The sequence below is a fragment of the Homalodisca vitripennis genome, chromosome 4 (genome assembly GCF_021130785.1).
Source record: "Homalodisca vitripennis isolate AUS2020 chromosome 4, UT_GWSS_2.1, whole genome shotgun sequence".
Lineage (NCBI taxonomy): Eukaryota > Metazoa > Arthropoda > Insecta > Hemiptera > Cicadellidae > Homalodisca > Homalodisca vitripennis.
In genome coordinates, this window is record NC_060210.1 from 33681367 (window position 1) to 33825545 (window position 144179).

General features: G+C 33.3%; 1 protein-coding gene across 1 annotated transcript; it reads left to right on the forward strand.

Annotated features, from left to right (window-relative positions):
• Window positions 1–360: 360 nt before the first annotated feature.
• Window positions 361–78477, forward strand: LOC124359146 (protein FAM166B-like). Its single transcript, XM_046811637.1, has 7 exons — window positions 361–501; window positions 61156–61231; window positions 66538–66718; window positions 68541–68765; window positions 70691–70824; window positions 72558–72625; window positions 78005–78477. Exons 1-6 carry the CDS (start codon window positions 431–433, stop codon window positions 72606–72608), a joined length of 738 nt encoding a protein of 245 aa, XP_046667593.1. The 5' UTR covers window positions 361–430; the 3' UTR covers window positions 72609–72625; window positions 78005–78477.
• Window positions 78478–144179: the final 65702 nt, after the last annotated feature.

Below are 144179 nucleotides of genomic sequence, written 5' to 3' on the forward strand. Positions count from 1 at the left end.
TCTAGTAATCAGTAGAAGCAAAATGTCAAATAATGATTCATGTCTGGGTGTGGTCGGTATAATCCCAAAGTACCTATAATCGTAAATAGCAATATGTAAACAATAAATTATACTGAAAATAACAACTATTTATAGTAAGTTTGAGGTAAGTGATAAAGTCAAGAACAATGTCATATTCATTGCAATCATGTGTGATTAATTACATTCAGTATATTATTTAGTGTGCATATGTAGTACTGTCAAATAAAATCAGTTATTTGTGTACAGCACAATAACAAAATGTAGATACTGGCTAGTTAAAACCAAAGCCCACCGTTAGGAAGGAAGCTGGCGGGAGGCGCAGAGAATCGAATTGCCGCGGCCCTCAGTTTTAATTCGACTTGGTCCGACAACACGAACTGACTTCGCGCTCGCTCTTATGTCATGAACTATGTTTGTGGATCTTACGAGGCCGGAAAGAGATGACTTTCTATCACAAACAACTGGATGTTTAATTCCAGGGTAAGTTAGTACATAGCATATATATTTTTATTGATTACATTAAATTAAATAGGCTACATTCTTAATCAACCATTGATAAGAACTCAAAATAGTAAAAGAACTGTCTCAAATAGTTTAATTAAGTTTAAGTTTTATATTTAAATTGCATACATATTTATTTTTTATATTTAAGATTGCTTTCGAAAAATATTTTTGTTTTAAAATACAAACATTTCCAATAGTACCCGGATTTCAAACAGAATTTTATTTTTATGGATACCAAATATTTTCTGTCCGAAATGGTTTTACTGTGGGAATTATTATCGTACTGATTTATAGTCATACTGTATTTAAAATTTAAGAAATTTTATTTCGTATCTACCTTTTTTATCCTCTCAGACTAACGTCACAATGCAACCTAGCAAAATGTTAAACGTAACTAAAAACCTTATTAACAATGTATAACAAACATGGTTAGTTTAATATTCTTTACACTTGTTTAGATTTTGACCTTTGTTTCCACACAAAACCGAGTTATGTTTCAAAACGTTTTTGACGCTGAATTTAAAAACACAAAAAAATTTTCATAGCCATTCAAACGAAATATAAAAATAGTAAGACCTTTTCTTCATTGTTCAGCTGTTTCCTTTATTTGTCCACAACGGAATCCATCTATTCGTATTAAAAGTACTAACAGAATTTCTTGAGTTTTGTACGGCGATAAAGGTTTCTAAAGCTATAATGTATATACATATTTCATACCAATCGAAAGCTCTTGCATTCTGGATGTGCCTTTTACAGATTTGAAGTACGTACAATTACAGGGCTCTGCCCCAAGGGCTTCCAAAGTTGTAATGTTAATCTTAGGATAGTATCTTTGTTTAGTTTAAACCAGCGGATTATTAAATTACAGGAGTTGCTCAAACAGTTATTACCCACTAAAAACTTAATATCAGCAAAAGAATAGTTTGAGAATTATATAAAACGAAACGTGTACACTAAAAAGACTAATACAAAACTGTGTTTAATTTGTTAGAAATGTTCGTGGTTATCTTTTTAGTGTGTAAAAGTAATCATTAGATTTATTTTATTTAAAATGTGTAATTAAATACTGTTATAAAGATGTTCAATTTAAAGAAAAATATGAATATGTGCACTAAAAGGTACTAGCTTTTTTAAATTGTGGAATGTCGTGTAACTTTATTCCTTCAATGGAGGACTAAAAACGAGAGGACTGAGCACTGACTTGATTCAACGAACCGTTACTCCGTGACTATCATTTGAGCGATTATGTTAGCACAAGCCGGTAACTGTAAATTTAATGGAATCTAGATGCAATACACCAGACATAAGTGTAACTTTTTATGGCAGAGAAAATTATCGAGGGAATAGTAAATTAGTTTTGCACTGATAAGGGGTAAATTAATTATTGGGTAAATAAACATTGATACAATTAGTAGACTGGACTAAGTAAATTGAATGATATAGCGAACATGTATTGGAAAGTAAGCACATTCGGTGTATTGTATCCGGTTTATGAATATTCATACTTTTTGAGAACGAATACCGGGAGTGAAAACACATCGAGCCCACTGGCCCACAAAACAGGCACATATATCCTTTTATACAATAAATTATCTTGACTATTGTATACACAGACGTGATTGTGGTGACGGTAAACTGTAGCAGTACCAAACATGTCATAGACACAGTTCAATATTACATACAGCCTCATTATATTACATTATAAGTGCTTCAATTAAGAAAGTACTAAAACTTTAGGATTCCTTTATTCTAATTAAAATAATTTAAGTGTTACTTAAAAAAAAGTATTATTAAAAATATTTAGTAATAATTATTTAGGAGTTTTCGGTTTGCCTTTTAAAAAGGACATGCCTATAACTTTGGTGTTGTCACTGTTAGTAAACAGGCAGTTGCGTAGGAAACAGCTGATAATTGCAAGGGTAGTGTTGAAAAGTACTTACTTCCCTTTTCCTAGCCTTGTTTGTTGTGTAAGAACAATATTCACCCATTGACTAAAAATATTCCAAAACTCTCGTAATTTAATCGTTTCTTAAGCATTATTTCCCTTTAACGTTTCTGTCAGTTAGAATACTACTTCTGTTAGGCTAAGAAATCTATTCACTCCCAATTTTTATATTTTATAATCAGATAGGAAATAAATAAAAGAAGACGATCTAAATCTACAAAAATCTATTAAAATTAAATTACATCTACACGAGTATAAAAACCTTTACATGTCTTAATATGAATAAGTATCATAACACTGGACCCAATACAGAATAATATTTTGAGTGCATCCGCAAATTACTGGACCAAATTTAATTTGATAATTTGTTAAATCAAAATATACAAGAAATAATTTATAGACCAGGGGCAGGGGTTCACAGAAGTAATGACCCGTCCCTAAATATATTACTAATATATATCTTTTAATTCTTGTTCTGTAAAAAAGTAAATCTTAAATTTTAAAATATATTTTATGATGTAGTTTGTTTTTAATTTCCGGAAGAGGGTCCCGGGATTCCCCTATTCTATAAGACCCCTCACACACCCAACATAGATTCCCCTGAACTTTATGCTAAATTCTACCACGACAGGAATTGAAATATAGTAAATCTTTCTTTATTGTTTCATTTATTTGTCTGTATGTCACTGAAAATACTTTAATACATAATTGTATAGTTAAAACCAACAAGCAGATTTCTCGGGGAGTAATAACAATACTGTTTCAAAATGACGCCGTTTCTTAAATTTGATGTTAGATGTATGAAACCAACATAACAGAAATAACAAACAATAGAACATCACGAAATAAGACAATCAGTTTGATATATCGTGGGGTACTATTGGATGAAACATACTTTCAAACAAATATCATTAAAAAACCATACTTTTATTATTTCCTTATTTTTCCATATTTTCCGTTGGTGGTATCTACGTTTTGTATTAGGCCCATACCTGTGGCTGAACATGTAAACAATCGCCAAATACCAATAAACAATCGTAAACAGATGGAAATATTATACCTCTTTAAGTATTAGTAACATTTATCTAAAAATATCCGATATGTCAAAGGAACTCATTCTAAATCAATTAAATTCCGTAATAAGTTGTCGTTCATGACAAAAAGGAGTTATTATAAACACAAACTTCGTCTAACAATTTCACACAGTTTTAATGAATTTATTACGTGGAATGAAGCACAAGGAATCTGTATAGGAGATTAAATTTTACTCGCATAACTATACGCCACAGTGCAAACATCAATCAGTGTAAATCGCCAACGGCGATCAAAAAACCAATTTTTCAACTTTATACACCACGTGACAAAGGATAACCACCCAAGTTTTCTTCATAAATATATATTTGAAAAATAAAATTTCGTATCCATTTTCTCCTATTCATGCACAATAGTTTATGTTCATTAACTGGAAAGGTTTCACGATGAACCTCAGGGATGTTTATGACCTCAACGTATAAACCGTGTTACAGAGAGCACTTCGTACCGTACTGGAGAGAAATTGAATAAAGTTTCATCATAAACCTTCATCACAATACCATTCAATTATTTGTTGACGATTGGGACTGTTCCTTGACTTCCGCTACACTGCAGTGTTGGCAACTTTTCCTGCCAAAATTCTCACGAAACTGAATGCCTTGTAATCTTACTCCTTGGATACCCTTATACTGTAATATTGCAACCTTGAAACAGAGCAAGCCTCAAAGACTATATCGATACTTGGCTATCTTCACGTTGCCGATGTGCAGACCAATCGAACACTAGTTACTTTCACATACTTAGTCTATCAGGCTTAATGTGTGGCGTCCCTTGTCAATATCAAACATCTTCTTCCACATGAGACCACAAAGTAGAACCAATCTGTGTCACTAACAGAAAAGTTAAGCGCAATATGACACCTATGGATTATCCTTAATCTTAATCTAATTCTTTGTTTAGTTTGGGGCAACATTATCGGCAGCTCCAACCGATACGTGGCAACTAGTTGACATTAGATACCTAAGCATAGGCTACTCCGATTGTCCACATTCTTGTCTTGAGACGACTGATTTGAACGTGAACGAAATGAACAAATCTGGCCGTAAGTCTTGGCGTATGCTATTCTTTTTAATAAATAATTAATGTCAGTATCATCTGTAGAACGCTGTACTGTGTTTTATTCGTGAATTGAAAGAAAATGGAACATGAAATAATTAAAAACCGCAATTAAATAGTTTAGGGGTTTCCATATGTAAATGCATGGATGAGTGGTATTTTACCTTTTAAGAAATGGTGGTACACTTATAAAAATTAAAATAGATTTTTTAATTTTAATTTAATCTCAGAACGAGGTATTATGAAAATTGTATGGCGTTATGATTCATTCACTGAAAAAGAACGTTCTTAAAAACTAGGATCGTTAGCCAAAATCTTTTTCCACTCCCCTTCGAATAGAAAGGGAGGTTCAGTACATTGTATCCCGTTCAAGAAGCTTAACGAAGTGCTGTAACTTACACTAGGAGATATCATCTGTCCTTTGCCCAGGGTTTCAAAAGCATGTGCCCTCTCAAACATCGGTTCATCACAGTAAAACATTATGTGCTCAGCCGTCTCCTCATGCTATCCGCGTATCCTACAGGGTCTCGGTAAAAAATACCCGCTCTGTGAAAATGCTTTATCAGATGACAATGCCCTGAAACAACCCTGTTATCCAACAAACACCTCTCTCCAGCTATAACGCCTCATGGACAACCTCTCTAAAAGGAGAGAGTGAAACAAACTTACTCATCCTAAGCTCCGAAGTAGTGGTCCATTTATCCACGATGTTTGTCCCTTTCCCAGGAGTTGATTTCCTGACATACATATATCCTGTATGTGTATACCCACGGAACGGCTGACGCTCCATGCACTTCGGTGATGATGCCTTATTGCCAATAAATCAATGGTCTCTGGACTGTAAATATCGGCTTTTTGTCCTTGAAGTACATACGAACCTGTAAGCCTAGCAGCCTCATTTAGGTAGCTGAAAATCCTAACTTGCTCAAGAGTTAAAAAAAGACTTGGACCCAATCTTCTTGTATATGTAGCATCACTAACCACAATAGGTTGAAGCAAACAAACTCGATCTACTGTATACCTATTTAATATTAATGCCTGCTTCATACTTCCGTATACACGTCTTCACAGTTTTCACGTGTGGTCGAGAGTCTTCAGGTATCTGGCACTTGGCTTACAGAAAACTGTCACTTATTCTTTTCATCAAGAAACAAGAACATATTCTCCATAGTTTGACCATGTTTCGAGTTTGTTGGACTCATGCGTTCAGGCCACTTTTGCACACGTGCAGCCATATTGTAAAATTGGTAATACGAGTACATTTCTCAGGTGTTCAGCGTTTAATACAACTAAATATGAGTAACAACTCTTTAGCAACGCAAAAAGTTTTCATATTTCTTGCCCCAATCGTCTCATCGCTCTCTTGCCTTTAACACAATCGTATCTGTTGGTCCTGATAGTGCCATCTTTACCATACAATTACTTCTATCACGATTGAACTTAAACAGTTTTTCTCTAAAATCTTTAATAACTTATTTATTGTATAGTATACAGGCATTGTTGAATTTAAATGGTAGCTCATCTAACCGGATTACGTAGGAGGCAGCAGAAGCAACTTTCTTATCACAACGTAAAATGCCAAAATTAATTTGTCATTTTGTAACGTTTGTAACAAGATGTGTATGCTTAACGTAGCAGCTATTGTGTAAAGGGTTGAATCAATATGAGTGTTTAGGTCTACTTCACCTTTTTCTTAGTGCAGAGTGTGGAATCATTTTAGTATTTTCAACCAACCTGTGGTTTTCCTCAACAATTATGGATATACGCAGACTGTAAAATATTGAAGTATTATATGTAATTCTGCTTGAAAGTTAATGTTACTACTAATATTAATTGATCCATACCTTCATGCCACTTTAAAAATAAACAATTATATTTAATTTCATTATGCTTAAATTCAACTTTTTATTGAGCTAATTAATGTTTTTATATTCGCTCTGATAATCCAATTTATTAACATTCAAGATCGTAGACTAATTAGAAAATTCAACTCTATCAACGAGTTTACTATTCAATACGTACATTGTCAGCTAAAGATTGCATATTTTCTCTAAATTATTATATTGTTTTGTTAAATAATATATGGGAAGAAAATTATTTGGTTTCCTAACAAGATTTTAAAGATTTAAAAAACAGCTACTTTAAACTACTTGCTACAAAAAGGTGTTTTCAAATATTACAGAATTAAGTTTTACCCAGATAGCGTAACCAATGCAGATTTAATGCCATTTGAATTACTATTAGTTGCGCTTTATCTTGCGACAAATGAAAGAAACTTTAGTTTTAAATACATATTGAACCAGTATTAAGTACTATAAATTGAGTAAACGCATACACCAATAAAACAACCACCATTATAAATTTAATCCATGAATCATGAGGACGATGAGGTCCACTTGATGATTTAAGTGGATTAGAACTCTAAGCAATCCTCAATGGTTGCGTTATTTACTCCTCATAGAACATAACCAACTTTACCCAACAAAAACACAACCCTTATATGGGTTCAAGGTCTACTAAGTCGCAAGGTACAATATGTATAATCGAACTGCTAAACGTATGGTCCAATTTTGGATTTTTGGTGTGTATGTGCATTATAAAACGTCCCTTCAGTGAAATTTACAAGAAGTTGTGTAAAACATTTCCCAAGTGTATTCTTATACCACTCAGACGAAACGTCTGCGCTACTCAAGCGCTGTAGCTGAAGCAACACTGGTGTACTCGTATGTATACATGTCGCAGATATACTGGCGGATATGTACAATGATGACATGTTGTCAACCAATTGTAGCAAATCAAAGAGTTGTACGCCTAAGTTCAGTCACGAACTCTGCCCACAGGCAATTGACTATCTGGTTGTGGCAACTCCGTGTAATGGTCCACAATCACGTCACCAGCTGGTTAGTGCTAGGTTAGGATCAGCTGATCGGGCCCGCCAAACTTAGCAGCTGATCTTATCTATGTTGTTCGCAGAACTTTCATTTAAACTTTTGCTGATACGGTTCTTTGAAATAGGCCCAGTTTAAGCTCTCTTTTTCTAATGCGTATAAGGGTGACTGAAAATGTCTATTTTCGTAGTGTGTTTTCCACCTGTTTCTTTCAAATATATTACTGGTAAATTCCAATGGTGGGCGGACGCATGAAGTGTTGAAACGTCTATCAATATTAAGATAGTTTAAGAATTGGACGAAACCATTTTCTAAAGACTTGAATTAAACAGTGATTTTATTGAATTAATTTTCGTATTTAAATCGTGTGGTATCGTTGTTTTCCAACCTTAAACAAAAGAAACTCAATAATTATTGACATAAAACTAATTGTTCTGTTCTTTATTTTTCGATTAAAACTAAAAATTTATGTCAAGGAATAAGAATGAATAAAATTCCTAAAATTGCAACGTAACATGAATAAAAAATACAACACTGTTTTCAAAAAATAATGTGGATAAAACAACCGATATTTTTTTGTCCCATTAATGTATGCACACTGGAAGTCTAGGGCCATGTTTTTACTGATAAGGTTAATCACATTTATAAGTTTTACTATATGTAGCTGATTTATTTTGATGAAAAATTCATTCCTTAATAATTTGGTGCTACAATCAAGACAGACTCACAATTCATTTCTACCACATTAACGATCTAGTTAGTGTTTTATGTAAATATCATGGTAGCCTAAACGACCATGTTACATTCTCAAACAACTAAACAATATCTAATGCTAGGGTGATATAAAACCAAGGAGGATATTTAACCTGATTTTTAGAGAACAAATCGTTACTTGTGTTCTTCCAGTAAAACTCCCACTCCTTTTGCCAGTTGGATCATGTAATTTGATGGACATTGCCGCGGTAATCAATATAACTCAGGAGTAGAGATGTCCAATCAGATAGAGTTGTAGCAAGAGTATTGGCTAGTTCCTACCTGCCATACCACAGGCGAGTATCCAAATAGAATGTCTTAAATCCAATTTTCTTAACCTAATTATACTTTTATATATTTTGAAGACGGTCAAGGAAGTATTATAATGAATTTAGTTTTACTTTAGTGATAGAAGCGCTGTTTTAAAGTCTGATATTATTAGAGTATTTTAAGTATTTTCGTTTTCGGAGTAATAAAAGATACACTATTATAAAAGAATTTAACCTTACATTATCGAAATAAAACATCTGATCTCCATTAGAAAAGATAAATTAATAACTGATTCTACTTTGAGTGTTGTACTTGTATTATTATGATAATGTAATGCAATGAAATAGTAAGCGACCTTGGTGTATAGGACCCAACACTCAAGGTCCTATACACCAAGGTCCTACAACTGTCAGTACTAGTCGTTGGGACTCTATATAGTACGGCACAGTGCGAGCGAGGTTATGTTTTACGTTGTATAAAATTTGAAAATCCGAGCTGTAGGGTTCAAAGTGAAGGAAGGGGGTAATCGACAACAAATTATGAAAATTACTTTTAGAAGCTATACCTATTAAGTAAGATTTGTTTCTACAATGCTATTAATGTCGACAGGGAATAAAATATTGGAATTAAAAAAAAGTTACAGAAGACTATACAACTTATCTAAGAATTACGTGTGTTGCTTATTCCGGTAGTTTGGAGCATTGGAAATCGAGACAGCTGTTTCGGAATCCTCAAGTTTGGACTTCAGTAATGTTTTTTCACTCACAAATCATCATTTATTTCTTGTATTAGACCAGTCATGCAATACTAAGTAAAGAATTGCTATTGTTTTGGAATAGATTTAGACCGCCATATACTCAATCCATTATTATAGACCCAAACCTTTTAATTCTTTGCCAATACAGTTAAAAGTAATCGAAACAACAGTTTTTCAAAGTGGATAAGTACTTGATCGGAAGGGCTTTCTACAATCTTTATGCGAGGTCTTTGAGAAGATTTGTGAGGTCAGCAGTGAGCAATTTTTGTAATTTTATAAGTTTGAAACCTAGTTGTTTTTATGAATTTAGATGTTATTTGAAGTATTTATTTTGCAATTTTAAACTTAGTTTATGATTTTAAATTATAATCACTAGTTGATGTGCACAACAATCGTATGCTCTACTGTGCTAATAAATTACTGGTGATGTACTTATGACTAGTAAATTTACTATTTTTGAGATTCAAGTACTAACAGGAGTAGCGTAAAGTTTCATAAACTGAGATTGTATTGGTCTAATTTATTAGATAGAAGTAAATTAAAATCACTTACTAGCCTATATAGAAAAATAATACCTTTAGAATCGAGGCGATTGAGTAGAAGAGTTTATAAATCGTATAATAGACTTCAAATAAAACAGCACACCTGAATAAAAATTTCAAAAAGTTTTTCACAAGTTACTAGAAATATTAGTTTTAGTACCAGTTAAATATTTATTTGACAATATGTGTATGTGTATAAAAATGAACATTTATAACAGGTTTAATTTTTAAGAAATAAGCACATCATATAGAATGTTACACACATGGGCATTCTTATCGCAGAGTCCTGTCACATAATTCCTTTATTATTACTTTGTGTTCTAGCAATTGCTTAACCTATATTGGTATGTCTAATAGTATACATCGTTTAATATAGAAAGTTAAATTTTCGTATAAATGATAAAAGATTTGTAATTAACTAAAACAATGACTAACTTCACAAGAAAATAAAACATGATTGAGTTATTTTTAAAGGAGATTAAGAAATACAATGTTTTTGTGTGTGTAGAAACACACGTCCGATGTCACCAACTGAAGTTTTTGTTATAGCATCACAACACCATTCCATGTAATAGTTTCCACAGCCTTCTGTGTTTCCTGTTCCACCAGATTGTAATGACAATGGTTTGTTAAGCTAATGTCCACATGGCAGGCGAGGTCATCTAAAACCCTCTGTGGTTGTCTGTCATTTCCTTTCACATCATTTCAATTCTTATGTATTGTTAGCGAATTCAATTCTTCGGGATTTCCGTAATATTAGCATCAAAGGAATAGTTATAACCTCGGTGTCGTATGCAGTTTCACGATGTTTCTACATTACTCGATGTAGTTGTTTAACTAAACAACTCCCAATTGGGAGTTGTCCAATTTATACATCTGTGGTGGTGAATCGTTGCGACGTTGATTTTCACTCTGCTAAACTTCAAACAATTATACGATCCTGTTTTTTTTTTATATTTTATTTTATTTTTTTATGAAGAATTGTAGGAGATGCCTAATTTTAAAAATTAAACTGATACGTAAACAAACGGTTTTGAATAACGTTTATTCTCTTTCATTATTACGATGAACTTTAAGAATTAAGCATTTGCAGAATAATACTAACACATAAAACTTTAACTAAAAAAGTAAAAAGCGTTTGGATGCGCATCAAATGGGCTTTTTAATGAGGTATTTCTATTTCGAAAGTAAGGACGAAAAGTGTTTGAGGGTAAACATCATTCCTATGAGATTAAAAATCTAGATGGCCGCCTGTGCACCTGCTCTTGAGACGTATCGAATACATGAACCACTATCGCAATCTATTCATATTAACCCGTATATAACGTAACACACTGTTGTACTAGCAGAAGGTCAATATTGACTGACCTCCCCGGTCAAGCGGTTTACTAATCTATGTGGCACACAGCTATCGGTAAATATAAGATATTGGTGAAATATATGATTTCGGTACGATTAGTAATTTACTATTTTAAGTTTGCAAATATAAATTGTTTTATTTTCAGAAGTCAAACATAAAAATTAACGAAGTAGACGTTCTCGCGGCTTCGTAATAGCGTGGAAGGCTTCGTGTTCACAGATAACTTTATAATTTCAACTCATAAATTAATAGTCTCGGCGAACTCGGTCAGAGCGATGACCGTCAGTTTTTACAGCCCTGTTGGCATGATGCCGTTTCTCCGGTGACCTAATGTCCTCGGCGGATCTGATGGCACGCTTCCTGTGTATGTCGCTACGGGAGACACCGCCTTAAGTTACCTAGTCAAGTTTGTTGTTCATGTCAATGGTCGGAGAGATTTTTCCGCGATTTCACCCATATAGTCTACCGTGGTGTTTATACACATATTCACCTGTAGCAACTCGATATTATAGCATGCTTATAAAACTTTTGTACGGCCAATACCTTGAACCCTCGTGGGATACCGTATCAAAACCGCGCAAATACAAACATTGTATGTCTCTGAGCATGAATTGAGAATTCTAAAATGTTTTGATTGCTGATGCCTAATTACTGAGTATTGCTGATAACTCCTTAAACTACTTGCTACAAAAAGTTGTTTTCAAATATTACAGAATTAAGTTTTACCCAGATAGCGTAACCAATGCAGATTTAATGCCATTTGAATTACTATGAGTTGCGCTCTATCTTGCGACAAATGAAAGAAACTTTAGTTTTAAATACATATTGGACCAGTATTAAGTACTGTAAATTGAGCAAACGCATACACCAATAAAACAACCACCATTATAAATTTAATCCATGAGTTCATGAGGACGATGAGGTCCATTTGATGATTTAAGTGGATTAGAACTCTAAGCAATCCTCAATGGTTGCGTTATTTACTCCTCATAGAACATAACCAACTGAACCCAACAAAAACACAACAATCATATGGGTGCAAGGTCTATTACGTCGCAAGGTTTGGATCTACAATATGTATAATCGAACTGCTAAACGTATGGTACAATTTTGGATTTTTGGTGTGTATGTGCATTATAAAACGTCCCTTCAGTGAAATTTACAAGAAGTTGTGTAAAACATTTCCCAAGTGTATTCTTATACCACTCAGACGAAACGTCTGCGCTACTCAAGCGCTGTAGCTGAAGCAACACTGGTGTACTCGTATGTATACATGTCGCAGATATACTGGCGGATATGTACAATGATGACATGTTGTCAACCAATTGTAGCAAATCAAAGAGTTGTACGCCTAAGTTCAGTCACGAACTCTGCCCACAGGCAATTGACTATCTGGTTGTGGCAACTCCGTGTAATGGTCCACAATCACGTCACCAGCTGGTTAGTGCTAGGTTAGGATCAGCTGATCGGGCCCGCCAAACTTAGCAGCTGATCTTATCTATGTTGTTCGCAGAACTTTCATTTAAACTTTTGCCGATAAGGTTCTTTGAAACAGGCCCAGTTTAAGCTCTCTTTTCCTAATGCGTATAAGGGTGACTGAAAATGTCTATAATCATAGTAGTGTCTTCCAACCTGTTTCTTTCAAATATATTACTGGTAAATTCCAATGGTGGGCGGGCGCATGAAGTGTTGAAACGTCTATCAGTATTAAGATATTTTAAGAATTGGGCGAAACCGTTTTCTAAAGACTTGAATTAAACAGTGATTTTATTGAATTAGTTTTCGTATTTAAATCATGTGGTATCGTTGTTTTCCAACTTTAAACAAAAGAAACTCAATAATTATTTACATAAAACTAATTGTTCTGTTCTTTATTTTTCGATTAAAACTAAAAATTTATGTCAAGGAATAAGAATAAATAAAATTCCTAAAATTGCAACGAAACATGAATAAAAAATACAACACTGTTTTCAAAAATAATGTGGATAAAACAACCGATATTTTTTTGTCCCATTAATGTATGCACACTGGAAGTCTAGGGCCATGTTTTTACTTATAAGGTTAATCACATTTATAAGTTTTACTATATGTAGCTGATTTATTTTGATGAAAAATTCATTCCTTAATAATTTGGTGCTGCAATCAAAACAGACCCACAACATCTCTACCACATTAACGATCTAGTTAGTGTTTTATGTAAATATCATGGTAGCCTAAACGACCATGTTACATTCTCAAACAACTAAACAATATCTAATGCTAGGGTGATATAAAACCAAGGAGGATATTTAACCTGATTTTTAGACAACAAATCGTTACTTGTGTTCTTCCAGTAAAACTCCCACTCCTTTTGCCAGTTGGATCATGTAATTTGATGGACATTGCCGCGGTAATCAATATAACTCAGGAGTAGAGATGTCCAATCAGATAGAGTTGTAGCAAGAGTATTGGCTAGTTCATACCTGCCATACCACAGGCGAGTATCCAAATAGAATGTCTTAAATCCAATTTTCTTAACCTAATTATACTTTTGTATATTTTGAAGACGGTCAAGGAAGTTTTATAATGAATTTAGTTTTACTTTAGTGATAGAAGCGCTGTTTTAAAGTCTGATATTATTAGAGTATTTTAAGTATTTTCGTTTTCGGAGTAATAAAAGATACACTATTATAAAAGAATTTAACCTTACATTATCGAAATAAAACATCTGATCTCCATTAGAAAAGATAAATTAATAACTGATTCTACTTTGAGTGTTGTACTCGTATTATTATGATAATGTAATGCAATGAAATAGTAAGCGACCTTGGTGTATAGGACCCAACACTCAAGGTCATACAACTGTCAGTACTAGTCGTTGGGACTCTATATAGTACGGCACAGTGCGAGCGAGGTTATGTTTTACGTTGTATAAAATTTGTAAATCCGAGCTGTAGGGTTCAAAGTGAAGGAAGGGGGTAATCGACAACAAATTATGAAAATTACTTTTAAAAGCTATACCTATTAAGTAAGATTTGTTTCTACAATGCTATTAATGTCGACAGGGAATAAAATATTGGAATTAAAAAAAAGTTACGGAAGACTATACAACTTATCTAAGAATTACGTGTGTTGCTTATTCCGGTAGTTTGGAGCATTGGAAATCGAGACAGCTGTTTCGGAATCCTCAAGTTTGGACTTCAGTAATGTTTTTCACTCACAAATCATCATTTATTTCTTGTATTAGACCAGTCATGCAATACTAAGTAAAGAATTGCTATTGTTTCGAATAGATTTAGACCGCCATATACTCAATCCATTATTATAGACCCAAACCTTTTAATTCTTTGCCAATACAGTTAAAAGTAATCGAAACAACAGTTTTTCAAAGTGGATAAGTACTTGATCGGAAGGGCTTTCTACAATCTTTATGCGAGGTCTTTGAGAAGATTTGTGAGGTCAGCAGTGAGCAATTTTTGTAATTTTATAAGTTTGAAACCTAGTTGTTTTTATGAATTTAGATGTTATTTGAAGTATTTATTTTGCAATTTTAAACTTAGTTTATGATTTTAAATTATAATCACTTGTTGATGTGCACAACAATCTTATGCTCTACTGTGCTAATAAATTACTGGTGATGTACTTATGACTAGTAAATTTACTATTTTTTAGATTCAAGTACTAACAGGAGTAGCGTAAAGTTTCATAAACTGAGATTGTATTGGTCTAATTTATTAGATAGAAGTAAATTAAAATCACTTACTAGCCTATATAGAAAAATAATACCTTTAGAATCGAGGCGATTGAGTGAAGAGTGAGTATGTTTGAAATATACTGGAAGCATTTGGGTTTGTTTGGAAGTATATAGCTAATAAGATTGTATGTATGTTGGCTTGTAAGTAAATATTAGAAAATAAGTAATATAGTGTGAGCGACTTTTTAGTTTTTGTGTAAATATGTGTGTGCGAATGTGTGTGTGTGTGTGTGTGTGTGTGTGTGTTGCCGCGAGCGTTTGCGCGCGCGTGTGTTTGTGAACTTGAGTGTGTGTGTCTTCTGGGGGAGGTCATGCGAGACTAATACGTTGATGCCATAAATATAGATAACAACCCTCGATGATAAGGAATGGTGAATTTTTGTACGCAGTTTTTCCGATGTCCGTCTGCAAACTAAGAGTTGCACCAAGGCCTGTCCGTGGTCTTGATCTCCGACAGTTGGTCGTTTGTCCTTCTAATAATTCTTTCTATTCACTTACTTCATCTAGATACATTCTCACTTTAGTTTTATTTTTCATTCTATGAAACATTATTTTTACTCTATTTTTATTTAATTTTTTTACTTAATAAGATATAACAACATTTTTAAGGTTTGAAATACCAATCGAGTACTTTGTGGTGACTCGTTCTCACGCACAGGCTTTAGTAGCCTGTGTGAGAATATTTCTCAAATAATTAAATTAGAAAAATATAAATTTATTTTACACAATATACGTTAAAACCCAAATATTTATGGTAATTGTATATTTTTAGACAGTGAATATATTAATATAATTATATCATTTGTAATTTTTTTTGGAGAATAAACGATTTTTGATTTGATTTTGATTTGAGTTTATAAATCGTATAATAGACTTCAAATAAAACAGCACACCTGAATAAAAATTTCAAAAAGTTTTTCACAAGTTACTAGAAATATTAGTTTTAGTACCAGTTAAATATTTATTTGACAATATGTGTATGTGTATAAAAATGAACATTTATAACAGGTTTAATTTTTAAGAAATAAGCACATCATACAGAATGTTACACACATGGGCATTCTTATCGCAGAGTCCTGTCACATAATTCCTTTATTATTACTTTGTGTTCTAGCAATTGCTTAACCTATATTGGTATGTCTAATAGTATACATCGTTTAACATAGAAAGTTAAATTTTCGTATAAATGATAAAAGATTTGTAATTAACTAAAACAATGACTAACTTCACAAGAAAATAAAACATGATTGAGTTATTTTTAAAGGAGATTATGAAATACAATGTTTTTGTGTGTGTAGAAACACACGTCCGATGTCACCAACTGAAGTTTTTGTTATAGCATCACAACACCATTCCATGTAATAGTTTCCACAGCCTTCTGTGTTTCCTGTTCCACCAGATTGTAATGACAATGGTTTGTTAAGCTAATGTCCACATGGCAGGCGAGGTCATCTAAAACCCTCTGTGGTTGTCTATCATTTCCTTTCACATCATTTCAATTTTTATGTATTGTTAGCGAATTCAATTCTTCGGGATTTCCGTAATATTAGCATCAAAGGAATAGTTATAACCTCGGTGTCGTATGCAGTTTCACGATGTTTCTACATTACTCGATGTAGTTGTTTAACTAAACAACTCCCAATTGGGAGTTGTCCAATTTATACATCTGTGGTGGTGAATCGTTGCGACGTTGATTTTCACTCTGCTAAACTTCAAACAATTATACGATCCTGTTTTTTTTTTTATATTTTATTTTATTTTTTTATGAAGAATTGTAGGAGATGCCTAATTTTAAAAAATTAAACTGATACGTAAACAAACGGTTTTGAATAACGTGTATTCTCTTTCATTATTACGATGAACTTTAAGAATTAAGCATTTGCAGAATAATACTAACACATAAAACTTTAACTAAAAAAGTAAAAAGCGTTTGGATGCGCATCAAATGGGCTTTTTAATGAGGTATTTCTATTTCGAAAGTAAGGACGAAAAGTGTTTGAGGGTAAACATCATTCCTATGAGATTAAAAATCTAGATGACCGCCTGTGCACCTGCTCTTGAGATGTATCGAATACATGAACCACTATCGCAATCTATTCATATTAACCCGTATATAACGTAACACACTGTTGTACTAGCAGAAGGTCAATATTGACTGACCTCCCCGGTCAAGCGGTTTACTAATCTATGTGGCACACAGCTATCGGTAAATATAAGATATTGGTGAAATATATGATTTCGGTACGATTAGTAATTTACTATTTTAAGTTTGCAAATATAAATTGTTTTATTTTCCGATGTCAAACATAAAAATTAACGAAGTAGACGTTCTCGCGGCTTCGTAATAGCGTGGAAGGCTTCGTGTTCACAGATGACTTTATAATTTCAACTCATAAAATAATCTCGGCGAACTCGGTCAGAGCGATGACCGTCAGTTTTTACAGCCCTGTTGGCATGATGCCGTTTCTCCGGTGACCTAATGTCCTCGGCGGATCTGATGGCACGCTTCCTGTGTATGTCGCTACGGGAGACACCGCCTTAAGTTACCTAGTCAAGTTTGTTGTTCCTGTCAATGGTCGGAGAGATTTTTCCGCGATTTCACCCATATAGTCTACCGTGGTGTTTATACACATATTCACCTGTAGCAACTCGATATTATAGCATGCTTATAAAACTTTTGTACGGCCAATACCTTGAACCCTCGTGGGATACCGTATCAAAACCGCGCAAATACAAACATTGTATGTCCCTGAGCATGAATTGAGAATTCTAAAATGTTTTGATTGCTGATGCCTAATTACTGAGTATTGCTGATAACTCCTTAAACTACTTGCTACAAAAAGGTGTTTTCAAATATTACAGAATAAGGTTTTACCCAGATAGCGTAACCAATGCAGATTTAATGCCATTTGAATTACTATGAGTTGCGCTCTATCTTGCGACAAATGAAAGAAACTTTAGTTTTAAATACATATTGGACCAGTATTAAGTACTGTAAATTGAGCAAACGCATACACCAATAAAACAACCACCATTATAAATTTAATCCATGAGTTCATGAGGACGATGAGGTCCATTTGATGATTTAAGTGGATTAGAACTCTAAGCAATCCTCAATGGTTGCGTTATTTACTCCTCATAGAACATAATCAACTGAACCCAACAAAAACACAACAATCATATGGGTGCACGGTCTATTACGTCGCAAGGTTTGGATCTACAATATGTATAATCGAACTGCTAAACGTATGGTACAATTTTGGATTTTTGGTGTGTATGTGCATTATAAAACGTCCCTTCAGTGAAATTTACAAGAAGTTGTGTAAAACATTTCCCAAGTGTATTCTTATACCACTCAGACGAAACGTCTGCGCTACTCAAGCGCTGTAGCTGAAGCAACACTGGTGTACTCGTATGTATACATGTCGCAGATACACTGGCGGATATGTACAATGATGACATGTTGTCAACCAATTGTAGCAAATCAAAGAGTTGTACGCCTAAGTTCAGTCACGAACTCTGCCCACAGGCAATTGACTATCTGGTTGTGGCAACTCCGTGTAATGGTCCACAATCACGTCACCAGCTGGTTAGTGCTAGGTTAGGATCAGCTGATCAGGCCCGCCAAACTTAGCAGCTGATCTTATCTATGTTGTTCGCAGAACTTTCATTTAAACTTTTGCTGATAAGGTTCTTTGAAACAGGCCAAGTTTAAGCTCTCTTTTCCTAATGCGTATAAGGGTGACTGAAATGTCTATAATCATAGTAGTGTCTTCCAACCTGTTTCTTTCAAATATATTACTGGTAAATTCCAATGGTGGGCGGGCGCATGAAGTGTTGAAACGTCTATCAGTATTAAGATATTTTAAGAATTGGGCGAAACCATTTTCTAAAGACTTGAATTAAACAGTGATTTTATTGAATTAGTTTTCGTATTTAAATCATGTGGTATCGTTGTTTTCCAACTTTAAACAAAAGAAACTCAATAATAATTGACATAAAACTAATTGTTCTGTTCTTTATTTTTCGATTAAAACTAAAAATTTATGTCAAGGAATAAGAATGAATAAAATTCCTAAAATTGCAACGTAACATGAATAAAAATACAACACTGTTTTCAAAAAATAATGTGGATAATACAACCGATATTTTTTTGTTCCATTCATGTACGCACACTGGAAGTCTAGGGCCATTGTTTTACTGATAAGGTTAATCACATTTACAAGTTTTACTATATGTAGCTGATTTATTTTGATGAAAAATTCATTCCTTAATAATTTGGTGCTGCAATCAAAACAGACCCACATCTGTACCACATTAACGAGCTGGTTAGTGTTTTATGTAAATATCATAGTAGCCTAAACGACCATGTTACATTCTCAAACAACTAAACAATATCTAATGCTAGGGTGATATAAAACCAAGGAGGATATTTAACCTGATTTTTAGACAACAAATCGTTACTTGTGTTCTTCCAGTAAAACTCCCACTCCTTTTGCCAGTTGGATCATGTAATTTGATGGACATTGCCGCGGTAATCAATATAACTCAGGAGTAGAGATGTCCAATCAGATAGAGTTGTAGCAAGAGTATTGGCTAGTTCATACCTGCCATACCACAGGAGAGTATCCAAATAGAATGTCTTAAATCCAATTTTCTTAACCTAATTATACTTTTGTATATTTTGAAGACGGTCAAGGAAGTTTTATAATGAATTTAGTTTTACTTTAGTGATAGAAGCGCTGTTTTAAAGTCTGATATTATTAGAGTATTTTAAGTATTTTCGTTTTCGGAGTAATAAAAGATACACTATTATAAAAGAATTTAACCTTACATTATCGAAATAAAACATCTGATCTCCATTAGAAAAGATAAATTAATAACTGATTCTACTTTGAGTGTTGTACTCGTATTATTATGATAATGTAATGCAATGAAATAGTAAGCGACCTTGGTGTATAGGACCCAACACTCAAGGTCATACAACTGTCAGTACTAGTCGTTGGGACTCTATATAGTACGGCACAGTGCGAGCGAGGTTATGTTTTACGTTGTATAAAATTTGAAAATCCGAGCTGTAGGGTTCAAAGTGATGGAAGGGGGTAATCGACAACAAATTATGAAAATTACTTTTAAAAGCTATACCTATTAAGTAAGATTTGTTTCTACAATGCTATTAATGTCGACAGGGAATAAAATATTGGAATAAAAAAAAAAGTTACGGAAGACTATACAACTTATCTAAGAATTACGTGTGCTGCTTATTCCGGTAGTTTGGAGCATTGGAAATCGAGACAGCTGTTTCGGAATCCTCAAGTTTGGACTTCAGTAATGTTTTTTCACTCACAAATCATCATTTATTTCTTGTATTAGACCAGTCATGCAATACTAAGTAAAGAATTGCTATTGTTTCGAATAGATTTAGACCGCCATATACTCAATCCATTATTATAGACCCAAACCTTTTAATTCTTTGCCAATACAGTTAAAAGTAATCGAAACAACAGTTTTTCAAAGTGGATAAGTACTTGATCGGAAGGGCTTTCTACAATCTTTATGCGAGGTCTTTGAGAAGATTTGTGAGGTCAGCAGTGAGCAATTTTTGTAATTTTATAAGTTTGAAACCTAGTTGTTTTTATGAATTTAGATGTTATTTGAAGTATTTATTTTGCAATTTTAAACTTAGTTTATGATTTTAAATTATAATCACTTGTTGATGTCCACAACAATCTTATGCTCTACTGTGCTAATAAATTACTGGTGATGTACTTATGACTAGTAAATTTACTATTTTTGAGATTCAAGTACTAACAGGAGTAGCGTAAAGTTTCATAAACTGAGATTGTATTGGTCTAACTCGCCTTCGGCTCGCTGGGGGCTACGCCCCCAGGCCCCCAAAGTAAACGCTTGCAAATTCGGGGATAAGCGGAATTCGGTGACTGGTTAAGTCCGGACATTAAGTAAATGACAAGGGATTTAAAAATTGACCTTTTTCATAGATTTTTTTTTTCCGGATTCGTAAAAACTTTTGACTTTGAGGGCATTTTGCGGTTAAACCGTTAGAGATACGACAAAAAGTGACTGGACCTTTCTTGTTGGAAATTTAATTTTGTCTTTCGATTGTGCCCTCAGATCTGATCTACGACCTATGGTTTAGCCAGAAATGAGCTCGGGAGAAAAGTCTGCACGGGTCAGCTATCTTGAATTGTTTAGTATAAAAACATAATAAAAACCGACCTCAAGGCAGTATTTTAAGTCGAACAGGGGGTTTAATATCACCAGGAGACTATCTAGTCAAGGCGAGAAATTCCCTGGGTGGGTGATTAATGTTAAGGAGGTTAAGACAAGAGGGGGTTTAATTTCGTCAGGATATTGTCTGGTCATATGAACAAATTCCCAGGGGGGGTTAACGTTACCGGGGGATAAGTCTCCAGGGGGTTATCTGGTCATACCAGGATCTTCCCAGGGGGGGGGGGTTAAGAGATTTGGTGACTGGTAAAATTCGGACATGAGGTCATGGCAGGAAATTCCCTGGGGGGGTTTAATGTTACCAGGGGGGTTAACACATCAGGGGGTTGAATGTACAGGAGGTTATCAGGTCATACCAGGAAATCCCGGGGGGGGGGGTTAATATTACCGGGGGTTAATGACACACTTGGGCCTTTTTTAGAGGGTATTGTGTCTGTGAACATAATAAATATTCCTCTGTCCCTATCTACTATTGACGCTTAGCTAACGCTCAGCCAACTCCCGAAGTCACTGAACCTTTTCTGTAGATCACGTGATTTCCTAAATCCCGTTTAAAATTTGTTTTGAGTTACGACCAACCGTTTAGCCGCTATCAAGCCCGGAATGTAAATTTTTAGGCGAAAATGTCCAATATTTTCACTTAATCGCGTTTTGCGGTCAAACTAAGGGAAATATAGTAAAAAGTCACTGGACCTTTTTTGTAGGTCATCTTATTTCCTAAATAAAACGTTAGTCTTATTTTGACCTCCGACCAATGGTTTCGCCGCTATCGACCCCAAAAACAAAAGTTTCGCGTAAAAGTTACAACAAAATTGTACATAATCACGTTTTTCGGCCAAACCAATCGAGATAGGGCAAAAGATTACTGGACCTTTTCTGTAGATCGCGCAATTTGCTAATTTGATGGGTCAATCAGATTTGAGCTACGACCAACGGTTCGGCCGCTATCGGGCTTGAAACATTATTTTTATCGAAAAAATCTCTGGAATTTCAAATGTTCGAGCGTTTTGTCGCTTAACCATGGAAGATAGAGCAAAAAGTCATTAGACCTTTTTTGTAGTTCACTTCATTCCTGACCATGAATTTTCCGTCAGATCCGAGCTAGCTCCAACGGTTTCGCCCGCTATCGGGCTTACAAAAAATGCCTGCAGGGGTGAAGAATGCGCGATTTTTTGGGAATTTTTTTGAGGGGTTGAAAATGAAAAATTCTCACTTTTCGGGATTTTCCTGGTGGTTACACGTGGAAAGCTATCTGTGTACCAAATTTCAAGTCTCTAACTCATCTGGAAGTAGGTTAGAATTAGTATACGTGAGTCAGTCAGTCAGTCAGTTACACATGCGGTTGTATATATATTAGATTTATTAGATAGAAGTAAATTAAAATCACTTACTAGCCTATATAGAAAAATAATACCTTTAGAATCGAGGCGATTGAGTAGAAGAGTTTATAAATCGTATAATAGACTTCAAATAAAACAGCACACCTGAATAAAAATTTCAAAAAGTTTTTCACAAGTTACTAGAAATATTAGTTTTAGTACCAGTTAAATATTTATTTGACAATATGTGTATGTGTATAAAAATGAACATTTATAACAGGTTTAATTTTTAAGAAATAAGCACATCATATAGAATGTTACACACATGGGCATTCTTATCGCAGAGTCCTGTCACATAATTCCTTTATTATTACTTTGTGTTCTAGCAATTGCTTAACCTATATTGGTATGTCTAATAGTATACATCGTTTAATATAGAAAGTTAAATTTTCGTATAAATGATAAAAGATTTGTAATTAACTAAAACAATGACTAACTTCACAAGAAAATAAAACATGATTGAGTTATTTTTAAAGGAGATTATGAAATACAATGTTTGTGTGTGTGTAGAAACACACGTCCGATGTCACCAACTGAAGTTTTTGTTATAGCATCACAACACCATTCCATGTAATAGTCTCCACAGCCTTCTGTGTTTCCTGTTCCACCAGATTGTAATGACAATGGTTTGTTAAGCTAATGTCCACATGGCAGGCGAGGTCATCTAAAACCCTCTGTGGTTGTCTGTTATTTCCTTTCACATCATTTCAATTCTTATGTATTGTTAGCGAATTCAATTCTTCGGGATTTCCGTAATATTAGCATCAAAGGAATAGTTATAACCTAGGTGTCGTATGCAGGTTTCACGATGTTCCTACATAACTCGATGTAGTTGTTTAACTAAACAACTCCCAACTGGGAGTTGTCCAATTTATACATCTGTGTGGTGGTGAATCGTTGCGACGTTGATTTTCACTCTGCTGAAATTTAAACAATTATACGCTCCTGTATTTTTTTTTAACGAAGAATTGTAGGAGATGCCTAATTTAATGAGGTATTTCTATTTCGAAAGTAAGGACGAAAAGTTTTTTAGGGCAAACATTATTCCTATGGGATTAAAAATTGAGATGGCCGCCTGTGCACCTGCTCTTGAGACGTATCGAATACATGGACCACTATCGCAATCTATTCATATTAACCCGTATATAACGTAACACACTGTTGTACTAGCAGAAGGTCAATATTGACTGACCTCCCCGGTCAAGCGGTTTACTAATCTATGTGGCACACAGCTATCGGTAAATATAAGATATTGGTGAAATATATGATTTCGGTACGATTAGTAATTTACTATTTTAAGTTTGCAAATATAAATTGTTTTATTTTCCGAAGTCAAACATACAAATTAACGAAGTAGACGTTCTCGCGGCTTCGTAATAGCGTGGAAGGCTTCGTGTTCACAGATGACTTTATAATTTCAACTCATAAAATAGTCTCGGCGAACTCGGTCAGAGCGATGGCCGTCAGTTTTTACAGCCCTGTTGGCATGATGCCGTTTCTCCGGTGACCTAATGTCCTCGGCGGATCTGATGGCACGCTTCCTGTGTATGTCGCTACGGGAGACACCGCCTTAAGTTACCTAGTCAAGTTTGTTGTTCATGTCAATGGTCGGAGAGATTTTTCCGCGATTTCACCCATATAGTCTACCGTGGTGTTTATACACATATTCACCTGTAGCAACTCGATATTATAGCATGCTTATAAAACTTTTGTACGGCCAATACCTTGAACCCTCGTGGGATACCGTATCAAAACCGCGTAAATACAAACATTGTATGTCCCTGAGCATGAATTGAGAATTCTAAAATGTTTTGATTGCTGATGCCTAATTACTGAGATAACTCCTTTCCAAAATATGCACAGCCAACATCTTGAAATCTTTAGAGATATAAAACAGGTGCAATAGTACATTTATTCTAATATATAATTTATATAATTTTGAAAATATGTTAGGAAATAGTGGAGAGCAAGTTTTACTCGAATACGACCTCCACCTTTAAAATCGTAAGTGTTCAAGAATTGAGTAATGAACCTATCCAAGCATCTATATCTGTATCCGTACCAAGATTAGTCTGAATATACTGGAAACATAAGCATTCGTGTTCACAAGCTTGTATTATACGTACTACTTTACTACATAAGCCGTATGCGTATGTAAATATTCGGATTACGGTAATTATATATCCTAGGAGCTATGATCGAAAAAATGCAAAAAGTCTTTTGGAAAGTACGTCATGAAGGCGATTGGAATACTGTATTAGATAGTTCTAATCAAATCTACCAAATAATATGAGGATAATTAGTGAATTCATGCTTTTTAAAGTGATATTTTTAAAAAGAGAATGTAATGTATAAACGCACTGATAGAAAAAGAATGTTTGTTCCAAAATAATCATAAAAATGGTACGGGGAAACGGAGGGTAGTACAACTTTTATTATTTTTACTCTTAGTTAAAATTCAAACTTAGCATTAGTTATATACATTACTGGAAAATATAAGTTCCGTGCAAATAAATTAAAATGATTTAAAACCATAAAAATCTATTATTATTAACCTGTTTAACATTCCTTAATTATAATTACCTGAACAACCTTTTCCTAGCAACAAATAAGCTTTAAAGTTTGATAGACCGTGCTTCTTTCAAAAAAAGAGCCTATCAAATGTACGGTACTTAAAATCTATTAACCTTGTTTCGAATTCCGAAAAATAAATACCAAACCCATTCAAAGCATCCTTAAAGCAAATAAAAATTGGGATTTTGGCAGCTCTGATTTCTTATATGCTCCACTATGCGACTGGTGTTTTCTATGCAGCTTATTACTACTAACCTGATATCCAATAGTCTTATTAATGTTTTTTTGCTGTATTCCTCTAGCTCTTACGAAATTGTTATGGAAACTTTTAAAGAATACTTTGATTTTTGTCTTAACGTAGCAAATATATATATGATATATATATATATATATTATATATATATATATATATATATATATATATATATATATAATTCCACTTAATTCTGAAGAACTTTTCTAGTTTTCAAGTTTATTAATAAAACCTGTTGAATTGAATATTGAAATTAAATTCGCAGTAACAAAGATAGCCCACGTGAAACTAAGTTAAGAATGTGTTATACACTGTTCTTCTTCGAATACAAGTATAATACAGTAGCCTACAAGTTAAGCTGTACTCTACGATTTTACAGTCTACTTGTGGTTATAGCACTGTGCCATCGGTCGTTAGTTACGCGACGTACATATATATATAGCAATCAGAACAAGTAACTGTAATACTTTTTGTTTCTCTCTACCCCCTAATTTGACTGCGGGGAACAATAAAATTCTCCCAAAATTTCCCAATTTGAGGGGAGCCGGTGGTGATTTTTTAGACGTATGTGTAAACCTGAGTTGTGGATATGTTATTTTAAAGCCTAAAGGTTACACTGAATATTTTAATGGCTATCTCTCTGGTGAATCTGTAGAACTCTTTATATAAGAATGGCATTTTGTGACCTAATTCATCCGCAGTTAAAGTGCTGAATAACGCTCTAATAAAAAGAACTGTCGAAATAATTTCAAAGTTAAACCAAACACACATTCAAGGAGCTGTAGGCCTACTGGTAATTTTGGCTTGCATGATATGATGTGGCTCAGATACACCACTTCTCGGAACAAGAGACAGGGACAATTTGCGAGTTCAACACAATACTGTATCCTGCGAACACATTTCGCATGTTGGTGTCAAGAGGATCAATAAGTTTGGTCAGATGTTGTCAAACGGACAATACAGTTTAAAGCTCATCTTAAGAACTTCTTGTTGTATCATTTACCCCACTCAGTTGAGGAGTCACCAAGGAGTCATTACGGAAGGTCACTGGGACACCTAATTGGAAATTTAATCCAGATCTGCCTTAGTGTGTGAATTTTAATGTGTTAGCTAGCTAGGACAAATATAAAGTACGTTTCTAGAAGAGTTATATTTTCACTATTGCGTTACAATAGTATATTGTGTATATGCAATAAATATATTTTTATTACTACTTCTTCCTATTCTTTTTCACGCACACGGTAGTAAGCTTGCTAGTAAGCAAGTCTTTGAAAGCCATTCGCGATAGAGGTTATCTGTCTACGCCAATGCGCAGCTAGTTTTGAAAAAATTAGACTAATAGCATTAACCAGGAATCACTCCTCAGCTTTTACATCAAACACAAGAACTTCTTCCGGGATGTCAACTCATATTTGTCAGATAACATAGTGATAAGCCTATTGAAAATTGTACGAGTGCACGTGTTTAATGTGGAGCTCTTATTTGAGATGGTGTATGAGAACTATAACTTTTGGTGGATAGTTCAGATCCAATTTGCTGGGATAGCTTATGAATGTGCTAAATAGTTTGGAAGCTCTAGTTACAGAAAGGACACGCAGGGACAGAGGGACAGCAGTGGTGGGGATGGATGAAAGTAGCCGGCTGGAACGGTGCCGGTCCGTGGCGAATGTCCCCGGTCCATGGTCGCACTTTCCCTTCACTGTCACAGCTACAGTGGCTGTAGGTCTCTTCACTGTTTGCTGTCACAGCTACAGCGGCTGTAAGACTCTTCATTGTTTACTGTCACAACTACATCGACTGTAGGTCTCTTCACTGTTTACTGGCCAGTTACAGCTGCTGTAGGTCTCTTCACTGTTTACTGTCACAGCTACAACTGCTTTAGATCTCTTCACTGTCTCTTCACTGTTTACTGTCACAGCTACAAGTGCTTTAAGTGTATTCACTGTGTACTGTCACAGCTACAGCGGCTGTAGGTCTCTTCACTGTTTACTGTCACAGCTACAAATGCTTTAGGTCTCTTCACTGTGTACTGTCACAGCTACAACTGCTTTAGGTCTCTTCACTGTTTACTGTCACAGCTACAAGTGCTTTAAGTGTATTCACTGTGTACTGTCACAGCTACAGCGGCTGTAGGTCTCTTCACTGTTTACTGTCACAGCTACAAATGCTTTAGGTCTCTTCACTGTGTACTGTCACAGCTACAAATGCTTTAGGTCTCTTCACTGTGTACTGTCACAGCTACAACTGCTTTAGGTCTCTTCACTGTGTACTGTCACAGCTACAGCGACTGTAGGTCTCTTCACTGTTTACTGTCCAGTTACAACTGCTTTAGGTCTCTTCACTGTGTACTGTCACAGCTACAGCGGCAGTAGGTCTCTTTACTGTTTATCATACTCATTTACACACGCAGTGTGGGAGGAAGTGTTACAAGATTGCCCTTAGTTTATTCTAATTTAAACATACAATTAGTACGTAGAAATACTAAAACAAACGTACTTTCCTTGTGCAAAAGGAAGACCTTTTAGCAAATTTAAATATCCGTAATTCGGTTAAAAATACATATAGCAGTGATTTTTGCTTATCTAAAATTAATGTTTTAAGTTTTTCTGTTAAATGCACCAGTGTCAGACCACTTTTATTACATAACAGTTATGTATCATAAACCTTTAATATACGAGCATACAGTGTTGGTATTATGTGGTATGAAATTATTAAGTTATAAATATATGTACGAGTATATATTTTTTACATATATAGCTGTAGATCTTTTAACCCTATCTCCTAAAATGCAATACTTTTCTCACTGGTCTCTATTTGTTGTGAGACGTTTCAGTTGAAGTTTTTAAGCAAGTCCTGTTCTTTATGCGCAATGGAATCTAATGAGATAGAATTTTGCGTTCATTTGTCAACGGGATTGCCAGTAATTAGCTGTTTATTTTACCAATTCAAGTTGCAAGTTAACATTGGCTATCAATATAATTAGCCAACGAAGCAACGGAGTGATGTTACCATGTATTCCGCCATTTTTATCTATCCTTTCTACACTGGAAATGTTCTACTGCATGCATTACACTACATGCTCATATTTTTATTATTTGAAAGCGACTAAAGGGTATTGGAAACCATCTCTTACGGTATCTCAATCGAATTAATATAGTTTTGAAATGAAGCTAAAATCGAGAATTAGTTAAAACAAATTATAGTTATTTATTATTATTTTAGATTTGATATACAGTAATTGTTTTAGAAATGTACAAATTAGTTTATTATTATTATAATACCGCTGTGCACAGCAGCAAGAAACCGACTCGTCACCACGCACAAGCCTCTGTGGCCTATGTGGGACTGATTTTGTGTATATAAAGTGTATTATGTGTGTTTGTAAGTTCTGAAATAATTCTTTTAATTTGATTTAGTAAACACTGACTTAGAAAAGACTACAAATTTTTAATTATCACATTATGAGTAGAGCAACGTTTAAAAACAACTGAAGTTAGTCAATTCGTTGGCTGCAAGAAACCACAGTAGCTACAACATTACTATAGTTTAGTTCTGTATACCGTCCACGAAGTTACAACATGGCCATATTACCCGTAAATAGAGTTGATATGTAAAAAAGGAAGAACATTGTCGCGATTGTTCCAAATAATGCTTTTCGTGCTTTATTCACTATTATATGTATTCGTGCTTTAAAAAACCCAATTATTCCGCATAGTTGTGATCATGTTACAGTATAGTAAAATCGAGTTGATAGCTGAACCGGAAAGTCTAAGGCCATGTCCAGGTAATCGCAAGGAATTTAAGATATTTGGAGAATAATCTCACAGATAGAAGAGTGGAAACAATTTTCAGGTTTTTTTGTTAAATTAGTGCAGCCAATTTGATGGTAATACTTTTACTTAATAGTTAAAAGTAAGTAACACATGTAATACATTTACCATAATTAAACAAGGTAGTACTAAGGTGTGATACGCCACACCATTTATCGCGTAACAGACAGACTTCACTGAAGTTGCATGCAACATCTCAAGTCTATAGCTTATGACATTTTTGAAATATCATGCATATAAAAAATAAATGTTTACAACCCCAGCAGACAAAAATAGAATCTGTGCCTGTGACTGAGTGATGGCTTCAATGACGCTCAGCCAAATCTCATTGATGAACATGCACCATGATAGAACTCATTCCTTTCTATGTAGCATGCAAAATTTAAAGTATACATATGCAATATATTTTTATTAAGTTAAGTTTTATTACAGTGTCTAAATGATTAATAGTTTAAACAGTGTACACGCGAAGTCATCGGGTGGGTTTGGGGTCGTTAGGCTACACGAGTTATATATTAAACTGTATTTTTTTTAAACGTATATAATACAAACCAAGATAAAATATAAATATGCGCCAAACGAGAAAACAAGTTCACACATTATTCTCAAAGTTGAGTTAAAAACATATAAACATATGTTTGTTATGTTTTTTAAGTGTAGCATTTTTGTATGTGTGTGTGTGTAAAAGTTTGTATATGTAAGTATGTACAGTATATGTTTAGTTATCATTTATTCGTGAAATAATTATGAAAACAATTTATTAAACATTATTAAGATTGCCATGGCAGTTTTTTCAGGAGAAAAGTTCTTGGTCACGGAGCTCTACCCTTTGGGTTCAAAATTCAACCTTGTTCTTGGTTAAAATGAGTTCCTTGAAAGTTTACAAACTTATTTATTCTGCAATTTTCTTGCTGCCATCATACTACACATGCTACACATAAAAACAATTTTAAATGTTTGCTAACGCTCTGCCAAATTATAGAACTATATTAGGCATATTATCGGTATTGTCTATAGAGAAATTAAGCTGTATGATAAATTATAAGTCTATATACCAGTTCGTTGTTGACATGTACATATAACATATAGACAGACAGATAGAAATGAAATTTTCCAGACCCTCGAGTGATAGGTTTCGCTAACGTTAAAAATTAATAACCAATAAAAAATCTCGGATGCGCCAAATTACGTCATCCCTCCTCCCCAGACTGTGATTTATAAACTGGCCCCAGACCTTTGCTGACGCTCAGCCAATAAAGCCATGCAGTCATCTTTTATCCTCCAAGTCGAATACTGTAGACTAAGAATTTTCTTACGCCAGATTTGTTTCGAGAAAAATCCTGTGTGTAGTACTAAAGTTTGTAGGAACTCTCTGCTCTAGTAGATTGCACGCGTGACACGGTTTATGGTGCGATGTTAGCCGAGTTATCAAACTTGAATGGCCTTGCCTGACTACTCATGTATGTGTCCTCTATCTACATATCTCCAACACTATCGTGTAGTTAGCACGCTACTACTCCGTACTGTTCCTAGCTACGGTGTTATGGTAATATATAGTCAGGCGACTGGTACTTCCACAAGTACAAACATGTTCGAAGACGGTACAGTGTTATAGTTCACTGTACATATTTATGGGCCGTGTAGTACGAGTAATACAAGTTGTAGTTCCCTGAACATAACACACTATCCGCAGGTTATTTTGTATGTCCAATGAATGCGCCTTGACTTTATAACCAAAGATATTGTTCCAAAGATAATAAAAACCCTAATGTTACGATAGTGAGTAGGGTCCGTCAACAGAATTTGTTATTGATGTATGTACCACACCAATTCTGGCCGTCGAATAGCGTTGTAAACTTTGTTATTGCGATGATTTTTTTCTATAGTTTATGTGTACACGGTACACGTTTATCTAAAAAAAAAAACACAGAAACATACATACATTTTAAAACAAAATAGTAAATTAACACTTCTATTACATTATGAATTTTAAAGTGGTCTTTCTCTGATTCGGCGTATGGATTCTGCGAGTATATGGCAAATTGAAGTTCATTTTGTGAAATCGGACTAAAAGGAGCGCAGCCTCAGAACCAAAACACGTGTTCTACACAAAATACTCTATGCACTTTGTGGATTTGCAGCTTTTCAGAAAAATTGGTGCAACCATTTCATCGAAATGTTTAATGAGGATAGTTTGTTACTGACTACTGGGCTAAGGAAGCGAAAGGCCTGGGACCAAACCACAAATCTTAAATGACCTACGGACCCATAAATTAAAAACAAAATAGGCCTGAACATTCTTTGGATTGTATGATTGAACATAGTTATTTAGTGCCCCTTGTTTCAAGGTATCGTTACACCACAGATGACCACAGATCGTTTTCAAACAATTATTATATATTTCTTACAGTAGAAATGATTTGGACACAAATATGCAAATGTTGTATGGAATAGTATTTGATTAAGGTTATTGCTATAGTACTCTTATATCTAAGGAAGATCAAAATATAAACTGCTTTCTACGAAACTGCCAAGGACGTACATAAATGTATGGTATAGCACTTTCAAGGAACTCATTTAACCAAGAAAAAGGTTGAATTTTTGAACCCAAAGGGTAGACCTCCGTAACCGAGAACTTTTATGCATGAAAAAAAAAAAACTACCCTGGAAATCTTAATAATGTTTAGTTTTCATTAATATTTCATGAACTGTTAACTAATTTTTTTTAACGCGCATCGGGAGTCAAAGACAAGGAGTTATAGAATAAAAATAGTTTATTTAAATTATTTTGGAAGCTGGTATATTCGTACATCTGATTGTCTTAGTCTTAATATAAAGCTTCAAACTTGTGATTGACACAAAACTCTCAGAGGCAGTAAGGTTTCATCCAAATGGTAGCCAAACGACGACATGGTATGACGACATTGGATGTTGCCGTTACCAAGAGTTCTTATAGACCTAGCCCGTGCAGGGACTGGAAGCATCCAGAGGCCAGGAACTCCCAAAGACCGGGAATTCCAAGTAACAAGAATCCCATAGGCCTGGAAATTACACATGCCAAAATCCTCCAAAAACTAGTTTCCAGATATAGTGAGCACTCGTAAACCAAGTTGTTCGAGAAACCAGGAGCAATTTCTTCAAATATTCTCAGAGTAATATACATATAAATATTCTATATATATATATATCTATATATATATATATAATATATACTATATATATATATACTATATATACTATATATATATATATATATAAAACTATATACATATACTGTATAATATATATATATATATATATATATATATATATATATGTATAACTATAAAACTGCCATTTACAAACCAATGGCTATGGCTATATATATTGTATAGGTATAAAAGTACATATGTATATAAGTATGCAACATTTATATGTAACAGATATGCATTATACATTGAACTATTCTAAAAGTATATTGTTTGATAGAAAACTGCAATATTCCGTTGTATTAACAGGTATTTAAATTTTACAGTCAAAAATTCCACACTTAAAAAATAAAATATTAAAAACATATGTTTATATATTTTTAACTCAACTTAGAAAATGATGTGAAAATTGTTTCCTCCTTTGCGCATATTTTATGTTTTTATCGTGATTTGTATTATATAAGCTTTCTGAAAATTACCTGTTTACCTGTGTATCCATTTAGATACATAATCATGAGTGTGAAAAGTCGTAATGATGTCACACATTCACTGTATACTGCAAAAAATAAGTTAAAAATGTAAGCAATTCCTAAAAATACTGTAACAAGTTATTTCCAAACGTGGCATTTTCAATATAAATAATTTTTATTGTTGCATATTTTATGGTTGTGCGATATATTGTATATATACCATAATCGCTTATTTTGATTCTTACATATGAGAATTATTATATTTTCTATTGAACAGTTAACTTAATTTTATTTACATTAAACACATTTTATATTCTGGTTGTCTTATTTTAAACAGTTCATTAAAATTAACTAATCCGTATAAATAAGCACGTAATTATACGATAATGGTGGTAATGGCTAGATTGTTAATAGTTTTTCCAATTATTCATTGTATTGGTTTTACATTTATAACCAAATAATTAACACAGTTGAAAAGCTATTGCCTGAAGGCACGAAATACTTTTATATTGCTTGAACCTGACTTTCCAAAAATGTTTGGGAGAGCTCTTTTAGGCTCTTTCCTAGCGGATATTCTATTCCCTCCATACCATATGTCTAGCAATGTAGTCGGGGCCGACAACATTCCAATCAAGTTCATTAAGAGCACTCTGCTAGTCACCCTCCCAGTTATTACTGCAATATTTAATAAATCTTTAATGTCCTCAACTTTTCCAAATATATGGAAGCGTGCTCAAATCCGTCCCTTAAATAAGTGTTCTTCCCCTAAAGCTCCATCTGATTTAAGACCTATTAGTATACTGCCGGCACTATCCAAGTGTTTAGAAAGAATAGTCCACCAACAATTCTCCCGTTTTATTGACAGTGGCAATATTTTGTCGATATTTCAATCTGGGTTTAGCCCTCACCACTGTACTGCCACAGCCCTTTTAAAAATCACAGAAGATATAAGACTTGCTATGACAAGCGACAAGATACAATTTTGACTCTATTCGATTTTTCCAAGGCCTTCGACTGCGTGTTTCACCCTCTTTTACTGATCAAATTGAAGATGTATGGTTTCTCTGATGGTTGTGTCAGGTGGGTGGGGTCATATCTCTCCGAGCGACAGCAGCGTGTCAAGACTGACAATGGGTGCTCCGAGTGGAAACCTGTCACCCGAGGGGTGCCTCAGGGTTCTGTACTTGGACCACTTCGTTTTACACTCTACATTAATGACATAACTACTAGCATCCGACACTCAAAGCTCCATCTGTACGCTGACGATTTACAAATTTACCGCCACTTTTCACCTAATGAGATGGACACTTGTGTACAAGTAATGAACTCTGATATTGATTCAATAGCTTACTGGACTTGCAGACATGGACTGAAAATGAAACCAAGACTAACTGTATTTTAATAGGCTATCAAAGGCTTATTACTAAAATCGGCATTAATACTGCTCCAAGACTGATACTGAACAACAAAGAAATAGTTAACAATGAAAATGTAAAAAACCTGGGAATAACTATCAACCGAAACCTGGGATGGGCTGATCAGGTGTCACTAATGTGTAATAGGGTTTTTGCCTGTATACATGGCCTCAAGCGATTTGCACAATACTTGCCGTTGGATGTTAGAATGATGTTGGTGAAAACTCTAGTTTTACCTCACTGTGACATGACTGTTGACCTTTCTAATAAAATTCAGCGTGCACAGAATTATTGTATTCAGTTCATTTTCAATTTACGACGTGATGATCACGTATCTCCTTATTTTGAGCAATTATCCCTATTAAAATCCAAAGAACATAGAGATCTTCATGTACTTAGTCTGTTGCACGCACTAATCCACAATGGTTGTCCAAGTTATTTGGCCCAAAGTTTCGTTTTTATGTCTGATATTAGTGCACGTAGAACTCGTAGGGGTGCATCTTTATTATCAATTCCAATTCATAGGACAGCCTTATATAATAAATCTTTCACTGTTTCCGCATGTCGATTGTGGAACGCTCTCCCAAACAACATCAGAAGTATTGACAAGCGCGATCGCTTTGGGGCGGAGGTTAGGGCCTTTCTGCTGCGGACTTGGCGGGAGTGACGGTTGGTGGTTCTTGTGGTCACACTTGGGGTAACTGTATGTAAGTTGCGTGGATGGGGAATGAATGCTGATTAGGATAGGATAGTTTTATTAGCTGCCTGTTGCATTAAAGAGATTTATGTTAGAGTTTAATTGAAATGGTTAATTTTAATTATAATTGATATATATATATATATATATATATATATATATATATATATATATACATTATTATGTTAAATCCAATATGTAATTAATTATAAAAGTGATTTAGTTTACGTGTCAGTTACAATGTTGTAATAGGTATGATTATATTTTACTTTGTTTGTTTTGTTTGGAGGTTAAGTGGTAGAGAGGACTTTTAAGTCCTAACTTCGCCTCTGTAAATAAAGACATTTTTCATTTCATTTCATTTCCTTCTCGATAAACTCCAACATATGTTGTGAGCCTGCCTCACTGTTGGTGGCATGTTGATGCAAGCTGAAATAAATTCCTTTACAGTTGACCTAACCTGTGTGATCCTCTGAGACTAGGAGAGTAAAAGCTGCGTGCTCCCACACAAGAGGTACTGACATTATAAATAAAATAGATATCTCGTGGCTTGCGTGACTGTTCTCCGTAGTTTCTAGTAAATAAGTATAGTACTGGATGACACACAAGATTGCGAGCTCCCAGTTTGAAGTGTTATACAAAGTTTGTTAATTAAACATTAAACAAAATTCTATATATGTATATACGAGTAATTTTTTAACTATTGCCTCGACTACCAATTCTCCGCGGTGAATATGAGTATTTAAATTTGTTTTTTTGATTGGTGGTAATAATACTAATTGTACTTATTAACTAGTGTTAGTTACAATGTCTCTCTCTCTCTCTCTCTCTCTCTCTCTCTCTCTCTCTCTCTCTCTCTCTCTCTCTCTCTCTCTCAAACCATGTGCTCATGGAGTGTGAACTGTTTGAGGAGGAAAGAAGAGACCTCAGGCAGGTGATGACATCGAAGCATCTAGAATGGAGAAGAGGCAACTTTGACTTCGATGAAGAGACTATTAAAGAGCTCAGAACCACGACAAGAAGGATTGGGATAAAAAGAGAGGGAAACAGAGTTTGAAAGCTTGGAAGAGATAAATTAATATCCCGATGATTCTCATCGCACAGGGGCGGTGAGATGAGGGGAGACGTGCTGTTAGGCTAGACACAAGCAAGAGTGTCGAGAAGAGGATTAAGTGGCCGAAGCCCGAAGAGAAGAAAGAAGAGGAGAAGGCAAGAGGCCTGGCAAATAAGTCACAGACTTGTGTCAGGGGTGGAGGTGGGACGGTCCCAGCACGTCTCTCTCTCTCTCTCTCTCTCTCTCTCTCCCTCCCTCCTTCCCTCCCTCCCTCTCTCTCTCTCTATCTATATATCTATATATATATATATATATATATATATATATATATATATATATATATTAAGAAAAAATCCATGTGACCAAATAATATGTAAAAACCAAAATACAGTGGTTTTTTATAAACGTTCAGATTAAAAAAAAAATTAAATCTGATAATAATACAATACTTATTTCATGGCTAACTGATTAAAGGACAAAACATACTAATCAAGACACATTAAGATTATATACAGACTTTATATGACAATTTTGTACCAATTGAATAAAAAGATATTTCACGGTTGTAAACTTGTTTAATTAAATCATATCATATAAGCAAAGTTATTCGAATATAGTGGGAAAGAGCAAATATTTATTTATTAAAATATTGATTTTATGCAAGATATTAAACTTTACAGAACGTGACATAAGATCGTCAATTTTTATGCTGGAACGAATAAAACTGCATAGGCTTAACACAATTTAAAATACTACGTCATATTATTTAAAACAATACACCAAATATTAGGAATGCTCTATAGCCAGTTTCTTACAGATTTAAAACAATTGATCATAACATTTTTGTCTTTGGTTCAAAATAAATTAAATTGAATTTTCTAGAGCTCAAAATTAAAGATACGGTTATTACGTACTATTGAGCTTGTATTAAATTTTATTTTCATTCAATAAATATAAGCTAAATTATCAATTTTTAGTAATAAGATATTAATAAAATGCAAATAGGCATCAACTAAGTAATTTTAAATGGTAGATAATGAAGATTCAAAACGGATTTTTGTGAATGTTGAGTTTTGCTCAATTTCCCATTCCGCTTAATGGAGCATCAGAGATTTGACACTCACTGGAATCTGGAGTCCACTTCCTTCTGGAGTCTGAAGGAATCCAGCAAGACTGAAACAATAGAATAACGTGACAATTCGACTACAATACTATGGAATGTCAATATTAATTTGAGTTACATTAAAGCGTAATTCAAGGACAATTTTATTATAAATATCTATAACAATTTTAAAATTTCGAGTACCCACAGTATGTAGTCTTGGTTTTCAAACTGGTTAATCATCACATGTGGAGAATTCGCTGAGGATTCATATAAATCCGTGGAAAACTAGACGTGGTAAACAATTTTATGGAGTTTCTTCGATGGTCTCATTATCGTGGCTGCAAATCCAAACGACAGTATTTAACGTGTTATTTGAGTATCCTTAATCTATTGGGAGCTTACAACAAAATTATTGAAGACGCATAAAGCAAAGTGCGAGTTCTTTAAATACATATTAGCAGAGAAAAGTGATGCAGTATTCAAATCATCTGCAGAAGATTAGTGTTCCTGAGTGCTAAAACTAAAAGTAGGTCGAAATATTAATAGATTTGTGAGAAAATATGACTTAAGAAACTGAGTTGGAAGTTTGCAATTTTTTTGCAAGACGATTTTGAAACGAATGCTTCTTGTATGGAACCGTTTCCTATTCACTTGACTGCGAAACACTTCTTTAGAGTTGTCACATCAAACTGTTTACGTATAAACAAATTTTATATTAATAACTGTAGTAGTGTGCTTACGTTACGTTCTCTCGAAATAAGCAAAACAAAAAACTTTAGTTTGAGCTTGTACTGGAATAGAAGGTTACAGTATTGTTGCTTCTTGTGTTGACCATCGATTATCTGACAGTGTCTATCCCGGAAATGTACACACCATTAGATTGTTTGCAAGCGGTGCTGGTGATCAGAACAATGTCCTTACTATAGCTTTACTAAACTAATTACTGATTGAGCACCTAAGTAAATCAAGATATCGTACTCTACTATCCGGTGCCAGACCACAATTACCTATCGCAAAACAAAACAAATTCGAGACTGAGAGAAAGTTTAGAAACTTTGAGACCATGATTCACTCTGACGAGAACTTTGACATTTTCAGCGAATATGGATCTGTAGATCCATAGCTATCCAAGAGGTAGGAAAGGATTAGTAAGGCTGTCAAATTGTTGGTTGTCTTTAAAATCGAAATACATAACAGACCAAATTGTGTTCAGCTTTATCCTACAAATGTTACAAATATAAATATTCTTAATAATTACGAAGGCAGTGGGACTTAATCGAGTATCTTAAGTTTTTTGAAGATTTTTCAATATTTCCAATAAAACAAAAGGTAGAAGGAAACTATATATTTTAGGTATCAACCTTAACACATTATTAAACATGATTATATTAATTAAATACAAATTATTTCATTAGAAGACGTGTTATTGTTGAATAAGGCTTATTGTTTCAACATAACTGTCTAAACTCAAAATCTACTGCAACAAAACTGTCTAAAAATCATTCTTTATTACCAACACTCTCTAACTCCAATTTATCATTGTTCTGTTCTATTATAATAAAAACTAATACATTTAATTTTAATGTTTAGAAGTTGTTAGTATGTTGTTTTATGATTAATAACTATAAAATTATTACTTAATGTCTTAAAATACGTACTTTAAGAAACGTATTTTTTCTTCCTAACGTTTAGGAATTCGTTAACACCAATCGACTCTCTCACCTACATAATTTACAGTTTGTGTTCAATTAAAGTGAAAGGGTATATTATAAACATTTTCTATAACATAATAGTTGGTATGTATACTATACGTTTACATCTACGTTTTAATATTGTAATTATTATAGAAAACATACGTGTAGTTATTGCATAAGCAATTAAATAGAATTTATGTCAGTTATGTATAGTTATTACGCATCATATTTTGTTTTTGTACAGACACTGGTAAGCCTTAAGCTTCAAAGGGTTTAAATAATTTTTCGTTTAAAACACCTGTATAGTTATAAACGAAAAATTGAATGCAGTATTTTTTTTTTAACAAGGCAGGGTTGAAAGGTTAGATAAGTCTTAGGTTCAGAATTAAAGTACCAACTTATTTCAAGGCCCAAAAGCTACACGATAATTAGCCTGTATATGAGAGTTGGTGAGATAAAAAAACAAATAAATAAAACCCAAGTGCACGTCGTTACGCTGGTAAAGGAAGGCGATAAACGTGAGAATCAACTCAACTGGATATAATCAGTTAACTCCGAGTACAACAATAAACCCGTCAGAGGACAGAAAGACGGTTATTATCTGCGATATGGCACAATTACAGTAATTACCGCTAACAATCCAAGTCGGCCAGCCTCTAGCTGTGACCTAGGCCTACTGTGTACCTTCCTGTTCCTCTAACAGTTCCAATCACATCAGGCAGTTCGATAACTGACTGCTAATATGATCTAGTCTAATATGATTATATCCTAAGTACATAAGTTTTTCTTATTTAATACTTTTGGGCCCCAAAACCATGTATGATCTTTAAACTAAAAGTCCAATAGTCTGGAATGGATTAAGAGTACGTACAAGTGACCATCAATTATCTCAGGAGTGTTTCTTATGCCGTTAAAAAAAAACATCTTTATGACGTCCCTGTTATTCAAAAGAAACTGCTGCGGGTTGTTGCTAATTACTAGTATATTTAGCACACTTTCTTCCAAATTAATGGCAAATCAATCATTATACGTTTTTTTAAATACGATATAAATCCATTTTAGTAAGATTCTATACCATGTTTTTTTTTCTTTACTAAAATGAGCTATATTACAACACAATATCATGTTTGTGTTGAGTTTATGCGTTTAGGAAATATAGAAAATTTATTAAAATAAGATGTATTTATTGCTTTTAATGTGCTATTACGATAGTGACGTCAGATTTTTCATTAAAAAGAGTAATATAAGTTGTGTTTGGCGGGAGCTAAATTTTTTTAAATTGCATTTTTATCTCCTTTTCATAATTAATTTAAAGGGCCTAATGAGTAAAAATATAAAGCATATTTCACACAAAAATGCACTTAGTGACAATTACTGTGTTCAAAATATTTTAGAAATGAACTGTAGGTTTATAAATGTTATCAATAAAACATTTTAAATTAAGCTGTAGTACATTTTCGGTCTATATTAATATAAGTATACCAATAATACGTTAATAGAAGTAATTTGTATATCAAAACTGATTGTTCTAACTTGAATTTAGAACATTAAAGTAGAATAAAATCAAGGAATTTCATAAAATAAACAACAAAAACAAAACAAAATGCAAAATTGTAATAAATATACGATGCAATTACAATGCAATATAAGATTTATGTTTATTGTCTAATATACTATACAGCTGCATGTGAAACTGACTGACTGACTGATATATGTATACAAATTCTAAAGTACCTACTTCTAGAAGTGCTGGAAACTTGAAATTTTGCACGCAGATACCTTTTGCCGTATAACCAACAGGAAAAGTCTGAAAATTGGGCGTTCTACAGAAAAGGTCCAGTGACTTTTTGCCCTATCTCCATTGGTTTGGCCGAAAACCGTGATTATGTGAATTTTTTTTGTAATTTTCACGTGAAAACTTTGTTTTTGGGGTCGATAGCGGCGAAAAAATGGGTCGGAGGTCAAAATAAAACAAAGGTTAGATTTATGAAATAATATGATCTACAAAAAAGGTTTAGTGACTTTTTACTATATCTCCATTAGTTGAACCGCAAAACGCGATTAAGTGAAAATATTCCGGGCTTGATAGCGGCTAAACGGTTGGTCGTAGCTCAAAACACGTCATTTAATAAGTTTTCAGTAAACGACGCGACGTGTTCTACAAAAAAAGTCCAGTAACTTTTTGCCCTATCCTAAATGGTCTGGCCGAAAAACCTGTTTAAAGGAAATATTTTATAATTTTTAGGTGAAAATTTTGTTTCTGAAGGCGGTAGCAGCCGAACCGTTGGTCATAACTTAAATCCTAAATGTTCAATAACTAGACAATCTAGAGATCTAAAAAAAGGTTAGGTAGCTTTTTGTCGTATATCCTTATGTAAGCCCTAAAATCTTTCTTAATGGCAAAATCTTGTTCGTATTTAGCAATTTCAGGAGTTGTAAATATGATGCGACTGTAATTTGTGCAATCCGTTCTTGTTCTGGATTTAACTTGTGTTACTAATTTAACGAGTGACTACAACCCCACATCGTGAATTGGCTGAGAGTTAGAGAAGGTAACATTAAACCCCCCTGGAATTTCCTGGTATGACCAGAACCTCCTGAGTAAATTAAACCCCCTGATGTGTTAACCCCCCGGTAACATTAACCCCCCCCCCAGGGAATTTCCTGGCTTGACTAGATAATCTCCTGATGATATTAAACCAACTGCTCAACTTAAAATACTGCCTTGAGGTCGGTTTTTACTATGTTTATACTAAACAATTCAAGATAGCTGACCAGTGCAGACTTTTCTTCCTAGCTCAGTCCTGGCTAAACCAAAGCTCGCAGCTAAAATCTGACGACGGAATTGAAACACAAAATTAAATTTCTGACGAGAAAGTTCCAGTCACTTTTTGTCGTATCTCTAACGGTTAAGCCACAAAATGCCTTTGAAGTCAAAAGTTTGAAGTAATCTGGAAAATTCGATAAAATTGGTCAACTTTTCACTCCCAAACCAGTAATCTTAAGCTCGGACATAACACTTCCCCGGTAACATTAACCCCCCCTGGGAATTTCCTGGCATGGCTATATTAACTCCTGAGCAAATTAAACCTCGTAAACAACTTAAAAATACTGACTTAAGATCGTTATTTATTATATTTATATTAAACAAATCACCATAGCTGACCAGTGCAGACTATCCTTCCATGCTCTGTACTGGCTAAACCAGACGTCGTAGCTCAGATCTGAGGCTAGAATCGAAATAAAATCAAATTTCCGACAAGAAAGGTTAGTGACTTTTTTTGGCCAACACTCAAAAGGGGGCCTGGGGGCGTAGCCCCCAGCGAGCCGAAGGCGAGTTTTATTTTATACAGCTAAACTTAATATAAAGTAAATAGTAATAATTTATTTATGCATTGCAGATTTATAAATAGGGTCTAAACAATTGAAAACTGAATCCCAGGGAATGTAAATACAATGCCTTGTTGAATGTAGGTGGTTGGTCTGTGTAATTTACAAACATGAGCTTTCTTCTTTTCTGCTTTAAACAGACCAACAAACAGAAGATGTTAATTTCCCGTCACTACCTGTGTTGGTACTCCGTTGTTAGTGTGGGATCTGTGCACGCAGCGATTCGACGCAAACGGTGGGAATGTGCAGCTGTGAAATGGCTGATAATCACTAATTATTAGGTTAGTTTTTCTCTACTCTGTATGCCGATTTCACGTTGATTCTGTTACAATTGGCAAATTACAATTCTTGAGAGTTTAGAGTTTCTGTCTTTATGCATTTTTTTGTAGTTGCTGATATTTTGATCATATACTTTAGTGCCATCTTCAATCATAGTAGGTTAGTTTAGGCTGTATATACAGAGATAATTTCTCTTTTATTTTGAACCTTAAATTAAATTGGCATTTACCTTTATCTATCTGGCAACTTTTACGGTTGATTTTGAGCCTACCCAAAGCATATTGTCACAATTAAAGCATCTCATATGTTTTAAATAACAGTCAAAGTGTCGATGAAAATGCTAACGCCAAATACAAATGAAATATGTTATGTTATCCATAGATGTGGCTGAGCGTTAGCGAAGCCTTTCAGTCGTGGGTATTAAAATAGTTAATTTCTGTCTGTCAGTATTTTGTTGTCTGTTGTCTGTCCACTTTAATTTTATTGTCCAGTAGTGCAGTAAGTTTTAAGTCATCTGAAAAGACATCGAAATAATGTGAGTTCCGTGCATTAAACTGCAAGCTGCACAAATAAATCTAAGTAAGAAAATAACTACTGCATCGTCTATCAAGAAACTTTATAGTAGTAGTAAGAAAGGAGTTTAGTAGTACTGTACTAGTACGTACGCAAGTGTACTTGTATTTAATCCTATTTAAATCATTAACTAATTCACATGCATATTACAGTGTCTCTGCTAACAATTAAACATCAATAATTTTATATATATTAGGGGTCCAATCTTTTTCTGTTTTGACTAAAAATCCAAGTTGACGAGAGATATATTTGTTGTAGTAGTAGAATAATAAATAACTGTATAATAAATAATAATGTTTTAAGACATTTTTAATGTATTTATGCTCGTCTTTTATATTTATAACATATATGTGGTCATATTCCATAGAAGTTCTTGGTGTGCGAGAAACGGTTTAACTATTTTCACGCAGCTGGACAGGTTACGATGCACGTTTTACAGTAAAATGTAAAGTCTAATTGTTGATGTTTTCGCTGATTCTTCGTGTCGTCAAGGCTCCATAAATTATGGGAGGCAAATTCTTATAGCCAATCATCATCAAGAATGGTAGAACTCATTGGGCAACAATGATTATGGTAACGTCGAGTTTAGCTGAAAGTTTAAGTCAACTTGCCTGTCCCAGTTACTGTGATGTACTGTTGCACTACCGCGATTTCGTCACGGAATTAATATATTCCGGTACTTCAATTTAATTTCAAGAACATAAACTCGGTTTAATGAAATTGAGCCGGGGTAACCGAGATCTCTTCTGTAATTAAACTGCAATAAAACGGTATTGAGCATCAGGGCCTTTGTGATAAATATGGCGATTTAAACTAATTGGGTTAGAGAAAATGGCAATTACATTAGTTTAAATACCCTTTACACAAATTGCAGTTAAAATAATTTGGATGCATATAAAAGCGTATATTTATATAATTATAAATACGCAAATTTTAAAATTTCAATTAGAAAACTTCTTATCGTCTTTCACCAGATTATTGTAGTATTTTGATTTTCTGAGAATGAATACAATATTGAATGACTGAGCGTTAGGTAAGTATTCTAAATAGATTAAACTGTTACGCCAAACTACTTTATTCTCAACGTATATTAATGCAGAACAGTACATATTCTGTTTTCTTTTCCAGCATAGCTAATTCTCTTGTCACGTGATACGTTCTGTCAATTGTATCTATGTTCGGTTGAACCTCGCGGAACGCCCTGGAGTATGGAACGTCTAAATGATGAAATGTTTTGTCATAAGTAAATGAAGTACACGATATTGTATGTTCACACAAAGTATTGAGCACTTTCAGATGTCCAAACAACGAGTTTTCGAATTATCGTGCAACACTTTTTTATGTGTGTTACTTTACTGAAGGTTTGTTTATTTTCACAGATATTGGATAAAACATAATAATTGTGTGCATTCTGTAGCGTATGGTTAAAAAAATGTTAAGTCAAATTTTATTAAATATTTACTCATTGTCCAGTGTGTGAAACTGTATTTTTATACAAGGTTCTTCATTCGGTTGTTTGGTAATGATTAGTCTTGAGTATCCGAATGACGATAATGCGATATATCCGGACATTGTTACCTAGGCAGTAGTGACCACAGTTATTCAGTTCTAAGCCACAGTCAAGCGAGTCCCGAACCTCCACCTCCTTGACCCAGCCTGGGCGCGAGGTAAACTTCTCCCCTACATGGTGCTCGGCCGTCTCCTGCTGCTCAGGCCGCTAGTCGCCGTGCCGGTCCAGGCCGCGCCGCGCAGCTCCACGTAATAACTTCCTTCTCGTAATCGCTGTGTGTTGTGATTGTGCACAGGGACTCTGGGCCAAGGTCAAGCACTCAGCTGAGAATCAATGGCCCAGGAAATGTAACTGGAAACTGTTCGTTGTCGCTAAATTAGGTATACTGTATTACGTATTACATACACGTATTGCATTAACTCTTAAATGATTTAATGCGAAATGATTACAATCCAATATATGAGTTTATAGTCCGTTCAAAATAAACTCCGATTTTATGCATTTCAAGCTCAAACAGACAAATGAGCTGTATAACTGTCCTGAAAGGACTTAAAAACGAATGTCTCACTTTAAACGCTTATTGCGAATAAATTATTCTATGTTTACATAGCCGTTTGTTTCTCACGAGTTTATATATATATATATATATATATATATATATATATATATATATATATATATATATATATTATCACAAAAGATACACTACACTTGTTAATATCTAATTCTAAGGCTAAGAGAAGAATAAATGTTGAACTGTTATTTTTATTATTTATAATTACACAAAATTTGCATTGCGTAGACAAATAAATTATTATAAGACTTTCTGTTCATTAATTTGTATATTTCCAATCAATTAGGCTATTGTAATTTATACAAATGTATTGATTACTAACATAATTTTATAAGAACTCTATCTCCTGGCATCGTTTATATATGTATATAGCCTAATTGATTGGAAATATACACATTAATGAACAGAAAGTCTTATAATAATTTATTTGTCTACGCAATGCAAATTTTGTGTAATTATAAATAATAAAAATAACAGTTCAACATTTATTATTCTCTTAGCCTTAGAATTAGATATTAACAAGTGTAATGTATCTTTTGTGATAAAATTATCACAATGTTAAATATGGTTTTTGATATTTACAAACAGAAATTATATAACATGAAAATGCATTATACGTATTAATTTATTATGCCAGAGAGGAATAAATTAGTAATTTAGTAAACTTACGAATTAATTTAAATGTTTTAAACTAAATCTGTATTACTTTGTTTTAAATACTGATGGAGCAGATTCTTCTCGTATATTTTCAGGAAAATTATTCAGCAATCTTACTACATATTAAAACCTGTTTAGTCTCTGTTGTTATAACCAATTGGCCTACCTATTTCCAAAACTTATAGTCTAGTATGAACATGAACATCCCTTCGTTGGATTAGATGAGTTTACAAAATACAGAATGACAGTTAGTTGTCACCCGGAATGGGTTCCAATCCCACTGTTGGTGTTGTTCGTCCACCATTTATACAAATTATACGTGTGTTTTGCCTTCCGACACAAATGTTTGTTCGCTTATTTAAACACATATGCGAAGGAATCCGTGTACGATCTTTGATCAGTATTACACATCTATATTTCTGAAAATTTGGATAAAGATATACGAAAATTGTTTTACACAGCGATTTGAACAGTCAACCATTCACAAGGTCTGTGTTTTAAAAATATTTATATTTTTAGAGAAATCAATTTGATTTCAATCTGATTTATTTTGTCATCTCAAATTTCGTAACATGTCATATTACCGGTAAAAAGCGTTATGAAAATGTACACGAGATTTTAGTGGCTGTAGCGATTTATTTATTTATTTCATTTCAACGGTCAAAAAACAATTTACATTTATTAACTTATGATAGATGATTAAATCATATTTAAAGAAAAGGGCCAAACCAAACATGCAACTGGACTCTAAATCAGATCTAGGCATAATTAACGTATAATTAATGTAATAAGAAAGGTACAAATTATATTACAAATTAGTGATAGTATTTAAAATAAATTAGTGATAGTATTAACTTAAATACACTACTGCAAAAGATGTGATACCATATGGAGAAACAAACAGATAAATAATAACAGTGCAAATAAACTATAAAATTATTAACAACAATGAAAGATAAACTTTAAATGAATAACAAAAGTAAAAAAATATTAACATTAATGACTGATAGTGGTAAATAAAAAACTGAAAAAAAATTTAACTTAAATGCATATTGCGATTCTCCACAATATATTTTATATCGAGATAGCCAACAGGAAGTGTTAGTTCTTCAGCTAAGCCATACGTGAATTAGTATTGCCCGACATCTGATAGCCAGCAGCACCACGGCTCACAGAACAGCAAATAGTAAAAGGCTTCTACAAACTCTGGTTTATATTTAGGCATGAACAGATGATACTGTTCGGAACAGAAGACAGAATATGATATTCCTGACACATAACAATACCGTATGTCTCATATTTGATTTGGTTCGTCATTGCACATGCCTTGACTGTAATCGGAAATTTACTCGAATGCATGGAAAGAAATGATACTTTATACAGGGGGAGTACGTGGCAATTTTTTCTGAAGCTGTCACCAAAGGCTATTACGCCTATCGATTTGCGCCTGCATCGCTACGGCGACAACCTGCGAGCTATGGGATGTGCGTGTTGCGTGTTCTACAGCTAGCAGGCGCGACAACCTACTGTCAGACGTATTCTGTGTGAATTAAATATTACTCAGCATTTTGCGACAGGACGATATGGGCATTACCATAAAATGCTAAATCAAATATTGTTTCAAGATTATTTAGGATGAAAATAAAATATTTTCTCAACTAACAAATACTACTAGTCTGTGAATGGTATTACTAAAGGCGCTAGCAATCATGATATAATGCGTTACAATGAAACAAGAAATCAGTAACACTACGTTTCGAGATCTGCAATCTGATCTCTTCTTCAGGTAAAGAACTAACCTAATACATAATTACAAACTAGGTTAAAATAAACAAATCTTACAAAAGCGTTGTGGCACGCCTAGGTCAGGAATCACAACCACCATGTTGTTTGTCAACTTCACTAACTCTAAAAACATGCACTTAATAAAAAACTATACACAACACTAATCATTAAAACTGAATGCTCTGCCATTCTAAAATAAATTTTTGGGATATACTTTTTCAAATTACGCAAAAGGTATATTACTCTAGAAAGCCTACTACACACACCCTGAATGTGAGGACCCCATGAGAGTTTTGAATCAATGTTGATTCCTAATAGCTTGACATTATCGCTAAAGCCTATATCTTGTGAACCAAGTTCTAGAGAGCTAAGAGTGAAAAGAACAGATTGAGTGTTATTACCATTTAACAAAAGACCATTGCTATCAAACCAGTTTTCACATTCTTTGAGACTGTTGTCAATTTGGTTAAAAAGAGTACTTACATTAGGAATTACTACAAAACAATGTTGTATCGTCAGCATACATAATTGATTTACATATAGAAATGTTTTTGGGAGGTCGTTTATCATGACTAGAAAGAGAAAAGGGCCAAGGACCGAGACCTGTGGCACTCCACTCTCTACCCCTGCCACCTCAGAAAGTTTGTTTCCAAAGCTAACTTGCTAAGTGCGATTTTTAAGGTAGCTACGAAAAGAGTTAAGTTCGGCACCATCAACGCCATAATGTTCTAGCTTCATGAGAAGAATATCATGGGGAACACAATCGAAGGCCTTTGTCAGATCACACATGGTGGCGACCGTACCCGCACGATTTTCAAATCCACCAAGGACGATCTCCACCAAAACCCCGACCGCATCCACTTTCGACAGGCCACCCCTGAAGCCAAATTGAGATTCTGAAAACAATCGGTTAGACTCAAGTGATTAACTTGGTGTATCACCACTTTCTCAATAATTTTGGAGAAAATAGGCACCACAGAGATCGGTCGATAACTGGAGGGACTAGACGGGTCGCCCTTCTTAAAAATAGGGACAACTCTGGATAACTTGAGTACATCGGGGAATAATCCCTTATCTAGACATTCGTTTATACAGACTGTCAAAGGCTGTACTATTAATAACAGTAATTTTTTTACAAGATCAGTGCTGATGTCGAAGATATCTCTACACTTGCTAGGCTTAAGACTTTTTACTATTTTTATCACATCATCAATTGTAGTGTACCGCACTTGTGACGTTTACCCCAACTATATGAGCTAACTATATTCTGACGAGAACTTAGCGTTCGACTTTAATTATATTAAGATAATACGTAGTTTTATTTAGTCAGTTTTATAGGTCGAATATAACATTGAACAATATAGGTTAAGTCCGGGAGGGATGATTAAAAAACTAGCCGCTAGATCGTCACTAGCAGCGTTCAGGTGTCATGGCGTACTGTGTTAGTTTTTCAGAGAACTCCCGCATTTTCAGAGAAATTGATCTGCTTATTTCAAAGTTATTTGAAGAAATAGATTTCAGGTGAGTGTTTTTTTAGATTGTACACTTTTTTCAATTATTGTGCAGTAAACTACTATTCTTATTATGATTGATTTAAAGCAAATTGATTGCATAACACTTCATTTTAGAGCACTACAGCGCCCTGTCATTGACAGAGGCAACATGACCGCCTTGTCCATCTCTCCCATGCGATCGGGAGACATCCCTCCCATGCGATCGGGAGAAATCTCTCCCATGCGATCGGGAGACATGTCTCCCATGCGATCGGGAGACATCCCTCCCATGCGATCGGGAGACATCTCTTCCATGCGATCGGGAGAGATGAACCATGTCGTGTTGGGATAGATAAACCGTTGTTTTACTATATTATTTTTTATATTTGGTTAGGTTTCCTTAAATGTTATGAAACAACTAACGTATTATTTATAGGGAATTAAAAAGAAATGACAATTGTATGTAAATAACCATCTTTGTGACTCAGTTAAATTGATTGGGAACAATTTGGCGTATTATATGGTTAATTAAATTTGCCTGTGTATATCTAAACAAGGCTATAACTTGTATATTAATGACCTATAGCAGGATTTTCAATTTTGTATTTTCTGTAGAGTTTTAAGTAAACCCATGGGGTTTCATAAGATAACATGGGTTATATCTTTGTTAGAAAGAAATGCCGAATAAGTACGTACGTAAGCAGGGTTCTCTACGTGCCTCCTGGATGGAAGAAGACGTGGTAGAAGCTGTGGAAGCAGTAAAAGAGTATCGCATGGGTGTAAATGAAGCTGCCAGATATTTTAATTTTCTAAAACTCTCAAAAGAAGATTACGTACAAATCGTTGGACAAAAGGGCCTTGTGGTCAACCTTCAGTCTTGGGAGCTATTTAATGAAAGAAGGATGGTACATCACATTCAAATCTCCAAACTTGTGGCTTTCCTCCCACACGAGATTGTGTACGTTTAATGGCCTTCAAACTGACTGTACAGATGAATATTAAGCACAACTTTGATCCAATTAGCCAAAAGTTGGATATCACTGGCTAAAGTCATTTATGGAGTGAAACCTTCAAACACCTGTTAGAAAATCGGAAGGAGTGTCAAAAAAAAATAGGGCTCTTGCGATGAACAGAGAAGTTATCACTCCAGAGCCTGCGATGTAACAGATGAGTACGTATATGTAAGTAGGTATAGTCTAACACTAGACTGTACAGTATAAAGTAAAAGTAGCGGGTGGCGCGGCAAGGCACCCGCGCTGTTATCGACTCAAGGGCCTGCGATATAACCGATGAGTACGTACATGTAAGTAGGTATAGTCTAACATGAGAGGGTACAATATAAAGTAAAAGTAGCGAGTGGCGCGGCAAGGCACCCGCGCTGTTATCGACTCCAGGGCTTGCGATATAACCGATGAGTACGTACATGTAAGTAGGTATAGTCTAACATGAGAGGGTACAATATAAAGTAAAAGTAGCGAGTGGCGCGGCAAGGCACCCGCGCTGTTATCGACTCAAGGGCCTGCGATATAACCGATGAGTACGTACATGTAAGTAGGTATAGTCTAACATGAGAGGGTACAATATAAAGTAAAAGTAGCGGGTGGCGCGGCAAGGCACCCACGCTGTTATCGACTCAAGGGCCTGCGATATAACCGATGAGTACGTACATGTAAGTAGGTATAGTCTAACATGAGAGGGTACAATATAAAGTAAAAGTAGCGAGTGGCGCGGCAAGGCACCCGCGCTGTTATCGACTCCAGGGCTTGCGATATAACAGATGAGTACGTATATGTAAGTAGGTATAGTCTAACACTAGACTGTACAATATAAAGTAAAAGTAGCGAGTGGCGCGGCAAGGCACCCGCGCTGTTATCGACTCCAGGGCCTGCGATATAACCGATGAGTACGTACATGTAAGTAGGTATAGTCTAACATGAGAGGGTACAATATAAAGTAAAAGTAGCGGGTGGCGCGGCAAGGCACCCGTGCTGTTATCGATTCCAGGGCCTGCGATATAACAGATGAGTACGTACATGTAAGTAGGTATAGTCTAACATGAGAGGGTACAATATAAAGTAAAAGTAGCGGGTGGCGCGGCAAGGCACCCGAGCTGTTATCGACTCCAGGGCCTGCGATACAATCGATGCCGCCTACCTACCTGTCCTGTCATCTTATCTTTAGACTGATTGTTGTCTTCCGGCTGTGTATAATCTGGGTTTTGACGTTGCAAACTTCCAAACAATTTGCAATTACCGAGCTGACAGACCGTTCACTTTCTATGCGGGGGCAGTGCAACCTCGTCCTTACTTCATTTTACCGTAGAGTGTCAAATCCAGTACGGCAAATAAAGTAGTAGTAAAGAGAAGCAACTTATGGTTTTAATTATCAAAAATATTAACTCTGAAAAAACAATAATACATTTTGGGTTTTTGCGTAGCCCTGCCAGTCACTACTATGTGTTGTTCTGTACAATCTCTTGTATCAATATCAATACAATCGTTGGGGCAGAAATGAACAATTGAAAATAATTTGGATGATCCAAACCAATAGACGTAAAAGATCCAATAATGCCACTATTCTCTCGCCTAATTTTACTTTAATTGCATTTCATTTCATTTCTAAACAAGAACCAACAACAACAGAAAATACAGCTGTTGTACATTTAGTAATAAAGGTTTTCTTGCCTTGGTGGTTTGAACAATCTATTTCTTCGGCATCGTTTTAATCGCGTGGTAGTTTACAGTTACATTTATTGATAGTTATACACGTTTCTGAATCCATTAATTGTAAAAGTGATTTATATTTTTAATAGTTTCATGAAATTATGCGTTGGTTTTATGGAGGTGGGAAGACAATCTTTGTATCACGTCATATGCGCAATCCGTGCTGCGCTTTGAAGACTGGCAGGGCAACCCTGTTATTCGCGTTTTTTTTTTCTTAATTATCGGTTCTACAAGAAGATGGCTCGAAGAGTGATTAAAAGCATAATTCGGCGATTCCACGATAATTTATTTAGCAACTACGTCACGTTCTGGCATTTGGTAAACATATTTGTTTTTAGTGGAATCCATGAAGATTTTCAATTTTGAGACCTTATTTCTTATAAAAAATTCAGAACTTCGAGATTGGACATGAAATGTTCTATACCGATGGAGCGAGGTGTGGAAAGAATCATTAAGTAAAGTGTAGTGGGCAAGAAAATGTTCTTACAGCACTGGTCCAATGTTACAAGGTCGGATTTCGTTGAGGCTGTATGCACATTTCAAGTTATATATGCTTGTCACATATAAAATGGTTAAACTGATATACAAAGTTATTTATTCAGCGATTTTCTCGTCGCCATTATGGTTACCCATAAGACAAATGTACACATGTTTTAGCTCATTCATTCATGTACCGTAATCGAACTCGATGACACCTATATAATGAAAGCTGCAAGCAAAATTTCAAGTATATAGTTCAGTTCGTTCTCGATGTATCATGCGAACAGTTTTATAGATTAGACATAAGTTATTTAAGCCCAGGATTTGATAACGCTCAGTAAACTAAGATCAATATTACGAGTAAGTCATCTTGGCAACGCCACACTGTCTTTCCCGCCTCTGATCAACCGCTGCATCATTTTATGAAACCAGTACAAATATAAATAATTTTACAATCACTGGATTCGTTAACGATTATAACAACGATGAAATATAGCCTTTCTATTACCTACTGACTATATCGATGCCAAGAAAAGAATGTAAAGACCACAAATAAAAAAAGATTTCATTAGAAAATATATGACTGCATTTTTATGGAAGAAATAATTTTCTAAAGAATGTGTAAACACCAAGGAAAAGACTCTTTTTAACCTTTTATTACAATTTCTAATGCAATCCGTTCATGGTATTAAATTTATATTATAAAGCTGTATAAATAAGTTTAAAGCTGATGGACGGCAAAAAGAAGTAAAATAATCTGTAGGCTACTTGTTCCTTTCCAACAGCGATAAAAACTTAAAACAATAGTGTTTTATATCAGTTTAAACCAATTCTTACTTAAAATACAAATTCGATACATATAAACTAGTATAAAATCAGACGAGGAAAACAGTGAGTGACACGGTTGGATTGTTATAGGTTTAGTTAAATATATCTTTCACAGTAGCTGTAATCCCCGGTTTTCACACCCAATTTCCTCTCCATGGCATCATCCGGTTTAAAAGGTATACTAACAATTTCTGTGATATGTGATGGTAATTGTCAGATAGATATTCCATTCTTCCGATCCATTTTCTAGTAATTGGATACTTAATTTTTAAAAAGTAATGATTTAAGCAGCTATGTGTTCTAGTTATGGAATATGAAGTCGAAAAGCAAATCAGTTTCTATGAACACTAAAGGGATAATGTAAATCTATGGTATTTGGTTGAATATACCCTATTTACTATCTTATTATTTAAAGACAATCGGATGAGCTCTAAATTCGGAGTGCATAGTTCTTTCCTAATGATCATCCATGATGTCATAGAACCCCGTAATTAATTTTTGAACGTAAATAGGCATTTTAACTTAGATATTATATCAGTATTAAATGCTCATGCAAATTTTAGATAGAATCGCAAAATAGTATTAGTGATATTAGAACAAAAATTAAATGTTATTTAAGATTAGGACCATTTCCTGCGGGAACATCCCTGACTATGTTGCGTGCCATTCCGCTCTTGCACCGCTTTTTATCTCGGACTTCTAAATTGGAAAGTATGCATAAGGTCTCTATAACCAGATAAAATAGAGAATATGTCCTCACTTTCCAATCTCTCATTCGCAGTTCTCTCCCACTCCATTGGTATTCAGCTTGGGAATATATCAGTTTATAAGTCTGATTAGAATTGAATATCTGATCATTTCAACACACAATCATGTTTTATGTATTATTTTGTATAACCTTTGCAATTATAACGGGCTCACTGCACTTGATTGTTTTCTCCAGTTGTAGTCACTGAGAGAACGGATCGTCAAACAATAATGGTAAAACATTGTATACTTAGCATTTTCTATCATTTATAATTGAAAATATTTCAAATTAAAACTACCAAGTTTCTTTTATGTGTAATCTATGTTCTAAACAATATTACATAAAGGGCCAAGGGGGGTTAAGGGAGAGGGTTAGGAGGGTTTACATAAGGGAGGGGTTAGGGGGGTTAGGAGTTAAGGGAGGTGGGGTTTATTGAGGGGGGCATAAGGGGGGATTATTAAGGGGGTGGGTTTAAGGGGTTATGAAGTGTCATTACTATAAATGCAAACATATGTTTCGGTATCTCTTATTATTTTTAGATCTGCATGAATTCCAGTGCTTAAACTAAATTCATACAAGATTTCAGCTTATGCAGCTCGGTTCTGTATATTTTACGTGATGGAAGTCATACATACTCGTACATACATACATCTAAAAATACTTCAAATTTACAATTTTAGTTACATAAATATACTAGTTTATATCAAGGAGTCGACATGTAACCTGGACAACTCTAAATAATGTACGGCATGATCGTGCAATTAGTAAAGATAGGAAAAGTGACGGAGGATTTTATACGCACTTTCCGTTATTCATTCCATTCAGAGACGTCACGACGTTCTCCTAAAGAAATATATCGGCAAGAATCCTGGGAAATATAATAAACCTTTGGAACTTTTGCAAAGGACACAACAATCAAAGTTTAACCGTTCGTTAAAAACATTTACATAGTTGAGAAAGCTCTTTTACATAAAGGACTGAAAATTTATAAATATTTTCAGTGAGGAAACCTTACTAGAATACATAATTTGGAACGGTCTTAGGCTTTTGAATTCCAGTTTAGTACCATTTCTTACACATTTTTACGCAAACAAGACTTTTTTATCCATCCTATAATTTCCAATTTATTCAAAGTTCATGGGTTGGTAGTGTAGGTATTGTGTTGTACACAATTAGTTAATTCCTTATAGGTATGTTGTTATCTAATTTGCAACTAGTAATTCCAATATTATAACATAGTTAATACAAAACCACCAACGAGGTCGAGAGCATGTTTGGCGGTATTCCTTGGTGAACTTATTCGAGAAGATCCTTTGTGATATTTCTTCATATGTTAAATAATTCACCACCATTTAAATATTATAAGTTGTTTGCGTGCCAAATCTAACCGGATGAATTGTTATTGTGACTAAGTAGTTATAGGCTAAATAAGTAACGGGTTATGGTACGGGTAAATTATATTTTCAAATCACAATATATTTGAAAGATAGTTATGTTTCATGTGTAAACGCGTAAAGTTAACTTCAGTTTAAAATTATAAAGTAATATATTAGTTTTTTTTAATTATTGAGCACATTTGACTTAATGTTATTTTATATTTAATTCACTGATAGACGGAAGCGGTATGGAAATAATGCAAAACATTCAGGCCTGACCATTCAGAGCCATTCCTTAAATTTAATTTTAAAATTAATCTTTCAATAAAACGTGTTATACTACCATAAAAAATACACAGTAATAAGGATAATTCACTGTAATTTCACTTACTACTATAAAATTAAAATAAACTCATAACGGTTGATTATCCAACAATATATGTCTTATTTTATCTATATCGTTTCTGTTCTGTTAGGTTCAGAACCTATTTGTCACAGAAACAAAGAATACCAGCCAAACAATTACACCAAATTATGTTTGTTTACTTGTAGATTTTTAAGATTCGTCCATCTTTGTCATTAAATTCTATTTTATACCTTTAAAACGAATCACATGAATGGTGTTGGATATCTTGGAATAATGTTTATCTAAATGCTAAGATGCCTCATTAAAATTACATTTTATAGTGTAAAAATGAGCTTTTTCAATCTATATTTGTTATATACAGTATAAATACGAGATCCAAGCTGTGGAGCCTATTGTCTAATGTTGCTGCTGTGAAATATTGTAGATGGCCGCAGGAAAGCGAAACCAGCAGCAGAATTGGCGTTGCTTCCTTAGAAACTTTTTTATTAGAAGAGACAGTTGACTGGACCCAGAGCAACAAAGCACTCTGAAGATTGTGTTTCTGAGAAGTTGTGACTCTATATCGTCTACGCAGCATAAAATACAAACACTATCCAGAAAAACTTGCTTATTGCTCACTTATAACAAAAATTGAGAAACACACTACAATAATAATTGTGAGATAATTAAAAACTATTATTTGACACTTACAATTACGCTTTCATAAAGCTGGAAGATAAAACACTCTCAATTTGGAACGAGGGTACACATGAGCTAAGGATCTTTGGTTACCTATGGTAAAAATTAACGCTCTATTTGTAGTTTATCGTAGAAATATAATGATAAAATAATCAAAACCAATTGAAAAGAATGAATTTTGGTTATGAGAACCGTGAGATAATATTTTAGAGGCTCGATTAAGAAGGACCACTTCACACTAGGCAGTGAAGACGCCGAACACACTGATTTTAACAAGAGTTCACTAGGTTACACATAATGAGTTTATGAACAGTGTATATTCAAATAAAGTGCAGAAAATAAACAGTTACCTTTGTTTTCATGAGAGGTACCTAACCGTAGACTGCTGTTGTTGAGGGCCAGGTTGTGATCAGTAAGTGTGGAAATAGGCTGCTGTCTTGTAGGCAGGCGTGAAGACGGAAGATGTCCTTCACGGATTCACTCACGCACAATACGACCGCAAACAAATAGTTCATAACACTGTGGCCAGTCCTGTAGAGCACGGTAGACGCGGGTGTCCGGGAGCAGAGACGTTCTGGTAGAGATTGCCAATCCAGAGCACTGACTTTAATGTTAATGTAAATGTACAACAAATAGAGATAAACTAATATTTTAAGTGAGAGAGTAACACATGGGGGAGAGAGTAAGTATGGTCAGCAGTGGCTAGAGTGTACATAAGTGCCCCAGGCGGGACCGAGAGTATAATGAGCAAGCGTGCCTACGCTTGCAAGGTGGGCAATTGATAAGTCAACCGTTGTGATTGGTTGGTGAGTGTACAGTAAACAGCTGATTCGTGAAACAATGGTTCATTGGTCTGTCACTGTACGTGAATATTTTAATCCAGTAAGGAATGGTATTGTAGGCACTAGGCCCGCAGAAAGAGATCTAGAATTAATGTAGTATATACAGTTTAGTAAAATAAAGGCAAATATAGAGTATAAATTGCCCCAAAAAATATATACATAATTATTGTTCAATAAAAGTAGCCTTTTCATATTAGGCAATAAAAAAACAAGTTATTTAATGCAATAATACTTAACACCAATTTTGTAAATAATGTATTCTAGATATGTTCTAGACGTAATAATATTGCTCAATTAGATCACACGGCTACAAAATCTAGCTGGAAGGTGGGTTTAGGAACATTATTCCAGAAACTAGTAAATTTTTTTAATATGTAATTAAATGCAGGCATATCTTTCAAACACCATTTTTTAGAACCAAATAACCAATTAAACATTAACCCGTAACAGCCCAGTGTACACATGGACACGGGAATAAGTTGAGTACTTAAACCGTACAACCTAGTTTAACCATCTGGACACGGGGACAAGTTGAGTACTTAAACCGTACAACCTAGTTTAACCATCTGGACACGGGGACAAGTTGAGTACTTAAACCGTACAACCTAGTTTAACCATCTGGACACGGGGACAAGTTGAGTACTTAAACCGTACAACCTAGTTTAACCATCTGGACACGGGGACAAGTTGAGTACTTAAACCGTACAACCTAGTTTAACCATCTGGACACGGGAACAAGTTGAGTACTTAAACCGTACAACCTAGTTTAACCATCTGGACACGGGGACAAGTTGAGTACTTAAACCGTACAACCTAGTTTAACCATCTGGACACGGGGACAAGTTGAGTACTTAAACCGTACAACCTAGTTTAACCATCTGGACACGGGGACAAGTTGAGTACTTAAACCGTACAACCTAGTTTAACCATCTGGACACGGGGACAAGTTGAGTACTTAAACCGTACAACCTAGTTTAACCATCTGGACACGGGGACAATATGAGTGTTCATTTATCACTTTATTATCTTAGCTGACACAGGTTAACCTAGCTAATGTATCAATTGTTTAACTCGTAACATCCTAGTTTAGCCATATGGACACAGGGACAAGTTGAGTCCTCGCACTGTGTCAATTTCTCACTTTATTATCTTAGCTGACACAGGTTAACCTAGCTAGTGTATCAATTGTTTAACTCGTAAGAACCTAGTTTAACCATCTGGACACGGGAACAAGTTGAGTCCTCGCACTGAGTGTCAATTTCTCACTTTATTATCTTAGCTGACACAGGTTAACCTAGCCAGTGTATCAATTGTTTAACTCGTAACATCCTAGTTTAGCCATATGGACACGGGGACAAGTTGAGTCCTCGCACTGTGTCAATTTCTCACTTTATTATCTTAGCTGACACAGGTTAACCTAGCTAGTGTATCAATTGTTTAACTCGTAAGAACCTAGTTTAATTATCTGGACACGGGGACAAGTTGAGTACTTAAACCGTACAACCTAGTTTAACCATCTGGACACGGGAACAAGTTGAGTACTTAAACCGTACAACCTAGTTTAACCATCTGGACACGGGGACAATATGGGTACTCGCACGGAGTGTTCATTTATCACTTTATTATCTTAGATGACACAGGTTAACCTAGCTAGTGTATCAATTGTTTAACTCGTAATAACCTAGTGTAGCCATATGGACACAGGGACAAGTTGAGTCCTCGCACTGAGTGTCAGTTTCCCACTTTATTATCTTAGCTGACACAGATTAAACTAGCTAGTGTATCAATGGTTTAACTCGTTATAACCTAGTGTAGCCATATGGACACAGGGGCAAGTTGAGTCCTCGCACTGAGTGTCAATTTCCCACTTTTTTATCTTGTTTGGTACGGGTTAAAAAATTTAACAAATTAGAACTTTTGTCACAATGAAATTAATTAGGCGTGCGAAATAAAAACATGTGGCAATGATTAGGGCAATGATTACTGCATATAGTGTGAATTCTATAAAGATGAACAAGACAGCAATTAGTGGGCTATGGATGTCAGGTACCTCGAGCTGAGTACACGTAATGCTTTTTATATGGAATGGCCGCTTTAGGATACGAATACTTGGTCCATTTTGTCCATTGCTGGTTATACACATTAATAAAGTTATTTTTATCATTTCGGGCTCCTTGTGTTTTTTTAATTAGACAAGGAAACCTCCTCCTCCTCCCCAACCTAATTATCTATTTAAAAAATGGGATTGGAGATCGAGATGTATGTAGTCTTATTTATTCATATAATTATAAGTCACATAATAAGAGATGAATGTTATCACTACTCCAAAGAGCTCTTACTTTTTATGATTTATTTGTATCTGGCCGTTTCTGTCACTTATGTGTTTAAATAATTAAACTAACAAATTTGATCGGAAAACCAAATACCTTTCAAACAACTTTTAATGTCATAAAATTGTATAAACGATAAAAGACTATTTAATTTCAGTAAAGACGGGTCCACTAACAGCACTTCCTTTGCAGATAATATTAGAGGTGTTTTATATTCTGTAATATAATATGTTAGTTCAGTTAATACATGTGGGGTAGAAACGGCTAAATACGAAATATATCAATACAGATTGTACGGGATATGCGTTGTAGTTACTTTGATTATGTATCAATCTTTGAGAATGGTATCTTTGTATCATGTTTGATTGTGGTTAAACGCTGTCTAACGGCAAACGAAGGAAACAGTGATTATAATTACGTAGCAGAAACCATTAAATAGTTGTTAACTTAAATCGAGTATCTTCTGAAATAACAAAAAATTTAATTTTGAATTAAGTTAATATAGTAAATTATAGAAAAAGGTTTAATATATTAGCGTTATCTATGTTATAAAGAACAAAACTAGCTTTACCAGACAAATTGTCTGCCACTCAATCCTCATATGATGCAAGGTTTTTTTCACTAAACAGTCAAACTGCACGTTATAGTAAGTGAAAAATAGGGTTCAGTTCCGTTGGGTAAGGACTTGTTTAATCATTATTAAAATTAAATTAGGCTGTTTTCGGTTATAAAAATATAATAATTTAAAAAGTCGTTTAACAGGAATTAGTGCTTTTGTAAATCAATACTGTTCTTGCCAACTCAAATGCTTTGCGGAGCACGTTTCCTTTGACATTACAATGACAAAATGTAAACATTTATAAACAGTAATTGAGTTGTGTATGATGTTATGGCCTTCTAATGTAAGATGGCCATTTATGGATGGAGCATATGATGAATTAATAACTCTAAAACCGAGTAGTTAATAAATATAAAACATACATAAAACGGAGATTGGTAACATTCAGTGGTGATTTAGGGTTTAACTCTTTTTCAAACACAAAGAGCACTTTTCGTGCAGAAGTTAAGAGAAACAAGAATAAAAGTATCGACTAAGGCATTTCTGCTGGTATAAACCGTCGCGTGCTGCAGTATATGGTGTCTTTCTCTTTTCCCTCGCCTATCAAGGAGATTCCGCAACTTGTAGTGTAAAGCTAAACAAGATTAGTATCTAATTATAATCTATTCTCAATAATTCTTTATTTATTGAGGGGCTCATAATTTTTCATGGAATCTATTAATGAATCAGATTATTAGAAACGTGATGAGTGCGTGTTTGAATTACCTAAGTAAATAAAAGTTAAAACGATGTTAAATAAGTCAGTACGCAAATTATCCAGTTAGAAGTTTGTTGCTTGCTACATATAAATAAAACTATTTATGAGAATCATATAGTTACCTTATGAAACAAATTTAGTCCACCAGTTATAAATTCCATAGATAATAATACGCTGTTTATAATGTTAGTTTCCTTATTACAATGAGGAAAAAGCCCGACAAGACTGTGGGAGTGTCACGTATATGTGTTCTGATCAAAACATACAGCCTTGTAGATTACTGTCTGCCAAGGTCATGTGAACTTTACCTAATGTAGAGCTCTGATAACTTATAGACGCCACCAGTTGTAAACCAATGTTGTGTGTGTGTGTTACAGATACACTGGCCATTGCCCGACCCTCAAGTTTAGGATAGGGAAGCGATATGGTGCCAACACCCAGGAGATCATGAAAGTAAGTCACCGTTGAATACTTATCTCATTTTGTATATTAACATAGTATGTATAGATTATCGAAAACTGTGAAGACCGATGTATTTCTCTGACCGATGAAAAAAATGTCAATAGCAACTCAGATGACTATATATAGACGTCATATTTAAGTTTAGGTAGCAAAAAGCGAAGAACCTCGATAAATTGTGGCATAATTAACATAGTTAAAAACTGACCCGTTGCCAATAACATATTGTATATTTTAAGTACATTTTGTAGTGAAAAGAAAATCTGTAGAAGAGAACAATATTACTGACCATTACACTAGGATTAGATGTCTAAAATTCATGGACGCAGACTATAAAATTTAAGAAAACTGCTGTAATTCGATAACGTAATTTACTTGTAATTCTCGTTTTGTTGTGAAAATATAATTTTTGAATCATCTTAATATTGAAAACAAAATAAGATTTGTGACATTTCAAAATTAATATTTGGTAATATATTTATAATTTTAAAAGTTATACAAAGTATCTCTAAAAAGTATACAGGATGTTATAGACCACCTGTCCACTACTTATGCCAAAAGAATGGAATGAGTCATGACCGAAAACGATTAAAATTAAGCTAAAGACACATTCCCAAATAAAGGTTTTTATTATCATTCAGCGTACTACGATATATCACTCTTGATAGAATTATGTTTCGCACAGTTGTACTAAATTATGAGACTTCATAAGCACTATATATCTTAAATTACGAGTGGCTCCTAATTGAGAGGTTTTACATTAAAGATGGTACAATTAGTTTTTGGTTCGGATAAGTGTATTTTTCTTTGTAAAGCCATAGTCCTTTAAACTAAATTTCCTGAAGACAAACATGTACAAAATATTTATTGATTACTCAACGAGGTATAACAGGCATTTAAACTAGGAAATATTTAGGCAGGTTTGTAACCAGGCCTGAATTAAAACGTCTACAAATAAAATGTGAATTTCTTACAGCCAGGTCAGGATTTGCTCATGGCCATTAAGGGCTATAGCCCAGGGTCACAGATTTCTGCAGGCCCCAAATCGTGGTGGAGAAACTTCAGAAAGATATATAAACTAAAAAACAATGTTTAAAAAGTATATTAAAACGATATTGTTAATCATAACGGAATATAGAACAAAAAATGTGGGATCTACTAATATTCATATAGAATTTTAAATTCTTGATAATTAATGAATGTTTTCGTCAGCAGTTTCGTAGCTTCAATAAAATGTGACAGCAGATGTAGAAATGGTGCACTGTGACAGAATGCTGGTTATGTAATTAACAATTACGAGTTTTTCACAAATAAACCAATACAAATGTTTGGTTAATTTAAAAAAAAACTTTAATAATAGTAAAATTGTATTTGTGTGAGTTCTTTCGTTTTAAATAAAACATCGTTAGATCCATATAACTGAAATAAAAATGGTTACAGTTACGTAACTAGCGTCTTATAAATAACATTTAATTATCATTGGAGTGATTGTTTTTAAATTAATAAAATCGAATAAGAAAGAAGCTTATAAAATGTACAGTACTGTTTCTAGATATGATCTGGGTTGAATTGGGTATTTTTTAATATCAATTTACATGAACTACTACGTTATAATAATTGCGGTTAGTTTCACATTATATGTATTCTACTGCTATTCAGGGTTTTAAGGCCTAACATGATTAGGATATAACAATTTGTTTAAAAAAAAAAGAGTTCACCGTCGAATTAAGTTATTTTATAATACAACTAGCTTTTCCCCGCGGCTTCGCACGCTTTTTGTAAGCTTTGATCGTGTATGAGCACTTCAGGTTCAAGTGAATTATATTGTCAACGCCGATGTAGAGTTTACCTTGTTGACACTATCAAGAAAATCTGCCAAAAGCGTATGTTTATAGCCATTGTACACGTACATGTACTTAATAATAAAGTGGTCTAACATTCTAGCTATAAGGCCAAACAGAAATTCGTTTGAAAAACAAATATCCATAAAAACTTAGCGCCTTCACATAGTGTGTGGTTATTATACAAAACTATCTCGTAATTGTAGTTTACAATGTGCAGGCGCTTTGATAAGTTATATATTTTTCAGCGCCTCCTGGTGGTGAGTTACATCAATGGGCATAGCATATAAACCTTCTACGTGAAAAATATATATACATACAATTTTCATAATGATCGGTCAAATAGTTTCTGAGTCTATAAAGGACAAACACACACACACATTCATTTATATATATATGTATATATATATATATATATATATATATATATATATATATATATATATATATATAAGATAATATCCAAACATTTGTAAAACAAAGATCTTTAAAACCCATATGAACGGCAGCAGCAACTGAGTAATGCACGGTTTACGCACAACGGAGTAATGGCATCTTATGTAACTGTAGTGACATTATTGGTGGCTTTGACTTTTAAAAGAGAATATGCAGCGCGCCTATATCGGGATTGAGTCGCATAGAGTTTGACAGATGAAACATGGTTGGTACTTTTGTGTAATAAATTTACTATTGCCTTTTCATTACTTTTTTTAATAAATAGCACAACAATTGAAAGTTTCAGATTGCAACAGATTTTAACGTTTGATGATAAATCTTCGAATTTTTCTATATAACAATTAGAAGGCTGAGGAAGACGATACGGCGGGCATCAGTTTGGGGAGGAACGGCGAATCGCGATAGCCCATAGGCAGAAAAGTTTCTAATCAACCTCTGTTTGCATTATACAAGTATCCTTGACTAACAGATTCAGTGAATGGCATTTACTTTAAATTAATGACAGTTAACTTAAGGGATTTGTTTTTAGTAAATTATCTTTTAAGACAATGTTTATATAAAACTTTTATTAATTATGTAATAATTAAAAAAAACGTCATTCATTCCAGTTATATTCTAGGTACATATTGTAAAATATTGCGTGTCTTCAACAGTTTTTGGGCCTCATTAAAAGATATCCCGAAACATGGAAAAACTATGTTACAATGTATGGAGTAAGTTACACGGGTAATGATAACAACACGTTTTAATATTTCATGTAGTCATAAGACAAATTAATTGAGAAAACCTCTTTTGTTAGTTAACATTAAAATCGATTAAAAACTATACTAAGAATTGTTTTTGTTATGGATACATAACATCTAAAATTCTAGTGTTCGTTTTTTTGAAATTAGAGGTTCAAAAGTTTGCCTGATATTTCATGAATTAAATGAGACACTTTAAACAATAACAATTTTTACTATTTCCAAGTTTAAACGTAAATTAATGCTATTATTAATTAGGTTATTTGAGTAATTTATTGTTGGAGAAATACATACAAAATAGTCGGAACATAGCTAAAAAGGCATAGTACGATTTATAAAAATACTAACATTTACTATTTATTTCGTTCTTAACCTTCAGTCTATGATAAATAAACAATGTTGCATGTTTAGTCATCTGAGAACGTTTCCTCAGTTTTCAAGGAAGTAAATCAGCTGTTTTGTTCAACAATGGGAATGTTTACGGTTCAGTACGTTGATATCAGTAACTCAGTTTAACGCAGAACCTTTTACGAAATGTTACTGAAACATGTTTCACGTGAAATGTTATAGTTTACTGAAACATCTTTGAATACCATTATTTGAAACAGCTTAATTCAGCAAAGAAACATTCGACATATTGATGATATTATTAAACAAGTGCCTTTTTAATTAATTATTCTACGGCTTTTGATCGGATCGATCAGTTTGGGCTGTAGCAATCACCACTCAGGGAGTGGCCTTCTCATCACTCAATCTCACTAAATTCAGAGCATCGACATTCAAAATAATAACCATATACAAAAAATATCTAAACAATAAAAAATCATAACAATACTTCTTCAAAAATGTTATTGGCTAATGGGAGGAGATAATTCATTTGCCAAAGTGTTGTCAAGAAAATAATATACAAATTAGTTTTCGATGTGCAATTGTGTTTTACAAACCAGGAGAAGTCGAGATCGAAAATACGTCTAAGGGTCGTACATTTTTTCCGTTTGGTGAACAACGGGTTTTATCATGCGTGAAACAAAATTAAACTTACACATTTTATGACATATATTTGTATAACATAATAACTCAATATAGTAATACTGTCAAATTTACACATAAAACAGCTGTATTTTCACACTAAAACAATACAAATCTTTGAAGCTAACGCTCTGAAAAGACTTGGAATTGTGTGCTAACTGATTGTTCAGATCTCTGTTACAAAGAAAGAAAACAAATCACTTGGACCAAATTAAATAAAAAAAAAAACAGCTGTTATTTGTGCAGTATCATAATAGATTATAATATAAATATTTTGCCACCAACATCAGTTCTGTTGTCTACTTTGTCACTGACATTAATTTAAATACGATTTAAGTAGCTACCATTATTTTAATGGTCTTCCTGAATATAATATTGTTATTATAGGTGTGTTTTTACTCAGTAAGAAAACTCTATCTAGGTTCAGAGTAAAACCTTCTGTTACGCCACTGGTATGGCGATCCTATAAAAATGATGCATATACTAGACTTATAGCAGTATTTCTACATTAAAGCCGTACATGAATATGCAAAAGCTAATAATAATAAGCTAATAAGTAAGCAAGTAAGTAGTAGTAAGTGGTAAGTTAATATTCTTTAAGCTGATCAAATATCTCTGGATAAAACTCAGTTTTTAATAAATAGTTTTTATTTCAACCAACCAGTAATTGAGTTTATTATTGGCAATTTTAAGAATTAAAAGCTTTACAAGATATAGTGTCTGTTACGTGTTAAAATAATTCAAACACAAAGTCGGAGTCTAGCTTTGTTTGCTAAGCTCACTCTTGGTATGATGGTATGTTAATCAAATCAAGAGACCAATTATTATGAAAATGCCTACTACGTCATCAGAAGTTATGCACGGAATTACATATTATATTGCCATGCTTTAGTGGCGATAGCCGAACTTTACGTCGTTGGATAGTCGTTGGACTTTGGGTATGAGATAGAAATAACGCAGGTTCAAAACCTGTCTGTAACCGTTGCACTTTTTATCACGTCAATACAGTCGACCTTCTACTGAATCGACTTTCCCCATTGTTCTGTTTGATAAGGTCCTTGCAGAGGCCAGTGGCACATGAGGACGGGTAGAATAAGGCTTAAAAGAGGATCGGGTTCCCTTTTCTTTTCTTTTTATAAGAGAAACCTAATAGTAAGAATACAGTGTGTTAAAGTAGTCTTGGTTTGTGGAATGTTAGTACTTGTAGATTATTCGCAATATGCCTGTACAGGACCTGAGTGACCGAGGGGTGCTGAAGCGCCATGTCGCCGACCAGTACCGCCAGGCCGACCCTCTGCAGGCCATGCTCACCAACGGCCAATTCTCCGTCATAGAACACGCCAAGGGTCAGACCAGAGACCTCAAGATAGACTCCTCGAACCGGTGCCGTCGCTACATCCTGGGATACACGGGTAATTGATCAACTCACCAACAATATAGCAATCAAATTAATTACCTGAAATAAAAATAATAATCTGTTGAAATAACATTCTAATTATTTTTATTAAATTGGATTAGGATTTTCTAGTCTTTGATTTAGTTTTATCCAATCTAGTAACAGTTAATTCTGTTATGTGGCATCCGGGGACTCCCACACCCATGGCTTACTTCTTAGTTGGAGGATCGAGGTCAGTGCGTGGAGATCTCAAACACTGTCTCAAACAAAATTAAGATACCTCATAGTGTCCCCCAGGGCTCTATTCTTGGGCCTCTTTTATTCCTGATTTTTGTCTGTAGATTGAATTCGATTAACAAGAAAAACTGATTCAATATACTGACGACACGGCAATCTGTTTTACTTTTTTAAAAACAAATCATAAATAATTTGGAAATCACTGCATTTATGGAACTGTATTCGTGCGTCCAGTATTTCACTGAACTGAACTTGATAAAAAATATTCGAAATCAAGTGTCTTAAGCTTATACCTTCTAAAAAATGAACATACAGAGGAATTAGCTGTCTCTCTGAATGGTATTCTTCTGGTGAGCTCAAAAAGATTCTAGGGATGTTTCTTGATGGAGAACTGACCTGCGTTTCCTCAGGCGTATAATTATGTACTGCGCCACGTAGCAAAACTCTGGACCCTAATAATTATAAAAAAAATATTACCAACTTTGGCCTCATCCATTTTCATTTAGCGTATGGAGTGAAATTATGGAGAATTTGTGCCAAAATCAAGATAAATCGTTTCTTCAGACTATTGGTAAGCTTAATTACAGAGAGTCATGCAGGCAAACTGTTGGGGGTTAGGTTTTATGACTACTTCTATTTTTATGAAGTGATCATATCTGTAGATTAGGGTGCTCCCTAATACGTGATGGGGACGTTCGCCATTATGACACCAGGGGCAGGGACAACTTTAGAATTCTACAGTTTCAGATTGATGCTGTCTTAACGTTTCATGCAACAAGTTGGTGTCAGATAAATCAAAAAGCTACATCAGAAGGTAAAAAAAAGAGTTTTACTCTGTTGATGAGTTTATGATGAGCCGCTGGGATATATATGATGTCTGGAAAGGCTGGGTCTTGTGTTCCAGCGAATGTGTGACATTTTAAATTTGACTGTGAATGAATGTTAGAGTGAAAATGAACATTTTATAATTAACACAGTGTATGAGTATTTTTCATTTTTTATACAAAATAGCTTAAAGATTTCATAAAATATTATAATAAAATATGATCCAAAGGTGGTTTTATCTGATGGTGATGGACGTTTCTGGTTTGCATTGGAGTATTTGCTTGATGATGGCAGGAGATGCTTTCAAACAGATACGATTTGTAAATGAGATGATCTAAGTGTTATTGTTTCTCAGGTCGATGTATTGCCTGCCTGATTTTCACAACATATTCAAGCCGGCTGAACTGACGGCCATATCGACTGTAGCTCTATGAGAACACTGTTAAACCTTATGTGCTTTTACGACGTTATTTTGTAGAATTACGAGAGCGGATGTCTCGTTATAAATATAAAATTAACATGCATATCTATTACTTCTTAAGAAAACACCCCAAAGTTGTTCGTACTTAATCGTTTAAATATTCAAAACGTACACCGTTTCCATGCGTTTTAATTATATCTTTAGAACGTAATATCTCTCTTAACAGTACGATAAACAATAATGGGATACAAGTCATGAGGTTTAACATTGTTCTTATGAGAGAAAACACAAGGTAGGTTTTATAGAGTCGCCTCTTAACTAATTTGAATAATAAATTTACTGATAAATTTTGAAGGCTATATTCCTGGGATGCACTTCCGCTACGGGACGTCATTCCGGCGAGCAGCGGACGCGAGCGTTGACGACTTCTCGCGGCGCATGTCTCAGGAAGCCAGCCGTCGGGCCCTAGAGACGCCCCTGAGGGCACGGAGTCGCAGCGCCCCCCGCCTGGTTAGCATAAGGGCTCGTGACCAAGTGAAGACCTCACTGGATCAGTACTGCCAACACAACAAGTTCCAAGGTAGACATTAGTGAGTAGTTTCACATAGTACAGTATTGTGATTATGATACAGCCTTTCTCACACAATTTCTAAAAACCACATGATAATAAATACGATATAAGCATAAATTATTGCACTTTCAGTATTATATGTGCTTGCCTTACAATTTATTGCTATAAATAACATAGTATCAAATATGGTTTAAAACCCACTTTATCTGTATTCTACCAGTGTATAACATTAACAAACAAATTTTATATTCTCCAACGGAGTTCTTTATTTTCTATTACATATAATTGTTTTTTAGTGTAAAGCCTTTACATGCTTATTCTAAGAAAATGTAAAAGCAACCATTTTGAGATGGAAAATAGTATAAAACTGTTGCTTTTGCCAGTCTCAACTGTATGCAACAGTTTGACTGAAGTTATATTTTCTTCTATGTAACGTTCTATTGTCCTAATAATGACTTACTAGTCTATCTATTTAAATTCCAACACTGAAATGCATGTGATCAAGTGGGAAAACCTGTAAATCAATTTAAAGGTAGTTAATATCCATACCAAGTTACGAATCTGGACGCTTACTATACGTTCATTATAATCACAAAGTTTGACCATTCTTGTGGCTTAGTTATCTTACTTCAAATTAAAACATTAGTAAACGACCTTTAAGTAAAATTAAACCAATACAACGAATTTGACATAACATAACGAAAGCTCTTTGACCTTTTGACCCCACAAATCAATAGGTTTCTTCCTTGAACAAAAAGGAACCTATGCATCAAAAGGATTTCACACATTTGTCATCGTTATGGGTACAAAAAGTATTACACAACGTTTCGAGGATTGGAATCTATCCTCTTCGTCAGGTGGGAGAGGTATTAGTACACATAAAATTAAAGACCAGAAAGAAGAAAAGAAGGGAAAAAAATGGGTTCAAACATACCTTAAAGCTCCTTGGAGTCTAGTCCAGGCGTTGTTACTGCAGGGAATGCAAGTCCCGAACACAAATCACGTGCAATGGCGTAGTGTAACGCAATGGTACAACTGTTAACGCAAGATAACCGGATGAAGCAACGTCGAGCGTGGCTGCTGCTTTGCGAGCGTGGTGAGATGGGTGACCACCGCTGAGTGATCCTGTCCTTCCAAGAAGTCCGCCTACCCGGCCATTGGTGGTGGTTTGGAAGTCACCATTAAGCCGTCGGTCCCCAGGTTAAGTGTTAGAGAGGATTTCTTAGCCCTAACTTCGCCTAGTAAAATAAGACATCTTTTCTTTACTTTTACTTTAAGTCACGAGTACGAGAAACACAATCACACATCACACTGGTAGGATAGAAATGGGATACTAACACGAAAACCGATGTCGGCTCTTTCTTTAGCACCGCGTCGTGTCATCTGAAACAATAGGACAGGAAGGCGATGTTGTGGAGGAGAAAGGGGTAAAGGCAAGCAGCTTCCAGCCGTATGTTTTGGTCCTAGACCTTAGTGTCACGGTGTGTATACGAATTTTGTTGGTTGAGGTTTCTTTAATTGGTATAAAGATACCTCCTATACCTGACGAAGAGGATAGATTCCAATCCTCGAAACGCTGTGTTATACTTTTTGTAACCAGAACGATGGCAAATGTCCGAAATCCTATTATCCAGTCAAACCTCCCATCGTCAAAAACAAAGGACTATTCTCCAAGTTCCAAGTGTCCTTTTTTATCTAGAGTTATTGCACAGAAAGATAGAAAACGACACGCTTTCTAAACATGTTTTAAGATGGTCTTTTCGGGTCCTTAATAACAGTTATATACTCCCAAAAAGAACTCAAAATTCCTTAAAATACATTCTTAAACTACAACAACGCTACGACTATAAGTCTAACGCGATTTACAAGCTCAATCTCACCACGAATTGATGAAATGAAATGGAAGAGTAATGACTGACGAATATTTGTTACAGAAGCGCACATAACTCCCGAATTCCCACCCATAGCCGGGTACACGGGTCACATACCGAGGGTGAAGGGGTCCGAGGCCTCTCTGAGCCAGCGCTACCACACCGCGGCTAAACGCGGCCTCACTCTACTTCGGCAGGTAATTACAAATACATTATGTTATTATGTAAATATTGAGATCATCGTATGAAGCACTTCACTTTACACTGCTGATAGCCTAAAAATTTCAGGGATACGACAGTTAATTTTTCAGTTTATACTTAAGTCTAGTAAACATTGTCTGTAAATATAAAATGTAGCATATATGTAATATCTTTGAACGAATTAGTTGCACAGGAGATACATCACTAAGCGCGAGGTATGCTGAGTTCGGGTGATTACTTCAGTTAGTTCTAAAAACAGACGTTAGGGCAGCGTCACGTACCTTTGATTGCTACACTGTATGATTTACTACCTTAGCCTTTCACTCCACAGATGGCAGTCCACGCGCTCATTTTTGCCATGTCTCAGTTTATAGCATTGGATGAGTATCTCTTGTGAAACTAATACAATCAAAGGTACTATATAGTAAGGGATTTCTCACACGCCTATTTCATTTATTAATCACCAATATTGTGCAACTTTGCGATGTGTGTCATCGGAGAAACATGAAAATCTAAACATTTTATTTTAGGAGATAAAAAGATTGTTTGAATGTACCCAACAATATCGTTTGTCGCTAACAAATATTGTAGCCAAATAACAATACAGCGTGTTAATAGTAATAAATACAGTTTTAAAACATTCGGGCAATAAATTTCTTTGTTGTATAATAAAGATTCTTGATGTATAGGCGATACTGTTAATACGTTTTTTTTTAAATTATTTAATCCTGTAGAGCTGTTTCTTTTTTAAATTACTAATCAATAGCCACTACTCAATACCTGAAAATATTTAGTTAGCTTATAACTTGTTAGCACACAGTATAGTTTTATTATTGGCGTTACTTCATTTTTTCAACTTAACTGGTACGTTGAACAATATAAAAGTAGTGCGTATTAATATTAATTCTAAATTATATGGTGTTTACTAATATTACACTCCTTTTTCTATTTCAGTCTATTCCTAGTACTAGTTTCAACACTGCATGTGCATGATTATGTGCTTCCACCAATATAATGATAATTTTAATTATTACATGTGTTTGGTGGAGATATAGTATTTTTTACCACAAAACAGTGTTATTTTGTAACTTTATTACACACACAATGTGTTTAAAGAAATAATAGATTAAATTGGTTTTTGCAGTGGTGTAACTAAGGAGGTGAGGTGAGGGGATATAACCTCCTTCCCAAAAATTCATATTAGTAAAAATATTCGTAAAAGAACATACTAACCTGTGTAGTAGTTTAAATTTGAATTAGATCTTCTAATTGATTCAATTTCAGATTTATTCTGTTACCTCCAGGTATGGTTTGCACCACTGGGTTGTAATCCTTTACTCTTATTTATAGCGTTTATGTATTTTTAAAAAGTCTGTTTTTTCAGAAAACTGCAATTTGTTAAGATATCACTACCATTCTAGAAGCACTGAATTCTTTAAATAGGACATTTCTTTATAAGAAAATACATTTTTCCTAGAAAAGCTTGTTAAGCACTGTTTTTTCATTGGCAGAACCAACCAAGATATTAGGATATAAATATAAAAATGACCAAAAACAAAAAATTTATGTGTTCACAAAATGAATGTCAAGAAATGTGTGAGTGATTTCTTTACATCTCAAATAAACAGCTTGATTATTCAATGTTGAGAAGCTTGATTGGATCTGCTAGTGAGCCTTGTATATAGCCTGTGTGTTTGGCGATCTTACGTAGTCTTGAGTTGCTTGCTAGGAAGCAGAGGAGCAGGCGATGTCCCAGCACAACTTTTCTCGATCTCGCTAGCTCCTGAGTCGGTCTCTGTAAGTATCTTACTCGCTTCAGCAACGTTTATTTCTCTAATTTCTCATAGTTACGTTTTGCGCTTCTCTATACACTTTTGTAAATACACGTATAGACACATTTGCAAATGTATTTTAATTTGCACCGTTATTTTGATTAATGCTTATTGTCGATATCGTTATATCTCGATGTGTAGTGTGTAAGAAGACTTTGTGCTTAGCAATCTTCTTCAACATTTGTACTTATACAATAGTTATCAACAAGAGCGCTCAAAAACCAGTTATGAGCGTCTTTTATATGTTCAGATTAATAGAAAACTATTTATCACTGTTATGTCTTATTTATAGCAAAAACGTTGTCTTTTAAACCATCGCTATTTTTGGCAAGTATTAATTAAGTAAATTAAGAATGTCTTATTTTACCAGGCGAAGTTAGAGCTAAGAAGCCTTCTCTAACACTTAACCTGGGAAGTTTTCAAGTCAATTCTATTATGGCAAATTCCTATACCAGTTTTGTTAGGCTGTAGTATATGCAAGTAGAAAATACTAGGTACAGTAAATACAGTATTAAAGAAATACAGTATTTAGGAATAGTTGTATTTTTAGTGAATTAGCATAGATTATTAACTGCAATTATAATATATAGCACAATTTACTAACTTTGTAAGGGCCTATGTAGTACTTGTAATGTGCTGTCAAATCTGCATACAACACTGTAAAAGTAGAAAAGTTGTTGTAGTTCTTGTAACCACTCCTAGACAGCGCATCCGAAGATGAAAACAACGATCAATGAACAGAGAAAGCAGCACATGCTTGGTGTTGAACACTCGGTAGTTACAGCAAACGCCACTAGAGTGCAGAGCTGTACTTTATATTGTAGATGTTATTGTACTTGAAAATAAGAAGATAAGCCAGATTAATTCTTACCTCCAAATGGTAAGACATGGGTGTATATAAAGGGAGGAGGACTCAGGGGATCAAACCTCCTCCACTAAGCTTTTCAAAAGCAAACATTAAAATTTCACTCAGTAGTTCTTTTTAAGCTAAAACGCATTTATGAAGTCTTAAAACTTGGCAATTTCCAGGGTGAAGTTTTCCAACCCCTGTTTTTGGAGGATTTGATATTTTCTAAACCACCTAGTGTATCAGTCCCACCGAAATAATTTTCTACATACGCTACTGTGATAATAAATGGGTAGATGGCACTAAAATATACATAAATACATGTTACAAATAAAGAGTTCGTTGTGTTACTTTCAGTTGAACTTTTTTGTAATTTAAAATTCGTTATCAATAGCATTTTCATTACTAAAATTACAAACATTTTTTTAAAATGAAGATGCATCAAAAACAACATGCAACGTTCGGAAATCTGATATGCTGTTTAAATAATCATTTACTCTCCAGTGTAAGAATGGGAATACGTAAAATAAAATGCATACGAGTATTGTCATTCTAACAATAAATCAAATGTTACACATCACTAAAAACCAAAGGAAAATAAAATTTACGCTATATTTGCAATTTTTCCATATCTACAAAGACGATTGTGTTTTTATCGTCCATCAGTGTATATTAATTTGGGTTTGCTTTTATATGTATTGAGTATTTTGAAATCTGAAGAAGAGGAAAGGTTTCAATTCTTGAAACTCAGTATTCTATTCTTGTATCATTTTACTATGGAAAATGCTATCCTTTTAAATCAGCCATCATCAATAATAAATTTCAAACAAAGATTGTCATATTCTCATCATGTTTAGTGAATTCCTCTTTTACTTGGTCATCATCTCTGACTTATTCATCTATATGAATTGTTAATGTATTTTGCTTACATACGAAACCAAATTGTCAAATTATAAAATTATAATTATAAACTTCACAAAAGAATAAGAATGATATTTGTTTCATCACAATCTCACATGAAATTGAGCATAAAAACGATAATATCTATCGTTTTTAATATTTAGTCTATTTTAAAAACGATAGATATCAGTTCTTTCATGAAGTTAAGTCTATTTTGTGTGACGACGTTTCTTTTGTTTGTTTTTTCCTACCTGTAACTCGTAGTATCGACATGCATATACACTGTCAATCTTACAAAATGGTTGAAGGTATAATATTTAAAAGGCAAAAGCTAATATACTTTATGATTGACGTAACACTTAATCTTTTATGTATGAATTTCTTCAAGAACCAGAGGTATTGAAAAACCGAAAAAATAATTTTAAAAAATTCAGCAGACAGCCAACATTTGAATAGAGTCGTAGCAAGTTTATTTGATGCAATATGTTTGTATTGGAAAAACCTAAGATCTATGGGATTTAAGCTCATGATTTACTTAAAAATCCATTTAAAATCATTTTAAAACTATTCTCTAGAATTAATTTGGTTAGAAAACTTTTTAAATTTTTACGGATTCTCCGTTCCCCCTCAATCGATTTTAAACACATAATATGTATAAAACACTCGCGTTATTTAAGTGTATAATATCCTCAACATTTTGAAATAAGAACTTGTGGTTATATTAATTTTATATAATAACAAGTTACTTAGTACACCATTTGTGAATACTTGAATTTTCGGTGTATGCCATGATATGTTATGTTTTAATTCTAAAACGTGTTAACACATGCAGGTGCCAAATTCGCATTAAGGATGTGCCTTGAAAGAAACGTTTTTGTTTTGTAAGAATAATCATATCCAAAAGTTCTTAAAGGAAATGTTGTATAAACCTATACATATAACCATGCTTATAGAATAAAAAGACTCAATATGTAATTTTTATATCCGTGTTTCAGCGAAGTGTTAGTCCAAAGTAAAGAAGTGAGTATTTAGTGTAATGTCTGTGAAGGGAAATAAAGAACAATAGGGACTGGTGACCGATACAATGCTGACGTATCCCCCATGATGCACTGCAGATCTGCGGCCGCAGCAGCTCACTCATTGAATTGCTGATGTACACTTGATTGGCGCTTGTCAGTTTGGGACTGACCTGATACTGGATTTATTTGACTAATTAACACAATTGTTTTTCGCGTGTCATTTATTTTTGTTGAACTCTACGGTAAAAATAAATATTGGGTTGCCTCGTGGCATTAAACGAAAATGAATGAAGGTTTTCTCTCATATCAGAATCGCTTTTTCAATTGTTAACTTAATAAATTTCAAGAAGGAGGTATAATTTAATTTTTCAAAATTATGTATTTTGACCACTAGACATACTACATGGTATCAGTAGAGGGCTGTATATTCTCATATTTGTAAAAGCTGATGTATGCTGTACCTACATAGTTATTCAAGTCCTACAATAATAGTGAATTTTATTAGTTTATATCTTAAAATTAAAATTATTCTCGTTGAGAGAGGCAAATTTTAACCATAAAATCTAGTGTGTATACATTACATAGCTTTAAACTCTAATACATTAAAACTTTTAGGACCTCTAGGTCCACGTTTTTGCTATTATTAAAAAAACTTTCTGAATAGGTTACTATACTGGTAAAAAAGTAGTATTACAACAAAAATAATGTTTTATAAATGTAATATGGACATACAGTAGCTAACAATATATCACTAATGACTCAGGCTATAGCATAGACAGTTTTTTCAAGCACTATTTTTATGATACATGCACATAATACAAAATACTAATTCAATTCATAAAATTGCCATTGAACTCACCAAGTACTATTCTTTTGTATACAGTAGAATTTTCTGCAGTAAATAAGTGAAATAGGGCCCCAAATTATTTAAATATTATTCCTAAATTTTAATACTTATAGTCAGAAAGATAATGTTTTTGAAACTTGTCCTCTCTCTGCACATTGACGTTTAACGTAAAATTTGATGCTTCATTTAGCAAAGTTGTATTCACAAGTATTCAAATTTAGCTTCTATTTGATTTTCTTATAGATATACTCGTGGAGCTGAATAAATAGCTCATTGATGCTCATTGTTCTTAGCTAGAGTTGTTTTCCTTCCCAAGGTTTCTTATATTATCTTTTAGTAATAGTATGCAACTTTTTCAAAGAATTTTGTTTTTTGTAGTTTTATTGCGTGGTTGGTTCTTTTACCGTATTCTGCTTTGGCTGGTTTTTATTATTCTGATGTGTTACGTATCCGCACTCGTGCAGATATTAATCGTTGTATTTTCATAATGCAGACAAACATGCATACATTGGATTTCGCTATCCGTAGACTCAAGGCAAACCCTGTGAAATCGTATCGTACACTGGTATCAACAGGTCTTAACAATTTGAGCCTCAGACACTCTTTGAGTTGCCATACAGTATTATATGCATCTTGAGTAGACTATACCTTCAAATACTGATAGCATTTTCACTTTATGTTGTGTAGTGAATTGTCTTTCTTTTTATATTACTCTTAAGATTTGTTGTAATTAATTTGATAATCGATTATACCAGTCAGGACTCCTTGAATGTCAGGAATCCTTTCCTTTGAACGCAGGGGCTTTCCAATTTTCCTCCTCCTATCCAACAGTTTTCTTCCATTCAAAGTATAATTTCACTAGTTACCATCGATTACTCTTGATTGACACATCACATATCCATACATATAACTGTTTAGAGCTTCAAGAAATGTTTTAGTATCATATCCTCTTGCTTGCAACTCCAAGGAATGATGCTCTTGAATGTTCAGATATGCGATTCCTTCAAAATATTTATTAATTTCTACGAAATCCAATTTTATCTCGTAAATTCTTTCGTGCAGTCCAGGTGAAACATTTGCAGCTAGCCGTAAACTTTGGTATTGGTCATAATCCCCTTCAGTAACAGCTGTGCATGATCTGCATATGCAACTATAGCCAGTCCGTCTCTGTCCAGTCTCTATATTTATTCCTTGGCTAAATAAGGAATAAATGTTCTTTATTTAGCCAAGGAAGGGTGCCAATGAAGCTGGTATAATCACTTTTAATAATTGATTAGATGATTATATGATTATCGATTGATTTACTCTAAGTACTAGTTGCTAATAGTTATTGAGAAAAAGTGTACAGCAATATGAACTGACGTAAACCATCCTTAGAGATAGACATACAAACATCGTCGGATCATCGTTTGAAGTAGGCAAACTTAATCCGAACAGTTTTTACGTTCAAACTATGAGAAAATAAGTTTTGAAAATTATTATTATACTGATATTCATTCTCTAAAATAGAAGTAAATACACCGTACTAGAAATCGATCAAAGAACTTCTAAATTAAAAAAAAGTGTAAACAGTACTTCCATTACTATTCATTTTTAATAATACAGTTTTAATAATAACTAATGCAGAATTATCCTGTTAAGTGAATATATTTATTAGCATTAGGGAGTAAGTTAAATACATTTGAAAATTAAGAGAGATTTAAATATTTAATGAGAATAATTTATTCACAGGAACAGGAGAAGCGGAGAGGATTGTCCCACGTGAATACTTCAGTACAGTGTGCGCTGCCACCTCGCCCCTTCGATTGCCGATCACCTGGCTGTCCCTACACAGCCCACTGAGTCATCTTACACTTCATATTAAAGTTACTTTTTGTTAAGTTACTTTACTACGTCCAGTTAAAGTTGATTTAGTTGTTCGTTACTTTAACACAAATACTCACTTTAGTAGACACGTAAGGGCAAGAGTACGAGTATAAGTATAATGTAACGAGCGTGTTGTGCAACATTGATTCATGCTCGTGAAGTTAGTGAAAACGTGGTGATAAAATAAATATTTCAAATTTGTTGGCTTTCCTTTCAAAATAATTTAAACAGGGATACTAGCTATTTAGACAGCGACAGATACATCAATCTTTACATCTTACTACTTTCAATCAGAATCCTTAATATCTTCACGTATTTCACGATCTGTTCAGGTCTGATATATATATATATATATATATATATATATATATATATATATATATATATATATATATAAACACTTGTTTATAAACTAACAATTTGATTGTTAATGTATGCTAGTTAATACTGAAAATGAAACGTACAAAATATAGCGTTGGATCAAATATGTTATTTAAGTAATATTTAATATGTTTTAAACACTGTAATACAATGAAAGGTTTACTAGTAATTAACAGATAATTAAACTAATCAATATAATGTAGATAGTTTAAGAAATGTTAACGTTCTCTAAGAAAGATAGTTATTACTTCAATTAGAATAGTATTGAGGCACACATAGTTTGTAAATACAATATTGGAATTAAGCAAGTTATACATATATAAAGTATATATTATTTTAAATTGTATAGATCTTGTAGAAGTAATTTATATGAATAGGATTTTTACTTTCGTTGTTATTTCTAAATCAGAGTTTACAATTAACGCTTTCATGTTTTACAACGAGAAAGTTAAGTGAGTATCCTACAAGTAGATGGGGCTTGGCTCTACTTGACTCGAGTCTCCGGAATATGCTGTTTGATGTTGGGCATGACGATTGTTGGCCATTGGTTGGTCGAATGGCTCTTCATGCTAGTCTCTTGGGTCTAGTCAATGACCTTTTTCAGTGGCTGAAACAGTTACTGCACAATAATCGAGCCTATCAACTTGCTTCAATTACACTGTCCTTAGGATTGGTGGTCTAAAGTGATCTTCCTAACCTTGCAAGCCACCCACTCGCCAAAACTCCACTGATGGTGGATCCTATATTACCTGACCTTTAATCCACTACACCTACGGTAAATAATTGGATAACTATCCCGAGGACCTACTATAAACAGTCCAATAAGTATATTCTAAAGGCCGCAACTGAAGTGCTGAATTCCTTAAAATGTTTTGGTTTAAGGATTTTAAAGATAGTAAACCAGAAAACTATCCACACAGTTTTTATGGTAAGTTTATTGAAAAGTATTATATGCTTCATTTATAGAAACAGAACCAATTCTCTGACAAAACCAAATTGAACAAATTTTTTGTGATAACCAACTATATCAGAACCGTTTTTCACTAAATATTTGTAGTTATTTATTTAAGGGATGAGACATTTCTTCGAAAGTTAATATTGAAATCTAATACTGATGTTACTTTTCTATATCTCAACTACTGTTTACTTTACCAGCAATTATACGTAGCACTTCGTAAAACTTATAATAAACTGTCCAAGTTAGGTTAGCCTACATTTTACATTTTCAGACTCCATCAGTATATAATGAGTGTGTGCGTGTGTGTCATGTCATCGAGGAGAGCGTAGACATTGAGTGCATACATATTTTAACTCTTCACTGCTGTTGATACACCAATACTTTTCCAATTGTAAAATACTGGAATAAGAAAATATTATTTAAGTCAGACGTAAATCAGAGTAGCAGTAAAAGTTTCAATATCTATTTTCAATTGAAATGTTACAGTTTTGTAATAATAACAGTAGATTGCTGTTTAATAATTTTATAATACAACCTTTCGTATTTTAATACTTAAAACCTTAAATATAATATGTTACGAAAAACTTCGTAGAATTAAATTTCTGATTGGAAGACAATGTATTTATTTATATGGCTTTATATAGTCGGGGAGTAAGAAATTGTTATTAAAGGTAAATTAGTATCGTATTCTTCTGTTTATTACAATTAGATTTGAAAATGTAAGAGCAATTACTTCAAACGGACATTTATTAGATATATTTTACTATACTAGTACATATTTTTAAGCCTTATAATGAATGAGATTTAAACAACATAAGTAAACAGAGGATTATTTTTAATGATTAAAAACAAACGTGTGACAAAAGTCCCATTGATTAGAAAAACGATGTTCTAATTTTATATCGACCTCAAGTCGATAAGCAACCCTCCATCCACGTGAACCTCATTAACATTTACGTCAGTTAACAAGAACAATAAGCTCCTCATTATAGAGTTGAGAACACAGAATGACACTAACCCAACTTGCCCAAACAGCCGGATCATGTAAATGTCACTAGGGCTTTCCGTGACCTAGAATGGTTGATTTGTTTTATGTATGGCTTGATTATAGTACGTTTCAGTTTTTTACGTTTCGGTTTATAGTAAAAAAGAAAATTTATAACCCATGACGCAATAGGGTTAATCTACCAAATATATTGAATCTATCCAAAACATGTTGTTGATGTCTGGACAAAAATTACATTGTGTGGCTTGAATGTATGAGTCACATTGTTAAATCTTAACAAAGAATCAATTAATAGTATAAATGAAAGTCGCTTTTCTGTTGGTCTGTTTGTGCATCAATATTTTCTAAACTACTCAACGGGTTTTGATATGGCATTCACTGATGGCAGGTGAACTAGGGCAGGTTCCTGGGTATAATTCATCAAAAGTTTGTATAATGCGAAAATTGATATTTTTGAGGATTCGGGAAATAATTATAATATTTACGAAATGTAATTTTAACTCAACTGACACAAACAGCAGTTAGCACTTTCAGCTGAAGTTCACCAAAGAGGCAGAAACATTTATTTATATTTATATTTTATAGAGTATATTAAATATACAGTGCTTGATCATTAGTGTAATGCATATTGCAAAGACGAAGTTACTATATAATTTTTACTGCATATTGAACCAGTGATGAATTAAAACCATGTAATACATTGAAAATACTATTTAAATTATGTTATATAACCCACATCAATGAACAAAGGAGAGAATGTTTGCACATACGGTACTTGAAACTGGTTGGCTCCCTTGACTTTGTGTATGAAATTTTTGGAACACAAAGGGATATCACACTCTTACCCTTGTACCGGAAGGAGAACACAAGCGACGGAAGTATATACTTTTTGACCGAAGTAGTCTTTTTAAGCATATGCATACATTATATTGTCTTTACGAGGATATATGTCTACTAATGTTTGAAAAATATCATAGGGCTCCATCATATTACCTCATAATTGTTTTAGTAGGTCACGTCCAACGGAGTGCTCGTATCTTCGTAATCTTGGTTGTTTTCGGAAACCCTTATATGAAAATTTATCCTTTGTCCAAAAAGTTCATTAGTGTCTTTGTTAGGCAATTATAACCATCGATAGCAGTTATGAGAAATTCCTTCACATAATTTGTTACGGTTTCATTCTTGCCAGGAAATGTTTCCAAAATTCAATTTAGAGGCAAAGAACGTAAAAAAAATAAAATTGCAATTTTAACTTAAAAATGCCTAACACCACAAAGAACTATAATTTATTCAATTTCAAAATTTGCAATAAATACGTATTGATAACTTAGAACAATGCCCTAATGCAGCAATTGTTCGGTATTTATTGTGTTCATTTAATAGATATTAAATATTATATTTTAAAGATCCTTTACTCCCTCCCCGTTTCAAATAAATTCTATAATTGTTAGAGATATTTACGGTTATATTGTTTAGATATAAGAACATTATGTTAAGATGTTAATGATAGCTTGGAATGTACTACGTAAGGGTGTAAATGAAAACCATCCTTGAGAACGTGACGTTATGTTTGATAATTAAATGTTTTCACCGGGTACACATTTTAATCTGTTATTGTTAACTGAAATAACAACTATTACGTGAAAAACAAAGAATCGAGTTAAATCAATTCCACACTCCATTCTGAATGAAGGTTTCAAAGTTATGCAAATACATTTTAGATAGTAATACCATGTAATGTAAAGATAATAAATTAATATAATAATAATTAAGCCTCTAGCATAAAGTGTGTTGAAAGAATTATACATTTTTTTACTGAATTAATGCGTTTTTCAATGTTACTATCACTACGTGAGCATAGCTTTTATTAATTGTTACCTATTTAGTGAAAATTCCGAGTAAAACATATACCTAATTCAAAATCATGCAAACAAATTGTATAAAATTAACATTTTTTTAAGATACTCAGAAACAGCTAAAATTTAATTCCAAAAACCCATTTGCTACCTATTTGGTTTTTTGTTATTTTAGATTCCTGAGTTCCTGATTGTACTTAGAAATAGTCTGCGAACAAGATCCTCCAATCAGAGAAATACTATAAAAGTGTAACTGACAACCAGAGTTTTGATCACAATAGCCTCTTCTGGTTGAATGAAGCAATTCACGTAGAAATATCAATGAAATACCACTTGACCAGTGCGGCGCGTGGGCGCTGGCGAGCGAGAGCTAGCAGGTGGTGATGAGGGGGTTGTTTTGTACACAGCTATCCAATATCCTGGCTGTGTCATCTGCTGATACTGCTCGTCTTTGTACAAGCAAACAACTGGATTATTATTTTTAATATTTGCGCTAAACAACTTTAGAAAATTTTCAGTTCGAGTAAGCTACTGAAAAACGTGTATTTTTTAACTGTTCTTAAAAGTGATGAGGATTCAGGTTTTTGAATAAGTACTTGTTTCAAATTCCATCGAAAAGTGTTCATGCTAAATGTGATCATTTCGACAATTTCTTTCACAAACAGTGTAAAATATATGTAAGTTACTCTAGTGTACGTATTGTAATTTTCAAATGAAATATTTCTTGATTTTTTATTTTAAAGAAGTTCTCTTCCCCTTTGCTCATAATTGCCACTATTAACAGTCATTTAGTTTAAAAGAACTAAACATTCGTTTTAGTTACAGTATACGTTTGACGTTTTTTTAAATAATGTTTGAATACTATTCTATGTATTGGATATATTATGGTGCATTGTTGTGGAAAGTAAAACTTAAAAAATATTATTACTATGGTTTAATAAAACTAAAAATAACTGTTATTGTATTTAAGATATTTGTAAAAGTAAGAGTTATGAAAGTCAACTTTTAGTATCATTGTCTGAAAAATGTAATATATTATTAATATAATGTAATTGTGCATATTAAATCTTGTCATCAACTTAATTTTAGCAGAAATAAACTTTTCTGTTTTAAATGTTTGTCAGGAGTAGATTTTACTGACATTTATTAGATGGTATCAGGATTTTTCTACGTGATACATTGACATCAAATCAAAATGTATTTCCTGGTTGCTGTAAAATATTGGTAAAATATAAAAGGTGGTGATTGAATGGTATAAAATGTCCAACATTGTCATCTTCTCCATGCTCACGTGCCACAAAACTATCTTAATAATCTATTTTAACTGAATCACATTCGTTTATAGATATTAAGTAATAATTATCTGCACTAACAAACATAAAATATAACTATGTACAAATACTGTAGTTTAGTTGTGTAAAAGAACTCGTTATAACTGTGATTTTGTAAATATTTTAATATCCACGTGTTACTTATAGTTAGTTATTAGCCATAATTAACTAAGCTATTTCATAGTAATTACATTTAGCAAACACTTAAATAATGTGGAAAAATAGAGATAGAGAGTTTAGGAGCTAAGCATTGAATGATACACAAATCTGCTGATACATTTTTAAATCATGTTATTCAATATTTAGGGATCAAATTCGTTTCTCTTTTCTAAATAACTTTAAAACAATTATTTGCTTTATAGATAGCCCAATTTAATTTTTTAACATTGTAACTGTGCTATACAGATTTAATCGTAATTTATTACCAGTAGTTTAACAAATATTAATTATATTTATAAGTATTTTATTGTTTATTATTAGTTAAATCGGTAATATTATTACAAGTACAATGTGGACATTAAACAATATATTTATATTTTAATTTATAGTATAATAATGTAAATTATAAATTTTTCAAGTAATAATTTAATTTAACTCAAATATATTGTTAGTGCAAATAAGTTCCTGAGGAATATTAAAAAAGATATGTCGTTCAATCTTAAAATTTAAATTTTAGTTATATACCTTAAAGTAATTCATTAACGCTATTTTAACTCTATAATTGATCTGCAAACAGTATTTTGTAAAGACTATCAAGATATTAGTAAAGAATTTATAAAATGTTGAAAAACACGCAAAATCCGCGAATTTGTGACCATTGCAAATGTAATTAACTGCATTAGTTATAAGTTTGTCAGCAAGTTAACTAATTAAATAAATTACAAACATAGATAATAGTTACCAGTAGTAATAATAGCTATATGTGTTTTCTTATAATTGCAAACATCCTCTTGCCAAGATTTTGCCAAAATCTTGGTTAAGAATAACAGTATTTTGTAAATAATTATATTTTACTATTAAGTAATTTAATGGTAAATATACAGCAGTATTATTTTTGTAATGGAGTTTTTTTTTCATCAAACACTTTCACTACAACTATGCAAAACCTAATGATATAATAAATTTGTACTTATTATGAAATATAAACATTATTAAGAAAAATATATTTTATTGATATTATTATAAGGATAAATAAGTAATAACAGGTATCCTTACTTGAAGGTTATCCAAACTTGAAGGTTTGGATATGATTGATAAAATTATTTAATTTTAAAGCTATTAAAAGCTACTAATGATGATTATGTGTAAGGTTTTACCAGACAGATCTAAATAATCCAGATTGTGCATTGAGTTTTCTCACGTGAACTTATACTTCGACCGTTAAAGTATTCCATGTTGTATTTCTTTAAAATCTGGAACTCGAGTATTTATTAATTAACGACACAAGCATTTTAGAGGCTAGTTTTTGACAGTGGTAAAATATCGAAAATGCAAAACTCCCTCTTGATTGGGATTCAGTTGGTGCTCTAAAAATACACCTACGCGTTTTCACGGTATTTTCAGACATTATGCTATCTAAAAATACAGTTTCAAGATAAGAAACATTAACAAGAAAATGAATTTTTACAAAGATCCCAATTCAGAGATTTGGGAAAGAGCTTGAGCTTAATGGCCAGATTTAACTAATTGCACTTGTCTTATTTTACATATGTGATAAATACGTATCCAAACGCTCTTTTTCTTATAAAGTTGCCACTATTTGAATATTTAAACGACGAAGTACAAAATGCTTTGAAGTTTTTCTGAATAAGTTATACAAATGTAAAAACTAAAGTGTTAAAATTTGTTCTAAACATATTAAACCGAGACAGATTGTCATAATCCTACAGTTAAACAATGAGGACGTATAATTGTTTGATATCTAATATTGTTCTTATTTTGTTACAATAAACAGATACCAAATAATCGATTGTAGCTGGATCTAAAAATAATAGTATGATTAAACGGTTAGGCAACTGTTTTAGTTAGGATATTGTTTTGAACATTAAAGTTTCTGAAAATTTAATTCAATCTTGTCAAAAAAGGTTAGATTCTAGTAATGAATTTTATGACGGCAGTTTATGTATGATATCCTGATTTTGTTCAGCTTATCCCACACACCTCTACGTTCGCCCACCTGAGAAGTGACCGTGGCTCTGGATTTGGTAATACTGTACCTTTTTCCATGAATATAAATGTTTTAACGAAGTTATGTGTAAATACAGTGACATGTTGAAAGGTGACATGAAATCATCATGGGCTCATCTTAAACATTTGGCATACCTTTACTACACCCGTTGTAGTTTCATAGGTTTATATTCATTATTTTTATAAAAGACATGGGTTCAACACAATTATTATAAATGAAATTTAAGAGAAGTGTTGAAGTGGTCTGGAACATTCATCACAGGCTTACTGATTTTATACTGATTTTGCCTACTAATTAGTATAAAAATATCCCATATAAATACGGAAAACACTAAAAAGCGTATTTAATAGAAACACCCCACATAATTATTCGATAAAAAATAAGGGCCTCCATAGTTCTTATGGGTAAAACTCACGGCCATTTTATTACAACCGCCTCTCAGGTTTTGTGGTCGGTTAATTTTTGGAATGAATGAAGTAAGGCTTCTATAAGTCTTAGGGAACACCTTCCCTTAGAAAAATGATCATACCTATAAATTCAAATATAGCATAAAATTATTAGGACAATTCGTGAACATAATGGCTTAAATAATACAAACGTGTTCTGAGTGCATGTACAGGTATTAACAAAATACACTGCGACTAGTTTTATTTTTAATTTTACTAATGCGTGTGAAAAATTGTACAGCACTATATTGGTCACACGATTATTACAATTATTATTTTCCTAACTAAATAAAACAGTTACAACGAATAAGCTTAAAATTGATCTTTTATTGACACCACATTGTGAAGTAAATGTAGATTCAAATAAGTAGCAATATTTAAACTTCAATAACTGCAAGGAAATTATTATTTTCCCAGTCTAAAGTATTCCGCGTAATAAGTATTTAAAACATTTTTTTATTAAAAATACCGCAAAACAAAAACTTGTATTTAAATATTACAGTAAAACGTCAATTTTATATTGCAAAAACAATGAGTTAAAAACAAAAACCATATGAACCAGCTAGGTCAACGGTGATGAATAATATATGAATAAGATTGCTACAAAAACCATTATAAAATCCAATTTTCAGAGATTATGTTCGAAGAGTAGTGCTTAGTGAATGTTGTTACACCAAAATATTACAACGACAAGGAATATGAACCAGCTAAGTCAACGTTGGTGAATAATATATGAATAATTTTGCTACAAAAACCATTATAAAATCCAATTTTCAGAAGAGATTATGTTCGAAGAGTAATGTTGTTACATCAAAATATTACAACGAAAAGGCAATACGTTATAGAAAGAGTTTGTGAAAATGTGATTGTAGTACGATTAAATAATCAATCAGTGTAGTTGTTATTTTCATAAAAAGGATTGACTATTTTCATCCCATTAGTCGCAAGTAAACACATCCTGATAGTACTTGGGAATTGCTTGAAGTCAATTTCGTGGTGGGAGGTCGTAAAAGCGATGTGGTATCGAACACGATGCAATAGTGTCTAGGCTTTCAAGACTTCCTACGTACTTCACACAAAGGTCAACATCCTCAGTATGGCATCTCCCAAACTGAAAGCTATATGGAGAGCAATGTGTTGGAGTGATACAGTATTTCAGTATACGATTGAGATCCTTTTCACTCCCATTTATTAAATCACGTGGTATTAAACGTGCAGGTTGTAAAAGCGAACAAGCTCTAGTCTATATTTAGCCTGTCCGGGCTATTTATAGTGTCTTTGTGTCAAATCAGGTTTGAAGAAAGGAATTAAATGTCACACACAGAGGGCTTTTTGAGAAAGTTACCCTTTTTAGTCACCTTTGACGCTTGGAAACACTGTTTTCTGCTAGAAATTAACAAACTAAAAAAATAGCTCTTTTAATAAAGATTTAATTAAAAGTATGTAGAAGTTTAAATTGCAGTTTTATCAAGGACATAGATTGAAGGACAACGATTGAAAGATAACTAATTTACATGAATGGGTTTAGATCTAGTTCCAACTAACTATTACTAATTTCAATTTAAGGGATTTATTTAATCTATCAACAGATTGTAAAATATTTTTAAAAAATGTGATAATAAAATTTATTGTTTGAAGTGAGAACATTTTTTCTCAATGATATAAAAAGGATAACATTAGAGTCTACTATGGGATCGTTCAAGTTTCACCCAAATTGCTCATCAACTCTTTAACAATCGATAAATCATAAACACGAACATTAAAAATTGACGTAATATTATGGATACCTTCATGTTTTTTCCAAGTGACCCATTATTAAAATTTAAGTGAAATCTGTCCTTTCAGTGATAACTCAAAGTGATATTATAATATATCCTAAACTTTGTAAATATTATTCGTTCAAAATACAATTAAAAACTGGTCCAGGTTTAAAAGGGTGTAAGTACAAAATTTGATTCAGATCCTCTGGTGGCGGCATAAATTTCACTGTTTAGAATACTGATTCCACCAAAATCGGCCCTGATCCAAATTTAATTCATATTATTTATTTATACCGTTAAAGGCATACGACGTAAAACACACTATCCGGGATTACGATCTTAACTTCTGTGTCCAACAGAACTAACGAAAATAAGAGATTTACAGAAGCTTAATAGAAACAGCACAAATAGTTTTGTAAGAGATGGAAAGTTAGCAGTCTCAGGTTACGACGGAAGTTTGTGGCGTAGCGTGAAAGGTCAAAGGGCACATTTGTCTCGTCTCACTCAAGTGTTTGTGATAACAGTTTTATGGTGTGTGAAGATTAAGGATGATTCCTTATTTGTTTTACAGTTCAATATAATTAAATAATATCTACATGTCAATCTGTGTGCATATGCATAACTATAATAATTTATCTCATTTAGTTTGAGCTTGTGGAATGGCAGCCTAAGAGACAAAAAATAACATATTTGAATTCGTACAAATACAAATACAGCTGTGGGTTCGAAATGCACTTCTTATCTAAATAAATGATTAATTTTTTCATTAATGAGCTTCAAATTATTATTTATGAGTATCTACCTGCCAAAAATACAACAACCAGAGAATGGCCAGTGATTGTGTCAGCGCTGTTCTAACGGTCTCTAAAACTGTTGTATTTAATTCACCAAATACTAACTCGTAGGTTATAATATGTATTGCGTAACATAATTCTAGTGTGTGAAAAGAACGGGTGCTTGTATACTGTGCTGTCTTCACATCTTCGGCGTAGGATATTGTAATACCATTCCATAGTTATCCTCATTCTAATAGTTTTCTCGAATTTCTCGAAATAAAAGGTGAACCATATTTAAAAAAGTTAACTGACTATTTTTAGTGAAAAATGTATTTATTTTTTGTGTGGTCAGGATGTAACAAGTAATTGGATCCGGTTCTGAGACACGAAAAGTGTACGAAGTGCGAGCAATAAAATAAAATCCGGATTGGACGACTAATATTGTGTGATTACAGTTACAAGGAAACAGGCAATTGAGTAATAGAAATAGGTCACACAAAGGGGTAAATGGGGGTTTTAACAATTGAACAGAAGTTGCACTTGTTTTAGCGATGTCCTCACAGCCACACAGAACGGATCATTGGCCCAATCAATAGGTTGATACAGTCCACAGTTGGCACGGTTCACAGTTCTACCATCAAACGTAGTTCAAAGAGATTGCCATCAAACTCAGCTTTAAAATGCAGCTTGGAGGGGAGGGAGAAGACACGTGATAAAGGCTCACCAGACGAGTCACTACAAATAGAGACGGAAAGAACTCCGACATACAACGGAGTTACAACTAATATAACGGATAAAGCGGGGTAAGGCAATAAATGAATTGTGAGAGACGATGAGTATAGATAAACTCCGATAAAAGCGGCCTAAACGACAGTGTGGATCAAGACATCATTTCATAGCGTGAGGCCCGACAAGAAGCTAACATGAGGTTTGTTGTCGTCAGCTGCAAAACCAAATTCTATGCTACGAATCGCGTGAATTCTTAGAAAAAAAAAATAGGCCGCTAGCTCATATGATATTTGGTTTACAGCTGTCTCTACCTGGCCAGAATTACACACACACAAACACACACACACACACACACACACACACACACACACACACACACACACACACATTGAGCGGCGTAATTTGTTTTGGATAATGTATAAAACATTTACAAGATATCAACTATTTTGGAATTTTTTATTACAATCTACATTCTAACGGAAAATGTTCAACGAAATCCATCAACACATATACAAGCACGATCACTTTACAGGTACGCTTTGACAAGCCGGGAGTAACAAACTTATGATGGATCTCAACTGAAAATATGTTTGTTGGTCCCGGCTTACATTTAAAGTCGTAGTACTCACTTATACGCTGACCGATGTGTTTGAAAAAGTACTATTGAAATTATAATGAAAATTTCGAAATAGTTTGGTATCTTGTAAGTGTTTTATAACTAACTATACTCGTGGTTTTGTTAATTGACTTACGTATAAGATTTTCAACAGGCGCAATTTTGTTAACATTAAAGCAAATAGCACAATTATGTTTTTGAGGTTTCCTTTTATTTGTCATAAACTATGTGCAAAGTTTGATAACTGTAGTTTAAATAATACTAGAAATACGTTTTTTAAACAAAAATACAAAATAGCGATAGCGGCTAAACGACAAATTTCCCAACCTATATTTATAGAACATTTATATTATTATAGTACTACAAAATACCATACTCCAATGATAATTTAAACTTCAGGTAAGTAAAGCGACAGCGAAGAGTTGTCCTGGTGGGAACTTAAAGAGTTTCTTATGGTGATGATAAAATAACCAAAGTAGTTCCGGGTTGGACAACCCGCTGGGAAAAAGAACGTTTTCAGTGGTTGGAATCCCGAGAAAGACTCCACTCCCATCAGTGAATAATTCATCTACTCCCTCTCTCCCCTCACCCAACCAGTGGAATAATACGTTTAGAAATATTTTATTACTCTAAACTTAGTATCTGAGATTTCATAAAGAACGGTTCCCTTCAGTGATACGTTTGCAAAAAAAAAGTATTAATGATCACACGAACTATTAATATATATATATATATATATTACATTATATATGTATATATATATTTATATATAATGTGTTATATATTGTATTATATATACATAGTAGCAGTAGTTCGTTCTTTATAAAAACTAATTGTAAGTTATTGATAAAATAATATGGTAAGTTACTTTACGTAATTCCATGGCTCTCTAGAGACACTAGAGTACAGGTAAATATTATTTAGTAGCTGGAAATCTTAAAGTCGAATTGGTAAACATTGCATTGGTTAGGACCTATTGGTAAGAATTTTCTCGTAAACACATTCACATATTTTTGATTACATACATATCTTAGACTTCGACTGTTAATTTAGTAATGGGAAATATTACTTCAAGAACGTCATCGCATAACGAAATAGGATAGGTGCTTAAAATATATTCCAGAAATGTAACGATTTAACACTTTGCGCGTGAGTCTTCTATTTTTGTATTGTAAGCTAGCTGCTACAGCTGATGGCAATAAACTGGAATAGCTGTCCTGAAGTTGTGTAATATGCTGTAGAGTTAAAGATGTTCCACAATGCCCACGCGGCGGGTTACGTGCGTTTGAGACGTGTAGTTAAGTTCTAAAGAGCCTTCAAGTAAATGTTCGATTTTGAAGTGCTTGAAACTGCTTCCTTCAACTACACCAGAACAAATGCAGCTGGAAATACAGTTTGGAAAACCAGCTTTAAAAAATATCGTAGTCTGTGAGATATTTTAATGATGCCCTATTCTAAAATCTATTCTGCAAATACAGATGCTTCGTAATCAACAATCAACTTCATATATTCGTAACAATTTTTCGTACTGACATATTAATCGATTAGGCAAACATACGAGTATACATTTTTTTCTGAAAAAAAAAAACACAGGTAGCAAATACATGATTAAAGTTTAATAGGTATATAACCGTATGGCTAATAGATATACCTCACAATGTAAACTAATAATGATGTTGTATCAAATATCAATAATTATAAATTAACTAAACAGACGTTACTCATAAATTGTACATGACAGGAAGTATAACGCGTTTCATTAATAGAATTAACTTCTCATCTTAGAAAAGACTGCAAATTATATTTGGGCAGAACACAGATATATACTGCTTACACTGTTCCTGAAACAAAGTTTGTTTCAGAAACTTTTTTACAGTAAACAAATGAAATAATTATGTAATTGTATTTAAATTTATTTAGTAATAACAATTTAAGTGTTGCTGAAGGAGTTTAATCCTTTTTTAACAGTGTTTTGTTATTTTTACAAAATGCTGATTCTAAAAACTTGTTTTATGGTCAGCATTTATAGTAAATATAACTTTTGTTCATGGTTGAGCAAATCTATCCACTAATTCCTCGGCTCAAAGCTCAGTTCATTCTAGCAGACCACAATACCAATAAACCTTCCATTTCCCCCTCTTTTATGGTCGTTTTCCAGCTTTCTACGAATATGCAGCAATTTGCGACGCAATCTCCATGGAGACAATTTTAATGGTGAGCACGCAGATGAATGATTTAAAACCCCGACGGTTAAAATTAATTTTAATTTATTTATTTACACGTTTTGATAAGTATAATAATTTTATTTTATTGATTTTTTTAATATTCTAAAAATGCATCACTAAGTAAGTAGTAGAACTGTATTGTCTCTTCTTTTTCTGCCGTACTGGAATGAACTTATATTAAAAATGTGTGATTTAATGTAATGGATGGCGTACCGTTGGTAAATATATAAATAAATATATACAAAATATTGTTTAGGGGGTTTTAAGTTATTTGGTTGTGTAGAAATGAAACTATACTATATTCTTGCAGAAAATCTTCGTATATTTAGAATCAAACTGTAGCATTTTTCGTCACTTTAAAAATAGATTGCGTTTCAAAAAAAAATTGTACATTACAATAATAGGTATTATAAAAATAATAACGTAATAAAAATAGGTATTATGCCTCAGCAAATTTAGGTGAGAAATTTAAAACTTTCTTATTTTTTAGTTCTGTGTATTGAAAAAAATCTTCAATGCACACGTGAACCAAAATAATAGTAATGTAATTAAAGAGCTTTTAGGAGGCCATGAAATGTTAACATATTTAAAAAATACACTATCAGCTTAAATACTTAATAATCAACGCAGCCAATAACTTACATTAGTTTATGAATGGCAACTGTTATTGGTCCTATCATCCTGATAGCATTTCGAGCTAGTAACACTTTTTCATTTTTCCTGTCGGTGTACAGTCACTAATGTTCGTATCTAAACCTTAAAATTGTAGCTTTAAGCAGAAATTAAACATACATTTTTTGAATGAAAATACGCGTAACCTCTTCCCATGTTATATATCCCATTTTTATCACCATCACAGTTAAACGCTTGGGGAGAATTCGAATAGAAAATGTACCAAGGAGGATAAAATATAAAAATATATGAGTGGCTACACCGCTGAAATTCGTAACCGATTATTACCTTAAGCCTGGCGCGACTATAAATTAAGATTTTATTATTTATATAAATTGTTTTGATAAATAATAATAAACACTGCTATAGAAATTTTAATGACATTTTAAACTGATGAAGATCTAGGTAAGTTTTGCGTTTGCTTTTATGTGTCCAATTTTTTAAAGTTTAAATATCTTGTGCTCAAAAGAATTAATTATTGAGATACAAGATGTTTAGCCCGTTTTTGCACTTAGGTTGTTATAAAACTGACATTATTAGTCATTGATTGGAATGTTTAATTTAGTACACTAATAATTTCTAATAGTAGCATTTCAGGTGAAATTAATCTACGTGATAAAATACACACTATATAAATCATTCACTTTTGGGAGTTGTGACGAGCGTATGAATGACATTAAACTTGGTTTAACCATGCAATAATATTAATCGTGGTATAATAATAAATATTATAGCATAACAAACTCCACAGTAAGGCTTGCGCATAATCTGACATTTATTATTCGATGGGCTAAAACTATAAATAATTATTGTAGCAATTATCAGAAATACTTTTCATCAGGTGTCATCAACGATAGTTTATTCTATTGAATGTGTAAATTGTTAAATTCTCAGCTGGTTATCATTACAGTTCGTTTACACTCGTTTTTGTTTGGTTTGGTTACATCAAGAATTACTATGAACGACGATGGATGAAATTAATTTCAGGAACATTTCAAGAGATAAATTTGCGTTTATGGCAATCCTTTATGTGCCGGGATTATAGAAGAAAAGTAGAAAAGTAGGTGGAAAGTACAACACTAATGTTCTAAAACCAAATTTAAAACACACCATTCTCTTAGACAATTTTATTTTCAAAACAAAACAAAAAATGTCACACAGGGTTCCAAGACCTGTGTTTACAGTTGCAAAAGGGAATACATGGTTGAGACAAAAATACCATTAAACGCAATGATGGATAAAAGAACAAAAAAACACAACAATAGGGCTAACAGAAAAGTAAAAAAACTGCACATCATTTTTGGTCCGAACACCATCGTAAGAATTGGGATGAAGCCAACATAACACATTTGGAATTTCATTTCATTAAAAGGAAATTAATCGAGGCTTCATACATTAAATTTTTAGACCAACCGATCAGTCAACCATCAGTCGAAATTAGTCCGCTTTATTTATTTATCAACGGAAAAACCATTTCACAATTAGAGTTGATATGTCATAATCATTTATAGCAACACGAAAATACATGCAATTCAATTTGTTACAGTATTTGTCCAGTGTTAGCTTTGGTTGCCAATTTTGAAAAAATGAACTAACAAGGAAACATAAAGTATAAAAAAATTAGAGATTTGTAATAATCCAATGCGGAGTTACAATAGGGTTTTAAGAAGTTCATCTTAAATGAACCAATAATAAAAAAAATCCTCGTACCCTATTTTTGCCACCACCTTGTTTCCGCCGTGACTATTGCCATTTATTACTGGCCTTTGGTTAGTCTTAGGTGGTTGGTCGGTGATTGCAGACCTATTGTGACCTATATTCTGTAGTTCAGTTTAAAAATTTAGATTTTTGCTTTTACTAAGTCCATGTTTTAGAGATGTTGGAGTTGACACACAGCATTCCTGACATGCGCGTGTCTAAACGCTTTATAGTCGAATAGATATAACTTCCGTATCGGCGTGGTGGGGCGTTCTGACGTTGGAGTGAGAGGGAGAACTGCCTGGTTGGCTACCTGACCAATAGGAGCGAGGAGCGTCTGACGCGGTTGCCATAGCAACAGGCACTGTTGCCACATCGGCAAAGGCATATTGGCAAAAGCGGTAGGCTTATTTTACTGCACGCTGGTACATCTGGAGGGTTTGTTCCTAATTATTGCTTGTTATTTGCTTCAAAGCAAACCACAGACTACCATGAAGAAATGAACCATGACACTTTTTCAAAATGGTTCAAAGAATCACTTCTACCTAACCTAAGCTCCATCGGTTATTGTTATGGACAACGCCCCATACCACTCCAAGATTTTAGATAAGGCCCCAACGCAACGTAACAAAAAAGCGGAAATTCAGGCGTGGCTTCGCGAGCATAACATACAATTTGCAGAAGATTTTACAAAAGCCGAGTTGTTAGAAATATGTGAAATGAATAAACCACCGGTCCCCAAGTATATTATAGATAAGATGGCTAAAGCCCAAGGACATAAAATTGTCAGACTGCCACCTTACCATTGCCATTTCAATGCAATAGAAATGGTTTGGGCACAAGTTAAGGGACACGTTGCTCGGAACAATAAAACATTTAACATGACTGAAGTTAGGAGGTTAACCGAAGAAGGACTTCAACAAGTTACAACCGTGGAATGGACGGATATCGTAAAGCACACAAAAAATCTATTTTAGAAGCGTCAAACAAGAAGGTCTCATTGAAACAGCAGTAGAGGAAATGATAATTCACGTCAATGGAGATGACAGTGACAGTGAAACTAGTGACCTTGAAGATTTTGCTGACGAATATAGAGTGCAAACTGACCAAGGAACACAGGAAATATACGTCAACAGAATGTATGCTGACGGTGCTTGAAGTATTTTGACAGCCCCCGCAATAAATATATTCGTGCTGTGAATGCAATATTAGGTTTTCAGAGTACCCAAATTATTTGTCCTTCACGATATCCGAATTATTTAGTAGTTGTAGATTATTATATAGTGTAATGGTAACATATTAATATCGCACATATTTGTGTTAAATTAGAGAAATTTCGTATCTGATTACTAGTGTAAACAATCAAAAGACAACACACACTGTCGCGTTGTTTGTTGGTAAGTACGCTGGCGCGCACCGTCTGATGTTCTCTTCTCAGTGTTCGGTAAGAAAATAACCGCTCACGGCAGTGCCCACACCAACGCGGCAACACCGCGGCATCAGTCTCCCCACCACGGTAGGTAGAATAGACATTTCTATTCTACCTACCGTGCTCCCCACTGCTCGCTGCCCCTCCACACGCTTCCAATACGGAAGTTACATCTATTCAACTATAGTATGATTGGTTTATTTTTACATAGATTGTAGTTATGTGTTAGGTTAGTTATTCACCTGAGGAAAAGGTTAGATTGCAGATCTCAAAACGTAGTATTACTAATTTTTGTATCACTGAACCATGGCAAATATCCGGAAAACTCAAATTTCTTCACGATCCTTCCATCGTTAATAACAATGTAAGTATTAATTTCAGAATGGAATAAGTTTTTCTAAGGAATATAAATAGTTTTCAGTAAATCTGTAAGTATAGTTAATTATGTACAGTTGAATGATCAAATCACATCATATTAACAAGATATGTTATTATTATGAATCCTTTAGTGAATAAAAATCAAGGAATTACTAAAAAAATGTAACAAGTTTTATAAACTGGTTCTTTCAGAAGTTAAAACAACCTACAAAATAAGGGATCTTCTAACACTTCTGTGAGATGGGAAACAATTACAAGAAATTCATAAGAGATATTTGGGTAAGAAAATTCCAATTCAGACACCCTTTAAAAGTTGACAGATTTATTCAATTTTCAAATAAAAATTTGGAAATGTACATATAATTATCATGGAGAATTAAAATAAAATGTTCATATTAAACTAACATATTCGTATTTAACAATAGCAGACTTTCCAACTAAACACAATTTTTCATTTTTGGTTTGAACACATTCTATCCAAAACGTTTTTTTAATTTTTAAACTATTCTAAATTTACATATATTACAAGCATATCACTAAACTTAAAGTTTATGTAATCATCTGAAAAAACGAAAAATACTAATTCTATGGGTAAAAATTTTTTCAAGCAAATATGTTTGAAATACGAAGCTATGTAAATAAAACGTTATGGGAAATACACAAATTTTAAACGAATGCAAGAAACCGGCGTTCCGTGCTCTTTAAATACACCCTGCTCTTCCACTATCAACCAATTCCTATAATACGTATAATAACGCTGTTCAGTAAACGCATCAAGTTTGGTAGGCTATCATAACTTAGTCAGACAGTAAAGGTTTAACCTTTTAATCGGTTTAGTCCGTGCATTTACAATTATAATAGATTCTACCTATCCATAAATTTTCAAATTTTATTTTAACTAATAATTTTGTACACAACATAGGTTATTAACATTAATAATTTAGCACACTGTATAAGTTTCGTATTACATTTTAAATGCACTAGAAAAACGCATACATTCAAACATATATATATATATATATATATATATATATATATATTTTCAATGTGAAATGGCCACTATTATAATATGGATTGAAATCCATGTCCAGAGGCTCGAGTGAAACACAAGGTCGATCGTAGGTCACGTCCACAGCTGACAGAGGCGTGGAGCACACGATAGCGCCGGCCGTGAGTGACACCGCCGCCGTCAGACAGACAGGCGGACAGCGTGATAAGTTGTCGAGATCAGGTGTACTGGCAGTGACAGATGATTTTCACTCCACCTTCTTATTTTCAGATTAAGTAGAAGCGCTTCCATTATTAAACGATAAGAATAAACTGTTTTAAGAAAGTCTAACTATTAAAAGGTAGTTTTTTTCATTTGTGAAGTTGCCTGATGATGGAAATCATTAGATTCCTAAGGCCTTTCAATAATAAAATTAATATTGGCAAATTTGTAATCATTTACCTGTGATATTAAATGATATTAAAACATAATTACTCTATCTATTAGTAATTCCCAAATTTTAAACTTCATGCAAGTAATGACCAAGGCACATTAGTTAAGGCTTTGTTAGGCTAAGCATATTATAAACTAAATTACAGGAACCTAAATATGTAAGTGAAAATAAGCCAATAGGCCGACGTATATTCAGTAAAACTAAGCAATATGAACGAACAGTGCGCATCCATATTACAAGAGGCTACCGAAGAACGTTGTGGAATGAAATGCTCACAATTGAAAAGAGGTAATTTAGCACATGTTTTCACGAAATTACTTATTTTGGAGGAAAATATCTTATTTGTAAGAGGGGAAATTGAACATTGCTTCATATTTAATCAGACAGATCCTTCTTAAAATTTTGTCATTGTCTGGCCATCCGTTGTGTCAAAACTCTTAATAGAACGGTCCTAGAGTTTTGTAAATGGGATCCCTTTGGTGAAAGGAAGTACCTTATTGATACTGGGGGTCAAAAATTGAAAGTTAACAGAACTGTATTAATCCGTAAAAGAGTTGCAATCATTTTGGCAAAGACTTTTGCAACTGTTTCTTCGCTACTCCATTGTATCGGTCTATTTGTATAGGCATAAAATTTTTAAAACATAAAAAATACGGTTCACATACATACAACAAGAAACTCTAAATTGCGGAATATGTTAATCTGTATGGGAAGTAATAGCGCACAATATCTCTACAATGTGGTATTGACTCCAAAACCACATCCATAGTAAGTGCTAGAAAGGACCTATGGAACATATTTCAAATGTGCCGTACGTACGTACCAAAGATTATATGTTTTATAAGATTTTATGAACATAGGAGAAAAAAGTATTTCGGTAATTTTTCAAATGATAATCTACGCAATTCCAAAATTGGTCATATAATTGATTTGTTTCATTTATGCTGTAAGAAGAATCTACAGTTAATGAGAAACTCCAGTTTTTTTACCCAAATAAAGACATATCAACTTTAATAACGCCTATCCGTTAAAGTTTTCCCTTAACCAAATTCGTAACGTAACAATTTACTATAAAGACAGTGAGATGTCGTATGTCCATGTGCTAAAAATAAATAACTGCATTTATATAATTGACTAACTTCATGGAAATACAGTGTATATTAGTGTAATTTCTAACACGTTGTCTATGACATTCAATGTAACAAACTCCCACAAATAATAACGTCAGAATAAGAATTTCAGGCAATCTTTATGAATCCATAACATAAAGTAATGTTCAAGCAAGCACTTAGTAAGTCATGGAATAGAACGCTACGAAAATGTAGAACATTTTTTTCACGCCAACATCATGAAATAGACTTCAAGTCAATATCCACAAGGTGCAGGAGAGTGTATAGTAACAAAAGAAGGCCCTTTCAGGGCTTTTAGTAATGTTTTATTATACATACTAACACTCCAACTATAAACCATAATATCCTATGGCCTCATATAAGTTGTGACCACGATACTTTCTTCTTGATATACCACAATTCCTCAATAATTTCAACATAAAACACTTTTCCCATGGTTGATTTAAATCCATCTTCTTGATCACTATAGTGTGTTCCCCTTTCAGCAGAACACACTTTTAAATATAGGTTCCACAAAGTCCTTGGACACACGAAGCTGCACCACGATTCCGCCAAAAAGTAGCCCAAACCGATTAGCTGATTAGACAACAATTCGTACTAAATAAAAGCAAAACTGCTTTATCATAAGTTTAAATCACATGCAAGTACGTACCAATACAGACCATTGCAACAACAAATTAAAAGATAGGCTAAGAAGAAATTAATTTTATTATACCCTCAATCGGATATCAAAATTTACGGTTTTCAAAAGATTCTCGGTTTAATAGCAATTTTAATACGCACAAGTAAATGCTTTCCAACAGAGCTTGTCGGATTTGGCCCTGTGGGTATTCAGGCATGTCTATTTAGTCTAACGTAACTCACCACACTTATACCAGAAGTGTGTGTTTAACCTAACCATGCAACAAAAATATATAAGAAGCTTTTACAATGATTGCTTTATCGTATTGTCAAATATTATATTATATCCAATCTATGAAGTCTCTGATATTTAGAACCAAATCGCTTGGGAAGCTGTAGGTAACGGGCATATTTATTAAATTGTGTGTATTTATTAAATATTTATTAAAGTGTTAATGAATAGTTAGAGTAGTTCATTATTTAAACACTTGTGTCACAGAACAAACCCTTATGCATATTATTGAAGGGACAAATAAGGGTTTTGTGAAGTAATAGTTAGAATTCTTGTCTTGCAAATGGGAGATTCAGGTGTCCCGGCTGGACGAGTCATATTAATATGTATAGGAGCAATGAAATCTTCTCATTCTTTCATCAAATAATTCATTATTTACCTCTAGTGGGAAACTACGAATTCTATTTAAAATGTATACTATACAATATTGACAAGGAAACAAGATATCACCATGAACATTTGTCTCCCCTTGAGCCAGATTAGCGACAAAGTCAACATCATCTTATAGGAAGTAAACACAATTACAAGAGAGATAACAGCAGCATTACCTACAGCGCGGCGCGGTATTGTTGACTCGACTCGGATGTTGGTTGTTTCCACCTCCGGCATCCCGCCGCCCTCCCAGCTATTATTGGCAACCTTGGATAAGAATAGACTGGTTATTGCTTGAATTAGAACTCAGTTAATTAAATAAGGACATCTTTGTCTTTCTGGCCAACATTGGCAGACATTTATTTATATTCACACAATATTGCAACAACTGTCAGAATCATAAACTGTCATCAACTTATAACTCCTGTTTTCCTTCTACAACATCAATACACGTAATTTATAATATAAACTCCTGCAAGTAAATTTATAGCAGAAGTAATGCAATTAATATCCGTGGCAGCATGAGTAGCAGACTAAATAAAAAACCGTTATTGATGATGAATTTACTTTATTTGATCTAAGTTGAAATGCAATAAGTATGCATCAACGGTCACATGTCAAATTTGTCCTTTCATAGTAAATATATCAATTGCACATAATTTCCATGTTCTGCTTGGAACATATTGCGATAAAATACCTACTTGTCTTTTATCTCGCTGGAACTTTTGATATGCGTTACAGTTTCCTACAAATGGCCTGACATCTTTGTGCATGTTTGGCGGTAAACGGACTGTAGGTCCACGTCATAAAACTGCCGGAAGCATTTCTTACCTACTTCTTAAGGGGTGGACAGTGGGTCCACGGTCCCGGCCTGGGACCCACTGTCCGACTCACGGGTTTCTTTTGACGAGGGGTTGACAAGGGATCGTCGTACTCACACTGCAGCACTTGAATGGATGTTTCGAGATCTAAACTCTATATCTGCTAAATAGTTTTCAGTACACTACATAAGACAGCTGCAAAAAGAATGAAACAAAATTATATACATAAAATAAAGTTAGGTTAGTTACGCCATTTCTAACGAATGTCTGTAACGATTATAGTGGTCTTTGCTTTATTGGATACGTCTTCGCTCCGACTAGGAGAACAACGATTAAAATATCGTAAGAATGCACAGAAAAATCAGGTAAAGATAACAAGACATAGACAATAGTATAAGAGCCTGTTAACTTTAGTCAATTGTTCTGTGTAAACATTGTTTTATAGTAGCACAATCATAAATTACCTTACATTTAGTCGTGAAAGCATAGAGTAAGCTTGATAATAACAACACTTCTTATTTCAAACTTTTTTGCGACCACTGTTGAGCACAAGTAAGACAAATATTTAGATAAATAAACTAAAAGTTTTATTAAAAGTCTAATTTTAACTGTACACTTTAGTAAATATTGAGTATGCATGATGAGTACTGTATGCAGACATCAAAGGAATGTTTTTTTAATACTATATAACTTTTATATAGTTATAAAACGCATAGTTTATTTGACTTTTGACAGAAGTAGGCTTCTCAGAAGTTTGTATGTACCTTATTCGAGAAAACAAAGCAATATAACTAGGGCTTTTTTATTAACTAAACAGCAAATTTTAAAACTTTTAACGGTTAACGGTTTATTTTAAAGGGGAATAAAACTAATAGGGTTTAAGAATAAATTTAAGAATTAGGAGCGTTCGAGGTCCTTATAACTGCTAGTAATTAAACATGTTATCTCCTGTCGTTCCGAGATCACTATTTGAAATAACGTTAATTTTTTTCGCAGCGAGATATAGCGAAGAATAGCAATTGGAAGTTTGAATGAAACTAGACAAATGTTTTAGCCGTTCATCGAATTCCTGTTTAAGTGATATTTACAACGTATCGTTAGCGGCATAAGGTCACTATTATGTAAGTTAGTATGTCTGTGTAGGCAGATGTTTTGTTTACTGTTTGGATTATATGCCAAGAGCCACTATTTAAGGTAATAAAACATTTTTTCTTCGTATCTATTTAACTTAATTTGGTACAACTTTAAAAATGATATATTAGATATGAACTAAATGGTTATTTTAACTATTAACAATGTTAATAAAACAATAAACCATCCATTGCAATTAACGTGTACTACGAGTAACGTCTACTGGTATATACAGTATTATAAAAACGATGGTCCAATATAAGGAATAACTAATACAAACTTACTGTAGATGTTTTTGATTCATTAGGACAATGCCAAATTAATCAGATAGTAATATAATGCTATATGGAATTCTTTAAGATATAATCCCTATTAGTAATCCACTTCATATGTGATAGCTTGAGTAAACTGTTGTTAATATTTACTGCTTTAGCAGTACGCTGTGCAAATGTAGTGGAAGCATCACTGACCAGAATAAAGAATAAGTGCAGGTAGAAAAACTAATGCACGGCCAGGTCAGTTTTGAAAAGTAGGACAGTTAGTCCGCAGGTGTCGGCGTGGACTAACTGTCCTACCCTGCAGAAAAGTGACGTCGCCACCCTCGTCAAACTAGGCGTGGACCTACAGTCCTACAATCATGTTTGGCTGGCAATCAAGTACCTAGCCAAAGTTCAACAAACCTCAATTAATAATGATATTGTTGAACATCTTTTAATATTCTAGTTCTTATCTTCATAGGAGTATTGTCATTTGTTCTGAAACCTTAAAACAGACAATGACGGAAATTTATTGTATCTCTTATTATGTAACAGTTCTTAAAAAACCTACAAATTTGGTTGGATTACAGACCTCTAATGCCTTTAATTTTAATATTTGTTGCTCATTAAGGTTTGTAAAATGGATATTTAATGTGTAAATTCTCAAAACGATTTGTTATTCATAAAGGAATTTTTATTAGAGGTCCTTCGTCTTCTTCAAAGTTTGTATAGTCTCACTCAGGGTTTGATAACAGTTCATTTCCCCTCTTGTATGTGAAAGTAGGATTGTACGAAATAATCCCCTTAAAAATAACTCAATTCTTTGAAGTCTTGGTGAATGTAAAGTAACTGTATAATTATTTACTCAATTTGGCTGTAATATGAGGCTCATTTGGTGCTTTTGAACTGTACCCAACCCAATCGGTTGTCCGTTATCTAGCATGAGCGCTCTAACTTAATTTAGCGGAGGGTTTAATTTGCAGTCTTTGCGTAAAAGTGAAAAAATTTGAAATTGTAATTTATTTTTTCATTTGTCAAACTTATTTTGATATAAATTATTCTATTTCCAGTAAAAAAACTCCTCTTTCCGGTATAAAAAACTCTTCATTTCCTCTTTCTAGTTGTATCCTAAGATATGCAAATGAATTTGAAAATCAGGAGATTTGAATCTCAGTACTATTGTTGTAATGGCCTACAAATCGTATTTAATTTGGTATTAGAAACACGTTTTTAATTTTATATTTTAACCAGCTTCTATAACACACTCTCTTAGATATAGTATTTAAATCATTAATGTTAGGCGCATACATTTAGAATGTCGTCAATCTTGAAGTAAATCATACATTACATTTTGAAAAACTCAGTTGGTGTATCTAGTTGTTATCAAAGCACAGATCTTTACGTGGAATAAAAGACATAATGTATTTTGAATTCAGTTCGCTGGCTTATATTTGTCAAAACTTTTATTTACAGTTAAGAATAATGTAAAACAGTTAGTAGAACGGTATGTTTTTTTTAGTTTTACAGCATTTTCATAGAAAGAATAATGTTAGCTTTAAATTTTTTTTTAAGATCGATAATAGGTAGAATGAATGTGAAGAGAATAATTTCCTTTAAATTGCCATTTTGGATACACATAAAATGTGATCCGATGTAGGCACATAACCACATCGGAATCCTTTGAGAAAGCACCTTCCTTATCTTTATACAGAGAACAAGGAATGCTCCTGGTTTGGCGGGGGTTTTATTAGATTATTATTTTCAATTTAAACGGAATCATTGAGGCACCAGATGCCATAGACAAAACCGTCATTACCAGTAAAAGACTGCGGGGTATTATATTTCTTAAGCACATTGCCTCTAGATATAACACAATTTCTAAGTATAATTTCATATTAAAAAAAAGGTTGTAGGTCACTGTCGACTATGGAAAACAATAAAAAGTTTTGCTCTGTAATGAGACATGTTTTTCATGTACTGAAATTTTATATTTACCTTTTCCTAGAACAGGATTTGTTGGTTTATTAAACAAAATTAAAAATATAACATTTATGTACCGAAATAAATATAAAATAACAATTCAAGGGGGTTTACTGTCCCGTTTGAAAATAAGTCTGCTCCTATCCTGAAAGAACAATGGCTCAAATCGTGTATTAATTATTGTTTGTGAAAAATTATGCATATGACTGTGTTTCTCAACATAACCTCGGCAAGTTATATAAACACGTTTTATTACTTCTGTATCCACCTTAATACGGTCCTGGGTATGATGTTAAAATACCTTATTCTTCCTAATCTTTTATCTGTATCCCTATCCACCAAGACACGATTTTTTTGCTTAATCAACTCGTGATTTATTATGATATTAACTAAAATTATGTTCACAGATTCGATTAACTGATTCCCTGGGAGGTCAATAAATATTTTCAAGTGGTTTTGGATCGTTTTCCTGTAAAAAAGTTTATTGTGCTTACCTTTTAATTGGACCCATAAAATATACAATTATTTCAAGAGGATATTTATTCAATTTACGAAACTTTAAAAAATCAGAAATGTATTAACAGGTTCTGCTGAAGTGTATACAGCAATAAGTGCACTGGCTACATAGCCACCTGTGTCTGAAAGCGATAGCTTGCACCAAAAAGGATATAATTTGGTTGCACAATCGATCTCGCTAAAAGCACTTTAGCCGCAGCAATTGGCCTACAATGCTGTCAAACGGCGGTAGCTCATCGATTTATGACCACTCTACCATCAAAGGCCACCCACCCGCACATTTGATTGTCAGTTCTACTTAAAAAAATTATACTAAAAAAATATTTTCACACTTAAAAAAAAAAACTTTTGTTTTGTTTACTTCTGAACATTTTGACACCACTCCCATGTTTTCTAATAATTTAAATCCTTACAAAAATGGAAAGGCAATCGCGGGACTGACTTATAAAAGTGAAAAGTTATAACGGGCTGTGAATATATATCTTCGAAAAGTGCGTTTACTAATTATTAATTTTTTTATATTTTGAAATAATTTGAAGCACTCAATTCTTTAACATTAAAAAGTTGCATATTTTCTATTAATTCTACACATATTATTGGGATATTTTTTACATTTCATGTATTCCAATGATCATGGACTTCAAATACCAAAGTATACAACTGTATACCTCTTTGAAACGATTGCTTGGCGTTGGAAGATTTTAGTGTGTTAAAGTCAACATATTGAATGTTAAAGTAGTAATGCAATAATGTTAAAATCAACTAATAGCAGAGTATGAATTGATTTTGTACATTTTTACAGATTTTAAATTTGAGGTTAAGTAAAGTTACCAGGAAAGTTTCATAACCAAGTCTGCTAAGTAGGGACAGATCCAGACGATGCGAAATTTCTGACAACATTTTACATCGATAATGTGAGTAAACTGATTGAACAGAAAACAAATCATTGTAAACACAACGATAACTTCTGTTAGTAGAGATCAGATGTTTATATAACGGTTTTTTACGTTTCGATAAAGCTGACATTCTAATTTTAAATATTTGTCAAACATAGCCGCTAAAAGAAGTAGTCACTCCAACAAGGAGCGACAGTAACCTCTCACTAGCACTTCTGGATAGCCACTGAACGGAGATTAGAAACGCTCAGAAAACAAAATGGCCGCGATACATCGGCTACAGAGCGAACAAGAGTGACGTGACGCGTAACGCAAAACAAATGTTTTTCCTCCGTGCAAAACATTCATACACAAAAAGCCCGCCAAAGGAAGTAGTCACTTCAAAAATGAAATTGTACACAGGAAAAATAGGGGTTTGATGTTTTACACATATACGAGGTTTTCCTAGTGAATATAAGGTTTGTTTTTTGGGTTGGCTACACTGCATTACTGATGGTATCAGGCCATAGCAGACAGCTGCTGTGTTTTTATAACCAACCTGTGTTTGGATATGTGTTTTGCCTTTTTATCGATCAAGTGGAAGTGGAGTATCTTTCTAAAATTGCTGTGATTCGGGTTATTGATATCAGAACAGTTTAATATTGTAATCGTATCATGATGGGACGTAAAAAGTGTTATAAAGAGGAAGTTTAAAGGAAACAGGTACACCACAGTTTCGCAACCAGTGCCTAATAGTTCTTGTTGTAGTACCAGGCGTCCGCCTTCTGCAGCAGGGAGTAGACCTTCGGTTCACTCAGCATCTTTCTTGCCATTACATTCTAGTGTAGTTGTGCCTATAATTAGGCCTAGTGATTTTCAATGCGCCAACATATTAGTAGATTTGACAAACAACACTGTTTTGAGTAGGTCTATTTTGGGACGAACTCAAAACCCTAACGAGTCCTTCAAAGGGGATATTTGGAGACGAACTCTTGGAAGTATGTGTGTGTGTTTTTTTATTAAAACACTGAAAATTTTTGTGATTTAATTTAACAAAGGTACAGTTGGAATACTTACGTGTTAACAGTTAACAGTTTTAGGTTTAAAATACAGTGAATGGTGTGAAGCCTACACCTCCAGATGATCGACAGGAAAAGAGGGCGTGAAGATGAAAAAATTAGTTAAGAAGTGGAAAAGAAGAAAAGAAAAACATCAGATTGTAAAAAAGAGTGAAGAGAAGGACTAGCACAAACACTATGAACCTGGCATGTTTTAAACAGCAAATTCACCTAAAAGCATATTGTATTATTGTTTTCCACTTTATCGTGTTTCCTGACAAATACCATTTTTGTTTACTTTGGTGCACTCTTTTCAGAAATCAAAGGATATTGACGGGTATAATTTTTACCAGATGTCTATGGACTATTTATGTCTATCACATAGACATAAATAGTCCGTACTCGTTTTAATTGATGATGATTTAAACGACAAAAAAAGTTAGAATTACCGAAAACTAGGCATTTAAATAAAAGTAATAATTCTTTAACAATAAAAAAATATTAAGCCTGCACTTTAAAACATTATTTTAGTACAGTATATACTGAAAAGTGGTAAAAATAAGGTGTAAGAACTTCAACAGCTTACCTCAGTTGTTTTTAAGAAAAGTGCATTAGGAAATGAAAAATACTACCCTACGTAGTGGAGGTATGGAGTATCATGTCCCCTTAAAATTTTTACAAATTGTTAATTTTTCCTTCGATTATCGGTCAAATAACGTTTTAAATTCATTTCTGCACGAGATAAATAAAAATAAAAATTCATAACTAAGGAAGACAACGCGAATGTTTTCCTGATCAGTCTGAAAGGCCAGTAAACTGTAAAGTTCAGGAACTTGAGGGGGGGGGAGGGGATTGAGCGAAATTTGTAGGAACCGAAGGATATAACGTCAGATCATAAAATCAAATTTCCTCTCGGAAGCGATATAAGCTCTTGGCAAACATTTACAAGATTTTAGTGTTTGCTCTATAAAACGACTGTCGGGCAGTTTTGTGACCTATGCACTCTGTAAACCTGTAACCTTCTTTCGTTTGAAGAACGTAGCATGGAAAATTGCATCGTATCCACATGATTCCATTTTGCGAGTCTTGCAAAGTAATATGTATTCCTATGGTGAAGAATGAATTTGAGTGTTATTTGGTTAGAAATCTATTATAGGTTACAACGTTGATTAGATAATGATTGTTTTGTGGTTGGCAAATCAAATGATTTTTATAGGAGACAAACTTGTGAGGTATGTTCACATTAAACTTTGAAACCTTACGAGACACATTTTGAGTTGACAGCCTGTGTAAGTGACTGTACTGAACCTTAGACAGTGAATTCAATAACACAGTAGACATAATAATAATCAGAATTGTAATTCAGACAATGCCTGAGTTTGAATTATGTTCCCCTTAAGTAATATTGGTAATAAAACTCAAGTCATCCGATTCAACTCAATACAGCTATTCTGATTTCTTCATAAATCCCAACAAATGGTTCAAGTGGGGGTTATAATAAAGTCAATTTACGTCGTACTTGCAGAAAATATTGCTCTGTCATCAAGAGGGAGCATCAACCCCTGAGGTCGATGCCTCTTCGTCCACAGACACTAGCCCCACCGTCATTCCATATAAGCTAGGTATACGCTTAAACTTTAGGCAAAAGAATGATCACGTGCATATGAAACTAACACTGTAAATTATGTAAATAAACCTCTTATTAATATAATATATAAGTACAGTGTACTACATTTACAATGTCTAATACAATAACTTATATAACTTACAACCTTAGGCATTTAAATTACTTGGTTCAAGAGACTATGCGCTCAATAAAATTCCTACTAAATAAAAAATGTGAGTTTATACATTAGAAACTAAACACTTTTCATTGTTTTGAAACCTATTTTAAGCTGTTTTTAATTTTCAAAGAAATATTTTCATGTTTTATAGAGTTTTAAAAAGATTTTACATAACAAGAATCGTAATTTCCTGTTTGGAATTGTTTATAATGTTTTGGATAGAGATTTCACATTGATTTTCTGTCAGTCCCATGAACAAGCCATGGGACCATATACACCCACCATATACATATCTACTTACGTCCATATTATCTTATGGTTTGATTATGAGGCAGTTGTTCTAAATAGAAATTTGACTCAGTAATAATTTTCAAATGCAAAATTGTCCAAGACAGAGACATTTACTAATATGAGACGAAAGACAGGGACAACTTGATAAATGGACAACACATGAAAACAGTGTTTCAACACTTGCCATCTCAGATTGGCGTGAGACTAATCAGTAAGCTTCATGAGAGTATTAAATATCTAATTAATCCCAAACAATTCAAATCTTGATTAAAGCACCTCTTGTTCTCAAAGGCGTTTTACTCAGTTGAAGAGTGCCTGATGGGTCACTGGGAAGACAATATTTGAATATTATAATTGATAGTGAAATTGGAACCCTAGTCCTGATATCGAAAGCGATGTCCAGATGCGTATTTGGACATTACAGTTAGTACTATTGTTATACTTGACGCATGCTATGTAATATTATGGTTATCGATGCAATTATTATTACTATCATAAGTTAATTCCACGACCGTAATAAATGCTGCTGTTATGTGAACAATATAATATAAGCTGTGCCAAGGATATTATTATCGAGGATGATTTGAAAATTTCTCAAGATAATATTAATAGAAGTTCGAAAGAAACATCGATCTCCTGCTCTTACAGCTCATCGTTTGTTGCCCAATAAGTATAGGTAAATACCTTAGGTATTTCAATAACAGTTTGGTAAACCTTCCTAAAAAGAATAAAATATTCTCACTTACCATATTTTAGATTTTTAGAGGACATTATACATGTCAAACGTTAAAGAAGAGCCGATGTTTTTAAATTTACGAGCACTGAAGCACCTGGTGACTGAATGACTTACAATGTACACAGCAACCTCTGAAACATCATAGTATCTGAAAGTTTTACGATTATCTGGCTACTGCGAAGCTACTCATATTAGAAGAACTCGCTATTTAAGGCTGCTTAAGTATTGAGAAGCTCTTAGGACAAGTGCATTTCTCAAAACACTCTTTTTTAAAACATCTATTCCACGAAATATGTGTGCGTATTTAGATTACTACGTATTTATGGAAAAATCACATAAGTTACATTCATACACCATGAGCATATACGGCTTCGGTCCAAAGTTCAGTCCCCTTTATCCAATTAAATGCACAGAAAATCGATAGTTTTGACTGATTTAAAATGCTTTTCATAAAACACCAATACTTAAATTTCACAGACTCATGGACGTTTGGAAAACGTTTTATCTAGGGACTGCACCTCCATGCCTCGTAACAACGAGCCTCGTTAGTCATCGTCCATTGTTTTCAACGTACATACCAAATTTCGTTAAAACCCATCCATTGACAAGGTGCCTAGAGTAATTTATTGTTTAAACCAAGTCTATACAACGGGTATGACTCAATGCGAGAGCTATATTTTCTCACAGGGTACCTAAATTTCTTCCAAGGTTGATATAATTTGTCACCTTAATATTCATAGCAAGATCGCTTAAAATTGATCCAACCTTTAAGTCGTCTGTAATAAATTGTAAAAACGTCATTGGGTACGTATAACCAAGGGATCTGCGCGCGCGGGACGCTGGCCGCCCTGGTGGGCGGGGGAAAGGAGCGTCTTTTCCAAGAACATTGAGCTTTTCCTTAGAGCCCATCCTTCGGTATTTTCGTGGCCCAAGAGGCAAGAATATTTACTGATTTATTTAGTTTTCTCGTGGTTATATTCAAATAGATGGTGTTCCGATAGTTCAGTTCTTTTAAATCAATCACAGAATGACAGCGCAATGTTTCGTGGATGGCTAGTACAGCCTCGGCCGCGCGCTCAGATTCTTTGGCCTGTGTGGGGCTCCCATCTGGTTGCTGATAACACAAGAATCGAACATTCATTATTTAAAGAAGGATCACGGATATTTTTTTTAAATGAAACAAAAATAAATATGGAGGATAAAAATCTATATGAAGGATGTCCAGAATTAGTTTTAATTGGTTTTGGCCCTGGAGCTCCGACTCCTTGTTACGAAAGCTGCTTAAGAGTAGTTATTCAAAAATTTGTTCACTTGTGCATAGATAGTACACGCAGATAAGCTCTCTTTAGGTCCACTTTGTTTTAATGTAAATGTACACACAAGGAAGGACTGGTTGTACTTTAAATAAGTTAAATAAACTGTCTGTGTACTCATACATAGATTTTACAGAGTTTTTATAACGTTACTGTAAATTAACCACATAAATTATAACTTATAATATAGTACTTTTTAAGAAAACCTGAAGCATACAAAATACATAAAACAAATATAATACTGGCTTATTAAGTATTATAGAATACAATTTATGCCATTGGGAGTCGAAATTTATTCTTAACAGATTTTTCATTGTTTTTAACAAATTTGTATTGCTTCCCGACAGGTTTTCATTTATTCCAAGCAAATGTATTTTCATTTATTTTAAGCAGATTTGCTAAGCTTTTTCAATGACACAGCTTAAAAGTGTTGAATGACATCACTTTAGGCAGAGATGAGCAATTTTCATTAGAATATACTGTATACAGCATTTCCATGTCCGAACCAAAAAGTGTTCTATGAACTTCAACCAACTTCTTACCCACGTAAATATATATATATATATTCGTTTAGTGTCATCAATTATATATGTAAAACAAAATGTTAAAAATATTACGTTTATATTAACTAGTGTAGTTTGTTCTTTACCGACACAAGTTACATCTTATTAAATAATTTGTATTTGCATCAAATGTATTCACGGTCATAATGCAAGAAAACACTTTTTATTACAGTGCAGGAGTAGCGGCTCCTGCCGGCCCGTGCCCTGAACGTAGTGGACTAATCGGTCAATGGAGTAATCGATGTTTCATTTACATTTCAATTTATTTGATCGGGTCTTTGGGCCAATGAACCAGTGGACTAATCGAACCTCTATAAGTTATTAAACGAGTCGTTGTCCCAACGAACAGTGGTATAATCATGTATAAAGCTGTATCTTAAAAGTCTTCTTGTTACAGAAATGGAGTCGTTGGCCCAACGAACAATGGTATAATCATGTATAAAGCTGTATCTTAAAAGTCTACTTGTTACAGAAATGGAGTCGTTGGCCCAACAAACAATGGTATAATCATGTATAAAGTTGTATCTTAAAAGTCTTCTTGTTACAGAAATGGAGCCGTTGGCCCAACAAACCATACGATAAGCTCGTATAAGCTATTAGTATTTGTAATTAATTTTGAATTGTTTGGCCAACGAACCGTTTTGGTTATATTTTGCGTTATTAAAAAAATCTGTCTGATTACACCACTGATCGTTGGCCCAAGACCTTCTTATTTGAAACGAAATCTTTGGGTAGTTGGCCCAACAATATGGAGTAATCGACCCAGGTCCAAACTGAATACTGTTATAGGGTAACTTACTATTTATTTTTCATGTGTATTTATTATCACATTAAGTGAGTTTATCCTACAAATTTTAGTTCTTTATTTAATATTTCTTTCTTAAAATTTTGGATAAGTATATCCATTTTCTAGTGCGATTAAAGTTATAAAAAACTGCAACGCTATAGCTGTAAACTTAATGAATAATTATTTCTGTGTATAAAATTATATGATTAAGTTCAATCAGAGTTATTAAGTAGTAATAATTTGTTACTCGTTTAGGTAAAAATATATACGGCAGACCCCTAAAATAATATCACCCATTTTTGTGCAGTAAAATAATGTGTTAGTTTTCGATTCATTAAAACGGTATCAGGATGTTGCAGATCGTTTATTATACGTACATAGAAGCCAAATTATTAAGACAATAAAGTTCATGATTTTGTTTGAAATCAATAAATATATTACTTTCCAGTATATGTTTCCAGATATTTACTTTCATCTTCTCATGACCACAGAATAAATATATATTGGTAAATGTAATTGTTTTTGATTAAATCAAATTAACATTCCTATTTTAGATTAGAGATATAACGAATTATAAGGTGATACTTTTAGCTCTGCAAACTTACAACCTTGGAATATTAAAAAGGTCAAAGAAGAGGCATGCGGAACCGGAAGGAGGAAGGGAGGATGAATGAGTTATCCCCTTCTCCTCACGCAATGACGTCACCAAACACGTGTCTCCCTCAGTCAGTGACCCAGTGACCTCGGACTCGCTCTTGTATTGCTCAAGTTTTTATTCTCCTGTTTACCGAAAGTTGGACAATATTTGACCCAGAGTAAATAGCACGCGCTTCATATCTAGGTCGCTAATCGTGCTTTTATGCCAGCTTCATGGGCACTAATTTGTTTCAGGAAATCATTCCACCCCCTTTCAATATCGCTGTTTTATATCCGGAAATGAGAATGTTTACGACTACTTTTTATGAAACCGAGGGTATAATAAATTATATATACAATCGTGTTCCTCCTCAGCTTTAGAATAAACTCATTCTATATATCCCTCATATTGTCTTATCAACTGTTTGCTCTTTAGGTAAATATTCTTTTTTAAATTAATAAAATAAGATGATGTAGAGAATATTTATTTATAATTGTAAATATGTAAAAATAAAATATTGTATTAATCTCTTTACCCGTACATTTGGAATATATATATACATATATATATATATATATATATATATATATATATATATATATATATATATATAAAGTATCTGTATAATATAGTTTAGGTGAATAATAACAAAAAAGAGTCAGAATTTAAAATAGAAACACTTAATCTATAATAATCGAGAAATTAAAAAAATAAATTCAGAATTTTTATATTAATAACAACATCTGAAAGCATAGGAAATATAAACTAGGTCATCTATTTCATTGCGTTTATTTTAGTCATAGTGCGTGTATGTTGAGACCAAAATATCACAGTAAGCTTGGGGTCGCGCCCTATTCATGAACAGGGCATGCACAGTGAGGGGCAGAGGGTTGAATGGCATCCCCACCCTAGCGTGACGTCATGACCACGTGCTTTACGTGACCTAGACCCAGGCCACAGTGACGATGAGGGATGATCCGTGCACGTGGAGACGCACAAGTGAAAAGTAGGTCCCGGTTTACTGAGTGAAACTTTAGAATTGGGGCAAGACTGAGGGGAATGCTCAAGTTAAATTATTTAGGAAATCTATCGCAGTTAGGAAACAACAGAACTAAAAGAAACTTCTCTGTAAAACTTCTAAAGGAAATTATTCCTTAACCAGATAAATTCCCCTCTCGATTAAACTGAGTTTTTATTTTCTGATTCTTTTATGCTATACACTTAATTAATTTTATTTGTGAAAAAGAAGCTTTCAATTTATTAAAATATAAGAAATGTTTTAAAACAATATATGGTGAACATGTTTTATTTTTAAATACTAAAATAATATAGAAATTGTCCTTCTGGTTCAGTTGGAAAAAGTAGGTAGATTTTATGACAACTTAAATATATAATTTATTTGTTATACAGAATATAAGTGTAATCGATATATTTAAAACTGCTCGAGATACAAAACATTGTGTATTAATGTGGTTAATTGCTTAATTATAATTTTTTTATGTTATCAATATTTGAAACAGTTGGCTAATGAACGTAGACGAGATATTTATGAGATTTTTGTACCAAGTGTTTTTGGGACAGCTATAGGTTCTACAAGCCGCGTTGTATATTATGCATATAAAGACTATGTAACTAGTGTTGTTCTTGGGCTCTGTTGTTTGGTGAAGTTATGTCGAAATTTTCCGACAGTTCCAAATGTGAGGATAATTCTAATAGGTCGATTTTGTTGTACACTAAACCCTTCTAATATTTTATTTTGAAATTGATCTTTCAGTGACTGATATTCTTAAGTTACAATCAACTAAGAAACCAATAATATCAAAGAAAGTTACAGATTAATTTCAACCAAACCTAACAACAAATATGTTTGTATGTTGTTTATTTTGTAAAGCTATGTTCTACACATTATGAATCTGTGCAAGTTCTAAAGTCTATATAACTCTTCAATACTTTTCTGTACATATTAATATAGTTTAAAAACATTCAATTATAATGTCTAAAAAAACTAAAACTCTTTACTAATGTTCATAAAAAAATTAAATCAAAAATAATTTTAGCGATCCGACCTACTTTAGGGAAATGTTACCCTTCCACATCCTTTTTAATCAAAGAGGATTTAGATTCATAAATCTCTGTATTTTTCGAGATCTACGTATGGTGCATTTACACAACTGAATCTCATACTTCTTATCTGGTTAAACATTGCTTTATGTAAATCCACAGTACCTTTATGTTTAAAGAATTCTTTAATTGTTTATAATAGTCATGATAATCATTACTTTGTAATATAGAGTATGCGTCTTGTTATAAGTGTAACACATCTCTATCCGACTTTATCTCGTTAGAGTTTAAACATTTAGGTTCATATTAAGTTATATAAAAACTAATGATATTGCAAGTCGAATTAAGCATTATTATATACACTACCGATTAAAAAATCAAAATACTCGGATAGACAATTTAGATTAACAATAACAAAATTAAATACGTTGAAATACGAAATTCCAGTTTTCCCTGTATCAATAAATCACATTCGAAATAGAATTTCATCGTAATGTGAGTGCCATTTCAGCATAAAATGAAATTCTCTTGTTTTATCCCAAAAATAGCTTAACACCGAGGATTATTTCATAGTTATACAAATATACTTTTTATGAACGGACTTATGTTATATTTAACGTGTCAAGTTTCATGGAAATGAATAATACTGCTATATAGATTCTTGGAGTATTTGAAAGATTTTAATTTGAAGCCACTAGTAAATTATGACACATTTTCAAATATTAATTATATTTTTTCGAGGTCTTTTGAAATCAAAGATTTTATCGCTAGGCGAATTTAAAAATTATTGATATAAAGATTTTAATTGACTATCACGCACTTGTAAATTTTGTGATTTGTAGACTTTCTAAAAATTCCTCTTTGGTCAAACAAGAAGGAGTAAATAGAGTGTGTAAGAGAGGTACAGCTTTCACTCATTATTTACTATACAAAACCGTAAATGGCGCTATCAAACAGTATGAAGATTACCGTAGCAATAAGAATTTATCTGAAGCCTAAGACCAAATAAAAACCGTTGACTAGCCGACTGCTATGACAAATAAAACGTAAATTATAACGAAAATGGTTGTAATTAACCTACAAAGTGTAAGATTTTTGAAAATTTGCTTGTACAATAGTCAGAATGCTGTGTCAAAAAGATTATTTTTGGCTTATGAAGATTAGTAGCTACTATAATTATTTATTTATAAATATTTCTATAAAAAGTAATATGAATAAGTTGGAATATATTTTCAACTGCATGAATATCTAAATCACAACTAAAAAATAACTTTGAAGAAATAATAAGAAATAAGGCTGACAATTTTTTTTACCAAGAAGAACAGAAATGTAAGAAATCTTATAGACAACTAAGTGCTAGTTGTAAACTGCTAGTTTACCTACTCATGTTGCAGTAGAACCAAAACCTATGCCCTCGTTAAATGTTCTCCCTAACTGGTATTTTTTATGCAAAAGTGTTACCATTTTTTGTGGAAACATTAATAATTAGAGACAAGCTCGGATGGCTACTCCGTGGAAACGTTATTATTGTGGCTAAAACGTTTTATATTTTAAGTAGTTTCAAAGTAGGCCAAACAAAAGCACAAACGAGGGACACGTGTGAGTGAAAAAGTTACAAAATTACACAAATTGACCATTTCTCTCCGGATCTTAAACGGTTTGTTAAAACTTTTGAAGGGGAGCTGTTTTTGCCGATGCCGTTATATGAATCTCCAATTACACAAACAAATCCTCTTTAACTCCAGTTAGCTAAGGGCTTCCGAGGGGCGGCGGTGAGGATTGTTTATTTTGACAATTTCAGCTGTGAGGTCACTGGGTTAGGTCGCTGACTCTGTACACGTGCAAGTGACGTCAGTGGTGGGTGGAGTAGGGGCTCCAGCTGGGAAGACCATTCATACTCAACCCGGACTTATAAAATATTCTCAATTTCCTAGAGCTCTAAAGCTTAAATCAGCATTTAAATTGACGGTTTAAACCTAAACTTGAGTATTTGCATAATACTGCTAAGATTAAAACTATCAGAATTAGGAATATTGTGAAGAAATTTGTATAGGTCGTATTATATTACTATATTATTTATAGGCTATTTAATTTGCGAAAAGCATATGAAGGTTTACTTAATATATTTACAGCGCCTAAAGTGGTAAATGTTTTAACTTCTACGTAATTTCCACCATTTGAAAGCCCTTTATTGTTGGATTGGTTCACGAGATTTATTACATTTCATGTAACCATGTCTTTGCAAACATTCTTAGATGCATAAAAAACGAAGTACATTACAAAGCCGATATTGGCGTTTTAAAACATTGTATTCCTTCTGACTCTTCTGCTTCGTACGTCACTTACACGCTACAGCACTGATGCTTGAAATATGTAATATGTAAACAAACATACTGTGTCTAAAATGCAAACTTTGACTATGGATAGTCAGTATATGCCAGAAATTAAAAGTTAAGAGTGGATATGTTGTGAATTTTTCGTGGAATGAACATGAATGTTCTATGTATTCTAGTTACTATTTATTACCGACAAATCTCTAGACGAAATCATTAATTAATTGGCTGAGTGTTAGCAAAGCCTAATATAACAAGGCGATATGAATTATGTGTAATTACGATTAAGTAACTAATTTATAATAAGACATTACTGTCGCAAAAAGTTTATATATTGAATTTTTTCACATATTATTTTGTTGACAAGATTAAATATTTTTTCTTATATTTTTCTAATTATGTAATATGCCTTTAAAATTATTTGAATAATTGTTTATCAGTATGTTGCAAGTGTGGACACTTTTTACTGCAATCAAATTATATATTTTACACTGAATACTTGTAGTTAAACATAAATTGTAGCATTCTTGAAGCATTAATAATTCATCTATGTACAATAATTTTCTTTGCGAATTCTTTCTTTGAGAAAATATTCTTAGTGTGCTTCTATAATACACTTAAATAAGTTTAAAGTTTTTTGTAAATACATAATATTAGAGGTTTAGGTTTCTCCAGACTATCGTGAAATTCACTTCTATCTGAGCTGCAAACCTACAAACTGAAGGATTATTCTTAATATTACAAATAATACTGTCCTTGAATTATACGGGAAATCACTTTTATTCCTTACCAAGCTGAACACGTTGTTTTTAATCCGAAATCCTTCGAATAAATATTAACTTCCAAAAGTGCAAACTTAACGCAAACTGCCAAAACTTTAAGATGTCATTTTATAAATGTGTTGATTTTACAAACGGATATACGGTTTTCATTTGTTATTAGAATATAAACACGCTTCTAATTTTAAAATTTGTTACTAAAATTACAAAAACTATACATTTTATCCTGTTTTAAGTCAATTTCGGATTTGTTTTCTTCATGAGTTTTCTCTATTTGTGAGGTCTGTAACGTGAAAATGGGTTGATTTTTAAATAATATAAGAAAATATCCATTTCTCAGTTTTTGATCTGCCATTTTACAACGAATAACTGTTTCACCTATTCTTTTTAACAATCTTCTCTAACTATATCGTAATGAAGAAAATGATCTTCACAAACTACATATTATTACTAGCTTCGAAACCATCTTTGATAAATAAATTTACTCCGTATTTCCCTTAAATCATTATTTATTGGAAATATAAATACCAATTTTAGTTCTGATCCGTTATAATTAGAATTGCAGCCTGAAACACAAGACTTTCGCAGCATATTTAATAGAATTCTTGTATTGCATCCACACGGTATTGAATATTTTACCGGTACATCACTGTAAAATGATAATTGTTTCCATGTTAGACAAATAATAACCATTGATTTATTCATTCAGTCACCAATGAAACAATATAATACAAAAGCCAGTGCACTTTTGTGTTGTGATTTGTGAATTGACAAGCAAGCGCGGTGCAAATGGCTGTCGCGACAAGTCAGCCACCGTTCGTGAATAGTAATGGTGATGGGCGAACAGCATTTATACATTCTAGTTGAACATACACTGGGCACAGCAAAAGCCTGTGTCACTTAAATCTGGGGATCCTTATGGATGCCCAGGAGCGGCACATAACTAACACCAAATATTCAAATGTTGAAAGGGATATAAGGGCAAGGGAAGTTCGGTAGGTCCTGTCTACTGTGGGGTTATGATTTAGTAACTACATACCAATTGTCCCAACCAAAGCTAAACTATACAAGCACTACGTATAACTGCTCAGATGTCTGTATTAAGAGCATGAAAACAAAAAGCAGTACGTATGTGTTGATCTTTTGGTGGACTACTACAAATTATTATGCTAAGGAAACTGGTACTATCTGCTTTTTTGTCTAAATATAGTGATTTGATCAAATTTCACTTCTATGAATAAGATAATTTACATTGTTAATGGACATTAAAGTTAATGATTGATGTGGTTTTTTCCACATCTTTTTTCTTAGACTTGTCACAATAGAGCAGAAGACAATGTGCAAGTATAAAATAATCCGCCAAAAATCGAATATAGTTAACAAATATTCATTAAATCATCATAAAATTTAATACTAATTATAAATAAACACATACGTTTCATGTTTGAATTAGTTAAAAATTACATAACTATAAATAAAATAAATTTTCTAATAAAGGTAATCTCATTACTATTTTTTATTCTTAATATTGTAATTATTATATAAAATTGTAAAATTCTAAAATATTCTCTTTGATTTTAAATTTTTAATAATTATCGTTTTATTATTTAATACATAATATAGACTTAGCCGCGCCAAGTTACGCAGAACTTATCAGTGAGGTCCGTCCAATCGCAAAACAACAAATACAAAAATAATACATTTTAATATTTTTACATTAAAAAACGAGAAAAATGACCTAGTTACATAAATTTGGAGGTTTATGGCAGGCATCAACAGAGTAATGTACAAACTAATTGCAACCATGCGTTTAGAATTAACAAACTGAGTGCAATTTAAGTTTTCCATAGATATATACTAGATTATACATCTAAAACTATAATGTCACTACAGTAATAAATCATTCATTTAAGCATAAAATTTCAGCAATAACAACAATAATAGGTTAAGCAAAAAAAGGAACAAGATACGTAAAGTGAAGAGGAAAGCTGTATAGACTTAACAATAAAATATGTTGTTTGTCCTGCCGTTACACCTCAAACAATACTAACCCATCGGCCGGGACAGTACATGTTTCTCTTTGGAGCTGTCACTTTGCTCATCGACCTCAATAAAAATAGTTCCAATTAACGAAACTTAAATTTATTGAATCACTGTATCACTTTAATATGTCTTTGTCCTTCTTAATAATGCGTAAACATTTAATTTTCAAATTGTATCAGTTTGATTTTTCTAATTGTTGCCCAAAATAATTCGTTAATTAATATCAAGTTCTTTGAGTAAATAGGATTGCTTGATTAGTATTTACATACACTTTAGTTTAACCTTTACTGAGTTTAATTATCATACTTAGGATAAAAATATGATACGTTCAAATTTAATTCTAAACTCAAATTTTTAATCAAAAATTCAAATTATTTGTATAATTAAAACTAGCTGGAATTTAATTTAGTAGAATTTTAAATAATAATCAAAAAAATTCAGGCTAAGCATAACTTGTTGTTTTTAAATTTTTATATAATTTAGCTTTACTTCTAGGTTTGATAATAATATTCCAAATCTTCCTTTGTTTACTAAAAATTTAAATACGCAACAAAATATTGTAATACTCAAATATTCAATACTGTTCAATTCTGAATACTCTCTAATAATAGTCAATAACTTCCTGCTTAATGTATAATACAAACTTACTAGACATAAAGCACAGTTTTATTAATATTGTGCATATAAATCCTACGCAAAATCCGACGGAGAGTTATTATAAACCAAGTATTAGATCAAATACCACCGCTTACTGTAAAAGCCATGGTTTCTGTAGCAATATTATTTGAGATTCTGAGTAAAGGAGCACCCATTACGATGAATACGGTAACTAGAATTCTTTATTTGCTTTATTTCCCAGTTGTACCGAATCGACGTTTAAAGTAAAATTACTTGGAACTGATGTTAACCTTTTTTGTTCAATTTAAAGGGAGTTATAGTATAGACTGGTTAGGAAACCCAAACTAGAATAAGTTTAAACAAATATTAAAGTTAATTGAAATTTGAACGCTAAACCAGGATAGCCACTACAATATTGATTAAAAACATTACAAATTCATAAATAAAAGTTCCTACAATTTTATTATTGAAATACATCTATCTATTTAGAAACATTATTTTCTTTCTGTAAGATTCTTAAAAATTAAGACAAACTGCAATAGAGACTTATAAAAAATTACATATACGAGTAACAAACAAAACTAACAGTTGGTCTTAAATTACACACAAATTAAAAATTAAAATGAGAAGTATCTTCCAGGAATAATTAAGTAATGAAAAGTGTAATTATCAAGTCCTCTATTCTCTTTATAAAAGAGTGTTTATTTATTTAATGTTAATAGTCAAACTTTAAGTTATTTTACATTCAAAAGTTAGTTAGTAACAAAAGGTTTAAAATGTGAACACAACTCTCTTATTAGTAACTAAATTGAAGCTTTTTTTACGTGAAATCTGTCTGAAATTTTTCTAGTTTTTGAATATTATATTTAAAAAAATTTCAAGACCAGTAAACAGGAATTTTAGAGTCTATTTTTAAACGCAAATACCCATTTTTTACTTAGTAAAAAAAATAATGTTTTTACTTATTTTAAAAACTACCACACATGTTATAGTTTCCTCGTGGTTTTCATCAAATAATTCATAAAACGTCATTTTATGTTTGAGTGAAGGGAAATTTTACTCTACTAATCTAACGATTGAATTAACTAAAAAAATTCTGATATTTCACTGCACACAATGTTAGAATCAGAAGTTTAGTGAAATGTAAAACATATTTCTGACAAGGTATGGCTGCTACTGACATTTTTGTAACTGATTAACACAACAGCTTGTTAATTTCAAGTTGTATCATATTTTATAATTTTATTCAACTAAATATCTTTATATACAAATAATGAAAACCCCTAATTAAATTTTACCGCAATTAAATTTATTCCAACTATTGAAGAATATAATAAATAACTCAATTGTTTTATGTCAAAGGAATGTAAACGTAAATACTCGGTTTTTGAAGAAGTTTTTAATTTACAAAATGTTTTCAGTAACGTATTTGCATAAGTCTCATTCTACAGCAATTTCAACACTGCATATTACTCTACGCGTTTCAACTTTGTTGGTGATTTATTCTCAACTGAAAACATTCAATGTAAAATAAGTTATGTTCAAATTTAATTCGAGTTTTAATTATTTATATATAATTAATTTTATTATTTTATTTTATAAATTATAGTTTGATATTATTTTGCTAATCAATTACAAAATGTCAATGAAAGTAATTTTTAAAAAAATTTCAGGTCTACCAACTACCCGATTAGTAGAATAACAATTCTCTACACACAACCATACAAAAACGAGTTTTTATGAATAGTTTGATAAAACAACCGAGAGTAGAGAGGTTTTAATATGGTATTTTTGTAAACAATAACAAATCTACTTTCTTTTGATTAAGTAAAAAAATAGATCGTTGCGTTAAAAAATAGACTCGAGCCTTAACACTGCTGGCTTGAACAATGTTTTACTTGTAGACTCGGGTAAAAAATCTATCAATATAGGTACAAATAAGAGAGCTATGACAGTGTTAAACTTTTGACAAAAATCATTTTTTGAGCACAGCGATTGAACGACGCAACCAATAATAAACTTGCCCACATTAATTTGATATTACGCACACCTATATTCATCTAATGTTTTGCTGTATCTCTTATTATTTCCAAAATCCCTTCAGTTGCATAAAATACACTGTATATAATAGCTGACCCGGCAACGCTTCGCTGTGGCTTAGTTATCACGTGATTAATATCGTGTACAAATTATGCATTATTATGTAATGTATTAAATTCAAGTACAATAAATAATAAGAAAGTCCATTGTAATTCATTATGCTCTCTTTTTGTTCCATAGTTGATTTTTCCTGGTTTTCTGATCAAGAAAATACATGTACATACACAGGATAGAGAAGCCCACAATCAAAAGACAACTATGTTGGGTTTTATAACAGATTATATTATAGTAAAATATAAGACAGTTATTTTGACTTTATATCAAAATTAAAGTTCTAACCAAGCATTGTATACGTAACATTTGCTAAAATAGACAGTTAAAAGTATAATTATTAATTTTTTGTTTATAAAGCTTTTGAAGAATCTTGGAGCGTTGGAAAACAGCCTTTCTATCACTGGTAAATAAATAAAAATTTTCAAATATTTATTTCTCTTCTTAATTGGACAAAATAATTAATTATTGGAAAAATTGTATTTATTTACCAGTGATAAAATCAAGCTTATTCATGTTTCCAGACTATAAATGTAAAAAAATTGAAAATTGTGATTACATTTATTAAAGATATGGTTGTAATGTCATAAAACTATGTTTACACAGAAAAGTTGATTACATTTAACACGTTCTAGAAGTGAATTCCAACCTTTATTAATAAATCTTTAAATTCGCAATAAATAATTGAAGTTTATTAATCAAGATGAAAACTGTTCTATCTTTTCATTTCAACCAAACAATGATCTATGAAATTTCTTTGAAATCGGTTTAGTGGTTTCGGAGATTAGCGTAAACGAACACGTGACACGAGAGTTTTATACATAAATATGGCAATAAATGAATACTTGTGTTTCAAATGTTTTATTCCAAATGAACAGTTTAGTTTAATTAAATTTACCAAAGTCACAACTCCACTATTAATGTATTACACAATTTAACTTGATTTTAAATTATACAAAATCATTAAAATTTAATATGAAATACATTAGAAATATTTCAAATCTAATTGTTTCTTAATGTGAAATACTGTAATGTGAAGCCTAAGAACTAAAAAAATAAACTAATGATTGACTGAAAATTTATATAAATCTAAATTTACAAGGTTTTATTCAACTGAACTAAAATCACTCACAGCTCCTCTTCATTTTAACATTGGTCACTTTGTCATAGAAATCAGCAAATACCGACTCGATTTTCTTCCTGCAGATTGAACACTGCCCCATCTAATAATACGCGATACCGCGTCATTCGACAAAGCTGCAGGCATTAATGATGCTTTGCTAGACAACCGCAAGCTGACTGTAATAAACTAGATATTTATATTAAGATGTTCTTTAACTGCGTTTTATTTGTCTAGACTAGTTACCAAACGCGAGTGTTTTAACCTGTATGTTCTACATATCAATGACTTTAATGATTTATTATTACTTTTTTCCGCCATTAAAATTTATGTCACGTGACTGTACCGATAAACACGATAGTGTGTTTGAGATGGTGACATTTAAGCCATATGAAGTTTTCTTCTCAAATAGCTGTATTGCTACTATCACTAGTGATATTCCAAGCTCTAAATATATGTTCTACTAGGAGTGGAAAACTGCTTATGATCAAAATGCCTCAGACCTCAGAAAAAATAAGCTCCTAGAAAACTGTGGCAAACTACTGAGTAATAGGCTTAAATAATACCCAGCAATATCTCTCGGAGGGTCGTACACAATCAATATTGTCTAAGTATAAAATTAATTTTCATTTAAAACTAAAATTATACAATGATTTTACATTATTGAGATATTCCGTGTATATTTGAGGTCAAGCGGGGGTGCTGAACCAAGCCCCATAGAGGAACAAGCTTTATGCAATATTAAAATCTACATGACAGATTGCTATCATGATATCGTGGGGACAGACAGAAGAGGTATTTCTTCTGACTACTGAGTGAGATAGGGTTGGCTTATGCTGGGCCAATGAATACCCAAGTACCCATACCACAAAATCGTATAATTTAATAAACAATAGACACTTGTTAGTAGAAGTCATAGCTTGATACGGTAGTTTCTAATCTCAAAGCATACATCCCTGGGTATGGCCTACGGGTCATAAACTAATATTCAATAAAAGATAAAAATAAAACCCATGGCAGGATTTACTAGCCTTATACTACACCGCGCATTAGTATTCTTATCTGGAACTTCTGAAATTGCTGAAATCCTCTCAAAGAAGTCATATAGTACTACAGAAGCCCAATTGGCACTTCCGTGTACAACCATTAGCAAAGGAAGGCTTATGCTGTGTAACCTTCCTAATATCTACTGATGCACATAAAGATAACGCTCTGAAGGAAACAGGATTTTTCCGGACATTTGCTATCGTTCAGTGAAACAAAAAAACACTACGTTTCGAGATCTGCAATCTGATCTCTTCTTCAGGTAAATAACTAACCTAATACATAATTACAATCTAGGTTAAAATAAACAAATCATTCCAAAGCGTTGTGACACGCCTAAGTCAGAAATCACAACCACCGTCTTGTGTGTCAACTTCACTAACTCTAAAACATGCACTTAATAACAAACCATACACAACACTAATCATTAAAACTGAACTATAGGATACAGGTCACAATACGTCTGTCACAATACGTCTGTATTCGTCTACCAACCACCTACGACTGAAACATGGTAGTTGTGATTCCTGACTTAGGCGTGTCACATCCGAGTGACAACGCGAATGCACAACGCTTTGTGTACATTGGCTGAAAGACATTGTGGAAATTCCTGATTACCACTGACGTGGTAAAGACGGCTGTAAAGTCAGTTACTTTAATATAGGTCATACTAAACAAAATATTTGAGGAAACCCATAAGACAATAACAAGAAACAGTAAAATTGTTATAATAGATGCTGTCAGGGATAGCTGAAGTAAAGACAACAGGGAACCTTAGCAGAGATAACTGCTCACAGATGACCCAGAGGAAACCATTCGAATGCTAAACGGTCTATGAATATTGCATCCAATGCTGCATCGGCAATATTTAAATATTGAATCTATTGCTACTTGAAAGGTTTTGGTTGGGTATCCAACTGCAAAAATCGAAACAGTGATTTTTATGGAAAATTACTAAATTTGTTATTTTCAGTGACTTCTGGCAGTAATAAAATATTACCTAAGTTTTAAACTTAATTCATAAAAATGTGGGCATTAACAGAAAATTAAAAGGGAGTACAACTAAAAAAAAGAATATATATGATTCGCTTAACACTAACTTTACCGAATAAACTTTCTCCAAAACACAACGTTTTTATCCGCTCAAAGTTTATTCTCTTAAATTCGTTACACTAGGAATATTATAAATCTATCCACAATGTTCAACTGACTTCTGTTATGAGGGCAGTATATAATTGTTTGATATGCAAATAGTTCAAAATCAATACTTAAACAAAACATGACGTTAAATGTCAGGTGTATGTACAAAACAAATTCAAACAGTACAAACAAACAGTTCTTCTACTATCATGATTTATTACGGGTTTTAAAAGGGTAAATTGTTAATTTTGAAGGAGCGGTTTGTGAATTGAATCGATTTGTCGTCTTGACTGAATGTCACGGTTCACCGTAAGGTGGGCGTTATGCATTACCAGATGAAAGGATTGATCATCAAACAATTTGTAAACGTGGAAGTTGGTATCGTGTTCGTTAAAGTACCTTGTAAGCTTTCTACACGTGCTGGGCAAATGCACATATAAACGTTGCTTTTAAAAATAGCTGTATGTAAAAATATCGGCATTACAACCCTTTGGATTCACTTTTATAACAAATACATTTTATTCATATCGATTTTCTTTGTTGGTTTACTATATAATAGCATTTTAACACTACAAAAGTTTTTGCGGAACCGGTGAAACAAACAAGCCTACTTAATGATTACTGGAAAAAAAACAAATTGGTAAATGGAAAAAACTGTTCGAAATATCCATTTCGTGACAGTTCTTTGATTTGACCCCAAAATAAAACGTCACTATAATACAAAAGAATAGATTATAATAATAATAAAATAATTTTCTATACGATTACTACTACTGTTATATCTCTAAATAGTTCATCATTGCGATTGGCCTACTGGTAATGTTATGTAGTTTATATGGACGACTCGTCAAGTAAGAATGGGCGTCACACCTGCACTGCGGGTTTATAATAAGTACCGGTACTCTTGTGTTGTTCTTTTTCTGACTTCAGGAAGAGTATTTTGAAGGATTGTTAACATAACGTTTTAAAATTTTACTCAACCCAAAATAGATTGCACCACCTGAATGAGTCATAGACTTCAATGATGCTCACGCTAACTCCATGGTTGGACATGCTCCATCATAGAAGTCATACTTACATTTGTGCAGTTGAAGTATGACGCAAAATGTAAAGTCATGAAATATTTTTCCGAGATTCTTGCCACATAATGCATTTACATTTTTGTTTATTCAATTAGGTTTCATAGTAGTGTTCAAATAATACAATTTGGTTAGGGTTGCTACAATGGAACTAGGAATACTGCAACGTAAGAGTGCTGAAATAAAGATGTGTCACCAATTTTAATATTGCCCGTCCACATTCTTATTCTTTTTATTCTACGAATAAAAGTCACTTGTTGAAATCTCAAATTCAGATAGTTTACATATTTATTTATTCTGTCGTTTTCTCGACATCATGGTTACCCCTAAGACCAATGTAAAGATATTCACTAACGCTTACCCAAAGTCTATGGGGTGACACACACCATCATCGAACTCATGTTGCTTCACTATACACGCGTATACATGAAGCTTCATGCACAAGTCTATATAATAGTTCGTTTTGACATATTGTGTGGACAGACATACAGATAGACAGAGAGACGCATAGTTCCACATTTACTCATGCAGCCTAACTATTAACATTTTGCATGCAACATCAGCAAAGTCTGCTACACTATATGAATGAGATATCTTCTTACCTCGTTACATATATAATTATATAGAACCAATTTTTTGTCGTACTGTACTTGTCAGTGACACTGCGCAACTATCTGTAAGCCAACAGTGGTCACATCTCAGTGGTGACTAATGTTCGATATAGTAGTGCAGTTCACGCTTTGAATCCTATCCTAGGATTTGCAGAACCGTGCTTGGGAATTACTTAACCCTTCTGAAGCACTCTCGCGAAAGTAATCTAAGGACCGGTCCGTTTTAGCATTAATTAAACATGTAATATGTAAACTGGGACATTGCTTCTAAATTTAGGCTACCCCTTTTAAGATAATTTTCCTCATTCCTATAGATGACTTTGCTCACTTACTAGTCAGATTTAGTGAAAATTAGTCACATTCTGCTTCTGATATATTTTACCGTGTTTTATATATATATATATATATATATACATATATAAATATATATAATATATATTTATAGTTTATATATATATATATATATATACAGTATATATAATATATTTATAGTTTATATATATATATATATTATATATATATATATACATTAAATTGTATAAATGGCAATAGCCTTATTTAATTTCAATAAACATTGAATCGCAAAAAGTACTTGTTCCGCCGGGAGTCGAACCCGGATCTCTCACTTGCCGGGTGAATGTGCTACCATTACACCACAGAGCGCTCACTTTTTCCGATTCAATTATTTTGTATTTGGCCGTATCTGTCACATATGTGTTTAAATAAGCAAACTAACATATGATCGGAAGACCAAATACCTGTCAAACGACTTTTATTTACATTAAATTGTATAAATGGCAATAGCCTTATTTAATTTCAATAAACATTGAATCGCAAAAAGTACTTGCTCCGCCGGGAGTCGAACCCGGATCTCTCACTTGCCGGGTGAATGTGCTACCATTACACCACAGAGCGCTCACTTTTTCCGATTCAATTATTTTGTATTTGGCCGTATCTGTCACATATGTGTTTAAATAAGCAAACTAACATATGATCGGAAGACCAAATACCTGTCAAACGACTTTTATTTACATTAAATTGTATAAATGGCAATAGCCTTATTTAATTTCAATAAACATTGAATCGCAAAAAGTACTTGCTCCGCCGGGAGTCGAACCCGGATCTCTCACTTGCCGGGTGAATGTGCTACCATTACACCACAGAGCGCTCACTTTTTCCGATTCAATTATTTTGTATTTGGCCGTATCTGTCACATATGTGTTTAAATAAGCAAACTAACATATGATCGGAAGACCAAATACCTGTCAAACGACTTTTATTTACATTAAATTGTATAAATGGCAATAGCCTTATTTAATTTCAATAAACATTGAATCGCAAATAGTTTATATATATATATATATATATATATATATATATATATATATATATATAAACTATGCATTTGATTGTGTGTGAAAGTATCAATAAATACTGTTGATAAAATTAAGTCATGTTTAGCTAAGTTTATTTATTAACTAAAGATTGATGACATTATTATATAGAATGTCATCAACAATAATGTATATATTAATAAAGCCCGCACGGGTTTGATAATTCCCGAACCATTACAGGTAAAGCAATAAAACTTGGTACATCATTACTGCACCTATAAATATTCTTTTTGAAGAAAATACCATTTTGTTGTCATATCAGGGCGGTTGCCGTAAAGAATCATAAGGAAATCTTAGTGAAAGGATAGGTCGAGTAGTACATCAAATTCAATGTCTTTATTTGTAGGGTGCAAAACCACAAATCCGACCTCAAATGGTTCACTCTAAACATAACCTGAGTTAGTCCTGTTCTAGATGGTTTAATATTCCTGTCTTAGCTAAAGTTATGAAAGTAAAGCTTAGTAAATGAATACTGGACTTAGGAAATAATTTTTAAGGTAGTGACTCATCACATGTATGGTCTAAAAGGAGTACGGAAAAATTCACGTAAGCATAACTCAAAATGTAAACAATTTAAAGGGGTTGTTTAGCAGAGATGAATATAGCTAACAACACTTAAAAATGTTAATCCAGAACAGAATGGCAGATGTTCACAGTTTTAACCACTTTAAAATTTACAGTAATTATCTACAAGGTTTCATTGATTTTACCTGTAATGGTTCGGGAATTATCAAGCCCGTGCGGAACTTTATTAACCCCGTGTATATATATAGTATTGTTCCGAGTTAGCGAAAAAGACAGGAGGTCTCGGAAGCGCGCCCCTCCCAAACTCGGAGCAAATCATAAAAAACAATCTCATGCCACTAGTGGGAAGAGAGACAAAGAGACAAGATTTCGAGTAAATGATATATAATTAATAGGTGGCAAACATTTCCATGCAAAATACAATTACTTCAGCACCACGGTGCACCGCGTAACTTAAAAACTAAGTAACAAAAGATAAAATTCCAATATAGACAATAACATAATAAATAGAAATAATAACATAATAAATAAATAATATAATATAATATAGAGATATGATATATAAATAACAATTTCAGGTACGGCAGTAGTAAATATATAAATTTTAACAGGTAATTTTTTTATGAACTGAGGGGAGGGAAAAGGTTGTAGAATTTCTAAGCCCACTAATTTTAAAAAGTAATTTGGTTTCAAGTTTGTAGCCGAAAATTAAAAAAAAATATTTAAAGCCAATTTTCGAAGGAGGCGGGGGCTTAGTTGCCTCCACGAATCCGAATTAAAGATGAAATCCTCCCCTTCAGTTCATGTAACTAAACTAAATAATACTGGCTAATATACTGGCCCTCCTCCAGATCTAACATCTGGCAGCGCTCCATACAAGCCAATCCTCTCAAGTGGTATAAGAAAAAAAAACACATTTTTGATCCAACCTTGTTCCAGATGAAAAGAATAGGAGCACATACACTCCGGTTGGATGCCGGTACAGAAGCGCTGGCAGGGCGAGTGCATTCAATTTTTCAGTTGTTCGGGCAGATTCGCCGCACCAGTCCCGCTAACGGCACTCACGGGGACCCTGCCGAAAGTAGCAGAATTAGCCAGCCATGTGGAACGGGACGAGCAGTGAACAGACAGCAACGCAGTAGCTTCTCCGAACGTGTCTGACCGCTCCGAACAGTAGCCGGTGCCGGTGCCGGTGAACTGCTGGTCGGTAAACTAGTCAAGGTCAACCAGCTGACCTCAACCAAACAGTCCAACCAGGCAGAAAATCAATACTCTGACGGAGTGACTCCCCCACCGACTGACAAGAGTGGCCGAGGTGGGAAAAATAATAGACAGAAATAAATTGTCCAAACTGAGCCCCGGCTCAACCTCCCCCACTAAAAAGGGTGCAACCCCAAACAAAACCTCTCCCCCACTGAAAGAAGAACCAACAAGCTCTGGCACAGGAAACGGGAAGTCGAGAACCCTAACAGGAAACGAAGTTCTGAGCAGGAGGCAGACAAAACACGATCCTCCTGAAATTTTGAGAGGCGCCTCTCTTGGAGAAAGAAGAAAAGAGAAAGAGAGTAAAACGACACCACAGGGAAAACCAGGGGTGATCAGTCCCCGGACACCCCCGCAGCCGCACCAGTATCCAGAGCATGACCAGAGGTATCACCACGGAAGGCCTTCAGATGAGAAACGTGGGCCTTCCGCCACAACCTCCCCGATACGGGATCAACCAACTCAGCAGTAACTGGGGAGAGAAAACGAAGAATCCGGTGGGGACCTGTCCACCGATAGCAAAGTTTGGCTGCCCGTTTATCAACGGCCGAACTGACCGGATGGGCCTTACAAAAGACAAGATCCCCCACCTGGAAGGGGTTAGCAATACGTCCCTTATTGCATTTTCTCCTTACCCTTTCCCTAGACTCGTACAATATATAAATCTTTTAACAAATTTATTACAAGAAGTTTTGACACAGTACCTCATTTACTCATGTAGCCTAACTATTGAAATGTGCGTGCAAACTTAGCGGAGTCTGATGTTACTGTGTCTGGTGGGAAAGGAAGATTGAATGTGAAATGAAAGTCTGGCAGTGACAGGTTTTAGACTCTACACTTAGTGGAATGTGAAATGGAGATAAAAACAACATTCGTGTTAAAGTTGTATCTACTTAAACAACGTTTTGTATGCCGCAAACCGATATAAATGAGAGATAATGTAACGAAGAGAATAAAAAGTGATAAGTCTACTGAACGATGCTGGAAATGTGTTTGTCTGTTTGGTGGGCTTTAACATGACAATACAACACATGGGTGATGGTCGTTGACGGGACTTTGAACTTTCGAATGACTGTTTGTTGTCACAATAACTCTGTTTTTACAGTTCGGAAAGGCGTTTAGTATTTTATTTTCCATGCTATACGTTCAACGAATTCTGCCTAGAGCATTGACTTTTAGTCCGAAACATAGACGAATGTGCATGGCATGAAGGGTCAATACAGTGATGCAGTTTTACAGAGTTCGTAGAAAATGACAAGTACACGTATTGGGTTTTGTTTATTTGTTTGAAATCTATTCGGTTCTGAAATCTAATATTGCAATCTAATATTTATAATGCGAAATAAATATATTTCTTCACGCCATATCACCTTCATCATCGTCTTGGACTCCATTCTAAGAAAACCACCACATAAAGTGTACTCGTAAGATAGGACTTATGTGTAAAAATATATTAGCACTTAGTCTCTAAGAGTACAAATTTAGATAATAGCGTGACTGCTTTTGAAACCAAATTAGAGTCTTGCATTACAATTTAAATACCTCACTCAATTTAATCACCCAATTAGGAAGCAAACTTTGATATTCCATCATTCATTGACAAAGAATATAAATTTGTTTGAAGTGGAAAATGTGCTTGTACATATAAGGAATAGGAAAAAATTGATATAGAACCTTTTAATGCATAAAAGACACTTTATATTTTGCTTAAAGATCTCTGATTTGGAATAAATTTGGGAATTTAGAGTTTTTTTTTATTATTCAATGAAGTTCAAGTTTAATATAATAATTGAATACATTCGTTATGAAATATAATGTTTAGATTTAAAAATTGTTTTAATACAAAGTTAAATAAAATTAAATATAATTTAGCATATCTTAGGTTCAAACCATTAAGATACGTGTATTTAGATTGTATTACCTTCTGAATGGCTGCTTCCAAATTATTTCTTTAAGTTTTGAATTTGCTTAATACATTTTTAACTAAATTTTTTATAATTTTCCATTACATTGTCTGAGTAAAAAATGAAGATTACACTCATATTTAATGTTTATACAAGCATGTCAAAATTGAATTTAAGTTTCTTAAATATCTTTCAGATATGTTACCCTGGGGGTTGTACGGGATTGCAGTGATTAATTTCACACCCCATTTGAAAAGATTTGCCCTTAATTCCTCGCTGGTGAAGTAAGTAGCGTTGTCGCTCACAATAACTTCCGGTAAACCAAAGTTTTTTAAAAATATTACTCTCTAAAGTTTACAACACCATACCTGAATTCACTTTCCTGAGAGGCACGACCCAATTGCACCTTGTGAAGTCGTCCACCATGAGTAGGATGAATTCATTCTGCCTTGAAGATCTAGAATGTCTAAATACATTCATGTGGACTTTCTGTAGTGGACGTGCCGAAATGCCTGCATGCATCTCACCACGGTCTCGCCAATTAGTAAGTTTACTCAATAATTTTCTAAGTTTATCTACAGTGTTATCAGTAATAATTTATACACCACGGGACCACAGTTCATAAATTAATTCGCCCTTACTTAAAAAGTCCACTTTGAGAGCCATAGAGTTTGGTAACATCAAACTCAGTGTTCCATTTGTATAGAAATGAAGATTCATCACAAATCTATGGGTCATTGTGTTTTTATTAATATCGTGTGGACAGATAGACAGAACATTTCAAGCCTCTCATAAACTATGCCAAATTCAGTTAGCTATTATGTATAATTAATGTTTAAAGTTATTTGTGATGAATTTGTCAAGCGAATTCGGTTCTTAAGCCAGAGACATTATACATAATGACTGATTATCCATAATAACTGTAACATATAAACGTACAATTTAAAAATAAAAAGATGGAAAATTAAACTAATAGTATTAAATAGAAAACTAACTTCAGAGCGAAATTTTAGCAAAATGTATACAGTGAGGTACTCTGTAGATTTACAAATGTTCACACAGAAAACAATTTTTCAAAAATTTGTTTACATCAGAGATTGATCACCAAACTGTCATAAGATTATACTAAAAAAACATCAGTGGAAAGGTTCAACTTTTTGTGTTTAACTTACTGACAGAATTCCTTTAACAAACTAGGAAATCAGGCCAATGGATTTGTTAGAATCCTGTTTAATTGCATTTGCTTGATTTAGAAGTCGTGACCATTTAATCTGGAAGATTTTACGTTGAGACTCTCCCTACAAAGATAGCGTTTACGAGATCTTTATTTCCTTTTCTTGTCTTTTATTTCTGCGCCAATTGAAGTAGACTTGAAGGTTTTAGAATTAGAAAACTGTCCAAACCGTCTTTAAAATACCTAATGCTTATTATTGCAGGTTGTAATTCAAATCTAATCAAAGTTGTATCAAATTAAAGTTAAAATTAATATTATAACGACCGTTTTTACATTAAAGTAACCTTCATAACCTACAATTATATTATTAATAAAATAAACAAAACCAAAATATAAAGTATAACTTTATTTTTAGAATACTAAAGTTATTAAAAGTTTCAAATCCCCCTCACATACCTAACTTTGGATGCGGTGCAAAATGTTAAGAAACTTATATTAGACAATAATTAATCCAAAGTTATAGTTATCTATATATTTATTCCCATACCTTTGTGTATAATATGTAAAAGAACAAAACGAAAAAGTCAAGTTGTATATTATTTTACATTAAAACCGTTACAAATTAGATAATTTAATATATGGGCACATATTATTAGCAGTTCAATTATGAATATTATTATGTGTTTATGTATATAAGATTATGTATCCTCTATGAGAGTATAAATTATATAAAAAGTATTTAATATGCCACGATATCAGACTAATTTAATAGCAGTTTTACATTTTTAAGGCGTTAGTTCTTTAATTATACACACAACAAATTAGAATAACAATATAAAAGTACTAAAAATGTACGAAAATTATATTTAAAAATATAGACATTGCTGTATAGGGTTATTACTAAGGTTTAGAGGAGAAAGTTTCATGGGATAGTGCCAACTCACCGACGTTGTTTTAGCATCATGCTTAGCTTCCAGGGGCGCACTTCCAGCTCGTTCCTGGCCTCTAGGGCGTTGAAGCGAGGTTAATGGAAGAACGGCCCACTTACGAAATCGCTCTACAACTGTAACCGAGTTAACGAAGGGCACCGGGGCCCGATACGGCACAAAGACGGCCAACGATAAAACAATGGGTTTGTTGAATACCGCTATCGGTCCTACAGATATGAGATTTTAGGTGGAACTATCATACTGCAAGCGGGAGATCAATGGGCAGTCTTTGCGAGCAAAATAACAATAAAAAAGATTGCGAGAGAACCAACCAGTTGGTTCGTGGTTTTCAGTGGATTTTGTTGTCGCGGTAGTAGCCCCATCGAATTATAGAGGCAAAGTACACTAAATTAGCTCACTAGTTCTGCATTGAAATGCACTGAACTATTTTTAAAGATAAATAGGAGTCTTATAACAAACATCAAAACTAAAGCTTATTCTAATTATTCGTATTGTAAATATTATAAACCGACCCCGTTGAAATCACGTAGGAGTTCGACAACCACAAACCAAAACAACTGAAGTCCTACTTAAAACCACACATGAACGAAGGTGAGTCACAGAGTAGCTTTGCTGTGGAGAAGTAAGTAGAAACACCTGGACCGCAGGGCTAACCAGGACTCCGTCTGAAGTGGTCTGGTTTGATTACTCCAAAGATTGTTAACCCAACGACCCTAACATTAGTATAGTTTTAAATGAGAGGGCCGTCGGACCAATGATCAGTGGTTTAGTCGGACTGATTTATTTAACAAAGCAAAACATAACCTAACCAACACTATTTACAATTTAAAATGTTTATTTATACTGTAAAGCTTTGTTGGAACAACGATTCAAAATTTACCTAGAAATACTAATATAGCTTATATGGTTCATTGGGCCAAAGAACCATGTAAACCCTCGATCAAGATATAGACCAAGGAACTTGGGGGATTCACCTTATTTAAAGAGAACGCCATCTACCTACCATCACCGTGGGTAGATTCTCTTGCTCCAGTTGTCGAAGGCAGAAATTCATCACGATTGATTTAAAACTATGTTTTCAAATACATTCTTGAAAATGCTCAATGCACGAATTTAGCTCATTAATGATTTCACTTCAAGATCTTGTTTTGATTTAGATCTAATACAGATAGACGTGCCGTTGGCATATTGAACTACCTTACCATCTGGATTGAAGAATTCAACACTGCTAACTAATATAAATGAGGAAACAAGTAGTAGTAGTAGAACAATTTGTACAAAAAATCTTGGTCTGTCGTATCGGACAAATTTGCAAATGTCTGATTTCGATTTCAACTCGCTTTTAGCATTTATATAATTCTGCCCTTTGTTGCGATTCATAGTTTTCCTTTTGCCTGTCTTCTAAGGCGAGGTACGCAGCATAGTCATTAAAAATCCCGAATCTCACATTTTTATGAGTGGAACACTCCCGCCTATGGTAATTAAGTCGTTTGAATACGATTAAGAGTAACCATTCTTTTTATTAGACTATTTCATAATAGCGTAATATTTTTAAAATCAATAACCTATAGTTTAGGTATAGCAGTATAGACTGCTTTTGAAATTCTTCCTTCTCATCCGTTCCATTCGCAAAAAGCCTGGATCCTCGCGACTACCTACACAGTTTGGGAACATTACATTTCAAGACTAAATATATATATATATATATATATATATATATATATACCGGGTAAGTTTTTTAAAGTGGTCCAATAGCTAACTTTTTAATTACTCGACTTAGCACTACACTTTAAATTTGGAACTTGCTCAATTTTAAGTTTCACTCAGGAATACACTTTCCAATTTTTTTAAGATGGCTTCCATTTTCCAATGTGGTGGCCAACTTTAAAATCTATTATGGAACACCCTTTATTTTATGTTGTTTTTAGAATCTACCCTAAAAAAAACAAAACATTTTTGCAAATGAGAGTTTTTTCAATATCGCTAATGGTTTAGGAGCTACGTGGATTAATTATTAAGTAATATTTTTACAAATATGACTCAGAGTATTTTAGTTCCATACTGTATTTGGGTTGGCAACATTGTTTACAAATCTAATTGTTGCATTTTGTCACTATCCAGCTGTCAATTTCTAATCAAATTCAAACCTGATTCTTGAAACTTATGGCGTTCGATGAAAAGGTGGTTATGTTGTTAATATTTGCTGAGTGTCACAAGAACAAACGCGATGCTGCAAATGTTTATGCTGCAAGGTATCCTGATATACCACATCCATCATGTAGTGCATTTGCTCGTCTTGAAAAACAAGCCCGGTCTACAGGATCTTTGGCTCCTCGAAAGCGTCAACGTGCAAAGCGAGTTACAAAAGAAGAAGTTGAAATTGATGTTTTAGCATCAGTGTATGACTGTCCACATATTTCAACTCGTGAAATAAGTAATGTATTAGGAGGACACACTTCCATTGTAAACATATTAAAACGGCACAAATTTCATCCTTTTAAGATGAGTTTACATCAAGAGTTATTCGATGCAGACTTTCTCCGTAGGTTGCAATTGTGCAATTGGTTGCTACTGGAAGTTGAAAATAATCCCATGTTTTTAGGAATGGTTCTTTTATCAGATGAGGCGATATTTGTGAGTACTGGTGAGGTAAACAGGCACAACATGCACTATTGGTCTGCTACTAATCCTCACTGGATGCGCACTGCAGATCATCAGAGGCGATGGTCGCTTAACGTGTGGTGTGGCATTCTAGGCAGCAAGATTACTGGTCCCTACTTTTTTTATGGAAACCTCAACGGTCCGCAGTATGCTGAATTTATCAGAGGAACTCTCCCTTTCCTACGGATGATGTTCCTATTCAAACCCTGAACACCATGTGGTATCAGCAAGATGGCGCCCCTCCGCATTACGCTCAAGATGCCAGAAATGCGGTGAGTGAGAGATTTCAAGAGCGATGGATAGGTAGAAGTGGGCTGGTAGCGTCGCCTCCTCGATCACCTGACCTTTCTCCTTTGGATTTTTTTCTGTGGGGAGCCATAAAGGATAAGGTGTACCGCATGCCCCCTACAACTCCCGAAGACATGCATGAAAGGATACGCAACGAGTGCAGTTCAATTGGCGAAGACGTTTTAATCAGGGTATAAAGAGTGCATGTGCAAGACTCAGAAGGTTCACGGAGGCAGAAGGACGGTACTTCGAACATTTGATTTGAACTTGTAAAGTTACTAAGCTATTAGAACTGGTCCTTTGTTTTGGTATTGCTATTACAATAATAATATTTTAGATAATTTTTAAATGTGTTCAATAAAGTATGTATTCTTTAAATGTATTTGTTTAACTGCAATCTATTTAAGTCACTGCTTCTGAAATCTTTTTATATCTCAAATATTTTTTTACCGAATGTTTAGTCGAAAAGTTAAATGAATATCAAAGCAAAATGATTAATGCTCAGCGTAAAAGATGTCTAATATCAAAACACATACAAACTACACACAAAAAGACACTAACAACACATAAAACTAACATTGATTAAACGTGCTTTAAGAATTCATAAAACTGATGATGAAAACTTCCAGTCCACGTAGCTTCTGAACCATCAGAGACATTGAAAAACTATTAATTGCAAAAATGTTTTATTTTTTAGAGTAGAGTATAAAAACAACATAAAATACAGGGTGTTCCTTAAAATATTTTTAAGTTGGCCACCATATTGGAAAATGGCGACCATCTTCAAAAAATTTGAAAGTGTATTCCTGAGTGAAACTTAAATATACCGGGTGAGTTTTTTAAAGTGATCCAATAGCTAACTTTTTAATTACACGACTTAGCACCACACTTTAAATTTGGAACTTGCTCAAACTATATATATATATATATATATATATATATATATATATATATATATATATATATATAGTTTGACTTATGCGTATTTCACGTTTACTGTTTGTGCACCGCAAGAGTACTACGGCCACCAAACCATTTTCGATCGCTTCAGAGAACTCATGAGGTTCATAGTTTATTGGGCTATTCAACTGTAAAGGAGCTGGTAAAGAAATACCAATCACACTTTTAGTTCTGACACAAAACAGTTCCAATTTGAGCAAGTTCATAAAGGAGGGTTTCATCCCAATCATGATCAAAACACCAGCCTACTCTAATTATAATTATTGCAAATATTATACAATACCCTAAGTATATTATATATTTATAAACTATTTAAATACCTTAAATTCTATCAATTCTTTTGTTATAACATCGTTAAATTTAATCTAGTTATAATTTGGTATAAATTACGGTTTATAGATTTAGATTATTTTTTTCATTTACACGTGTTCCTTTATTTTATTATCAATTTTGATACATATTTTAAAATTCGGTTTATTTTTGTTTTTTGCAATAGTATTTTATTTAAATTTTACTGGTTAATGTTTTGTAGTTTGTACTGCATTTAGGAAAACGGAAGAATATCTTCAGAGTAAATATGTAATTAGGTAAAATAATGATACTACAAAAGATATGAACAATGAAAACTCCCCTAACAACGATGGAGATTTCAATTTTAATTTCATATATCATATTCTATATTTTCCATCCTTTCTTGCAGATCAAGATTGGACCTCAAACTGCCTCATACACTGAAATCACTCAGAACGCTTGTATTAGAAGTGAAATAATTCCTGGCGCCTCTTTTTGGTAAGTGATCGTAATAGGCAAAAATCTGAACCGCAGTAAGTTATTCAGTTTCATTGCTCCATTTTGTTTCAAACGTCTCCTATAAGAGTGCTTTGAATTTAAATTTATACATTTCAGACATTTCTGAAATGTCTGAAGAGACATTTCTCTCGGGTAAGCTATGTTTATACGAAAAACTTTAATTTCTGACCCTTATACTATATGATTCTCTATGACGGGTTTCTCCTTATTGCCCCTAAAAGAAGATCACTCGCCACACAAGCATAATCAGTGTATTCTTGTTTGTGAGGTGCGTAGACAAGAATTGCTCATGTCTTTTCACATGGTTTGTCTGAGCGTCATTGAAGCAACTCAGTAAGGTGGCACAGTTCCTCTTTTGTCTCCCGGAGGAATGTAAAATGTTCCTTTCTATATGATTGTCTGTCCGCCTACAGGACATCTCAAGAATGAAAATAATTGCAGAGTTGACATTTTTCATGCAACCTAAGTGACACCTGTTACGCGACATTTGGTGCGTATTTCTGCCTTATAAAAGAAAATAAAAGTATGCACAGTGAATAAACGCAGATTTTATGAATCCAAGAAGGAATTTTATATACGATAACATAGCATATGTTATTTCATAAATGTTACCTCAAAATTCATGGAACCGATTTATTATCAAAAAGTCCTTTTGTTCAAAGACACCACATACTTTTTTCATCATTAAATGAAATAAGGAACATAAGGAAGAATTGAGTAAGTTTTGTAATCTTAGAATAGCTACATGTATATTTGTTACGAATAAACGCGATTTAGTCACTCACACAAATACTTGCACTGAGAATTTGTTTAAAGATAAATGTTATTCAGAGTGAGTGCTAAGAAGATACGTATGTGCTTCATTTACATAAAAATGCATGTTAATACAATATGTTTAAATTACGTACTCCTATCCCTTATAGAGGGAATACAATTACCTAAATTTGAAATTATTTGAAATTTAAGACTATGCTGTACCGTAAAAGTGACTCAGTTGCACACATTCATATTTTACTATCGAAATGTAATTAGTTTGGTAATTAAATATAAATCTTAAATTATTTTAGCTTTCCTCAAGAACCATAAAATTTTCTAGCATAGTTGCTGAGACAATGTTACACAGGTAGGCAATTCTTTGCATTTATCTGCGTACAAAATTGAGAAAACTAAACCTTTTGATAATACATGTATGTATGTAGTTGACTGCTGGAGAAAGAAACGTCCAGCATTTTTACTTTGTAACTTCGTTTATTGACATCAAACGTTCTGACAGGTGGATTTAGGTTGACACATTTTGACTAATTAAACACAAATGATCGTATTTACATTGTTCGTAATGACATGCTAAATAAAAATCACTCCTTAATTCATTTTCATCCTTAGTAAAACACCACACAAACATCGAATATTTTACCACGCACACGTTAATAAAGAGATGGTTATCTACCAATGACTAAAATACTCGCCCTTTGTTCACATTGATCACTCTTTTTAGGGACTGCGTATTATAGATAGAGCACGCCAAAAGAGTATCGCTTGCTTATGTAAATATATAAATCGGAAGCGTGACTGATCCGAGGGCACATTGAGCTGTCCCATAATGTAACGTAAATTTAAGTTTGGGCTATATTGAGCCACTCAATTCTCTGTTAATTACTGTACGAAACTGATTCACTTGATTGATATATCCTGATCCTAACTAGTAAAGCATTCTATTGTTTATTTAGGATCTGACGAATTCTCTTAAATTGTGTCGTTGTCAGTCTACCTGTTGTGTGATACCTCTTGATAGAAAGTCTTATAGAATTCAACCTTGGCATATAGGTTCCACTTGATTGATATATCCTGATCCTAACTAGCAAAGCATTCTATTGTTTATTTAGGATCTGACGAATTCTCTTAAATTGTGTCGTTGTCAGTCTACCTGTTGTGTGATACCTCTTGATAGAAAGTCTTATAGAATTCAACCTTGGCATATAGGTTCCACTTGATTGATATATCCTGATCCTAACTAGCAAAGCATTCTATTGTTTATTTAGGATCTGACGAATTCTCTTAAATTGTGTCGTTGTCAGTCTACCTGTTGTGTGATACCTCTTGATAGAAAGTCTTATAGAATTCAACCTTGGCATATAGGTTCCACTTGATTGATATATCCTGATCCTAACTAGCAAAGCATTCTATTGTTTATTTAGGATCTGACGAATTCTCTTAAATTGTGTCGTTGTCAGTCTACCTGTTGTGTGATACCTCTTGATAGAAAGTCTTATAGAATTCAACCTTGGCATATAGGTTCCACTTGATTGATATATCCTGATCCTAACTAGCAAAGCATTCTATTGTTTATTTAGGATCTGACGAATTCTCTTAAATTGTGTCGTTGTCAGTCTACCTGTTGTGTGATACCTCTTGATAGAAAGTCTTATAGAATTCAACCTTGGCATATAGGTTCCACTTGATTGATATATCCTGATCCTAACTAGCAAAGCATTCTATTGTTTATTTAGGATCTGACGAATTCTCTTAAATTGTGTCGTTGTCAGTCTACCTGTTGTGTGATACCTCTTGATAGAAAGTCTTATAGAATTCAACCTTGGCATATAGGTTCCACTTGATTGATATATCCTGATCCTAACTAGCAAAGCATTCTATTGTTTATTTAGGATCTGACGAATTCTCTTAAATTGTGTCGTTGTCAGTCTACCTGTCGTGTGATACCTCTTGATAGAAAGTCTTATAGATAGAATTCAACCTTGGCATATAGGTTCCACTTGATTGATATATATCCTGATCCTAACTAGCAAAGCATTCTATTGTTTATTTAGGATCTGACGAATTCTCTTAAATTGTGTCGTTGTCAGTCTACCTGTTGTGTGATACCTCTTGATAGAAAGTCTTATAGAATTCAATCTTGGCATATAGGTTCCACTTGATTGATATATCCTGATCCTAACTAGCAAAGCATTCTATTGTTTATTTAGGATCTGACGAATTCTCTTAAATTGTGTCGTTGTCAGTCTACCCGTTGTGTGATACCTCTTGATAGAAAGTCTTATAGGATTCAATCTTGGCATATAGGTTCCACTTGATTGATATATCCTGATCCTAACTAGCAAAGCATTCTATTGTTTATTTAGGATCTGACGAATTCTCTTAAATTGTGTCGTTGTCAGTCTACCTGTTGTGTGATACCTCTTGATAGAAAGTCTTATAGAATTCAACCTTGGCATATAGGTTCCTCTTGATTCGAAGAAGAACTCTATTTATGTGGGGGCTAAAAGTTCAAAATTAAAAATAATAATCAAACATGTTTAGATCTAGCAATTAGAAAATTCAATTGTGCCACGGAACTTTTTCGTAGTTTTTCAAATTCGTATTAAATACCGTACTTTTTACGGTTAATAATTAAATATTTGATGCTTTTGTGTCTATAATTTTCTGAACTTTATTTAAATACCAATAAATAAATAAGGCCTTACATACACTAATTGTTGAGGTTTAACGGTATAGTTATCACAATAACAAAACAATAACTTCGTATGATCTATGGATATATTTGGAACTGAGGTATGAACAATGGGAATGTTGGAGGCTGCATTGCTAATTTCATAGATTCACAGCCTAGGTATGACATGCTTTCTCCCTTCTCTAGGTTGGGCCTCAGATAACGTCAAACAAGGACATCATTCGGTGATGTGTCATAATAAGTGAAATATGTCTTTGCAACTCTTAGATAAGTGATCGTACAGTTACAAACTCTTAATTGCAATACGATATTTCTTGTCATTGCTCCTTGCCATGTGTGAACAACCTCCTAGAAGAATCCTTATTTAAATATATAAATTGTAAGTTAATGGAAAATCTTTTCTATTTCCGCCCTCTCTATCGCTGTTATTGAAAAGATTTTCGCTCTAAAACTAGATCACCCCAAACACACGTCAGAACAGTGAAATTTACTTTAACGTGACTATGAAGAAAATAATAACAATAATAAAAAAAATTATATACGTAATATGAAATAACAAAATGTTGCTAAATATTATTCATTACAAACCTTACAACTGTTTTCATTTATTT

Bases quoted from the DNA above. Each gene is read 5' to 3' on its own strand.
- LOC124359146 (XM_046811637.1), top strand. From the start codon at position 431: ATGTTTGTGGATCTTACGAGGCCGGAAAGAGATGACTTTCTATCACAA. The intron at 61,232-66,537 runs GTAAGTCACCGT...ATGCCTGTACAG, and splicing joins ACACCCAGGAGATCATGAAA to GACCTGAGTGACCGAGGGGT. The intron at 68,766-70,690 runs GTAGACATTAGT...TATTTGTTACAG, and splicing joins CCAACACAACAAGTTCCAAG to AAGCGCACATAACTCCCGAA.